Here is a 144,179-nt window from a genome sequence, read left to right on the forward strand (position 1 = left end):
AAGTTCTATTTTTGATCCCAGCAGGGATGACCACAATATGGGTGATCACAGTGTGGGTGACCACAGTGTGGGTGACCATAGTGTGGGTGACCACAGTGTGGGTGATCACAGTATGAGTGATCAAAGTCTATTTTTAGACTGGCTGTCAAAAATAGAAAAGTCAAATATTGTTGTCTCATAATAATATTTGGACTATAGACTTGATCTTATTCTCTTGGAGCACTTCAGTTTGAGCTACAGATGTGGCCCATGCAGCTGTCAGAAGGAAGTACGCTTTTCTTATGAGTCAGTTGAGTTTTTGCATGCATGACTTCAGTTAGAACTCAATCAGTTGAGTTTGGTGGAGTTGATGGAGTTGTGTTCAGTTTGACTTGGTTAAACTAGTTGTAGTTAGTCTAACTGCAAATAGACTAATGATGAGTTGTTAAACTAATTATTAACTCATAATACAACTATAGAATACATCAGTTAACTCAGTTTCATGTCAGTGCATGTTCAGTTCAGCAGGGACAGGTGTTAGAGAATCAGATTGCTATCAGTTGTGACTATAGTTGTGCATCAGATCTTGCACAATCAAGGGATTGAGTATGCCAATGAGTTTGCTCATGTATTTGCCTAGTATTATAACCTCTGCTCACGTCTTACACAGTGTGAGTGATTCTTTGGAGGTGAAATACGAGTTTGGTAAGCCATTCTCATTCAATTCTTGAGCAGGTATTGAGCAGTGGAGGCAGGCAAGCAGTGGAATAGATTTGGAGATCAGATCTTAGTTGTATTGTGTGTAATAGGTGGAGATGGTACTGGATTGCTTGTGATAAGCATTGTACTTTGTAATGTTACATGGTCTCAATCATTAATATACAGATAGTTGGGGTTTTTAGCGAGATGCTTTCCCCGGGTTACATACTGTGTTAATGTGTGAATGCTCTTGATGTTTTATTGTTATTGATGTTGCTATATTGATGATCAATGTAGAGGAGCTTATGTATTGTGTATGTATTCCGCAATAGTACATGATCAGGATAATCTCTGTTGAATATGTGTTAAATTATTCAAAATTTCTACATAGCTTCCTGAACGCAAGGATCTTTGGCGGAGGAGGCGAAGGAGGAGGGGCCTCAGGGCCCCTCCCGGGGCCATGGTGATGGAGGGAGTACTCAGATTGCACCAGGGGTTGATGCGCATGCGAAGTATAGGTTTTCAAAACGATTCTCTTCAATTGTGTATATTTCAATCTATACAATATTTAAGTTTTTTTTTCTGAAGTAAAAGTTCTCTAATCTTTAGACATTTGAGGAAATGATAAAAAATTACATTTTTCATATATAGGTATATCATTTATTCTAGTTGTTTTTAAAAGTTGTTTTATAATCATTGAAGTTTCTTATGTGAAGAGAGAAAAAAAGAAAGAGAAAAAGCAGCTTGTGCTTTAAAAAATGGGCTATTGTAAAAATAGTTCATCACATTAATTCAAAAATAAGTGAAAAGTAGTTTCACACTTGGTAGCAAAACATGCATTATATTTTGATTTTGAAAACAACACTAAAATATATTATCAAAGATGCATGAAAGTAGGGATTCCTATAGGGCCTATGGTAGTACTCAAAGTTGTTGTCATCATGTTGATCTAGCACTTGCCACCGGTCCTTTTCCAACTCTGTGCTAGCTTTGAAAATTTAATGAGCTTGTTGATTTCATTCCTTGTAGATGTGAGATATATAAATTTTTGTGTACATGTCTTTAATCCTTGGAGATTATTCTACATGAAGAGAAAGTGTAATATTTCTACATGGTTGTGTTTTGTTGAGCCACTTGATTGTCAACAACAAATCCTCATATACCTGAAGTTGTGTGCACCCTTTTTCTAAGGAAAAAAGTAAAAGATGTTTTTAGGCTACTAACTCAACGTGGTTGTTTGTCCATAGGCAAAAGCCCATTTTAACATGGAAGAGGTATGTTTTAGACAGGTGGAGGATGAAGCCTCCTCCACTCCTTTGCTCAAGTTCACCTAATGCACCATCAAATTGGGGCCATGAACTTGAGCGATGTAGCCCTTTGTCAATTATCACTCTTGTACAGGTTGCATTTTTTCTTGTGGAAAGTGGCTGAGTATGGGTAGTGCTTATACTAATACATGTTCAAGTGTCTAGGGTTGGTCATAAAAAATGGTTCTATTGTGTGCCATCCACACCCCCAAAAAATAATTAAGGGGAGTTCCTTGTATGCGAGTGAAAAGGGATTTGTGAGCCACACCCTCCATGATTCTTCTAATGGTTACTCCTTCCCATTGACCCAGCTATCCCACGACTTCTCAGCACACAGGCCAAGATTTTCTAGTGAAAGGCCACTCTTGGAAGACATGAGTGATAGATTCATCACTATTTTTGCACAAGAAGGAACAACTTTGGCTTATCGCATACCTCCTTTGAAGCACATCCCATGTTGGAAGTTTTTTCTCTAAGAGGCACCACATGAGAAGCTTTGCCTTTGTCAGGCATTTTGATTCCCATATTGTTTTCCACCACCACTTCAGGTCACCATGAACTCTTTCTTTTTCCAAAGATATGTAGCCATGTTTGGGGGTGTATTCGCCAAAAGGAGAGGATCTTCGAATGAGTTTGTCATCTCTATCAATTAAATGAATATGGTCTATAGAGAAGGTTAGCACATAACTATTCCAACTTTCATTAAACTCTGCCTCAATTCATAGTTCCTTTGTTTTAAGCCACCCTTATCTTCAGATGGTAGTTCTGGTTGCACTGCCAATGTGAGAAAGTGTTGAAAAACCCTTGTATCATAAAGTGTCAATTAGGGTTTGATGTAGCACATGGCTTTGGCCAGTACTTAGCCATGGATTGAGTCCAAGTCCCACTCGATCCCCTTTACCAATCTTCTAGAACAATCCGTCACTAATGAGGTCGAAAGAGTTGAGTACTTCCCTCAAAACAACTAAAATGCTTGTCTAAGGCTTGTCCACCCTTCTAGTCCATTCCTCTATTGTGCTTAGTGCTATGTATTTTTGTATAACTACCTTTGTCCAAAGACTCCGTGTTGAGATAAGTCTTCATCCACATTTTGTTGCCAGTGCTTTGGAGAGCTGAAAAATGTTTTTCTGTCCCTAGCCACCTAGGAGTTTTGGTACTGCCATCCTGTCCCATTTTACCCAAGGGAGAACCTATTTATCCTGCATCCCGGTCCATAAAAAGTTGCAACAGATTCTTCTAATTTTTTCCAAAAATGGCCTTTAGTATCCAAGCTAGGGACATCCACTAAATAGGTATGGCCTCCAATACTGATTTTATGAGGACTAATTTGCTAGTGCTTGAGAGCCATTTGAAGCACCTACACATTATTCAAGTTATTATGGTATTGATAATTTTTACATTGTAAGTATTATATTTACATATACATTATATAATATTTATTGCTCTATTATAAATTAATTTTTTGTTTGTTTGTTATAAATTATGTTTTGTTTGGGTGGTTAGCAAGAATTGTTGTCATCGTCCTCACCTATGTTCAAGGATGTTAAGCTAACATGTTTAAGCTTTGGAATACACTAATTTATGTGGAATTCTTAAGTGAGTATATGTTGTTGACTAGCCACATCCCAACAATCTATCTCCTTCCTTCTCATTGAGAGGGAGCGAGAGTGTGATTTCTTTCCCACTCTTGTTATTCTCCCACTTGACATGTTAAGTTTTGAAATACTTAAATAAACATATACTATAGGATGGTCAAATACCAACAAATTCTCTCTTACTTTTTCATAAAAGAAAAAGAAAATTTCTTCACTGGGCCTTCCCAATACCCAAAATTTTGTTCCAAAAAAAACATTCATTATCATACAACTAAATATACAATGTTCACTATTCACTTAATAGAAACTGATGTTTAAAACCCACCTGAACTATGTGAACTAATTAAAACTTGAAATTTGGATCCACTTGAAATGTGTGAACTAACTGAATGCTAAGATCCCACCGTAGATAGGAAGTCAGTCACTAGAAAGTCAGGAGCTCGTCATCTAAATAAATTCCACCGACTAATTCAATGAATTCATTAATATGAGCACATTGTCATTTACACTAATTCTTCAACCGCCATGGATTTGTAGTGAATTCTAAACTTTGATGATGTGTCCTCACAACGGGGTCATTCTAAAAATTGATTATCCTATACCATTTATCCACAAATTCCTAATGCTTACATCATGTGGTCAATAATCTATTTCTAGAGTGTTTGCGAGGGTATTCGAGGGAAACCACAATCCTCAACGATCCAAAATAATGGCATGACTTATTCCGGTAACTTTGAGTATCCATGTAGCATAACTCATATTTTTTTGATTTATATGAGTATCTTGTATGAATATCTTTTATTTTTCACTTAATGAGTATATGGATAATTGTTTGATTGTGTAATGTGGAACATGAGTTGTAATTCATCTTTTGCAATCAACATTGCACACTAACACCATTCACGTGACACAAGAAAAAATGAAATTTGGATTATGTTATTCAAAGTTTATATTTAGGCTCAACCATTTACTGTATACTACATTGTATCATGTACACCAAGGTTAGATTAGAGGAAAGAAAAACAGACCGAGTCATATGCTGATAGGAAAGCTCGAAGATTTTACAAGACAAAGACTTCTGAGGAGGCTAATGCACATACATATTATCAGCTTAAATGAAATTGATGTGTGAGTCAAACAAAAAATTGCCTTAGCCATAATCTTTAGGAGCAAAAATGGACAAGTATGAAACTTATAATTATTAGGATATGGTAGACAAATCCACAAAGCCAAGGATCTAAGTCAACCTCACAGGAAGTATCTCGAATCTTGCTGACATCCTAACCGGAAGGATTTGTATCTAATATATCTTGGGAACATGTAGAGACCTTCATTAAACAAGGCATCAACAACTTTATTGAATCCATGGTGGATGTGTGTGAAAGTGCCCAATCAGAATATGTCTTTTACCTTATGGATCCTCTATATCCAATGTCCCATAAGAGGAGGTGAAAATTTCTAGCCTTTATCAATCTAATCATTTGTCTCTTGTGAGCCTCCAAAAATGTGTACAATATCTAGGTTCACCCATATTTCGCAGTACAAGGTACCCCATCAAGCAATGAGTTTTGCCCTATTATTCGTGCAATTTCCACTATTCTAGCAAAATTGAAATTTTTAATCTGGGTTGATATAGTAACCCCACATCCATATATTGTGTTTTGAGTTGCCCCATCAAGTGTATAAGAGGAAATGTGATCTAATCATTCCTGTGTTTAATATATCTTGGGGGCCTCTATTTAGGAGGCTTTTTGTATTCCATATAATAGGGACATATGTATGTGTCTATACTGTCAATGTAGAAATACTTGTCATATATTGGGCCTTATATTTTCAGTTATTGGGGCATTTGGAAAGGGTCAAATGCCAAAATCTTCGAAAACAAACCTTTCCACATTCATGTGAGCACTTCATGAATTCATGTTTCTACTTTTTAATTTTTATTTTTACCATATTTTTTTATAATCTTTTACTATAATATAATTGTTGCAATGGCAGGGACACCAATCTACATTTGTGTGAAACTAAGGAATAATCCATATTAGCTTGTACAAAATCAAAATAATTGTTGTGATGTGACATTAGAAAACTAATATCAAAATTTGGGCGTGCAAAAAAAATATCATGACATTGTGACAAACAAAGAAATGTTGCATTGTGATAAACGATAGAAGTAGACATTGCATTTTGATAAAACAAATTATCATTAGAAAGTCACATTAAAACTATTGCAAATGTCATTGTCCAAATAAAATTACACAAACATGTTATGAAAAAAAGAATATCACAATCTAACAAAAGACATCCAACACCACATTGTGACAAACAAATCTTGCCATTGCAAAGGGTATACCACATGTTACTAGAAAATACAATAAAACAACAAAATATAAATTGGCATTAAATGAATAAAAATATCCAAGAAAAAATTACCAAACAATTATCACCATTGAAATGAGTTTAACAAATATTCTTGAAAACATGATAAGAAAATAATAAGAAATGTCATCAAACAAATATTCTTGAAAACACAATAAGAAAAGAATAAGAAATGTCATCAAATTTATTAAAGTATTGGGAATTTTATTGTTAGAGATACTTATCCCCATTGAAATGTGAAAACTAAAAAATAACAAATAAACTATCAAAGAAAACCATGATGTTGTTATGTTATAAACTTGAAAACAATGTCCATATGCACAACCATGGTCATTCACAATCTAGTATGGTCAACCATAGTCAACTACGTTCTACATGTTCAACCATAATTGCCCATGCCCAAGTATTTGTGACAATGCTTAACCACGCTGGACATGGTCAACCCACTGACAACCATGATAAACATGACCACCTACCGTCAACTAAAGTCATTCTTCATTACCATGGTGGACATGGTCAACCCATTGACAACCATAATAAACATGACCACCTATGATAAACGAGAGTCATCTTTCATTTTCATAATTGAGCATTGTCAACCATGATTCTTGATGGTGAACCATAATCAACTAGAATAAATAATAATCACATATAATTAAACAATTACACCCATAATCAACACTTGCCCTTATTTAAGAATAGTCAACCATAAATGAATTATGAACAAAATGTTCAAACCATGACCATTTAATAATCTTTAACAATACATCTATAATAAACTAACACAACCACATTAATAAAATGATTGAAATACAATCTTGTAACATTTTCCACTTAAAAAAAATTCCAAATTAGAAAATGGAAAATAGAGTGGATTTACATCTTTCAACTTTATAATGGAATTGCTCATAACGTGGTTGACTTATGGAAAATAGAGTGGATTTACATCTTTCAACTTTATAATGGAATTGCTCATAACGTGGTTGACTTTTACCTTTTGAATTAGTGTTTGGACAATGGATTAGGTTTGGTGATGCAATTTCTCGGGCAAAACGCGAGTCACGCGTATTCAAATAGTATTAATTAACCGCAGAGTAACTTTCTCAACACGCTTGCGTGGGAAAACAGCGTCCTCAAGACAAGAAGAATCCACGTGGCAACCTATTGAACATGTGAGAGAGTCGGTTGGGACCAGAGAATACGGAGAGGATGAAGACCATCTCCTCTAAGAAGCTCCCTCATCGAGTCATTCGCCTGTATAAATATCGTGAACTCAGAAGGAGTATCAAAAGAGGCTCAAGAATGATAAGCTGCAAGGGGGAGAAACACTGTAGATTATCGAGCATTCATCGGAGACACGGGAGCCTTGATGGAGATCGACTCGGACATCGTGCTGTGGTTGGAGTTAAAAGCCCAATTCAGGAATTTCCTGAAAAAATGGAGAGAATTCGGCTGAATTACAATTCGAATTGTAAAGAGAAGCAGCAGCAGTTGAGGAAATCTGTTTGGGATTGTGAGAGTAGTCTCTATGATTCCTTTGAGTTGTACACATTTTCTCGACAGCTAAATCGAGCCATAGCCGCAGCATCCACGCCGTCCTCTCTCGTTAACAATAATCAGTTAATTGATGGGATCCGGAGCTGGTCGATGCCACACTTCATCTCCACTAAAAGCAGTACGACCAGTACCGAATGGCAGCAGTCCCCAGTTCATGTGGAAATCAACCTCCTGGAGGAGGAATTAAGGTCGAGGGTTGTTGAAGGGAATACTCATCAATTTACCATACAAGATCGCCACCAGACAGTTGCGCAGAACGTGGTTGAGCGCCCACTCGACGCGCGACAGATTCCAAAAACACAGAACAAACGAGTGGGATTTCCTCGCTCTATACAAAGGCTGCTTACGAGATTATTCCACAAAAAAACCTGGAGCTGCAGGCCGAGATATTGGATGTAATCTGAAGTGGATGATCAATATCGTTATACACAGGTATATCCAGATAAACAGAAAAGAGATATAATCGGCATTCTCGGGGCTTTTCGATTCAGTAGATCAGAATTTGTTCCCAGGGTTAGAAAAGACCGCGTCATCAAGGAAAGTCGTGCAGAGAAACCGTTGCGAATTAATTAATGTTATGGTTTTGATTGATTGCTTTCTTTTATCTCAGACAGATAATTAGTATTCAGGCGGTTACTTCTCCATTGCAAATCCTTTGTGCCATGTCTATTATTGGTCGATGCTTTCAGAGGCATAATTTGTAGAATTGACTGGAATGCTCTTTAACAAATTGACTATGATCTTTGTGAAAAACATATTTCTGGTCTTTCCTCCCTTAAAGGAAGCGATATGGCCGAAGATTTACTGAATTTAATTCGAGGATCGCCATTTATTATAATCATTGTGGTTGTTATAGTTTTAATAGCTCGATGTGGAGCATGGAGCTTTCAATGCCGTGATTGACACGCTTAATAGCAACATAATAAACATTTCATAGGTGGGAAAGTTTTTATAATGAAATTTAAAATATTTCAATTTACATATATATAGTAGCATTATTTTAACTTATATCACTCAATTTTTTCATTGCAAATATTATATATTTAGATATATAATATATTTGTAAATTGAGTTTAACTGAGGTTGTACACAAAGTTGTTATGATCTTTCTCGCTCATATTCAAGTTTTTTAAGTTCACAGGTTTAAGGGTTTGGAATACAATAATTTTGAATTTTTTGAAATGAGAATATATTCTGAGGTAGCTAGATATCAATTTTTAAATTTAAATGGTTAAGTTTTGGAATACAATAATCACAATTTTTTGAAATGAGAATATATTGTGAGGCCGTTAGATATCAAATTTTATTTACTATGAGTTATGAGGTTATTCTACAGTCAGTATGAGGGATGTATACATTTGTTCATCAATCTAATTTGTCTCTACCGTTAAAAAAAATAAAAACTATGTTCTAAATAGATAAATAATGTCAGCTATAATTAAAATAAATAAATATGATGTAAAGTAATTAAAAAGTAAGTAGAAGTAAAAAAAATATGAATATATTGTAAAATAATTAGAAAGTAATTAGAAGTAAAAAATATGTGGATTAGATGTTTAAATCTTATACTTTTCAAAAATATTTTAACAAGAGATTTAAATAAACTATTTAAACTAATTTATGTGGATATCCACTTCATATATATTTTGATGATTTAAAAAAAAAGATTTTATGGTTAAAATTTTCATAAGGTCCTAGCATTCAAAAATACAATTTAAACAATAAAAAATACCTTATTGTATGAAAAAATTGATGCCATACTAAATTAATACTTAAAATAAATCTATACACATTCAAATAAATTCCACCAAAAAAATCCAAAAGATAGCTATCTTTATAAATTAGACCAACCAATTCAATGAATTCGTTACTAGGAGCAGATTGTCCTTTGGACTAATTCTCCAACCACTCTGGAATTGTTGTGAAGTCTGAATTATGTTGATACGTACTTTTGCCGTGTCGATCTGAACAACGATTAACCTAAAAGTCCTGTGGCTTACATCACGCGGTCGGTAATCTAAGGCCATAATGTTTGCGAGGGTATACGAACTCAACCACAATTCTCAACGATCCGAAATAATGGCATGAAATTCTGGGAAATTTGAGTATGAGTGGCGCGTAATTCGTTTTATTTATTTAAGTCCAATGCAAAGTCTTGGATGAATATCTGCCATTTTTGACTAAAAGAGCATATGGATGTTTGTTTGGTTGAATGTGCGACTATATAGTGTGAGCTGGTCAGCTATAATAATTAACGAGATTGTTTAGGTTGGAGAATATGGCAGCTACAAAGTAAGAAAACATTACTACAGAAAATAATAGAATATAGATTGACAAAAAGGCGGGAATGAGCATGAGCAGGTGCCTTAATTTCGCCAATTTTCGAGTCATGGAAATAAAGCTCTCAAAAGGAAGATAGAGCTCGAGAAAAAGAAAAAGAAAGAAAGCAACATTGAGAAAAAGATAAGCGAAAAGGGGAATAATATTGATGTTCCTTGAGAAGTAAAGACGTAGAGGAAGAAGGGGCCTAATAGTTTAATAGTTTGTTAGGTAAATTAGAAGATCCCATAATTGCTAAATGATTTGAATTTGAATCTGCTATATGGTAAACCATTTTTAATATTTAATAATTGATTTTTTATAATTGCTTTTTAATATAGTAATTTGTTTAATAAATTAAATGATGTTACTTTGATTAAAATATTAACATATTAACCTATGTATTAGTGAAAGACATAGGTAAGTTGGATATAAATTTAAAAAAGAAAATATTTGATGCATCATATATCAATACATGCATTTCTATTTATGAGTATTTATGTTAGGGTAAAATAAAAATAAAAAATTATCTAAATTTTATTTGCAATTTTAATTATTTATAAAACTATTTTTTTGGATATTGTTTTGTAATGTTACATGATAGTTGCATTTCTTGATTTGTTAGTTTATATAGTGGAGTGCGTGGTAATTATATTTTTTGGGTGAACAAGTGAAATTTTTTTTGGGTGAACAAGTGAAATTTTCAATGTGTATGAGAGATAACCATTTATTTTAACATTTTGTTATGTGGATTAAGTTTTTTTAAAATGAAAAAATTGATAGATCTAAAATTAGGATGGATTTACATTTGTAGTTAAATTATTTCAATGGTGTGTTGGTAAGGATCAATTAGATGTGTCATTATTTCTTTATTCAACATGCACTTTATATATAGGTGATATTTCAATGGTGTGTTGGTAAGGATCAATTAGATGTGTAATTATTTCTTTACTCAACATGCACTTTATATATAGGTGAATGCATGAAGATGGGTTACACTTTTGAGCCAAATGTGGCAATGAAATTTCAAAATTTTACTATTTTATCTAATTAAAGCCTTCAAAATTCATATAAGCATTGTGAATTTTGATTCAGAGTAAAAAACAAAATTTGCAGAGAATTATGTTGTTATTCTAATGATATTTTTGCAAATGTTTTTAGTGTAGTATAATACGTCAATTTTCCATTAATTGAAATGTTTGTCCTTGCAAATTTTCACACATCTTAAGAGGTAAAAAAAAATATGAGCATGATCTACACAAAGACAACTAAGTTTTTCATATTAAAATTTTATTTTTTATCAGTATATATATATATATATATATATATATTATATATATATATATATATATATATATTTATTTATTTATTTTTTCGAAAGTTCGAAAAGTAATATTTCAATTTTATTTTGCAAATAGGTGTTCTCGTAAGGTTTTTTCAACTATTTAAATAAATTGAAACACCAAGAATACCCTTTAGAAGAGGACTTGTAAATGAAAAGAATGGTATTTTTCCAAGTCCGCTAGGGTACAAAATGGTGTTGCATAAAATTTTGTAGAAGGGGCGTCGAAAATATGTATTTTAGGAATTTAGAAGCTCGATCAAATGCTTAAATGTTGGATTTGTTAGGGTCTTATAATTTTTATAGAATTGCTTGATTACAACTAATCATTATTATGTTTAAATGTTGTAAATAATATTTCATCCTGCAAATTATTTCCAAAGCGACACTAAGTATTAGGATTTGAGAAGAATTTTTGCATGAAAATGTTTGGACCAGATCAGACTGCAGGTGTTTTGATCAGAGAGTGCTCAAAAGAAGCTTTCTAATGGTATATCTTGCGCCCAAATCCGATTCCTAGATTAAAAGATAGGCCAAAACAAAGTTTGCACTTCAGAAAGCAGATAAAGGCCTGGGAACTATTTCTGCTACAATTTAAATTATTTTTGCATCTATGCTTTCTGAAAAATCTTTTCCCCCATTATGAATATGCAATATGATTTTTAACTCTACCCGGGGCCCACATAACCATCACCCCATTTCCAGATTTCCATTAACCCATTATGCCCATTTTATGCCTGTTTCAATAAACTCTAGCCTAATCCATTAATATTCCAACTCTAGCCTTAACCCATTAATATTCCAAATCTAGCCATATTCCATATTATTTCATTAATGGTACTCCATTTGATACATAAACTCTAGCTGCATTCCCATTTATTACTATACATTTAACTCTAGCTGTTTTCCCTTATCATTAAATATGCCCACATAGTCTTTTGTAATACATTACGTTGTAATGTATTACAACATAATACATTATATATAAACCCACTACCCCCGAGGCATCAACTAGGCCTGCAGGCCAAGTGTTGCCATATCACATCATCCTGCTCTCGCATATCGCAAAGTCTCGCTCGCCTATAATGTAAAGTTTCCACCCACTACCGATTGTGATAACACTCCGTGACCAATTGCGATTAAGTCTCGCCGTCAATAAGTCCCGCAACCGATAACACTCTTGCGAATAATTACGATTAAGTCTCGTCACCGATAAGTCTTGCAGCCGATAAGTCTCGCAGCTTATAAGCCCGACAACTGATAAGTCCCACAACCGATAAGCCCCATAACTGATAAGCCCCGCCGATTGCGATATCACAAAATTCCTCCCCATCCGCTAATATCACAAGTAATCCCTCTGCTCGCCGATTGCGATAGAGCCCCCCCGGATGCAATATATTATAAGTTGTATTCTAAGGGGTTTTCAGGTCTAGGTTTATGGTCCCACTCCCATGTACTCCCCTCCCGGTTTCGATTGTGATATGGAAAGCCCCGACTGGATGAGATATATTATATAATAGATTTAAAGGGTTTTTCAAATTCATTTATTAGAAAAATTCCATGTTGTAATAAGAGCCCCAGCCTTGCTGCGATTTCAATAAGAAAAAGGGCCATGTGTTTGTAAAAGATCCTTATCTCTCAACGACCTAGATCAAACCTTCCTAGATCAACGACAGAGGAAAACTTCAGATCCCCTTGAGCTCCATTTCAAATTATTCAGGGGGGGTCCGAACTTAATGCTAGGTGTCATCCTCTCCATACTTCGGACTCCCCCCCTCTCATACATCACTGTAGCACCCACCCCCTCTGAAAAGCAGCTTCCTTTGACTTTTCAATCCCGGCTCTACCTCCACTTCATCTCACGATGTCCATTCATAGAGCATCAAGCCTTCGCTCAGAGGACAATGAGGACACCTTTAGTACTATTTCAACAGCTACAATCATCAAATAGAATGCATCGAAAAGAGGAACAACACAACGCATCTACCACCGGGATAAACACCATTTCTTGTTTAAAGGCCTAGTCACCACCAGAATGCCTAGAAACAACACCAACACTCATCTGACTCATATTTTTAAAACAATTTAGTCTATTTTTACACTTTTGTAATAAATTCTTGAATTCTGTTTCAAGATATTTATATAGATATTTATAACAAGTCTTGATATTTTAAATGAAGATATTTTTGTAAATAAGTTATAAATACTTCATTATTTGAAGTAATAGTTGTTGGTTTTTATACAGAAGAACACTATTGTACATTGCTGAAGCATCAACGGATTTACCAGTAATACAAAAAGCTCTTTCACAGGATTCTTGTGTCAAGTTGTTGGTGAAGTGCCTCTATCGTTCTATGTGTTTATATTTCTTTTTTTATCACACATATTTGTCTCTTAATTTGAATTATTCAATAGATAATCAAAGGATAGAATTTGTTGAAATCTACACTCTGCTCCTGACTTTGAATAATTTCCATGTTTTCTACTAAAATTTAAATATAGAATTCAGGTAACAATGCTCTATATCTAAAGTGAATCTTAATATCTTCTTCCTTCCCCATCTCATAAACTAAAAGAACCCAATCAATTTTCCTACCCTGCCCTGTGAGATCTATATGTAAACACTGAAATCGATCCATACTTTATGAAATAGACTCCATAGCCCAATGGTAATCTTGTTATTAACCAACCATTCAAATACAAATCAAACCTTAAACTTTATAACTAGCCTAATATTCAATACACCCAGATTAAATCTTATAGAGAGAGCCATATTTGAAGCTAGCAGGGCTAGATCCTAGCTTCCAAAGTAGGTTTGTAGTTACCTTTGCGATTATCCTCTGCATCTCAAAAAATTACAGAGTGTTAACTTTATGGCGACCATACCGGGGAACAAACATTTCATGTTCCTCAGAAAAGTGTATCAAGTTCCAGATCTGATTACAGATGGTGGACCGTGATCATAAACAAGAAGGTTGTACCATTCACATGGCGACTCCATGTTCAAAGTAGCCACAGCTTCAAAGTTTTTAGTGTGACTCCATTGTCAAAGAATCCAAATTTTAGAGAATTCGTGGTGACTCTACTACAAGTTGATCAGATTTATTACTAAATGAGATGACAGGGTATGTGGCAAATCCTCTATCTCGTGAAGTCTTAAAAGAAATCACGGATAAATTAGTTGATGTTCAAATTGATGAAAATTTTTTAACGGTCTTGTTTTGTTGTTTGAAATTACACAAATTTTATCCTGAAAGTAAATTTTGTTTTCTTGAGTTAGTTGCTAAAATATTCGAGAAGGATATTAAACTTTTGGATTTTTAGATTCAGTCCTATAATTTCTGAGATCCTAAATAATTCTTGGAAAATATTCCTTCTCCAAAACAAGAGGAGATTGTATTGCCTTTTGATTTGCAGAGGGATGAGAGTTTTGGTTTTGAACATAAGGCTGAAATTGAACAGTTGGAATTAGGGTTTAACCTTGAGAATAAAAATGATGAAATATTCTAGATGCTCAATCGGCCAATGAAGGCCTGCAAGGTAAAATAATTAATCATGCCTTTACTGATCCTATATAAAAATACATGGAGGTTGTTTTCAGCTCAAGTGTTCAATCATGTTTTCATGACTAGATCCAACAACAGTTTCCATTGCACTCTACAACTTTGATTTTATGGACAAAAAGTCAAGATGTCCTTTTGATTTTGCTAACAAGTAGTCAAGTAGTCCACTTATTTCAGTAGCTACTTGACAGTCTTCATTGGCATTTTTGTATTATTTGATTCATCATAATTTTTAGTAGTATAGGGTATGTAGCAGTGTGCAAATAAGTTTAGTGATTTGAGCATTTTTTCAAGCATTCTTATCCAGTTTCAGTTTCAGATTTCAGTTCAGTGTATTTCATATTTTAGTTTTCAGTGTGCAAAATGGTTTTGATTTCAATTTAAGAGTTTTAGTCACACAATTGTTTTGACAGAACAAGTTGCAGATTTGGGATCAGCCCAATGGATTAGGCTACTAGTCTACGGTGTTCTTGACACATCACAAGGAGAGTTCCATCCCTAGCTGGAGCAACTGTTAGGGTCCTATAATTTTTATAGGATTTCTTGATTATAGCTGATCATTATTATGTTTGAGATGTTGTAAATAATATTTCATGCTATAAATTATTTCCAAAGAGACACCAAGTATTAGGATTTGAAGTGGTTTTCTGCATGACAATATTTGGATCAGATCAAACTGTAGGTGTTTTCATTAGAAAGTGCTCGAAAGCACCTTTCCAATGGTATATCCCGTGCCCAAATCCGATTCCTGGATTAAAGGATAGGCCAGAAAAAAGTTTGCATTTCAGAAAGCAGATAAAGGCCCGAGAACTATTTCCGCTATAGTTTAAATTACGTTTGCATCTATCCTTTGTGAAAAATATTCCCCCCCATTATTAATATGCAATATGATTTCTAACTTTAGTCGGGACCCAGATAACTATCACCCCATTTCCAGATTTCCATTAACCCATTATGCCCATTTTATGTCTGTTTCCATAAACTCTAGCCTTAATCCATTAATATTCCAACTCCAGCCTTAACCCATTAATATTCCAACTCTAGCCATATTCCATATTATTTCATTAATTATACTCCATTTGATACATAAACTCTATCCGCATTCCCATTTGTTACTATACATTTAACTCTAACTATTTTTCCATATCATTAAACATGCCCACATAGTCTTTTCTAATACATTACGTTGTAATGTATTACAACGTAATACATTATATATAAACCTGCTACCCCGAGGCATAAACTAGGTCCGTAGGCCACGTGTCACCATATCACATCATCTCGCTATCACATATCACAAAGTACCGCTCACCTATAACGTAAAGTTTCTACCTATTCGTAGATTGCGATAACACTCCCGTGACCGACTGTGGTTAAGCCTTGCCACCGATAAATCCCGCAGTCGATAACACTATCACGACTGATTGCGATTAAGTCTCGCCCCCGATAAGTACCATAACCAATAAGTCCCGTAGCCAATAAGCCCCATAGCCAATACGTCCCACAGCTGATAAGCTCCACTGATTGCGATATCACAAAATTTCTCCTCATCCGTCGATATCGCAAGTAATCCCTCTGCTCGTCGATTGCGATAGACATCTGCTGGATGCGATATATTATAAGTTGTATTCTAATTTTTTTTTGGGTTTGGGTTTATGGTCCCACTCCCGTGTACTCCCTTCTCGGTTGCGATTGTGATATGGAAAGCCCCAGATGGATGCGATATATTATAAGTTGTATTCTAAAGGTTTTTCGGGTCCAGGTTTATGGTCCCACTCCCGTGCACTCCCGCCCCAGTTGCAATTACGATATGGAAAGCCTCGGCCGGATGCGATATCTTATATAATGGATTTAAAGGGTTTTTCAGATTCGTTTATTAGAAAAGTCCCATGTTGTAATAAGAGCCCCAGCCTTGCTACGATTGCAATAACAAAAAGGGTCACATGTTTGTAAAAGATCCTTATCTCTCAACGACCCAAATCAAACCTGCCTAGATCAATGGCAGAGGAAGACTTCAGACCCTCTTGATCTCCATTTCAAATTATTCAGGGGGGGGGTTGAACTGAATTCTATGTGTCATCCTCTCCATACTTCGAACCCCCCCCCTTTCGAAAAGCAATTCCTTTGAATTCTCAAACACGACTCCACCTCCATCTCATGGTCGCCATTCACAGAGTGCCAAGCCTTCGCTCAGAGGATAGTGAGGACACTTTCAATACAGTTTAAACATCTACAGTCATCAAAATGGAATGCAACAAAAAGAGGAACAAGACAACACATATGCCAATAGGACAAACATCACTGCTCGTTTAAAGGCCCAGTTACCACCATAATTCCCAGAAACAACATCAACACTTAGCCGACTGATATTTTAAAAACAAATTAGTCTATTTTTATACCTTTGTAATAAATTATTGAATTTTGTTTCTATATATTTATATAGATATTCATAACAATTCTTGTTATATTAAATCAAGATATTTTTGTAAATAAGTTATAAATACTTGATCATTTGAAGTAATAGATGTTGGTTTTTATAGAGAAGAACACTATTGTACATTATTGAAGCATCAATGGATTTACTAGTAATACAAAAAGCTCTTTCACAGGATTCTTGTGTCAAGTTGTTGGTGAAGCACCTCTATCGTTCTATGCGTTTATATTTATATGTTTATCACAAATATTTTTCTCTTAATATGAATTATTCAATATATAATTAAATGACATATTTTTTTTAAATATACACTCTGCTCCCGAATTTGAATAATTTCCATGTTTTCTACTGAACTTTAAATATAGAATTCATGTAACAATGCTCTATATCTAAAGTGAATCTTAATATGTTCTTCCTTCCCCATCTCATAAACTAAAAGAATCCAATCAATTTGGCTACCCTGCCCTGTGAGATCTATCTGTAAACACTGAAATTGATCTGTACTTTATGAAACAGACTCCATAGCCCAATGGTAATCTAGTTATCAACCAACCATTCAAATACACATCAAACATTAAACTTCGTAACTAGCCTAATATTCAATAGAACAAAGTTAAATCTTATAGGGAGAGCCCTCTCTGAAGCTAGCAGGGTTAGATCCCAGCTTCCAAAGTAGGTTTATGGTTACCTTTGCGATTTTCTTCTGCAACCTCAGAAAATTACAGAGTGCTAACAAGATCAAGCACTTAGATTTCCAATTCAAATAACTCGATCTAGGGTTTCGTAAACCCTCGATCGAAATATTTGGCTCGATAATCAAACCTCTATAAAATTTTTTATGGATCCCATAATTTAGATTTTAGAATCAATAAATATCTAAGGATTAATCCATAAATAATTTAACCAAGCTGATATGATATTACTTTCCTAAAAAGGAAGATTCAACTAGATCTAGGTTATGAACAACATTAGAAATTTTTTATGTTATTAAGTGAAGATGCACATTGTACAACCTAGTATGGGGGTAATGTGTAAGTATATATGTCTGTTCTCAAAATATACCTTATCATATACTTTCAATTTTAATGGATCATAAAATTACCTTCCACAATTTTTTTTACCACACTAAAATTCCAAATTTTATTATAATATTTGTTATCATCTCATGTAGAAACCTTATTAAATTTGATATTAATATTAAAAATGATGAAATATGATATTAATATTATAAATTTAATATTAATATATTTTAATGTTAATATTATTAGATTTATTGATTTTGGATTAATATAATAGTAAGTTTAATATAATATAAAATTGATTATATTATAATATATACTAGCACAATAACATTTATAAATGTGGTTGAGTAATAGTAAGAGCATAAGCAAAAGATTCATTAATACAAAAAAAGTCATACAAGCTGACTTTGTTAAATTTATTTAACCTAATTCTTTTATAAATATAAAATAGTAATATTTTTAAAATCCTGAAGTAATCATAATCTAAAGTTGCCTTAAAAATAAAACCTAAATAGTTTCAATTGGAAGACATGAAGTGATCTATATATCTCTCATGGAGGTAGCTGGAACATTAATATTTTAGAAAATTTTAGATAAAATTTTCATGGAAAATTATCATTTTCCCTCTAGGTGAATGTACAACACACATTTGAAATCTTGCATTCTAAATATATGTATTATATAAAAAAATAAAATTTTGTATGACATCAAAATAAAAAATAAAAATATTTAAACATAATATTTTAATCGTTAAAGTGTTTTAATTTTTTTGAAATATAGAGGAGAAAAAGAGGGAGAAAAGGGTAAGAGAGAGAAAGGGACACAAAGATGGAAAGAGGGAGAGTAGGAGAGAGTGGAGGAGAAAGAGAGGGAGCTCAAGAGATGGAGTTGGAGGAAAATATAGGAAGTTCAAGACATATAGAGAGAGAAAGGTGGAGCGAGAGAGAGAGGGAGTCGCATGGGAGAGATGGAGAGAGTGTATGTTCGGGGGTGAGATAGAAAGAAAAAGAAGGGGAGATGGAGAGAGAGTGTATATGCTTGGGGTGAGATAGAAAGACAAAGAAGGAGAGATGGAGAGAAGAGGAAGAGAGAATGAGAGAGGGGGAGAGATAGTCAATAGAGTTGGAGGACAAAGTGCGAGAGAGAGAGATAGTCAATAGAGTTGGAGGACAAAGTGAGAAAGAGAGAGAGAGAGAGAGAGAGAGAGAGAGAGAGTGACGAGAGAGAGAGACAGAGGGAGGTGGGAGAGAAATGGAGAGAGATAGGACTTGAAAGCGAGGGAGAGAGAGAGATTGAGTGCATTGATTTCAATGTAAGCACAAAAAATATGGACTACGTGCATTATGACTAAGCTTTTGTAGATACCTCAAACAAAATAAAATTGGATAAAACTTATATTTGTAACTTTTACATCTCCACATCTTTTAAAAGTGAATAAAACTTACTTTAATCATATTTTAGTTTTTTCAAAATGAATAAAACTTATTTCAATCATAAGGAATTGATTGAAATACTTCAATAGCTAAGTAGATTTAGGAAAGTTGATAACATTCTATAAAATTATAGAAATGTTGCCATATATTGTTTCTTGACCTATACATTAAATTTTAATATGATTGACTTATATCATGTAATGACTAAGATATTGTAGATAATCTCTAAAGTAATAATATTGAATAAAACTTATTTGTTGTTGACATTACATCTTTTAAAATTGAATAAAACATATTTATAAAACTTATTTCAATCCTATTTGTGTTTTTTAATTGAACCTTGATATAAGAAATTGATTGAAATACTTAAAAAAGTTGACCATGCAATGGTATATGGGTGGGTCACAAAAAAATTCATATATAGATTTTTTATTATAATATGGATGACTTTAGAATTCAAATAATTTATTTTTAAAATTGAATTGTAATAACATACATGTTGATTGCACTAAAATGTACTTTCTACAAGCCAATATGAAGCATGATTGTAATTCTTTCCATGTTCAATATTAAATTGATACAAGTGAAAGCATGAAGATAGGTTACATGTTCAATATGCCACTGGATAGAGGATTCCTTCGTGAATCCAACGTGATCAACTCTGCCAGCTAAGGACAAATTTATCCCTAAGTCCAGTAAGGTACAAAATTGTGTTGCAGGAAATTTTGCAGAAAGGGTGCTGAAATTGTGGATTTTAGGACTTAGGAGGCTTGATCAGAACTTAAAGTGCTCGATCGAGCGCCTAAATTTCAAATTAAAATAGTTTGATCGATGGTTTCATAAACCCTTGATCGAGCCATATATGTGGTTAATAGGGGCTCGATTGAGCGTTATGGATCAATTGAACTACATAGATCGAATGAGCCTCTATAAAAAAAATTGAATCATCTAAAATTAAGATTTTACCACATTTTAAAATTCTAAATTTTATTAGAGTTTTTGTTATCATGTCATGTAGAAACCTTATTAAATTTAATATTATATTAAAAAATATTATTATTAAATTAAATGATGAAATGATATTAATATAAATTTTTAATATTAATATATTTTAATGTTAATATTAAATTTATAAATTTCGGATTAATATAATATTATTAACTTTAATATAATATAAAATTTCTTATATTATAATATATACTAGTAGAACCATAATAATAAATGTGGTTGATATATGTCATAGTCGTCAACAAAAGAGTCATTAACACAAAAAGAGTCATACAAGCTGACTCAATATGTTAATTTTATTTAACCTATTTGTTTTTTTTTTAATTTAACATAATAAAATATATAATATTTTTAAAATCTTGAAGTAATCATAACCTAAAACTACCTTTAAAAAGATAAAACTTAAACTGTTTCAATTGGAAGACATGAAGCACTCTATGTATCTCTGACGGAGGAAGTTGGATAGAAAGTTTTAGATAATATTTTCATGGAAAATTATCATTTTCCCTCCACGTGAATGTACAACACACATTTGAGATATTTCATTTTAAATATGTATGATATATATATCTATCTATATATATATATATATATATATATATATATATATATGTGTTGTACGACATCAAAATAATAACAAATATTATTTAAACATAGTATTTTAATTGTGAAAGTATTTAATTTTTTTGAAATATAGAGGAGAGAGTGTGCGAGAGAAGGGTAAGAGAGAGATAGGGGGACACAAATATGGAGAGAGGGAGATGATTAGAGAGTCTCCGAGAAAGAGAAGGAGCACAAGAGATAGAGTTGAAGGAAAAGATAGGGAAGGAAGAAGTTCAAGGCATATAGAGAGAGAAAGGTGGAGAGAGAGAGGGAGTGTCAAGGGAGAAGTTGTCCTTTGTGAAAACCTAAGGTCAATTAGTTATGCCAAAGAATCTATAGTGTTTTGTTGTTTTAAATGATTGGATGACCAGTGAACTATTTTATAAATAGGTGCTTTAAACTTAAATAGATTTTTGGTGGAATGAAAGGTTGTACTTTAACTGCACATGCTTAGTTTGATTTTAATGGGATGGAAAATTAGAGTGTGAAGAGGTGTAATTGATTTAATATTCAAACTGAGTACTTAACCATTTACAAGAAGAAATTAAGAAAACAATGCTTTCTTAATCAACAAAATATAATCAAACTATTACAGAGATCTAGTGTAATTTATATTCAAAGAGGAATTTACAATAACAAATAGTTTTGTAAATTATTCTCTTATTTAAATTACAACTTCACAGAGGATTCAAAATGAAACTGAAATTCAATTAAATTTTAAATCGGATAACTTCAAAAGGCTTAAATTATATGAAGAAAACATAATGAATAGATAAGATGAAATACAACTCACTAAGAGACAGACCATATGAGGCAAATCCAGAATCTTTTATTATTTCAAAAATGCTCCAGCTTAGTACAATTCTGCTTGATAACTTGTTCAAGGGTTCAAACCATAATAACTCAAAGGAGGAGTTATTTATACAAAACTTTACAAAATATCTACAATTTGTTTGGAATAGAATACCAAAATAGTACAAAATTACAAAAATAGAACAATATAATAGGAACCGAAAAACTGCTGAAGAGGTGGCTCTATCCTTTGGGAATATGTCGATGATCTAGCTTGAAAACACTAATGAGCTGTCTTGAAAACACTGATGCGCTGTCTTGAAAACACTGATGAGCTGTTCTGCTGTCAAAATGAGGAATTACTCAATTGTTTCACAAAATTGATCCCATATTTGTTCACTTGGGATTTCTACATTTACCATCTTCCTGAATGTTTCATCCACATCTGAATATCTTTTGAAATTAGGCTTGGTGAGAAACAAGTGCTTTATTTCATGTAAGATGATTAAATCAAATTCCATAGCTTCTAGAAAAGCCCTCCCTGTTATCTGTCCTTTAACTCCTGCAAATTTGGCCCTGTCTACTACAATAACATATAACTCCTTGCAATAATCATCTGATCTAATCAACTTATCATTCAAACCTACTAACCCTGGAAATCCTTTATGATTTAAAACTTTACATTTTGAATGAAATCTCTTGATAGAAATGTCCAAGATTTGACACTTAGTTTCTAATTGATTGATCAAATTCCTTTTCTGTAATACCTTTTTGATCTCCAAGATAGTAGTTGTTATGTCAGAGATGTTTATTTCTTCTAATTCCTCTTTGTTCTTTGAATTTAAAACCTTAATCATATCTGTGGCTTCTACTCTCTTGGTCTTCAAGGTTACTTTTTGTTCTTCAATCACTGCTCTACACCTGGTAATGAGTTCTTGCTGCTAAAAAATAATATGTATGGATGGCCATACATCTGTCATGGATTGACTGATTTTTGTCCAAATATTTTCCTTGGCATGAGCCAAAGTGTCTGCCATCAAAGACTCACTCTCCAACTTCTGGATTTTAAGTTCCAATTTGTGAGACTTCTGCATTTCTTCTAGATACTTAGAATCATTTTGCACTTTCTGCAATTCTAGACTTTGGAATTTCTGAAGTAGTTTCTGGTTTTCCTATTTCTGTATTGATAGTTCCTGTGCTAATCTAGCTAGTTCAACTATTGTTGATGTAGACTCAATGGTTGCAAATGACAAACTAGGCTCTGTACCTACAACTGCTATTGGGACTGCTATAATGGGCACCATGGTAAGTTGTGTTGTTTCCTTCTCCTTCAACAACTCTTCAATCTGCTCTTCCATTTTCTTCAACTATATATTCTGCTGAATGATAAACTTGAGCATGTCCTCCTTTTTCTGTTTAGTTTCTGCCATATCCTTGGTCAGAGGATATTTTGTTGAAGGTAACTTCAACTATTTCTTCAATGCAAAAATGTCTGCATCTTTATTCTTAAGGAGTAGTTCTGCAACTTCTACATCCTTGGGATCATATCACACTTTAATCACAAAATCCTCTAGTGATTTTATTCTGTTATCTTTAGCTAGAGAGGAGATATTTATTAACTTAAGTTGGGACTGAACATTTGATAGAGCGGTCCTGAGTTTAGAAAGAGACATGGCTGCAGTTGTCATAGTAGAAAACATCATCTCACTACTCTGTCTGTGCATGTCCATCTGGTCAATTGGATGGATTTGACTGGTGTCAAATGAAAACACAGTCTTCTTGTAATCAAATAGTGATTTAGGGAATGGAATCTGGGCTTGTAAGAAAGCTATTTTCATTATGCCCTTCTCAATATAAAAAGCAGAACGGATGCTATGTTGGGAGATGGAAGTTTGCTTCCAGAACTGACTGTACACATTGGAATTTAAAGCCTCATTTTTCTGCTTAATTTCTAGGAACCTTGAAAATATGTTTTTGTCATCCGAAGTGCTGGTTCCTATTGACTGAATAATTTCTAGAGGCTCTCTAGAAGGTGAGTTTATAAGAGGAGCAGATGAAGCACTTACTGTGGGAGGAGTGGTTGAAGTACTAACTCCTGCTGGTGTAGACACTTCTAGATCTCCAAGATCAATGATCACTGGTGGACTCTCTTCTGCTGATGTGACCAAGCTAACTTTAGGCTTCATTTGCTAAAAAATGAATCCCTTCAGCACATCTTTAGTGGATGAAGTTTCCTTTCTCAACCTCTTTTGTTACATGTTCTATGCAACTGGAGTTTGTTCAGTAGGAGTAGACACAACTTGCTCATCTGCTTCTTGAAGAGTCCCATCAATTCATGTTTCTTGATTCATAAAATTTTCAATTGCTGGCCTTGGATTATGGTTATAAGGAGTCATTTTGAAACTGATGCTTAAAGCAGAAATGATGAAAGGATCATAGAACCAAGTGAAGTTGGTTTGGAAATTCATCTTTCTTAATAATGCATCTGCCTCAATACCAACTGATCTGGTGTTGCAAATAAATGACCCAATCCATGCTTTTAGATTGAACTGGGATTTTCTCTTACCTGACACAAAATGTAGCTCATCCATGTGAATCATTTGCCTGATGTATTCTAGAGAAAATATCCTTAAGGAAACATATTTGGGTAGCTTGCATGGTGCAAGTTCACAACCATATATTCGTATCTCAGTGTAGTTCCGGTATAAATACCAGTCACCAGTTTTGGTTTGTTCACTTAGGTTTAGGATCTTCTTAATTTCATTCCCAATCCTGGGCTCTGTGTCACTGTTAAGGAGCTGTACCACTAGAGGTATAAATGCATCCACAAATTCTACAAATGATGAGGTGGTAGAAGTTTACCTAACCATTTCTGTCTAGTGAATCACTGATTGATTTAGTCCTTGTTCATCCTTGTTGCTAAGTTTGATTGGTAATAAATCACCTTGTTGAAAAGGAAGCATATGGACAATTATAGAGTTGTAATTGAACACTCCTTGCAAAGTGAAGTTCATGAATTGTTCATGTATATTATCAGCCAAGAATTGGCTGTAATTATACATGAATGCGGGTTGTTGGCATTTATTAAATATAGATAAGAAATCGAGGATAACCTCATCAACAGACTGGTCATCAGGGTATCCTAGTATATAGGAAAGTAAGGAAATTCAAAATCTATAGGCTTCAGGAAACATGGCAGATGAATAAGGTGGATTTCTTTTGGGAAATTCTGCATCCTCAAGAAAAAATATTTCGAATATTTAGGCTCTGCGTGGGAAAGTTAACTTATGGTACAAATCCATAAGTGTTGCTGGTGAAAATTGAGTCAAGGAGTCAATTTGAGGAACTAAGAGCATTTCATTTATGGTTTGAGTAGAAATGGTTATCAAAATGTCTCCATGCTGAGACACGAATGCCCTTTTCACAGGATCATACTTGGCTTGACACCAAGAAATAAGGTAAAGGAATTCATGTGTCTTTGGGAAACTATAAAAGGGTAATAAGGATTCCCAAAACTTAATCGGATCTTGCTTGTCGAGATAATTCTATTTAAGCCACAAGTGTAGTTCATAAAAATCAAACTCACACTTGGCCTCTGCAACTTTGAATAGTAAATCAACAATCGGAATATGGTCAACGTCAAGCTGGGTCAGGGTGATAGTACTTTCCTCTGTAGTTTGCTTCGTGGATTTTGCTTTTGGGGCCATGGTGGTAGACAGGAAGAAAAATGGTTATAAGTGACAGAATGAGCAGTAAACCAGAATTTTTGCAACACTATAAACCTGCAAACAATTGAAAACAATGAGAAGAAAGTGACAAAGAGGTCGGCTTCCTTTTATTTATAAGATGCGGGAAGGGGTAACAATTTTGTTAATAACCGTAGCAGCTTTAAATGCAAGGGAACGAGACTACAACGAGTATTCCGAATGGGGGGATAAGCATGTAAGGAGGTAATGGATGGGAGGAATAAGCAATGGATAGGTGAGGTGTCAGCTCGGGATTAGTGGAGATATAACAACTTTGGCGGGGTGAAAGAGTCATTGGGGGAGAAAACCATGAGTGGTTTTCCAGGGGGGTTGTGGAGTGATGTGGGGGAAACACGTAAGGTCGGGGAGTCCACCATGGAAATGGATTTGTAGAGCCCCCCTGTTGCATTAACGTGAAAAAATGGAGGGGGGTGCGAAATCTCTCCCGTCATTGATCTGGGCGAGGAGTAGATCAATTTTCGGATCATGCATCCTTTTTACGCAAAGAAGACAAGACCTTCTGTCGTTTATTGATTTGGGTCAAATCAAACTTACGCATTATAATATAATTGAAATGGAAAAGTTTATAATCAAAGAATTAATCCCAATTAAGGAATTAATCATACATTAACAAAATTTGACATTTTTATGATGTGCCACATTTGTACTAGCAGTGTTTGCATTGACAATAATATGAAATTGAAGTCTTTCTTTTCTTTTTGCTTCCCTAACATTTTATTTTTCTTTTGCCTTCTTTATTTAGGTAAGCTAATTCCTATCATTTTATTGATATGGATGTCTATAAAATATTAAATTATGCTAGCATTTTAATTTTTCTTTTCTTTTGCATCCATATCCTAACTTAACATTTTAAAATTATTTTTTGACTAATATTCAAAACCAAATTACGTTACAACATCGGCTCTAGCTGGGGACTGCTTCCCCCTTTGAGATGCAAAGAACAAGAAGGTCCAAGTGCCTTCTCCTCATGCTATGGAGTCTTTACTAAAACAGATACTCACTTGCAAATTTTCAAAAATAAAATGAACTCTCCGGATATTTATAGATGACGAATGAATGAATGAAAAATTAATACTGAATGTAATGTTTCAAGTATTTCCCATTGACTAGAAATGAGGAATACACTCCTTCTAAATTCTGTAGGATGAATGTATTGTTCCCTTTGACTTTTGCAATGCTAAATGCACCAAACCAGATGTTTTCAAATTTTGCATGCTTACCTTTATCTTCTCCCCTTGTATCCCATCTAAGCACTAGGTCACCTTTCCTGAAATTCCTTTCTCTATCCTTGCTGTCAAACAATTCCTTGATCTTATTCTGGTATTTCCTTAACTTGTACTAAATTTAATCCTTGTATTCATTCAACTCAATGATTTGATTAATCCTTCTTGAGAAATCATCTTTTTCTTCATAGGATTCTTGAAGGAATCTCATAACAGGTAAACCTAAATGAGTGGGAAAAACCGCTTCGTTGCCTTAAACTAATTCGAAAGAGGGCTTGCCTGTTGACCTCTTAGGAGAAACTCTATTTGCCTAAATTGCATGAATTAGGTGGTTGTCCCAACTCCTTTTATGGTCTTCAAGAGTCTTCTTAATCATCTTAACTAAGGTCTTGTTTGAGGACTCTACTAGCCCATTACCCTATGGATAGTATGGTGTAGAATGTTGTAATAGGATTGAATACTTTTGACAAAACTCAATCATTTTAAAAATGCTGAAAGTTGCTGCATTATCTGTAAAAATCTGTTGAGGACATCCAAATCTTGATAAAATATTTTCTTCTAGGAATTTAATCACAACAGGGTCAGTTGCATTTTTAATAGGTATGGCCTCTACCCACTTGCTGAAATAGTCTGTAGCAGTTAAAATCCATCTGTGTTGATTACTTGATTGTGGATGAATTTCCCCTATAAAGTCCAACCCCCATTGTAGAGAAGGAGCATGAACCAATATTGGAACCAAAGGAAGTGCTAGAAGTTTCTGTTTCCCTGCAAATAATTGGCAAGGTATGCAACTTCATACTCTTGCTCCAACTTCTTTAAAAAGTGTGGGCTAGTAGAAACCTGCTTTTAAAATTTTGTAGGGTGTTTCTCTCTAGGCATAGTGTTCACAACAAAATCTTGCATGGAATTGATCTATATTTTCCTTTGTTTCATTTTTAGTTAAACAAAGAAGAAGGATATTAAGAGAGTCTTTCTAGTATAAATTAGCATTGATAATACAATATTTTATTGCTTTAAGCTTCAGGGTTTTGCACTGCTTCGAGTCAAGATCTACTGGACATTGAAAATCCCTAAGAAACTGCAAAATATCACAGTACCAATCAGAGAGTAGATATTTTTGATCTATATGGACAAGAATGTCTTGATCTGAAGAAGGAGGTTCTTGTGGTTTCTCCCCTTCTGTAAGAGGAGGAGGTTCTTGTGGATTTTCCCCAAATGAAATTGAAGAAGGTTCTTGTGGATTCTCCGTGAATGAAATTGAGGAAGGTTCTTGTGGATTCTTCCCAGATGAAATTTCAGAAACTAGATTTATCCCCAATACTTTGCAATTGGATTTAACTAATAATTTGGCCAGGCCATGGCCCTTTACTAGCTTTGTGGTCTCAATTTCAAGGTCAAATTCAAGGATTTTAGCAATCCATCTCCCTCTTCTTCCATCAGTATCACGCTGGGTCAAAACAGTTTTAACAACATGATTAGGGACATAAGTTGTAATGCGTGAATGCAAGACATAGGCTCTAAAGGCTTTGAGGGCTTCGATTAAGGCATAAGCTTGTTTTTCAATAATATCATACCTAAGTTCAACATCCCTCATGACTTTGGAAAAGAAGGTTATAGGCTGGTCATCACCATTTGTGTTCTTCTGTAAAAGTACAACAGCTAAGGTTGTCTCGAATGCAAAATAAAATATGGTAAAAGGTGAAGAATAATCAAGATTGGCTAATGTAGGGGCCTTAGATATAGCCTTTTTGATCTGATCAAAAGCATATCTAGCAGAAACTATCCATTTTACTTCATTGTTTTTCTTTAGCATATCAATTATATCCTTTACTATCTCTACATAATTAGGGATGAACCTTCTGAGAAAATTTATTTTCCCAAGGAAGGTTTGTATCTCTTTCTTATTCCTTGGTGTAGATAGGGTGTAAATAGCTGAAACTCTCTTTGGGTCAATTATAACTCCCTCCTTGGAAATTATATGCCCTAGTAATTTCCCTTCCTTTACAACAAATAAATATTTCTTTAGATTGATGGATATGCCAAATTTCCTGCATCTGTCAAAAACCTTGGTCAAGTGTTTTAAATGATTTTCATTAAAATCATACAAAATAGTTAAATCATCTAAATAAATGACAGTAAATTTAGACGTTTTACCTACAAATGCTAGGTACATGGCTCTCTGGAAAGTGGCTCCAACATTTTTCAACCCAAATGGCATGCTAGCATACATAAATGTACCCCAAGGAGTGGTGAAAGCAGTTTTGTCTTGGTTAGCTTGACTTACGATGATCCAGTTGTAACCAAAAAATCCAACTAGCATAGAAATCCTATTTGCACCTGAAACTTTCTGAAGTAGATGATCCATTTTGGGCAATGGATATTTATCCTTTAAATATGATTTGTTAAGATTTTGGAAGTCTACACATAACCTAATCTCACCAATTTGATTTATGACAGGAACTAGGTTGGCTACCTAGTCAGAACACCTTAAAGGTACTAAGATATGAGCATCAAGCAGCTTTTTAAGCTCTTTCTCAATAGTTGGAAGTAGTATGGGATTGATTCTTCTTAGCTTTTGTTGAAAGGGTTTTGCTTATAGTTTCAAAGAATGTTATGCTCAATCAAAGATGTATCATAAGTTTTTAACTCATTATAAGACTAAGCAAAGATATCTTTGTAATTTTTAAGAAGATTCAAGTATTTGATTTTTACATCCAAAGTGCGGTTGATGATAATTTAACATTTCTCACAACATTTAAAGTCCCAATATTGCATTCTTAGATTTCTTCTTCAGGTGAGTTAAACAAGGGTTTTTAGAAACATCATAATTATCAAATAATTTTTCCAATGGAACGCCTTTAGGAATAAAATTATTAGATAATTGAATGATATCATGATCAAGAATTTTCAGAATGAATGAAGTTTCTGGACTTTGGTGATTTGATTCCTAAACATCTTTTTGATCTTCCATTTTCATATTTGAAAATTCATCAATGACTTGAAGGAAAGATTTTAATTGTTCACCATCCTCAAAAATACGCCATTATTTTAGGTTATCAAGAATTGATGGTCTATACTTGACTTGAATCTGGTACTCTAACAATACTAGCTCAGGGATTTTGAAAGAGCTTGTTGAGATAGCTAGTGAGTGAGCATGCATATTTTCATCTCTAGGTATAGCAGTTATGTTAAATCCTTGGAAAATAAATTCAATTGTATCCCAAACCTCATTTCTATAGGACCTAATTCCTGGGTGTTTTGTTTGACACAAATTTCTAACTTGCTTCACTATTATCTCAGAATCAGAAAAGACACTCAAGTTTTGAACCTTTAGACTCTTAGATAGCTCAAGACCAAGAAGAAAAGCCTCATACTCAGCCACATTATTGGTAACCTAAAATTCAAGTTTACATGACTGAGTTATGTTTTCTTTATTTGGTGAAATTAGAACAATTCCTGCTCCTACTCCTTCCTTTGAGCAAGAGCCATCAAAATAAAGTTTCCAGATATCTGATTCTACAATTTTAGGTTTGGAAACTGTATTTCAATGGAAAGTTGAGTGTTCGATGAATTTTGTAAAGATAACTGAAAGCAACCAAAATCCTGATCAACTGCATAGATAGGGTGATGTTTCGCTTGATTAGACCTACAAACAATATGAAGGAATATGACTTCCCTATATAACCTTAAATGTTCACCTCCATAGACTAGAATAGTAGAAAAAGACATGTCCATCTAAAGTGATCCTCCAAGTTTAGCACAACATGATCTAGACAGGAGCATGCCAAACTTGGCAGGAATATCAGTGACAACTATGTCTAAAACTATACTCTTGACAGGTATTTGGGCTAAGATCACAACTAGGTATTTGATCAATCTTAGGCATGGTACTTTCTTTGAATCAATGGTGTAAAGATCGTGATAAGAATGAGTAACTTGTATATGAAGTTGGCCCATAATTACCTTTGGCATAAGCTTATGAGAAGCTCCAGAGTCCAGCATGTAGTTATACAAAAGAAATTCATGGACTTTTAGAGTTACATAAAATGGTGGAACAACTTCATGAATCATATCAGAACTAGGGCCAAACATTATCGAAGGCTTTTCATCTTGCAAAATAATAACATCTCCCTCAACATCTACACTAGAGGACTATATCCATTTAGACACTTGATTTTCATAACCAAGGTTTTTGGAAAATTCAGCTAAAGGGATAGAAATCTTGACCCTTTCCAATTCCTTTTCAATATTGAAAGTTTTCAAAATGGTCTTGTTAGATGAAAAGGTTTCACTGGATGACTCTGTAGTCTAAGGTGTTGGAATTTGTGTTTGAATAGATTTTATTGAAGGTTCAATTATAGTGGTAGATTTTTAAGGTCTACCTGGACCTAATCTAGGTCTTATATCATACCTCTTATTTAATTCTGTAATCAGAAATCCAGAGAATGCTTCGTATTTTGAAAGTTGAGCATCTCCTTGTTCTTGTTCAAAAGAATGAGGGGAAGATGAAGGAACTATTTCCATTTGTACTGTTGAAGAATCAATATTATTGATATATTCAGTGATTAAAGGGCTTATATCCTATGGCTATTGATCATCAATTAACAAGGGTGGTTGAAGATTTTGATCGAAACCTGGTCCCTGAAGAATTTGCATTTTAGGAGTTCATCAAAATTGAGTTTGAGATTGAGGTTTGATAGCAATTTGCTGAGTAGTTCTAGGTTGTGTTTCAATTTTATAAATCCTATTAGAAAGGTTTCTAAGTAAAGATGTAATTTCATTATTTTTTGATCTTCAAGTATAGATTTGGAAGAAGATGAGTCATCAATCCTAGCTTTTAATTTTCGTTCTTCTTTCTCTGCTTTAGCTTTAAGTTTTCCAGAAGCATACCTATTAGCATGTCTTCCAATGTGTTAGATAACCTTTCTCTTAGCATGACTGCAAATTCGTCTTCAAATGCTTTGGAAAATCTGACTTTTGTAGTTGCTACTGGTGGTTTACAATCAACAGGCATTTTATGATAGAGTTTATTAAATCTCTTGATGAATTCAACAACTAGTTCACAAGGGTTTCTCTTCAATTCTTCAAATTTAATGAGAAAGTAAACAAGATCTTTCTTTACCCCCATTTATTTTTAAAGATTTTTATGAGCTCATTCCATGTTGTAATAGAGTCAGCTCTAAGTTGCCTAAACCAGATCCTAACGTTTCCTTCTAAGGATTGCACACATAATCTCATATAAACATATTCCTGTTCTATGTTCATATTATCAACAAAATCTAGGAAAGTTGATACATGATCCTTTGCTGAGGGACCTGTTTCCCCATTAAATCTTGGTAAATGCTTTAGATATCCATCAAGAAAATTTTCCAAGTTTCCAGGGAGAACTAGAGCAGCATACCTTGCTTACACAATGGGTCAAAAAGCAATATTGGCAGGAGGAGTCTAGCTTGAGTGAGTGGATGATGATGAAGAAGAGGAAGATGATGAAGATGAAGGTGATGAAGAGGAATCAGTAGGGGTATTAGTATGTGGAGGGGAAAAAGAGGGAGGAGACCTCCTTGAGGATTTCAAAGGGGTTTTAATAACCAACTTCTGAACTCCTGGTGGAAAGTCTTCCTTATTATCAAACAAAGGATTTGAATAGACAGAGAATTTCTCTTCAAGATTAGTAAAGGTTGATGGAACATAATAAGGAGTTATGGAAATGAAGTATGTAGGTTTGAATTTAGGTAAATGTAAGCCCAATTCTTCTTCAGATGAAGGTGACTTTATAGGAATGGATGGGACTTGATATGACTCAAGTGATTGTATTAAAAATGCTGATGGAATATCTACTCCTATTGAATGGAGTTCAGAAACCATAGGAGGTAGTTCAGTCCAATCAGGATTAGATGACACAAATGAAAAAGGATCTACAGATGATATGTCTTCAGGGTGTAAAGCTGAAGAAGAAGAAGAGGCTTTATGTCTTCTCCTTGAAGAGGCTCCCCTAATAAGTCTTTCTGGGTCTAGTAGAGGGTTAACAATCTCATAATCAGAACATGATCTAGTATGATTAAAAGGAGCCAGCTTGGACCAGTGGAATTGCTAGGTGAAATATTTTGAACTATATACTATCCTTTATTCACCTTAAAGGAAAAGAGAAAATTGTTTCCCCAGGGAAAATTTAACTTTCAATCCTTCACTCCCCGACACAACGCCAATCTGATATTGTCCTTTGAGATAACCTAAGGTCAATTAGTTATGCCAAAGCATCAATAGTGTTTTGTTTTTTTAAATGATTGGATGACCAATGAACTATTTTATAAGCAAGTTCTTTAAACTTAGACAGATTTTTGATAAAATGAAAGGTTGTTCTTTAACTGCACATGGTTAGTTTGATTTTAATGGGATGGAAAAGTAGAGTGTGAAGAGGTATAATTGATTTAATATTAAAACTGAATATTCAACCATTTACAAGAAGAAATTAAGAAAACAGTGCTTTCTTAATCAACAAAATATAATCAACCTATTACAGAGACCTAGTGTAATTTATATTCAAAGAGGAATTTACAATAATAGATAGTTCTGTAAATTATTCTCTTATTTAAATCAAAACTTCATAGAGGATTCAAAATGAAATCGAAATTCAATTAAATTTTAAATCAGATGAATAGACAAGATGAAATACAAATCATTGAGAGACAAACCATATGAGGCAAATCCAGAATCTTTTATTATTTAAAAAATGCCCCAGCTTAGTACAATTCTTCTTGATAACTTGTTCAATGGTTCAACCCATAATAACTCAAAGGAGGAGTTATTGTTTGGAATAGAATACCAAAATAGTACAAAATTACAAAAAATAGAACAATATAATAGGAAGCGAAAAACTGTTGAAGTGGTGGCTCTATCCTTTGGGAAACTGTTGATGATCTGGCCTGAAAACACTGATGAGCTATCTTGAAAACACTAATGAGTTGTTCTGTTGTCAAAATGAGGAATTACTCAATTGTTTCACACAATTGATCCCATCTTTGTTCACTTGGGATTTCTACATTTACCATATTCTTTAATGTTTCATCCACTATATATCTTTCAAAATTAGGTTTGGTGAGAAACAAGTGCTTGATTTCATGTAAGATGATTAAATCAAATTCCAAGGCTTCTAGAAAATCCCTCCCTATTATCTGTCCTTTAACTCCTGCAAATTTAGCTCTGTCTACTGCAATAACGTATAACTCCTTGCAATAATCATCTAATCTAATCAACTTATCATTCAAACCTACTAATCCTGGAAATCCTTTTTGATTTAAAACATTAAATTTTGAATGAAATCTCTTGACAAAAATGTTCAGGGTTTGACACTTAGTTTCTACTTAATTAACCAAATTCCTTTTTTGTAATACCTTTTTGATCTCCAAGATAGTAGTTGTTATGTCAGAGATGTTTATTTCTTCTAATTCCTCTTTGTTATTTGAATTTAAAACCTTGATCTAGACATCACCAAATCTCGGTAGGAGAGGTTGAAATATCTCAATTCCCTTTGATGAAATTAGGTTCCAGGCTCTCATGCATACTAAGGTGGCCCAATTGTAAAGGAATATTTGGCATGATAAACACATAAGGGAAAGGACCTTTTAGGAGGGTTATCATGCCCTCTTGTATGAATCCAGATTCAAGGACTTCAAGGGAAAACTGATGACAATATGTTTAGGTCCCCACTTGGTGGAAAAGTGATATGAAAAGGACTCTGTCTAGATTAGAACAATTGATGAGGAACAAATTCTACTTTTAGTAAATGGTTAGTGGTTGAAATTATACAAGAAACCTATGTCAAAAGAGGAGCTTTCTAGTCTAATAAGTATAAAATTGAATGTGATTCTAAGCCTCAAAGCTCCCAATCCATCCACCTTTTGATTAGAAGAGAAGAGAAAAACAAAAGGAGGATAAAAAACCTCGGTGAAAACCTCCATGAAGCACTTGAGGCAAGCTCTTGGCCTGAAAATTTCCATGAGGTAGTCCAAGAGTCTGGAAAAATAAAAAATTTATGAAAAATAAATGAAAGGTCCCTAGGTGAAAACCTCGTTTGAGGCACCTATGGAAGTCCTATAGGTTGAAAACCTCCTTTGAGGCAGCCTACAGGTCTTAAAAAAAAGAGAAAAAAACAAACAAAAAATAAGAAGAAAAAACAAAGAAGAGAAAGGGAACCCTTACATTATCTTTCTAACAATTATGCAGGGTTCCAATGGCAGTCAATGGAGGTCAACAAACAAAGAAGAAGCTTCAAACAATTCACCTTCACATCCTCCAAATTATCTCACTACATGCACTCCATACCTCCATTTATTTTCCCTAAGATTTCCCCATCACCAGATGGCCTTCCTCACCCAATTCTACCACTGTCCTAAATTTCTACAGAATAGTCCCAAAACTACTACAGGATATTGAACAATATGAAAAGAAGAAGTAGTTTGTTAATTTTTTACTCAAGAGTAAGGGATCAAGGCCCACAATAGACTTATCATCCATTAACCACACCATATGACCTCTTTCCAACCTTTATTCCCATCTTAGTCCATCAAAATCATTTCCTTTCATCCCTTCAATCACCTCTCTTATCACAAAGCTCCTTGCCACCCATGATTACCTTCCTTATGAATTATCAAAACTGTCTAAAGAAATACTTGGAAGAATTGGAGGTCCTAGCAGGGTCTGTGTGACTGATACATGAAGATACAAAATCTTGTAGCAGTCTACACATACCCTACAACACCACTGTCAAGGCACCATATCCAAAAAAAGTTGATCACCATGGAGCATTGGAAGATTTCAACCCTGATCCTGAGCAGCTAAAGGATCCTATGCAAGCTAGTACAGGATACCTGTTCAACAAACACCAAAATAAGTTGATCCATAATGGAATTATAAGGGACCTCCATCATGAAGCCTAATTCAACGAAGGACACTCAAGAAAACAATGCATGGAGCAATGAAGACAAGAAAATTGCATCTCAGAAGAAATTCAAATTAGCCTCACCCAAGTTCAGTAATACCATGCAAGCATAAATTGATCAACACAAACATCACTAGGTAGGCACGGGTATGAAAAAACCCTAATCTCTCCCCTTGAGCACATCTTGGTTTTAAAAATGTTGTCAATGCATGAGCCTCATTTGGCATAAAAATTACAGTATAAAAAAGGCAAGGAGGCACACTACCACCATACAGATTCGATCTAACTATACCAGAGACCCTATAGACCACTACAAAGGAGGCTACAGGAACAGAAGATCATTGCTACATGATTGAGATGGTCTGTTATAATATTAATATTGCGTGCTATAAGGTCATTCTTAGTTGCTACATGAAAGTCCAAACGGGTGCAAAGAGCTCAATTTTGAGCAATCTTGTCCACAAAACCCTATATTTGTAGAGGAATGTCTAAGGGAAGGGTAAGTACCTATTTTTTCTCACCACCTATGAACAAGAAGCCTCCACAATTATTCAATCTTTTCTTAATACTTCCTGTAGCCCATATGAGAGAATGAAAATAAATTGAAGTATGAATTTTTCTTGTGAATTGAGCATGAGTTGAGCATGCAATTTGTCTTTCCCCTAACTAGCAAAAGTGACTTACTCCCTTTTTCTCTTGTTTTGAAATCCTAAATTCCTCAAAAAATCTCTAAAACTAGTAATTGATTGGAGAATTGCCTTGCAAAACTTTGGAAAATTATAATGAAAGTCATCGGGGGTGGTTTCAATTGAATAGATCCCATAGAAGCATTAAGGTTTCACCAACAGCCTCTTATCAAGGATATCTTTTGCAATCACCAATGGTTGGGATTCCTTCAGAAGTTCAAGGTGTTTGATAATGAGGTTACTTAAGAGTTTGTAAAGGCCTCAACCCTCAAGGAGAAGATAGTGCTACTACCATTGTAAGGGGGCTCATCATTCATAGCATAGTTACCGATCAAATGAGAAATATTACCTCAAAACAGGTACTCTAGCCCAAAAACCCCAAAAAGACATGAAAAAACAACCCAAAAATTAAAATTCTTTATGCGAGAACAATGTTTCTTTAGGGTAAATTTTCAACATTTTTTTTAAATGGAAGTAAAAACCAGTTTTTTTTTTTTTTTTTTTAAATGGATGAAAAAAAACCTTAAAAAGATAAGTGTTTATTCTGGAATAACAAAACAAACAAATCAGGTTACAATTTTGACATTTTTTAGAAATGGAGTTAAAGATAAAATATCCAGACTTTGAAAAAATGTAAAATTACAACAATTCTCAGGCATGATGTTAAAGATAAAATATCATAATTCAGAAACACCTTAAGATTTTGAAAAAATTTCAACCTTGCAATTAAAAACCTTCAGTTTTTAACACATTTCAACCATGAAATTATGGACAAATTATATGACTAAAACAATTTTTGAAAATGAACAAGTAAATAAAAGATTCATTACTCCAAGAGTAATTTTTATTTCAAATACTAAAACTATAGCTCTTTTCAAATTTTAGCCTATGACAACTTATCCTATTGCAACAAAAACCTAAAAATCAACCATCAAAACAAAGTGTTCTTTTTAATGAGGCATTAAAATTTCAACAATTTTAAAACTATCTTATACCAAATGATAATAATAAACAATATCATGGCAATATCACTGTATAATTTTAAAAATAAACATTAATTTCTAATATTTATTTACTTTTAATCAAAATATCAAATTTCGTAGATTGAATATCACATCCATTAAAGCATATAATCCAAAAAACATAGAAATGACCCATGACTTCATGTAAGATCATATGGAAGTCAAAAATATTTATTTCAAGTTACCATGCAAACATCTCTAAAGACATCAATTTCTTTTAATTAAAACATTAAATCCAATAAACATAGAAATGACTCATAACTTCATGCAAGATCATATGGAAGTCAAAATATTTATTTCAAGTTACCATGCAAACATCATTTACATAAAATGTCTTAGACGTTTATTCAACATCATCCATAGGATCTAGCACACCATCAGAATCTACATCTTTAGATGAATGAATGGATGCAGATGAACATGACCCATTTCTTCTCTTTCATCAACTAGAGCCCCATCTGAGTCAACATGCATGCACACCATTTCAGGTTTCAAAAGTCCTCTAGATCTACGACTAGGTTTAGCAGGCTCCCATCTCAACATTGTTCTTTCTGGTAGTAACTTCTTCAAAATATCTATGGTCTTGAAGTGAAGAGTTCCTCTCTTTCTTAAATTGAAGTCATAGACAAGTATGTCAATATCCTCCAATTTTAATAGGTCTGTGCGGTGACGATTTATATTTGTACCCTTTCTTTTTCTCTTTTTGTGAATTTGTTTATCAACTACCATATTTGGCTTTTGCACACCATTGAATGGGTGGGTATTTGTGGCATACGAATGTACCTCAATAACTATAATATCTTCATTTTCTTTAATGACTTTTATAACCTTCGCAACCCAAAATGGATATCCAAGTGGATCTCCATTTGCTAATATTGCTATCATGCAACCCTCCTTGACATCCTACACAGAACCCCTATAAAGGTCTTCCATGCCTTCACGTTGTGCACACGATCTTCTAGAACCAATATAGGTTTCTCTTTCCTCTTCCTGTTGAGAATTAATAATGCCTTGAGATTGTTGTTGTTCAACAATGTGTCTTTCCTCCTGTTCATTTGGAATATTTTGAGGCCACATAAATGGAGTCTTCAAAAGTGTATATTCATTTCCTGATATTGAGAAGATATCACTTTGATCATTGAAAAAAGACTCCCACCAAACTGAATCAACAACATCAAAGTAGTCATATGTATCTCTAATACATCTTTTTATTTCTTCCAAACATTCATAATAATTTATCTCTCTCTTATGCCTTCGTGCATTATTGAGTTCAATAACTGATTGTAATAATATTATCTTTGATGCAAATATTGGATGATCTCGATTGAACTTCAAAAATGCTAAACCGGATGACAGCCTCCATTCTGCAACAGTTGAATACTTCTTGTCCCATATAAGTGTTTTTCCATCATTTTTTTTGATACGAAATTGATGCTGGAAGCTAATGTCATTAAGTTGTTCAATTCATTTCTCATCACCATGTGATCCAAAAATAAAACTTCACATGTCAATAGTTTCTTCCAGCACATGAAAAATAGGCTCTGGAATGTATGATTTCTTAATACATTCAATTAATGATGGTAGGCTCCCAACATTCTTCCTCCTCAATTTTACTGAAAAATGACTAAAAATCTGATCAATATGGTCATGAGTGTGCCCAACAAGAAGGAAACCAACCTTTGCCTTTTTAGAAATACCTAATTGAACAAGCATGTTTAGATATCCAAAAAGAACTTGATTTTATTTTCACGGCTTGTGTTGTCCAAATGCAGACGCAAAACTTAAAGAAGAATACCAGACCAATGAGAAAGCACATCATGGATTATAGTTATGGTAAGATTTGCATCATTATGAATATTTGGAGCTGTGAAGTAAACCATTGGCAACATCTTCCGATTAAAGACCATAGAGCCAACCAAGTGAAACTGAATAAAATTTTCTTCCTGTAAATTTTTTGGTGTGCGAACAAAATGTGGCAGAAGTGTTTTATTTTGGTCCATACCAATAATTATCAAACCCAAATATTTTTTTGGATTATCATAACACTTTTTTCTATGTTTATACATTTCTTTTTCTTTCACTTGTTTGCTGATTACGATGCTCTTGAAGTTCTTTGACAATGGAATCTACATATAAAATGAGAGAAATCTATTAATAAATATATTTTCATAGTTGATAACTATCCAATTTTTAAAAATAATGTTATGAATGCATACCTCTTTATGCCCCTTGAAATTTATCTCTTTGTTATTTAATAGAATCACATGTATTGCAAATCCATTCCTCCATATCCTTGTAAAATATGAATATGTAATAAAATTACCATCTCCTTCAGCACCTTCTGCATATTCTCGGTATAAGTTGTAGATTTCTCATCTTGAGAAATTATCTAGAATATGTATTGTGTCTTTATTTGGCATGCACTCTTCGTGCTTTGAAAAGAAGTCTTTCATCCATGACATTGCAGTAATTGCTCATGGTCCAACCTCTCTTTTATAACGTACTTCTGAATAATATGTAGGGTCTTTTTCCAGTCTTTTCTTGATTCATGAAAAAACAAAATTACCAACTGAATGCAACATTTTGAAAGCCTTTCTACAGATCAATACATTCCCAATATGATAATCATAACCTTCTAGTGTAGATTGCATGCAACCCACTAAAAATGAATTTTGCATGCTTTTATTCATTGACAAATATTTCTTCTTTTGCTCCAAAGCAAACTTGAAATCCATATGTTTCAAGCAATCCTTTCAACACCATTCACTTGAAATCAAATCATTGATAGAACTTGTACTTGTGAGATATTCAGTCTTAACTCTTATATAATTGGAATATTTTGGATCGATATGAAATGGCCTAGTCCTACTCCTAGATACAATATTTTCTTGCAACGTCTCCCTCATTTCATTACTATCTACAGAAGCTTTTTCATCATCAGTAGGAAGAATATTATACTGACGAAGATAATTACAAAATTCATCACTATCATTGCTTGGAAAATATTCATTACCATCGTCACATGAAGGAAATTCTTCACTACCAACATCTACGCTTTTGAAATCCTGACTTAGATGAAATTCTTCACCATCTTCATCCCTTCTTTTGAAAACCTCCCTTGGAGGACTCAATTCATCATCAGCATGACTACCTTTGAAACACTCACTTAGAGAAAATGCATTATTGACATTTGTTCCTCTAAAATTATCATTTGCAACAAAATATTCATCCTCCCCTTCATCAATGGTGCTTGCATAATCCTTAGGATTATGACTAAGTGGAAAATATGACTCTCTATTCATAGTCAAAATATCATTTACACGAAATTCTTCATCCTCCCCTTCATTAGTGGTGGTTTCATAATCCTTGGAATTATGAATAAGTGGAAACTTTGAATTTATGTTTAATGGAAATTCTTCATCCTCCCCTGTGTCAGTGGTGCTCTCATAATCCTTAGGATTAGGACTAAGTGGAAACTTTGAATCTCTATCTACCGGAAATTGTTCATCCTCGTCTTCCCCTTCATTAGTGGTGCTCTCATAATCCTTAGGATTAGGAATATGTGGAAACTTTGACTCTACGAATTCTTCATCCCCCCCTTCATCAATGGTGCTCTCAAAATCCTTAGGATTAGGAATATATGGAAACTTTGACTCTGCAAATTCTTCATCCCCCTTTCATCAGTGTTGCTCTCGTAATCCTTAGGATTAAGACTATGTGGAAACATTGACTCTGCAAATTCTTCATCCCCGCCTTCATCAATGTTGCTCCATAATCCTTATGATTAGGAGGAAGTGGAAACTTTGACTCTGGAAATTCTTCATCACCCCCTTCATCAGTGTTGCTCTCATAATCCTTAGGATTAGGACTATGTGGAAACTTTGACTCTAGATGTTCTTCATCCCCCCCTTCATCAATGGTACTCTCATAATCCTTAGGATTAGGAGGAAGTGGAAAAATCGACTCTCTATTCACAGGAAATTGTTTTTGTTGCCCTTTATCAATGCTGCTCTCATCATCCTTAGGATTAAGACCAAGTGGAAATTTTTTCTCTCTATTCATAGTGAAAGAATTCCTATTACATTCATCAAAATGAATAGAGTTGTTGCATGATGAAGATGTTGATACTAAATAAAGAAAAACTTCACTATTAGAAGAATCCATGACCTTCATCTAGAAGATGTTGAATGATATAAATGCACTCTCTCCCAATGACAATATATAAATTAGACTACAAGGTTCAGAAGGCGATGGATGGCGGTTTTGAGCTGAAAAAACGGCGACGGAGCGGCTGAAGCTCTGCTAGGGTTCCCGTAGCAGTGTCGGCGGCCTCGGCCCTCTAGGCGGCTGATCGGGCACCTCCCCGTGTTCCGGTTCTCTCTGTTGCATTGCGGATTCAGCTGGGCGTATAACTGAGCCGTATTCTGGTTCCAATCTTGCTTTCTTGGATTTAAAGGGGCGCTAGGGTATTGAGATCCCTGGTTGCGCTCCTGTGTGGCAATCATGGGTGATCTTGGGGGTGGGGAATCCTCTCCCACCCCTCCACTATCCTCTGAAGAAGCCTTCCGGCGATTATTAACGCAGAAAGGAAAGAAACGTCTTGCCCTAGATATCCCAAAATTCATTAAAAAACTCGAGGAAGTGCCTGAGATAGCCCTGCAAGAAGATCAACCGATCAAAATTGCTCTTGCCCTTGCTGACAGAGGATTGGTCGGGCAATTCATGGGGCGTTGGCCCTCTACCAAAACCACGGACGATTGGATTCAACGCAACTGGAGGCCTCAGCTGAAGAACAGTGTGATCTGTTATCCGGTAGGGAGAGGTTTCTTCATTTTCGAGTTCACCACCAAAGAAGACCGGGATCTGGTTTTCAGGAATGGACTGTATTTCATGGGAAATCAGGGTCTGTACCTCAATAAATGGACCCCCGACTTCGATCCATCAGTAGATGTTCCAAAGGAAGTTCCAGTCTGGGTTAGGCTCCCCAACCTACCGATCCATTGCTGGAGCTATCAGTCATTGCAAAAGATCGGGAACGGTCTGGGCAGATTCATTGACAAAGCAGACAATAAAGGCCAATATACTTGTGCAAGAATCTGTGTGGAAGTTGACCTAGAGGCTGGTCTTCCAGAAGCGATCAAAATCACAGTGGGAGAATGGCATCACTATCAAAAGCTGGACTACGAACAACTTCCGTTCAAGTGCAGAACATGTCATGAACACGGACACTTCCAACGGAATTGCCCCAAATCCCAAGCCGGGACTAATGAAGACGAGGAAGGATGGAAAGAAATTAAAAGAGGAAAGGCTATCCCAAGACCAACAGTGAAGAAAAATTCTGGTTCAGGGGAGAGGCCGAAGTCCAATCTGAAGAACAATGAAGATCCAAAAGTGGGAACCTCCTCAGGAGGGGACGCAGAAACCATCGAGACTCAAGAAGCACCGGAAAACTCAATGAAGGAAGCAAAAGAAATGGGTACTGAAATAATCACCCCCCCAGCCTCAGGAGGTATTGAAGGAAATAAAGATAATGAAGAACACATAAGCCTGGCCTCCGAATCGGATGAAGACTCAGAAGGAAGAACCGATGAGTCAGACAGCTCTCAAATCACTCCTATCAAGTCAACCAGGGGTCGAAAATCCAAGAAGAAACTAAGAGAGGAGAAAACCTACAGGGATGTTCTCCAAGGATCCCAAAAAACTCTCAAGGGAATGATGAATACAAGATCTGGGCGCAAGCATGGCCCGGCTCCAAAAGGAGCCACATTCCCCCAAGCCAATAAATAATGAAGTACGTCTCCTGGAATTGCAGAGGACTAGGCAGCAAGCTAAAAGAAGATTCCCTCAAAGATATAGTCAGAATGTATTCGCCTGAAATCCTTCTAATCCAGGAGACAAAGATGGAGGAAAATCTCCTCCTTAATGCCAGCAAATCCTTCTGGCGAAAAGGTATTGGATGTGCTGTCAGTGCAAGAGGCACCTCCGGTGGAATCGCTACCTTCTGGGACAGCACTATCTATGATCTGATTCAAAAAGATAACTCTCCCCACTAGATATTCACGAAGCTCCTCCATAAAGACTCCGGCCATCAAGTAAGTTTGTTCAATATTTATGCTCCTGTTCTTCCTTCTGAGAAAAAACTCTGCTGGGACTCAATTTCGTCCTATCTCTCGCTGAACAACCCAGAAAACATTATTATAGCTGGGGACATGAATGTTACTCTTGCTGCAAATGAGAAAAGGGGAGGATCCCCGGTCAGGGACCAAGCAAGAGAATGGGTTGAAGATCTCATATTGGGATGGGAATTAGAGGATATCAAGCCCTCATCTGGGAAGTTCACATGGTCCAACAAAAGGGTGGGCCCAAATCATATCGCAGCTCGATTAGACAGATTTCTGGTTCAATCCTCTTTCCTGACTTGTGGTCTCATGGCTTCGTCCAAAATTCTGCCAAACAGTACCTCGGATCACAAACCCATTATTCTTGAGCTTTCCACGGAGGAAAATCTTGGGCCCATTCCTTTCAGGTTCAGCTCATTATGGCTCCAGCAGGAGGGGTTCCAAGAGATGGTTTCAGAAGCCTGGAACAGACCGGTCCAAGGTTCCCCCTTCTATGTGTGGGAAGAAAAGCTGAGGGGGCTCAAAAGAAAACTCAAGGACTGGGAAAGAACGCTGAAATCTCCCTCCTCCAACAGAAAGACGGCCCTGGACAATCTTGCTACCCATCAATTGTCTTTGGAAAAATCTGAAGTCACACAAGACCTTCTTCAACGGGAAATTGATCTGCAAAAAGAATTTCACAAAGCAAGCAGGGAAGAAGAAGAACTCTGGCGGCAAAAATCCAGAGCTCTCTGGTTAAAGGCTGGGGACAAAAATACCAGCTTCTTCCACAAGCAAGTTGAAGCCCGCAAGCAATTCAAATCCGTTAAAGAAATTCAACACCAAAATGTAGTGATTAAGGACTTCGAAGAAATAAAGCGGGCAGCTCACACTCACTTCAAAGATCTTTACTCAGCCCCGGATGAACCTCCATTGGATCCTCAGGTCTATCCGATGAACCTGATCCCTCATTGTGTCCAAGATCCTACCAACGATATGCTGACAGCTCCGATCAGCATGAATGAGCTCAGAAATGCCTTGGATAGTATGGAACCGGACAAAGCTCCGGGTCCGGATGGGTTCCCTGCTAGATTCTATTTTTCCTGTTGGGACATAATCAAATCTGACCTTCTGAGAATGGTTAAAAAATCCCAATCATGTGCAAAGATCGGAGGCGGCATCAACTCAGCGTTTCTGGCTTTGATCCCAAAAGAGAAAGGAGCAACTAATTTCAGCAGATTCAGGCCAATCTCGTTGTGTAACTCCAGCTACAAGCTTATAACCAAAATTATAGCCAACCGCCTCAAAAAAATCTTACCTGCCATTATTCCTGAAAATCAAGGTGGTTTCATCAAAGGGAGAAAAATTCTTGACAATATAGTGCTGGTGCAAGAAGCTGTTCATTCAAGCTATCATCGAAAGGAGAAAGGTATGGTGATTAAGCTTGACTTGGCAAATGCGTTTGACAGGGTAAAGCATGAATTCCTGTTTATGGTTATGGAAAAAATGGGCTTTTCTCCAGCTATCATTAACTGGATCAAAGCCTGCATTGCCTCTCCTTGGATTGCACCTTTAGTAAATGGGCGACCTTCAAATTTCTTCCAAGCCTCTAGGGGCCTCAGACAAGGTTGCCCTTTGTCCCCGCTTCTTTACGCGATTCAAGCCTCAGTTCTCAGCTTTCAACTGGACCATAACCTCCAGACTCAAATCCTTCCTGGACTCCGAATGGTTCACCAGGTCAAAGACATAAATCATGCCCAATTTGCTGATGATACGCTTTTGTTGGGTGGGGCAAACATAAACTCTGCAAAATCCTTCAAGAAGGAGCTGGACAGCTACAGAGAAGTCTCGGGCAGCAAGATCAACTTTACAAAAAGCACAGTGTATGGCTGGAATTGCTCGGTCAAGGAATTATCAGATATTGCCAGGATTCTCCATATGGAAGGGTCCTGGGCCTGGGACTCCTTCAAATACTTGGGGATCCCTATCTTCAGGACCATTCCCAAAGTAGCCCATTGGATGCCCTTGCTAGACAAGTTCAAAAACAGAATTCAGGCCTGGGGAGCTTCATGGCTGAATAATGCGGGGAAGATCATTTTGATGAAAGCGGTCCTCTCAAGCCTTCCGTTATATCAGCACTCTATCCTCCTGGCCCCTAAAACCTTCATCAACAAGATGGAAGTTCTTCTCAGGCGCTTCCTGTGGGAAGGGGGGAAAAACAACGAAAGAAGGCTGCACCTTGTTAAATGGGATACTATTAAAAAACCATTTATGGAAGGAGGATTACAAATCCGAGATCTGGCTGCCCAAAATCTGGCCTTGGGCACCAAGCTGCTCTGGGACATAGTCTCTGGAAAAATTAGTTGGAGCAAGAAGGTCCTATGGAGGAAATATTTCCATGGGAATCGCCTCAGATGCCTGGATCACCCGCCTCGTTCCCCCAAAGGATCTCCTGTTTTTAATCTCTGCATCAAAGCTTTGGATCATTTTAGTCATAAACTGTATTGGATTCCAGGTAATGGGAGAAAAATAAGAATTTGGGATGATCCTATTCTAGGTGACCAACCGTTGAAATAGGTGGAAGAAATCTCCAATATCAGAGAATGGCTTCAAGATCACAAGCTGAACACCCTCTGGGATATCTCCTCTTGGTCGGAGGATGGTCTCTGGGAAAGCTGGCATTTGGGAGAGGTCCCTCAGTGGCTGGAGGGTGAAGCCTCTGTTCTTTTGGACAAGCTTCAAGGGAAAGCCCCAGTAAAAGCTTCAGCAAAAGACAAACGAGGGTGGGGATCTGTCACAGGTTCGTATTCTGCTGCTGAAGGATACAAAAGTATTATGGCCATCCCGAATGTTCCCCCAAATCCGGCTCAATGGCATTTTATTTGGGATTCCCCCTCTCTTCCCAAAATTGATTTCTTCTGCTGGACTTTAGCCCACAATAGTATTCTCACTCGAGATAATCTCCGTAGGCGCGGAATGGAAGGACCATCTTGGTGTAATCTGTGCAAGTCAGAGGAAGAAACAGCGGATCACTTGTTCTTAACCTGCCCTTTTGCTTCAGAAGTCTAGAAGGGGGTTCTCATGCTAAATTCTGATAATTTCGAGCTCCCCAGGAACATCCAAAACCTTTTCCAGTCCTGGAGCAAATTGTCGCCGTATGGTCTCTCCAAAAACATCCTTCTCAAAAATTGCTGGCTCTGGATCCCCAAATTCGTTTGTTGGAAGCTGTGGCTGGAAAGGAATAATAGACTTTTTAGAAACGAAAGCTGCAACCCGCTCCAAGTCATCACCAAGGTTAAAGCTCTTCTAGGAGAAACACTGGATGCCAACTCCACCAAAAATCCTGGGAAAGCCCTGAACAGAGAAGAGGAACTCTGGTTGAATGGTTTGGTCCCAAATCATAAATAATGTGCTTCCATCGCTATCAACGTTCCCTCCAATTGGGAAATCAGGCTGAAGGAGCAAGAGTTCATTAAATGGAGGTCGGCTCAGAATGAGCATTGCCTGTTTTTTGATGGGGCCTCCAAAGGCAACCCCGGTTGCGCAGGAGGAGGCAGAGTTCTATTGTGTCCGGATGGCACTGAGGTGTTAAGGTTTGCTTGGGGATTAGGCAAGGAATCCAACAACAGAGCGGAGGCTCTGGCTTTGTGGCAGGGGCTCTCTCAAGCGATCAAAGGCAATGTCCGCTCCATTTCAGTCTTCGGGGACTCCAGAATTATTATCCAGGCTCTGCAATCCAAAAAGAATCCTTCTCAGCTCCACTTATCAACCATCCTCAGGAGAATCAGACTTATTTTGCCTAAATTCCGCAAGATCTCCTTCTACCACATCCCCAGGAACTTAAACTCCCAAGCAGATATGGAAGCCAATCAAGGCGTTCTGAGAAGCAAAAGTACGCTGTCAGTTAACCAGAACGATAGCTTCTGCAATATCCCCTAAAAAAGTGCTCCCAGGATCTTTTGATGATGATTTTCCGCCCTGCGATTTTTCTCTGTTGTAAGTGCATCCAAAGGATTTATAAGAAGAACGCATTTTGTGGAGTGCTGGGACTGTTGAACCCGTCAGCGGCTATGGAGAGATCTATTGCCACAGGGCCCTTTCAGCATCCTACGAACTGCTACAGTCCCGAAGGAACAGCGATGATGGTTCCGTTGAATTCTGCCAAAAGCCTCCAGCAGGGGGACACTTTCTATCTCCGAATAACAGTGTATTGGAATAGTTGGGAAAACAGGCCCTCGGTCAGTTTCCAGAAATGCGTTGTAGTCACTATTTGCCTTATTTCTGGTGCCTTTTAATAAAATTAACCGCTTTTGTCTAAAAAAAAAATATATAAATTAGAGATTGAGAATTTCCCTCTAAAATTTCCCTTCCAAAATTTTTCACCGAAAATTTTCCATCCAATGTTTTCCCCCAAAAACTTTCGCTGAAATTTTTCCCTCCAAAAATTTAGTGTTTAATACTTCCCTCCAAAATTTTCACCTATAATTTACTTGAAAACATATTACTAAACTTTTGGTTTTAAAAAATTTCACCCTAGTTTCTATTCAAAATATTGATAGAAACTCAAAATAATTTTTCTATTTAAATTATTTAACATTGACTATGTAACTAAATTAATTTTTATAATTAATATTTTTTTTATCCCATAATAAATGAAAACTAACCTAAAGCTATAATATTAACTATAATTTTTATTTTTATATTTATTTATTTATTTATTTTTAAGTTTAATCCCACATTCAAGAAACGATAAATCAATCCCACAATCATCGCTATAAAATAAAATTCATCGTTTCTATTCATCACATCATATCAAGTCTTTTGGGTCTTGTTAAAAATTTTGGAGTGATTTTACGGAGGACCTGCGAAGGAGCTGCATTGTCATAGATAGCACATTCAACGGGAGGAGCTACATTGTCATAGATAGCACATTCAACGGGAGTTTTACGCATTTTAAAGGTTAGTTTTCTTTCTTTTTCAACTATTTACAGATGAATTTGGGGAAATTTTATGTTTCTACACTATTGTGTGAAGAAATCTCATCCAACATTTCAAATAACATTGTAAGTATGCTTATTTATATTTATGTGTAATGTAATTTAACAAACCAACCAATTAATTGAAACTATGATGGGAGAAGGACGGAGCTCTACAGCTAGGGTTCTGACCATATTCTAAGATGGCACAGACTGCTCAGCCGAGGCAACCATCAAGGGCCTGACCTCTAGTTTTTTTTTTTTTTTTTTTTTTTTTTTCGACAGAGCAGTACGAGGTATAACCGCAGGGCACATGGACTCCCCCTAGGGGGGGGCATCATTGCCCTCCCCCAAAGCAAATACTATGCCGCCAGGGCTTGAGGGGTCTATCATTTTCGGATCTGTTGATGAGGAGGCGATCAACAAGGAGATCCCGTAGCACAGCAAGCATAACGCGACAAATAATCAGGCAGACAAGATAGGCGATACTCCAGGAAGAAAGGACAAGCCAGAGGAAGGGCCTAAGATCACTTCGAAAACCTGCAAACCAATAGCAGCCGAACGGCCCAGAATAGAGCTGCCCGGCTAGAAGATCGACGAACGAATCCAATACATGAGGGATCATGCCCTCATTGGGAAATTTATAGGGTTCTGGCCGACAGAAAAAGCCCTATATGGATGGATCGCAGCTAAATGGAAACCCAAAGGCCACGTCACACTGCAGCTAGGACCGAAAGGGTTCTTTACTGCGATTTTCTTTTGCCTAGAAGATAAGTACAGAATCATGGACGAAGGGCCATATTTTTTCAACTCAGCTGGACTGTATCTAAGGGATTGGGTAGCAAGATTTAACCCGGACAAGGAAGACCTCACCTGGGCTCCAGTTTGGATCAGAATGTATTCACTTCCAGATGAATATTGGGATGAAGGCATACTCAAAGACATAGGCAATGGACTAGGGGAATACATTAAAGTAGCGGAAGAAATGAAGCTGCGCAGATACACATCCTATGCCCGCATCTGCATTTTCATGCGCCTGGACAAAGCCCTACCAGACTCGGTAAGTCTTTCTCATCGTGACAATGAATGGATTCAACCCTTGGATTACGAACATGTACCTTTTCGCTGCCGAAAATGTCATGCTCACGGGCATTTATTCAGGGATTGTCCGCTAAATGCCAAGGCCAATGCTCCTGACCCCTCCGACACTTTGACCCATGATGGCTTTGCCAAAGCACCCAGCCACAAACGAGCGCACAAAAAGCCTTCGACCGGGAAAAAGCCCCAGCAAGATTCCGCCTCTGGCCCTGCTACAAGTAACAGCTTTGAAATTCTAGCTCAAGCCTCTGACGAGCAAATCCTGATCTCCAAGCCCAGCTCCACGCCCATCTCCTCCTCATCCCAGCCTCCTCCTTCGGGCTCCCCTCCTGAATCACAAACCTCCAAGGGTGTTAAGGCTACCCCCAAGGATAGACAAAAGGAGCCTGCTGAGAAAGCAAATGATATGGAAGTTGATGGAACTCCAGATCCCCCCAAAGCTTAGATATATCCACAGCAGGAAAAAGTCAGGTGCAACAGATGGATGAAGAACCAGAAAGTATAGATCTGGAAGGACTAGACATTTTAGAGCTAGAACTAGCATGCAAAAAGAAGGATTACGATAATATCCCAGAGCTTCAACTCAACAAACTGGAAGTGGTCATCTCAAGGGCTTATCAGCAGAAATAGCTAGGCATCCAGCCGGGAAGCCATTGGGATGGCGGCCTCCCCCCAAAAGACTCCAAAAAGAGGGGAAGAAGAACGGATCTCTAGCGAACAATAGCAGTAGGGAAAATCCTAGTGGACTCAGGCAGGTATGCAAAATTGACAAAGTACTACAAACCCTCTATCAATAGTGAATCATGAAGCTCATTTCATGGAACTTAAAGGGGTTCAATAGCCCAGGGAAACTAATAATATTAAAAAATATGATAAAGACGGAAAAGTCGCAACTATGCTTTCTTCAAGAAACCAAGTGTAACAGCACTACACTAGGAAGCATCCTTTCTAAAGCATGGCCAGGTTGTCAATCGGTGGCAGTGGATGCCTCAAGAGAATCAGTAGGGCTTTTCATTGCATGAAACACGCAAGTGCTAACCCTCTCCGAATTCCATGCTTCTCACCACCTCATTCAGGCCACCTTCCACATATTAGGCACCAATATACATGGAAACCTCTCCAATGTTTATTTCCCGCAGGAAGCAGGAAACAAAATAGCTCTTCTCAATACAATAGAAGCTCTGAATAACAACAGATTGCATCCTCTTTGGATCATTGGAGGGGATTTTAACATGATCACCAAGCTGGAGGAAAAGCTTGGGGGAAGAAACAGGTTGGAACAGGAAAATACCCACTTTAAAGACTTCATCCAAAACACTTCTCTAATCGACCTGCAATTTTGTAATGGTACGTACACATGGAGTAATCGAAGAGCAGGGAAGCACCAAATCGCTTCTAAACTTGACAGATTTCTCATATCAGATAACTCGGTTCACTTAGGAGGAGACATAGCTGCTGCAATTCTCCCCCATTCAGGCTCAGATCATTGGCCAATCTCCCTCCAGTGGCAAAGACCGGGCAACACCACCAGGAGGCCCTTCCGCTTCGAAGAGTTCTAGCTCACCCACCCTGCATTCAAAGACTTCATCAGAACCACTTGGAAAACCTTCATTCCGCCAGAAGGCTCCAAAATGTTTCAGTTCCAACAGAAACTTAAATATTTAAAATCCCATTTAAAGCGCTGGAACAATGAGACCTTTGGAAACATCTTTAAGGCGCAACAAGACTTAAATAAGGAAATGGCAGATCTCCAGCAACAAGTAATCATAGGGGGTCACACGGAGGGGACCCTGGAGCAGGAGCAGCGCATCCACAATCAGCTGGAGGAGAGGAGAAAGCAGGAGGAGATTTTATGGAAGCAGAAGTCCAGGATCAGATGGCTGAAAGAGGGTGAACGGAACACTAAATTCTTTCACCGAACCACTGTTCAACGAAGAATGCACAACAATATCCCCTTCATTCAGAAGCAAGGTGGGGCAAGGGTAGAACAACATGAAGAAATCGAGGAGGAATTCCTAAATCACTTCAAGCAAGTTCATCAAGAGCCCAATGCAGATAGGTGACCTGCAATAGAAAGAATTACCCAAAATGTGCCAAAACTTATCACTGAGGAACACAACGAACTTCTCCTTCATCCTATCCTAACTCAGGAGGTGGATACAACCATGTCCCAACTCAAGGAGGGCAAAGCCCCTTGTCCGTGATGGCTTCACTACAACTTTCTTTCACACCTTCTGGGAGCTGATAAAAATTGAGGTCTGGCAAGTGGTGGAGGAATCGAGAGCTCTTCATTGGCTGCTACCTTCTCTCAACTCAACTTTCATTGCACTTATACCAAAAGAGGAGGAATCCATCACCCCGGACAAATTCCAACCGATTTCTCTCTGCAACGTCATATACAAAGTGATCTCTAAAGTTATCGCCAACAGGTTAAAGCCCCTCTTGCCATTGCTCATCTCACCGGAACAATCTGGTTATGTGGAAGGGAGACAGATCATGGACAGCATTATCCTCTCGCATGAGATTATACACTCCCTCAAGCATTCCAATCAGGCAGGTATGATTCTAAAGCTTGATCTTTCTAAGGCCTTTGATAAGCTCAGTTGGACTTACATTCAGAAAATGTTAATTGCCTTTGGATTCTCTCCTATGTGGATTCGTTGGATCATGAGTCTTATCTCCTCATCCTTCTTTTCCATTCTTGTGAATGGGATCCCATCTCGACCCTTCAGTCCCTCTCGAGGAATCAGGCAGGGTGACCCTCTTTCCCCCTTCCTCTTTGTATTAATGGCTGAAGGCCTGGGACGTCACATCAAACAAGCCCTCCTCTCCCAACAGCTTAAAGGTCTCTCCATTCACCACTCCCCAGCTATAACTCATCAGCAGTTTGTTGATGACAACATGCTCTTTGGCTACCCATCAGTCCAGGAAGCCTCCCGCTTCAAAGCCCTGCTCAATGACTTCTTTGAGGCCTCAGGAACCAGCATCAATAATACCAAGTCGCAGATCTTTTTCTTTCACACCCCACTTGTTGTTAAGAATGTTGTAGCCCGAATATTGGGGTTCCCCATTGCCACTCTCCCTTCCAAATACCTTGGAGCCCCCCTTATTGCTTCGGCCATCAAGCACTCCTCCTGGCGCATTCTCATCGAGAAGCTTGAATCCCGCCTCAACCTTTGGACGCACAGAACACTGAACATTTCCAGTCGTGTAGTGCTCATAAAAGCAGTACTACAGGCAATGCCGCTTTACTTATTCTCAATCCTAGCGGCGCCTAAATGGGTTTTAAAAAGAATTCGGGATCTACAGCGTGGCTTCCTCTGGGGAAATTCAGCTACAAACCGCAAATGGGCCCTGGTAAAATGGACCACTGTCTGCACGCCCAAGGAAAAAGGGGGCATTGGCCTGAGGGATCCCATTCACAGCAATGCTATCATGAGCGCCAAAATTTGGTGGCAATGGCTCTCTACCCCAGAAAAACCTTGGGCAGCCATTTGGACTGCCAAATACGCCAATCACAGACCTCAGGAGGAGCTCATCAGGTTTACTCCCAATGTCAAAGGCTCGCTAATATGGAATGCGGCCAAACAACACTTCCAGTTGATTCAGCAGCACAGTTTTTGGGAAGTAAGAAATGGAAGAACAACATGATTCTGGACGGATGCCTGGAACCAAATGCCATAGCTTAGCCGCATTCTAAATCCGCTTCCAAACTACATTGGAGAGGAACAGCAACAGGAAAATATTTGGCAGTATTGGACTCAGGAGACAGAGCAAGGCTTCAGGAAATGGAAACAAGGTGACCAGCTCATCAGAAATGAGGAACACCTATTCATTGAGGATCTGGAAAGGGAGCTACGCAAAAGGAGCATTAGATACTCTGAAGGCAGGGACATTCTTCGATGGGGTTACCAGCCTAAAGGCGCATTTACCACTTCCGAGGCCTACAAAATTATGTGCACTGACTCTACGCCCCCTGACCCAATTTGGAGCAAAATCTGGGGGTTAGGTTCTTGGCCTAAAGTCTCCTTCTTCCTTTGGCTGGTCGGACATCAGAGAATCCTCACCTGGGATAAACTTAGACGAAGAAACTATCATGGCCCCTCTATCTGTGTTAATTGTAAATCCCAGGAGGAAACACTCCAACACCTCTTGGACTCTTGCCCCTTAGCCAATCAGTTGTGGGAGAAGGCAAGCTTCAGATGTCAAAGAAGATGCAGACTTGCGGACGATATCACAAACTCTTTGCGTCATTGGCAAAAGAATCCATATAAAAGTGAAATTCTCAACCATTTATGGAAAATAATCCCCGGGCTCCTCTTATGGAGCATATGGAAAGAAAGGAACAAGCGCATATTCAAAGATCAATGTTCCCCGTTAGAAAGTATCTAGAGCATGCTCTGTGTGAATCTCAAAGAGACGCTGATGCTCCACTCATGGACTAAGGAGGACCTACCGACTCAAGACAGTGAGAAAGCCATCTGGGAGAACTGGAATATGCAACTCCCTCAGGAATTTCACAACAAACCCCTCCCTAAAAGCAGCAACATAAAAAAGGTCTCCTGGACGGCCCCTCCAAAGCACACCTTCAAGCTTAACTTTGATGGAGCCTCAAAGGGCAATCCTGGAACAGCAGGCTTTGGCGGAATTTTTAGAAATCATGTAGGTTCGCCTCTTCTGATCTACTATGGAAACATTGGGTGGGACACCAATAACTCGGCTGAGTTAGAGGGTCTATGGCAAGGTCTCCTTCTTTCATGGAAACACAACTTCCATCCCCTGGAGGTGGAAGGAGATTCCCAGATCCTAATTAACATGGCCAAGCATCTCCTAAATGGATCTCATGCAAGGAAAATAGCCACTAGTTGGAGGCTTGAAGCAAGACTGGAAGCCATAGAACAAGCGCTTCTCAGTAATAGGGCCATCACCTTCAATCACATAAAGAGGGAAGGCAACAAGGTGGCTGACCTTATGGCCAATTTGGGTGTGGAAAATGAGAATACTCTACTCACAGGGACTCTAGACATCATATCGAATCATGATCAGGCACAGGAATGCAATCGACTGGTCCAAATCGACGCCACCCCCCCGGATGCGGGTGCTTGAGGCTATAATCAAGGAGATGGGATGGGCGACCACCGAAGGCCACCTGCCCGCCATGCGCAGAAGTGTTGTATTCACATGGGGGAAGGGACATTCTCAGAGGCGCGGGATCTGGAATAAAGGCACACAACAGAGGAGCATTAATGCTCCATTCACCTCTGCACGTGAAGCTGGGCTCGGCTCCTCGGCTCCCATGAATGCCACAGTAATGGCGGGAGCGCCTTGAGGCAGAGATGGATGTATTATATATGGTTGCAGCATTGGATTCACAATGCTGATTCAAGCTCTGTTCGGGTTTTTTCTGCCGCCTCTAGCGCTGCTGGTCACTCCTAGCATTTGTCTCTCTGCCTACTTGCAGGTCCCTCGCCCGTCTGTTTGGTCTATTCCCCCACCTGTGTCTGGTCTCCCCTTGGCTGTTCTGGGCTCCAAGTCTGCTTTGAGTTCCAATTCGGCTTTAGGCAAAGACGCTCTGTTCGGCCCTGCAATCATGCCCCGGCCTCGACAGCGAATGCTCAGCCGTCGAGGCACCTCCCGAGGTGGGTCCTCATGCCCTTCAATCGCCGAAGACACTTCCCATCACCGCCATTGCCATTGCCCCCGCACTGAAGGAGCAAGCTTCCTTCGGCCCAGCCAATTTCTGGATGCCAGCGCTCCTGGGTCCTCTTCCTCGCCCTCCTTTGGCTCAGCAATATTCACTTTCAACAGTTCTCTGAACCGTCCCCGGATCAGCGCCCATGTTTCGGTGCTTTTCATTGAGGAGGCCCAGGATGAGGGCGAATCCAGCGCTCAGCGAGAGACAATGCCAATTGCTGGCTCCACGAGAGCCATGGAGATACCCTCTGCAGACCCCGTGAATGTAACGGAAAGGCCAATTGCTAGTTCCATGAGCGCTAGGGAGATGCTGACCAGCCAGAACGAGGACGTCAAGATGGAGCATGTCCCGACTACTACGGAGGAGGTCCAAGCTCAGGACTTGGCGGAATTTGGGCGGTGCAGGATTGTGGAAGAGGCCCCTAAAGACTAACTCCGGCTTCTCTTCAGGTTTTGCGGCCTGATAGTGGGGGTTTTTGGTCACTTCTGATGTTCTTGGCTATGTATTTGTGTCAAAGTTGTTGTGTAATTATCTGTGTCAATGCTGTTGAGTAATTGTCTGTGTTCAAGTTCTAGGACTTTTTCAATGTGGTTGGGGAATTATTTTTGCTCCCGTGTGCGGGATTGGTTTTTTTTGGCTCCTCTGGCACCCCTGCGTGGGATAGCCTAATGGTTTGGTTCGTCCTCTCAGACTGCGAACTCTGTTGTTCCATGCTACCATCACCTCTAGTCAGTTGGTTCTTTTTGTCAAGTAATGTTGTAATTGTTCTCTGTTAATGTAAATAATAGAATAGTTTTACCGAGAAAAAAAAATATTTATGTGTAATGTATTATTGTAAGGATCATTAACTTTTTATAAATGATTGATCATTGACATACTGTATTTTCTTTGATAGGATTTTGCTGAGAGTCTTTCAATGATGCTCGAAGGTATTTATTATGTGGAGCCAAATATTATGAATGTGATCAATAGTTTCCATATAGACTCAGAACAAGAAAAGAGAATGAAGCAAAAATCAACAATCCATGACACTGCAATGGAACATATAGGGGATCAACAAAGAATCCATACAGCAAGTCAATCTAACAAAGATAAACATGTTTCATTTGAAGATGTGGCAGTTGTAGCTGAAATTGAAGCTCAAAAATATGTTTCCATTAGTGAGGAGGAGGTTAGAACTATTGTTGAAAAGGAAAAAAGAAATAAAACACCAAAAAGAAAAATGCCCATGGATGTTACTCTTCCACTTGATGATGATGAGATTATTTATGTAGAAGAAGATATGTTAACTAGGAAGAAGAAGAAATAAAAAATTGGCAAATCTGTTAAAATCACAAGCAACAGTGAAGAAAAAAGTGAAAGTTCTAAAGGAAACAAAGACCATAACACCAGGTGTTGATTTAGAGGACGATATTATGGAAACAAAAAAAATTCCATTCGGAATCACTTGAAGAAGAATAAATTAATTAATGGTGGCAAAACATTTGAGCTTAATGTCACCCAATTCTATAGGTCAGATGAAGGGAAATCTCAATATCAAATTAGAAAGGCACATCACCTACATGTCCATAATTTGAAAACATTGTTTAGGTACAAGCCATATGCACATGTGGTGGATCATGTGGTTCTTGTTGATCCAAATGAAGTTCCCAATAAGGAGGCATTTGATAAGACACAATGTTTTGACTACAGATATTATGTAATTGGAGGGAACCATTCAACGGAGGCCAAAAGATAATTAATCGAGGAATATCCTAGAAACTATCTTTTTGAAACAGTGAAAAGCATCATTTATGTTGGTTTAACATAAGCAGAGGCAAAGTTGTTGGCATGGGATCATAATGCAAATAATGTGTATAGAATGTCTATGACTTTTAGCCAAAGGGTCGGATCTATTCATAATGAATTTGTAGAAAAATATGGTGGGGATAAGACAAAGGTTAGTTTAAGCTTTCAGAAAGAATGTTGTATGGAAACAAATTATCAAATTGAGGATAGAATCAAATCAAAAGGTGGAAACATAAATTTAGAACTATTCAGAGGCATAGATAACATTTTCCAGTTGACATTTAGAACATGGGAGATATGGGAATTGATTGATGACATTTTTGAAATGTGGGAGAATATTGCCACAAAAAATCAAAAGTTCAAAAAGTGTAAACCCATAATATGTACCAACAGTAAGACAGATCCTAAAATTGAGCAAATTCCAAATGATATGACTATCACACCTTGGAGAACATTGCAAGGAGTGAAATATGACAAACTAGTCAAATCAATATTATGTCGTGTGAAGTCAGGTGAATTGTCATTGGAGGAAATGTACTCATAATTTCAAAAGTAAGTTTGTTGAAATACTTTTACTTTTTCTTGGATCACAATTTTCTTTTAAATACAACATATCGTTGTTGGTATTAGTTGTTATACATATCACTATATTAACAATTTTTACTTTATTTATTTAGTTATAAGATTTATATGAAAATAAAAGGACATAGTTAAAATGTTGAATGAAGAGAGTTGGAATGATGTTGTACTCAACTACCCAGAATCAAGTTCTACAGCAACACTTAATTTTTTTTATCTTGCATTAAAAAAGGTATGCTGATTTTTACATTCCTTTTATTCATATAATTTTTTATTTTATTTTATTACTTATACTTATATTTGCTTATTTCATTAAATATGTTGAAAAAGGATTCGAATGGAGTACCAAATACTTTCAAAATCTTCAATGAAAAAATTAAGTTGGAAAGGCTGAGAAAGCAATATCTTAGGAATGTTGAACTTGATCCTACTCTTACTCATTTAATTTGGAATGGGCTCGACACTATCCAATATCAAATAATACAAGGTGACTGTGAAGACATTGTAAAACTCATACCTAAAGGGAATATGTTTGCCCTCGTTATTGCGGACATTCATCATGGTTTCAATTTCCCAGACATTGGATATGATAGTGAGCCTTACACTTATCAAGTTTTTAATAAAGTGGTTACGGGCTTTCAAGAAGTCACAACATCACCACTTTGGAGATTTGTGACATTTTAGTCAGACACACAATTTTCAATGTTTATTAACAAGCTTCAAGGGAAAATCAAACTTAAGGATGCAACTTACATGGTAAGACATTGAAATTGTATGTTTGAGATATGTATTTTTTTTTTTTTTGAACTTTTAATATGTCGTGTTTCAGGCAAAAGGAAAATCTTATTTGTTCCAACAATTAGCCAATTACAAGTGATTGTGAGTTCATCCATGTTGAATGTTAGGCAAACGATGATAGCCATAAGTTCATTCTTTTGAACCAAGTAGATGGAAAGAGTCATAGCCAAGTATTGGTTCATGATGTTGTAATAAAAAAGTTAACATATGAGGATAAAGATGCAAAAGGAGAGATAGTTAACATTTATCAAAAACCACAAACATTGATTAACTATCATATAGATTTATGTTCAAATGAAGGAGTTTGGGTTTTGGATTTATTTTCAAGTCCAAGTAAGTTTTATTATATAAAATTGAATTTTAATATTTATTCTTTTTGTTTTTATGTGTTTATACTAATTTAATTACTTATTCATTTTGTGCTTGATGATTAGGTACAAAACTAGCATGTTTCCTACGAAAAGGAAGAAATTGCATTGTAATTAAAAGAGACCCACTACAATGCAATTTTATTCAACAAAGAATTAATTCTCTTCAATTTCTTTTAGATGCAATGCATGAAGTTGGTTTGAGGAAAGGAGATTTTAATGAATCACGTGTGGCCAAAAAGGAAAAGGAACCTCAACCACCATTATATGGAATGATTGGAAAATGACACTTTGGGATATTTACAGACATGAAAGATCCATTAGAAGAGGAAAATGAGGAAACTCAAGCAGGAAATATTGCGGAAGAAGAAAATAATGAAGCTGAAGAAGACGATGAACATAGATTATATGATATTGTTGATGGCATTTAAGTTATGATTGCAAATCAAACTCAATTTTGATGGATCTTCATTAGTTTTACTTGTAATGTTTTGACTTTGAGATTTTATGAGAAGAATGAACATTTGATTATTGATGTTATATGTTCAATATTTGTATTATTTGATTTTCACTTTAATTTTTATGTGAATAATTTTTTTTTTTGTAAAAAACCTATGATTATTATTATTTTTTAACATAAAATTCATAAAAAATGTTATTTTTTAAAGTTTTATTATTAGGATTTTCCCGTAAAAATCATTTATTTGACATGTCATTTTTGACAAAAAGTTTGAAAATGTGTATTTTTTTCATTATATTTATATACAAAATGTGTTGTTTTTGTTAAATGTTTAAAATTATTGTTTTTTACTGACAATTATTTGATGTCCATTGAAATATTAATTAACATTGCATAAACATATAGAAAATATTAACTTTAAAATATTGATCATTTTTTTTTTCTTTTTACTATGCGAAAAATTTAAGATTTCATTACAAAAAGAATTGAAAAGAAAAATGAAAACACACAAATACAAAAATACACTTAAAAAAAAATTTCTTACTGGAAGAAGAAGGCAATAGAAAATTTAAAGTTTCAAAAATCAACCCTCTAAAAAAAGGGGTTGATGCTGCATCAACACTTTTCAAAATCAGCATGAAAATCACGAACATCTAAAAAAAATGTTCATACTTTATACATAAGAAAATTTAAAGTGCCAAAAATATGCTAAAAAAAGGTGTATTCTGCATCACCACTTTTCAAAATCAGGTGATTTTTGGCTACCTCAACAAAATGGGTACTAAGTCATTTTCTCGTTTGATTGGTAAATATGTTTCATCTGAATGACGAAATTATTAGCATAATGATCACATTAGCCCTAGGAGTGAGATGAATCAAGGAATAGAGAACAAAGGTTATCATAGCCAAGAAGAACATTTTCCTCCCCGAGGAGCATCCAATTGATGACAAAAATGGGATCAAGAGAGAGAGTCTGCCCTACCCATGGGATGAGGTAGTATACCAAATTTTGAAATACATATCATGTGAGGGGAGACTTAGTGCTATCTATTCATATCAGTTTAGGTTGCTCTATCAGTTAAAATTATAGATGGACTTTCCTACCCAAAGCAGATTTAACAATCCCCATTTTCTTTTTCGGTCCATAATAGAGATGAGCCAAAGAGTAAAAATAGGAAAACATCTGTATATAGCTCACCATGGTCTCATAAAGATAATTATCATAGATGCACTGGAGCATGTTAAAAACCTATGTCATGGACAAATTTTGTGGATATGGACAAGGAGGATTTCCTTGAAATGTAAGCCCAAGCCCTATGAGAACTTAGAGAAACAACAAAGAATGGTTCTGTAGAAGGAGAGGTTGTATAAGAGGAAGAAGAGGAAGAATAATAGTCTATTGAAGAAGAGGAAGAAGAAAAATTAGAGAAGAAGATAAAGGAAGAAGAAGAGACAAAGGAGCCTACTGAAGCAGCAATGCCCAAGAAGGACACAACCAAGCCTGTTGTGACACAAGTAGGAGAGAAGGAACCTCAAAGGTAATTAGGGCATATTCCAGACCTCAAAAAAGGAGAAAACAAGAGCAACAAGAAAGTGTTTCAAAAGTAAATACCAAGGAAGAAGTGGCTACCACCTTGGAAGTCGTAAGTACACTAGTCCAGCCCAAGGGGAGGAAGGCAAGGAAAGGCCCTTTATATTTCAAGAAGACGAGGAGCACTAGAATCAAGCAAGGGAAGCCTCAACCATACTCAACAACCACCATCACCATCAAGGGGTTAACTAGCCACCAAGAGGGAGAATTAGAGAAAAATAGGAAACAATTTGAAGAGACAACCTCCCTCAAAGACAAAGGGAAACAACCCCAAACATCACAGAAGAAGCCAAGCAGCATGTGAGCCAAGAGTAAATAGACCTTCAAGCTGCAAAAGGAATTTTCCATGCTACAAGAAGGAAATGTAGTGCTACAGGAAGGTGTTGCACAACTACAGGAAGGAGTTGAAGGATCACAAGAGATGCAAGAACTAGATCCCCAGCGAGAACTTCAGTCCTATTATAAGTTCTTTGAAGAAGGACACATAATTCGACCAGGTTTGTAGTTCCTTTCCTCCTTGATCTAGAAAAAAAAGAGGTAGAAGCCACCAGTGGATGCAAATTTCAAGATGAAAAGGAGTTGAAGATGTAGGTATGATGGAAGAAAATATGAGGAAGATGGGTGAGGATATGGTTGATTTGAGATTCAAAGAGGAAAATATGAGGGAGTAGTTGCAAATAGAAAACAAGAGACTAAGGGACCAAATGTAGGAGAAAGATGAGCAAATTTCCACCATGGCAAGCTTAGCCATGGATGTCATTTAGTGAAGGAAACCATAAAAATCTTATGCAATGTTCCTCAAAGAACAATGGCTCCAATTTCAGATAAAGACCCTTGCATAGTATGGTTCACTCCCTTTCCAGGATTACAAAAATTTTATTGAGTTTTGTCATAAATCTAGTGTTGAGGATAGAGCTAGATTGGTTGAATTCTATATGCACAACATGATATTGACTTATATGAAAGTTTTGGATCCCAACTCAAGAATGGGGGATGTATAATCAATGACGCTGGCCTCTTGATTTACTCATGAGGAAGTTAGTTTTGTGGAGACCAAAAGGGTCATGACTAGGGAGGCCAATGCACCTTTATGGATCAAAGTAGAGCTGAGAACCTCTCATCTTCTCACCAAAAATCATATACTCATCGTTGACAACCCTAAACAAGAACCATCATACATAGAGAAACAAGAAAAATCCATCCTTCACTTTGAAGATATTCTTAGGTTACTAGGAACTGGGAGTTTACATGCTTGTAAGAGGAGATGACACTCTTTACCACATAGCCTAAAAATGAAAGAGTGCATCTCCATAAAGGCTAAGGAAATCATTGAAAAGGAAACCCTTGTACAAGAGAATGATTAAGAGGATGAAAATCAATTGGATTGGGCTTAAAGTCAACCATCCTTTTCTATCAGGACTACAAAAAATAAGAGACTAGGTAAAAGAGCAACAAGAATGGGCAGAAATATAAAAGAATCCAAGATTCCACCTTGAAGAGGGAATTCCATCTGAGGTACCTTGGGATGTCAAGGAGGCTAGTAGGGCCATGAATGAGATGTGATTAAGTGATTGAGTTTATTAGAGGGTAAGCAACATTTTCAGTAGGGGTAATGATGGGACTCCTTAATAGGTACAAATCAAGGCCCACCTAACTATCCTTTAGCATATGTTTACCTCTCGTTTTGCATTTGATGACATATTTTTGGAATATAATGTGTTCATTAGGGACATTAAGGAATATTTGTCATATCTTGTAGCTTAATATGTTGAATGTGCAAGACAAGGTGAATTTATTGTGCAGAAGTACATTGGAGACTTGTTGGAGGAAATGTAGGAGGCTTGTTCCCTGCATTAACTCACCAACAACTCAGCTGGCTATTGGGAAATTACTACACTTAGTGGTTGTGAGGATTTCAAGAGACTAGATCCATTTTTACAGGGATTTTGAAGGGAAGCAACCCTTCATCCAAGGAGGTTACCCCCTCGCTCATTTTTTATAGACAAAGGATCCAATGAGTTTAGTAGGATTCAAATTTTAGAGGAGCATAGTGACCTCTAAAGCTAGAGCTTGTTACTTGTCATTTTAATTCCCATATCATGTATCTAAACACTTTTTGAGATCAATGAAAATAATTTTGTTTCCTTCAATATGCGTGTGTTTTTATAGTGATGAATTCCCTTCATTTAGGGCCCAACCAAAGAACTCTAGTTTCTCTCCCTTGTACATTTCTGATATGCATTTTATTTTATACACTTAGTTTAGCATAATTTCGTTTTTGCAAGATATGTTTATGTGAAATAGTTTGCCTCTGTCGATTTATTAATCATTTCTTTTGCAAGGTGTGGTTGTAGGCTTTGTAATGGAAAACACAAAAATATAGTTCTTATATTGATGTAATAGTTACATCTTGGTTTAAATTAAACTCATCTTTTCTTTACAATTTAATTTTATACAATTACTATTTTTGGTTTTTTTTTGGGTTTTGATGTTTTGCTATTTGAATAAACTTCTTGTGTGTAGGTGATACCTACTAGCTTGTGGGGAAAAGAAAAATCATTTTTATTTTCATTTCCACCATCTTCCTTAGCGCCATCCTTCCATTCTTATCCATCCTTCTACACAGTCTGCACATAGAAATTACATCACATGTTTACTAGAGTCTATTGGTTTGCATTCTCCCCTTATCCAAGATCGACTCTTGCAGAGGAATAAGATAGGTTGTTGGATTTGATGTGTGTTGCAGTGTTGCAGAGTTTCAGATGTGTGGTTGGTTTTCATAGATGTCAACCTAGTATTTGGGTTGTAGGTGTGATGGTTATGCATGTGTATGTGTGGCTACAAATGATTGAGATGTAGATGGTCCCCTGGCATGTCTACTAGCCTGGACTAACTTGAGGTGTAGATGGTCCTATGCCATGATGAGTTGGATGATGGTGTGTTGCAATATGCTAGAGACTTCCCATGATGATGATCTTCTTAATCATGTTGTTTCATATAGATGGTGATTGCTGCTACAAGATTTAGAGTTGAGAAGCCTTGTTGATTATGTCTCCATGGTCTCCATGTCCTGTATTAGGTCTCTCATGTTGACGTGTTATAAATTGGGCTTGGAGAGGATCTACATGTATTTTTGGATGCTTCGTATGGTTGTGTAGGTGTTGGATCATGTATCACATGTATTGGAGCTACATAGTGATGGCAGGGATGTTGCATTAAAGTTTTATGTCTTAGCTTCTTAGTATGGTTGATGGTTCGCATCCTAGTCAACCTAGTTTGACTTGGGATGATGATGGAGTTGTTGTAGTGACTTTGTGGAGTGTTACAGAGGTGCCAGTGACTTCTAGAGATCCCATAGAGGATTTTCAAACTCTGGAAGAAGTTTGTGCAGGTTATGAGATGACTTGACTAATTTTTTACCATCCTCTACCTAAGTCACATCCATGCCAAGTGTGTGGGAGTGGTTTTCGTCCATAGTCACATGCAGGTTAGGCTCAAGGGAGTGGCTATGGCACTAGTCACGTGGATGGTAGTGCTAAGGGAGTGATTGAGGGATTTCACAAGTTTTTCTCTGCATTACTCACATTTCTCAACTAAATTTGGTGTTGCGGCAATGTTATTGATAAGGAATTTTCGGCATATGGTCGGAAAAATATTGTGGGCCCTCTAGAAGCTAATTAAAGTTGAATATATCAAAGGGCTATTGGAGTTAGTGATTGATTTGGTCAAGAATCCTTCCTCAACTAAATATGAAGCATGTGAACATATTTGTTGAGTATTCCATAACTTGTTGCATTTACTGAGTTAATCATCTAAAAAAATGTTAAATAGAAGAAGGATTTTAGTTCAATTGGTTGGTTTCTTGGAGAGTGAGTGAGTATGCTATTGTGAGAGCACTGTGACTGATTAGAGGATGCAAAAAATGCTCACATATGTTATACCGATATATATTAGATATTCGTGAGCAAAAATCATAAATATAGTTGAGAAGAAGATTCACAATTTGTGTGTTGGTTGTGGCAAAAATTTTGTAGCTTTGAGATATGTTTGTGAGCAGTGTTTTGGTAAGAGTAGAAGAGAATAAATTACCTCCTTGAGGTTAGTTATTGATTTAGATTTTATGAGCATAATGTTAGAGTTTTTGGGTTGCTCATGTTGAGCGAATTGAGAACCCAATCTGAAAATATATGAAACGTGGTTCGCAAGGAGGAAGTGAAGGTGTGGAGTCTTCAGTATAGATAATAAATTGGTCGATTAATAGTAGGAAGAGTTTTATCCATACAATAGGAGTTGGATGGTCCAACGGTGGTTGGGTGAGGATCATTAGTCGTGGTATCTTCCAACGAATGGTAGTTCATAGATCCACAACAGAAACATAGTTATGAATTGTTTGATGCCAACATACTATAGAGGAATCCAAGTCTTTTGGCTTATGGTTGTAAGATCATCCATGTAAATTTGTTTAGCAAATTAATAGATGATGTGAGTAGCACAATAGCAGCAGGGTTGTTTTTCCTGAAAGGGTTTCCACCAAAACTACTTGTGTTCTTGTGTGTGCATGCTTGTATTTCTCATGGTGATTTCTCGTGTTGTTATCATTTCATTTATTTCTTCTTATATGTTTTTATGAGCTAATATTGTGAATGCACATGGATAATAGGCATTGAAGAAAAAGTTTAAATTGGTGAAAAAATGATACAAGGCCATCACTATTGATTCACCCCCACCCCCCCTCTCAGTAGAAAATATATTTCCAACATAGGCAACGTCTCCCATAACCTTCTTGAACCTTATACCATATTTTCCCACCTTCATATCATTTTTAAATTCCTTGGAATGCTCTCAGATGCAATCCTACATAACAATACAGGGCATCCTGTACCAGTCTTGTAGCATCTTGTCGCATCTCATAGAATCCACTAAAACATGACCAAAATTTCTGCTTAATCCTATTTGTTTCTTCTTAACCCTTCAAAAAATCTTTTATGCCTTATGAACAAGCTTGAGGAATATTAGAGACCTCTTAGAACTCTTCTTTTCATCATGAGAATTTATTTCTGCAATTAGAGTTAGTTGTTTTAAGCATGAATTCAATAGCATAGGAGTAGTTTACATTGATATTTCTTAAAACATTTGTTGGATTTTGTAATTATAATATTATTTACTTTGAATGCAGTAGTTTAGGATTGATTTGATGGTATTTACTTCATGCATCTAGACTAGATTTATTTTCTTTTCATTTATTTTTTTGCAGCAAATTAGGGTTTCATTTCCAAGTATTTCTTTCCTTGCAAGTAGATTAGAGTTTTATCTCATGCAATATATTCCTTTCTTGCAAAGTTATATTCAATAAAATACCTTCTTTAAGCTTGCAAAATGGTCTTTGTACACCTTGGTTTGATTCACTACCTCAGAGTAGCTTAGGTAGAACCTTGCTTATTGTGTATATAATATTTCCACCTCTTAAGTTTGTATTAATCCCGAATTGGTAAATTAAAGTTGGTAGCCCTGGGAGTTGCAACATTCTTGTTGTAATACTAGAGCTCATCAAGATTTGTCAACATGGATACTTTCCCTTGGAAAATACAACAAGAATTTTTTAGTGCGAACTGATGTGTTTTTCTCAAAATCTTGGTCATATGGATTAGAATATATGTTACTAGAACTAATCTCATACACATGAAAGATATAAGGAACAATTAACTAGTGGAAGTCAGATGTTCCAAATACCTAAAAAATTAGATATCTAGGCATCTAGGTGTTTTATTAAGTAAAAATGGTAGCAAGAGTTTGAGGATGATGGCTTGTGGATATGTAGATATCTATATATCCAAAAATCTAATCAAATGGAGACCATTGAAAATTTCTAGATTCCACGTGGATGCTACACATAGCATAAATATATGCCAAATAAAATAATGATGGATCACATCTACATAGAAATACAAACAAATGTAGTTCATATGGCATGCTAGTGTGTCATTACTAACATGGTATTATTGACAAGTATAGTTGAAATGGAATGATGATGTGTCATGAGGATGACATGTCGATGCGGCATACGTGATGGAATAAGATGTAGCATCCAAAAATTTGAATATATATTTTTTTGTGAAAATAACCTTTTTAGGATTTTATAGATGTCAAAAGTTCTAGATATATGTAAATATACATATTATCCCAAACTAATATGTATTCGATGATGTGTCATAATGTTGAGGTGAAGCCTAGGTAGCAATTTCTGAGGAGGTGACATCATTAGTAGATGTTCTAGATCCAAAATCTAGACATTTGGTTTATTGGTTTAGTGAGATATTATGGTTTTCCTAGATAGATAGTGATTCAAATATTCACAAGTTGACCTTTTAACCATAATAGGAATCTAAAAATAAAAATTTTCATTTATTTGGATTTTTTAGAAAGATTTAGTTCTGAATTTGGATGTTTGACTGAGTAACTAAGAATATGTGCCTAGGTCGTAAATCTAAAAGAACTGAGAATGACCATAGTGAAAGATAATTGAAAACTCAGATCCAAATATGACATGGCAACTGATGTGTTCAACTCACCATGGGCAGGTAGAATGGTGGTGACACATGGATAGGATTTGCACATGCAAATAATGGGTCGAATGTATAAACGTTGACATGGAACAAAATGAAAAATCTTCATAGGGCCATAAATTTGTTCAAATCTTGGAATATGATGAAATTTATATCATTAGAAATATCTTAACAAGTATAAGATGATAGTGATCTCAAAAGTGGGGTTTGATATGGTTAAAGGAGAAAGAAATTTGAGATTCGTATATCCTTAAGGTAGTTACAAGTATTGATATTCATAAAGGATGAGTCTAGAACAGAAAAATGAGTACATAAATGAGAAATTCTGAATCAATATTTGCATATTGTTATTCTTTACTTAATTATATTTAGATATTTATAGTTTTCAATTTTTAATATAAATGGGGTGTGTTACAAATTGGTATCAAAGCCATGCCTACAACAATCAAAGTTGTATGTTCTCAAGCGTAAAAATGACAATCACATCATTATGTCATTTTTTCATTAAAAAAATTCTAACACCTTAGCTTACCCTCCCTCACAAAGATAACGTGAGTAACATCATGGGAGACTCACCACAATATATCAAATCTAATACCTATTAAAAAGGATATCATGAAAATAAAACCCATGAAAGAAGGGATGGACAGATTCCTTCGAACATGGTAGAGACTATGAGAAGTTTAGGGATGGAACTCCGCATTTGCAAAACAAATAATAAACATGTTATTAGAGGAAATTCTACTTTGCTAGAAAGCTTGACTAAAACATAGAAAAACATGCATCAAGTACAAATATTGGGAGTAATAGTAAAATATCCTCAAGGAATAGATATCATAGTGTTTAGGCACAAATATTAAATGAAGAAACTAATACATTATCAAATGATTCAATCGAGAAAAAAAATACTTTGAATTATTCCACTAATAATGAATCCAAATATTCTTCAAGGCATATGAAGAAGAAAATTTCCAAATATTCATTATGAGGGGGGTTTCCATAAGATCAAACCACCTATATTTAATGGTGAGGTGAAATATAGTTAGGAATATGAAGGTTAGATTTTTGGAATGAAGAAGTATTTCCAAGTGCATGGCCATTCTGGATATATGAAAGCTACAGTGGTTGTCTACAACATGAACAATAGATCACCCCTTTGGTGGGAAAACATCAATAAGGTAAAAAATAACAATGAAAATAAAATCACATGGAAACAATTCAAAAAATATTTAGTCAATTCCCACTAGCACAACTGGTTGTGGATGGGCCTTATCAGTAAGGCGAGCTTGGATCAAACCTCACAGGGGGTGGTTGTTCCCTGTGCTAGGGGAGGAAACATGCTAAAAAATCCAGTCAGTTAAGGGCTGGTGTGGCCCAGGCTGGGTACGATCCATAGGTGACTTTGACAAATTAGATGCCCCTGGGTCACAACTCCTCAGGCCACAGGCCAAGCGTGGAGGATCACAGACAAATTGAATTCAAAAAATATTTCCATCAAAACTATCTCTTAGAGGGGTATTATGATGGAAAAATTATTGAATTTCATGAAATGAAGTTGGGACAATAAACCATGGATGACTATGAAAGAAATTTATTGGAAATGCTAACATATGTTTCATATATCAAAGATGAGAAAGTAAGTATCTAACACTTTCTAAGTGGATTTCCTTAGTGATATAGGGATATGATTGAATTTAATGAGCTTGAGACTCTTAATGAGACAATAAAAAGGGTAAATACTATTATGAACAAAACAAGAATAAACCAGAATTCAATAGGCTGTAGAAATAATAGAAAATGGAGAAGTTTTACCAAAGGAATAAAGGATTTAAGAGTCCACATCATAAAAATCAATCAAAAAATTTCCAAATAAAATTACCCAGCGCGAAGTAACTTCCAAAAAAAAATTCCAACCCAAAGTGGAGTACCAAGAGTGCCAGTATTTGAGAAGCTAAGGGACCCGTGGAAAGGGCCTCTTAGATGTTGGGATGTGAAGAAGGCAACTTTCCCAGGGGTTGTCCTCATAGGAATGAAACCACTAATCCTACCCACAATGTACAAGAATCTGCAATAATGAATGATGTGGTAAAGAGTGTTTGAAAATATATGATACATCGGATGATTAACAAGAAAAGCAAGCTTCATTAGTGGAAATTTATCGCAATATTGGTAAGAAAATGACATCTATTTTAATTCGCTGAGGATCTATACATAACTACATTTAACCTATTCTGAACAAGCATCTGGAGAAGGAGTGGTTCGGCGGACTTGCACACTAGGGTTTCTGGCTCATCTGCAACGACAGATCTCCTCAGAGACTTGCAGACCTGCCAGATACGGCACCTCAGAGCCACCACAAAGCGACGAGAGCAGTCTAAGGACCAATGAATCCCCCCCAGGGGGAGGGCTCAGAACCTCCCCCACCGAACAGTGAAGAAAGACAGGAAAAAATTAAGGAATGTGAACATCAAGAGGTTCAGAGTGGGGATCGTGTGGATTTGAACTAGCAAGGGGAAAAAAAGACGATAAAGCACAACCCAAAGTAAGCTCGACCACCTGCAAGCTGGTGGCAACAGAATGACCGAAAGTAGAATTTCCTAGCCAACACATTAATGATCAGATACAATACATGTGGGATCATGCACTTATAGGCAAGTTCATAGGAATATGGCCAACTGAGAAAGCGCTGAGAGGCTGGATAGCAGCGAAATGGAGCCCAAAAGGACACATCACATTGCAGTTGGGACCTAAAGGATTTTTTACAACCATTTTTAACTGTTTGGAGGACAGAAATAGGGTATTGGATGGAGGTCCGTATTTCTTCAATGCCGCTGGATTGTATCTCAGAGGATGGGTAGAGCGCTTCAACCCTGACAAAGAGGACCTCAGCTGGGCTCCTGTCTGGATTCGGCTTTATTCGCTTCCTGTGGAGTATTGGGAGGAGGTCTCTCTACAAGAAATAGGTAATGTTCTAGGAGAATTTATCAAAGTAGCAGAGGAAACAAAAATCCGTAGATACACCTCTTATGCAAGAATCTGCGTGTACATGAACCTCAACAAGGCACTCCCGGTAAGTTTACTCCATGACGACTATGAATGGGTTCAGTTGATTGATTATGAACATGTTCCGTTTAGGTGCAGACGATGTCATGCCCTGGGTCACCTATTCAGGGACTGTCCCCTAACTCAAAAATCCTCCCCCCCAAGCGCCTCTGATAAGTCTGAATCTGATGGTTTCACCAAAGTATCCAACCGCAGGAAAAACCACAAGAAAGCAGCTCCAAATCCCAGGAGGCCTCAAGCTAATGCTTCCAAGCCTTCAACGAGCAACAGTTTTGAAGCTTTAGCTAATGAACCTGTAATCAATCCTGATAATCCAACTCCCCCAGAGCGGGGGGCAAAGAAGGATAAACAACCAATGCACACAGACTCCATGATGATCCCAGCAGATCCGATGATCAACGATCCCTTTTCTTCAGCTAAGCATAAAGCCCCAGAATGGTATCTTCAAGGAATGGAGGAAGACATTAGAGAACCTGACTCAAGAATAGCAGTAGAAATCAATGAAGAGCAAAATGATTCTCAGCTCATGGAGGAGGACCCAGAAAATATAGACATTGGGGAACTAGACATTCAGGGCCTTGAGCAGGCATGCAACGCAAAGAATTTTGACAAAATTCCAGATCAGCAGGTAAAGGATCTGGAGGAAATCTTATCCCGGGCACACAAGCAAAAATCTCTAGGTATTCAAACGGGAAGCCCTTGGGATGGAAGAGTCATCACCAAAGACATCAAAAAATGTGGAAGAGAAACAGATCTTCAATGAACAATCAGAGTAGGAGCAATGCTAGTGGAGTCTGGCAGATACTCCAAGCTAACAAAGTATTATGAATACCTCCAAAACTCTTCCCAATGAAGTTAATATCATGGAATATTAGAGGGCTTAATAGCCCAGGGAAAGGGAGACTTCTTAAAAAAATGATAATGCAAGAAAAACCACAAATTCTTTTCATACAAGAAACAAAATGCAACTCAAGTGCAATAGAAAGGATTGCAGCAAAAGCCTGGCCAGGAGGTCTCAATGTGGCTGTAGATGCAGATGGAGCGTCTGGAGGTCTTGCAGTCCTATGGGATGCTCGTTCTATAACACTCTCCAACATTCATGCAAACAAGAATTTCATCCAAGCAATATTTCACATCACAAGAACCAACACATATGGGCATCTCACCAATGTGTATTTTCCTCAGGAATCCACGCACAAAATAGAAATACTGAATGCCCTTACAGAACTCAACTCAGCGAGAGTGCACCCATTGTGGATAGCTGGGGGCGATTTCAACATGATTACCAGATTGGAAGAAAAGAGAGGAGGCAGGAACAGTGGGAGCCAAGATGGGATTCACCTCAAGGACTTCATTCAGAAGAATTGGCTTATTGACATGCCTTTCAACAATAGTATTTTTACATGGAATAATAAAAGAATAGGGCTGCAGCAAATATCTTCTTGCCTGGATAGATTTTTAATATCAGACAATGCCATTCACTTAGGGGGAGACTTTGCTGCGTCAATCATGTCGATCGGGGGATCGGATCATTGGCCAATATCGTTACAATGGACTCGGCTAGGAAGCACCACTCACAAACCATTTCGATTTGAAGAGTTCTGGATGTCTCACCCAGACTTCAACAACCTAATCAGCACATAATGGAATAATTATAAGCCTTCTGAAGGAACCAAGATGTCTCAGTTTCAACAGAAGCTTAAGCATCTCAAGGACAAGATCAAACAGTGGAATCATAATTCTTTTGGCAACATTTTCCAGGCTTAGTGTGTTCTCGATCAGGATATGAAATGCCTGCAACAGAGGATCATAATGGAAGGTCGATCAGAGGACCTGTCAGAATAGGAAAAAATTCTTGAGTCACAAATCTTAGAAAGGGAAAAACAGGAAGAAACGCTATGGAGGCAAAAATCAAGAATAAAATGGCTTAAGGATGGAGAAAAAAACACAAAATTTTTCCACAGTACCACCATCCAACGCAGAATGAACAATAACATAACCCACATTCTAAATGAGCAGGGGGATAAAAAGGAAACTCATGAAGAAATCGAAAGAGAATTTGTAAACTATTTCAAGAAGGCGCATCAAGAACCTCATATAAATAGATCGATTGCTATAGAAAAAATCACCAGACATATTCCGAAGTTAATTATAGAGGAGCACAACCAACTTCTCCTCAGACTGGTCGAATTGCAGGAGGTTGAAGAAGCTGTACGCCATATGAAAGCCGGGAAGGCGCCTGGTCCGGATGGGTTCACTTCAAACTTTTTTCACAAGTTCTGGGACTTGATTAAAATGGAAGTATGGCAGGTGGTCGAGGAATCAAGATCCTTGAGATGGATGTTTCCTGGAATGAATGCTACATTTATCGCTCTCATCCCCAAGGAGGCTCAGCCCAGCACTCCTGACAAATACAGGCCCATTGCCCTCTGCAACATTATCTACAAGATTGTCTCCAAAATCATTGCCTCCAGACTCAAACTGTTGCTCCCTCTCATAATATCACCGGAGCAATCTGGATATGTCGAAGGGAGGCAGATTACGGATGGTATTATTCTCACTCATGAAATAATCCATTCCTTAAAGCAATCCAAGAAGCCAGGTATGCTCCTTAAAATTGATCTCTCAAAGGCTTTTGACAGTCTAAGCTGGTTGTACATTAAAAAAACCCTTACTGCTTTTGGTTTTGCTCCCCCTTGGGTTAGATGGGTTATGAGTCTGTTATCCTCCTCCTTTTTTTCTGTCCTTATCAATGGTATCCCCTCTTCTCCCTTCTGACCTTCTCGGGGAATCAGACAAGGAGACCCTCTCTCACCATTCCTATTCGTTATAATGGCAGAAGGTTTAGGCCGAAGCATCAAACAGGCTCAGCATTCTCAGCTGCTCAAAGGCTTGTCTTTTCATAATTCCCCAGCCTTTACTCACCAGCAATTTGTTGACGACAACATGCTTTTTAGTCACCCCTCAGTCCAGGAGGCTTGTCAACTTAAGTCCCTTCTTTCAGATTTTTCAGAATATTCTGGAGCCTCTATCAATAAATCCAAATCCCAAATCTTTTTTTTTCAATACGCCTATTAGTACTCAATCTGCCATAGCCCGCATCATAGGCTTCTCTATTGCTTCCCTTCCCTCAAAATATCTTGGTGCTCCTTTAACAACCTCAGCCCTGAAACATTCCTCATGGAAAATCCTATTAGAAAAGTTGGAAAACCGCCTTTCCTTATGGACTCACCGAACCCTCAATATGGCAAGTCGGTTAGTTCTCATCAAGGTTGTTCTTCATTCCATGCTTCTTTACCTGTTCTCTATCCTGGCAACTCCCAAATGGGTGCTAAAAGAAATCAAGCGTCTTCAAAGATATTTCTTATGGGGCAGCTTAGGTCAGAAACATAAATGGGCTCTGGTTAAATGGGACACTGTCTGCCTTCCCAAAAGTGCTGGCGGTACTGGCCTTAGGGACCCTTCTCATAGCAATGAGGTCATGGGGACACGTACCTGGTGGCAATGGCTCACTATGCCGTCCACCCCCTGGGCCTATTTATGGACAACTAAATATGCAAACAATCGTCCTACAGAAGAACTAATAAGAATATCAGAGGTAGGAATGGGATTTTTGATTTGGAACTCAGCCAAGCAGCATAGGAGTTTAATTCAGCAGCACAGTTTTTGGGAAGTCAAGGATGGCAAAGATGCAAGATTTTGGTAAGATTCTTGGCAGCAGCTGCCAAAGTTAAAGGACCTTCTTCATCCTTTGCAAATCCTAGAGCATGACCTACAAGACCAAAACAAGGTAAAGAATTTTTGGAGATCTTCCCCCATACAAAATATGAGGCAATGGATAGAAGCAAATCAAATCTTAAGAAATGGAACGGAACAAGCTCAGAAAAATCTTGAGGCGGAATTAATGAGAAGAAGAATTCAATGCTCGGAGGAAAGAGATACTCTCAGATGGGGGTATGGAGAAAAGGGTGTCTTCTCAACAAAGGAAGCTTACAATATTATTATCAAGGAGCATATGGTCAAAGATAACCTCTGGAGCAAAGTGTGGGACCCCACCAACTGGCCGAAAATTTCTACCTTCCTCTGGCTCCTTGGTCACAACAAGATTCTTACATGGGACAATCTCCAAAAAAGGAACTATCAAGGGCCCTCAATATGCCCTAACTGCAAACAAGAGGAAGAGTCCATAAAGCATCTTATGCAATCCTGCATCATTGCGCGCAAACTCTGGGAAAAAGTCAGCTTCCGCTGCCAAAAGGAAGGAAGAATTCAGGGAGATGTCATAGCTATGATGCGTAGCTGGGAACAAAACCCTTTTCAAAGTAAGATCTTAAATTTCCTCTGGAAAATTATTCCGGGCTTCCTCATGTGGACAATCTGGAAGGAGAGGAATTGAAGAATATTCAAGGACCAATCTATGCCGATGGAGAATCTCTGGAAAATCATGTGTCAAAACATCAAAGAAACCATATCTTTGCATACCTGGTGTCAGGAGGATTTTCCTTCTCTACCCCAAGAACAAAACATATGGGCCAACTGGAACCTCTAATGGAATCAAGCAAATATTGCCAAAAGAAGTCATCTTGAGAGAAGTTGTTCGCCTGGAAAATGGATTCCACCTCCCAAAGATATCTATCAGCTAAATTTTGATGGGGCCTCAAAAGGAAATCCTGGAAATTCGGGCTTCGGAGGGATTGTCAAAGACTGGAAGGGAACTCCTTTGCTAACCTTCTTAGGCTCAAAAGGATGGGACACCAATAACTCAGCGGAATTAGAAGGCCTTTGGCAAGGGCTCATCCTTGCTCAAAATCACGGATTTTTTCCTCTGATCATCGACGGTGACTCTCAGATCATCATTAACATGGTCATAAAAATCATGCAAGGCACCCCCTCAAGCAAAGTAAGCAGCAGTTGGAGAATGGAAAAGTGGTTGGAACTCATCGAAACATGGCTCATCCATCACAGGGCGATCACTCTCAAGCATATTAGACAGGCTGGGAATAAAGTGGTGGACCTCCTAGCAAACATTGGAGTGGAATGTGGGGCGAACCTTCATACAGGCTCAATTTCAGGTCTGGCCTCTGGCTCCCAACTCTAGGACTTTCAAAACACTGTGAAGAAGGAAATGATGCAGGAAGGAGAAGAGCACCCGGATGCGGGTGATTCATATCACAGTTAATGCGTTTAATAATGACTGCCGACATAATGTCCTGTCATCTGAAGCAGAGCACTCATCTCTAGGTTAACGCAAGGCTCAAGCATTTCACATTATGCACATTTAAATCAACCTGTAGGTTGAATTAATGATCCTCCTTGATAGACACATGGTTCAGATGGTTTTACTCAGGAAGTTCGTAACCCTCCCATTCATGGTCTGCTCTCCGGTTTCTTGCTGCAATCCCTCCCTTCTGAAGCCAATTCAGGCGCTTGACATCCACTACTGTTCCCCCCCCGTCTGGCCCTGCTCTGGGAATGTGAGTTCTCCTCCCCGCTGGTTGTTTTGCTCCGGTGCCTTTACTTGTTTTGCTATTCTCTGTTCTAGCAGAATTGCCATGGTCCGACATAGAATGCAGAGCCGTCGTGGCAGGAACTAAGGAGGTCGCAGGCGGTCTCAAGCTTCTCATCATGCCTCCCAAGCTATGACGCCCCCATCTAGTCCCTCTCGTAGACCATTCTTAAACCATGCTTTTCAGAACTTCCGTTTCAGATTCCAGAGCAGCTTAATCAGGCCTATCATATCTGCTAACATTTCCATTATCTTCACGGAGGAGGAGTCTTCTATACCCGTCTCTGCAAGCGACATGGCGTAATCCTCTCAGGAAGGTCTCAGAATCGTGGGCGGCTATGGTTTAGAGCAACAGCAGGGAAATATCGGTCAGACAAGCAAGCAGGGTAGATTGTAGGCAGCGGACAAGGGAATTGAAGGCTGTTCGAGCAGTTCTCCTCAGCTGTGCAGCCAGGCGGCAACATCCATGGCGCGTCGACATTAGTGGAAGCTGACGGAAGTTCAAGCAGTTCTCCTCAGGCTTCGTATCCTCCAGGCGGCAGTGGGTAGGGCGAGGCAAAGCATGGTGAAGATATATGGTATGGTAACGAGTGTCTGGTGGAGGAAGTGCCACCAGACCAAGATAAGCTCACATGATGAAACTTGTCTACTTTCTAAGCTCTCTTTTTGGCTGTTTTCATTTCAATGTTTATATGGTGCTATCTGCGCGGTCAGGAGGTTTTTTACTCTGGTTTTGTCTATGCACTTATAGTCTGGAAGTTGGAGGATCTTATTCCAACTTGGGTGTATGTTCACTGTAAATGGTCTCCCCAAATCTGAGATAGTTGTGTCAGTTTTGAAAGCATGCAGGTCATCTCTGTTGAGGCTTAGTCCTCCTTGTAATTGTACTGTTACTTTATTTTAATAGATTTAGTATTTACTGAGAAAAAAAAAAACTACATTTAACCTAAAATTATTGAGTTGTTCTTTCCTCAAAGGTGTAGACATTAGAAATTTAGGTTTTTCTCACTAGCAACAAGAGTTAAGGAGAGGATTAATGAGATGATAAAAAGTTTACTAGTGGTAACTAATAAAAAAGATGAATTTAAATATTTTAACTTTAGGTTCATATGATGTCTTAATTAGTAAGGATTGGTTAGTATCCCATCAGTTAACATTGGATTACTATAATACAACCTTTCAGTGTATAGATGGTGAAGGGAAACCAAGACTAGTGAAAGGTACTAATAAATCTAGTTTTGTGAGACAAATTACATCTTTACAATTGAAAATATGTTTCCAAAAAGGATGTAATTTATATGAAATTTGTTAGTGTCAGTGTCTTCACACTGCCATCAGTGATCAAAATTTGCTATTTTGCATTTCATAGTAGGAGTCCCATACTGATGAGTTTGCATTCCGTTAGGTCATGGATTCACTAATGGTAGGGTTTTCTTCAAATTTTTCCCTCATGATCTGTACTTGTTGATCCTCTTCCATATATTTCAGTCATGGCTCATGTTCCCTTTGCAATTCATTTCATTAGGTCTTAGGGTTTGGTCTCGTTAGGTTTTAGGGTCCCAGCATGGTCAAATCCAATAATTACATGCCAATAATGATTAGAAAGGACATGAGGAGGCCAATAATGATTAGCAAAGCCATAATTTATCATTTTGAAAGCCTAATGTAGTTCTCACCTCAAAACTTGTTTTGAGGTGAAAACAAGGTATTTTGTTTTTATGTCCTTTAGTGATGTAATTTTATGTTTTCATATGTAATATTGGTTCCCAGCTGCTCCTAAACATCTTGTGATGTTTCCAAGCACCTGCCACTGCAAAAAAATCAGGTTATCATGAGCACAAATCCACCTGCAAAAGCAAAAGAGAACAAGCACTAAACCCTAATTTCCTCTCCCACTGAGATAGGGTTGGTTATGGGATTAGAGATATCTAAGCATAGGAGTCATAAGGGAGATCAGAAGGTATGATACCATTTCATATCATCAAACATCAGATCTCCATCATTTGTCGAGAAGTCATTCCAAGGAACAAGCCATTCACCACACATACGGGACGATTTTTCTTCAAACTGTGTTTATGAAAAAGAAAAGATGAATTTGACAAAAGTGAGAGAGGTTTTTTTCATCCTAGACCCAAGAAGAAAAAACTCCTTCAGTTTGTACACAGGTCTCATGGTTTTAGAGAAATGTCAGAAATACAGTTTCTACAAGAGAGTTGATGCACTTCTGGAGTGACCTTGGGGAGATCAACATTTATCCTAGATAAGGTGACAAAATGACTTTCTTGATGAGTCAAATGATAACTAGACACAAATATATTTCCAATGAGCTATCATGAGCTAAATTTGGAGTTCAGGAAGACCTCCAAACATTGACTTAAATAACACTCTGCATTTTGGCAGCCTCATTCTTCACATTTTTACCTGTATTGGGAGATTGGACTTTTGACAGGGCAAATGAACTCCAAAGTGAAAAATTCAAGATTTTCTGGAAAGTAGACTCGACAAGCTTTCCAACACGCTATCCCACACCCACTTTGGACATGGGCAAGGCCTCCAAACGTTGCCTACAAAAGACATTGTGCTTAGGGAGAAGGGCGCTGCGCTTAGAGCGTTGCGCCTAGGGGAAACTTTCTCAGTGCAATTTATAAGAGGTGCTGCACTTAGAAAGTGGCATTGTGCTTCTAGGTAGTTGCACTATGCTTAGGCTAACCAACACCAAAAATGCCCCAAACTTCAAATCTTTGCTAAATTTCCTCCAAATTCACCTTGTGCAAGTAAGTATCAGTCCTCTCCTTGCCATTTAGTTTGCATATGTAAAGATTTTCATGGTTTTCCACTCTCTATATAAAACCCTAATTCTCACTGTAAACCCTAGTTATTTGGTTTTCCCCATTACTCAACCTCATAAGTAAACCCCTATTATGAAACCAGCTCAAGAAAAAGATAGAAAAGATAGATCAACGCCTTAGAATTCAGCCTCTTCGAGGGGGCAACCTCCTTTACATTACATAAATGAACAATTCTTGGATGATTCAAATTACAAAACCTCCTTTCTATATATAGGAGTCTAAGGAGCCACAATATAACCCAGCCGACCTAACAATAATAATATAAAGCCACAAAAATAACAATAGAGGGATTCTATGGGGCCCAGTAATAACAATATGGGGATAATAGGGGCACAACAATATTAATAAGGGGTACAACTACAATAGTAATGGCATAATCACTAGTATTATAGGGACCCAACATGCCCCTCTCCTTCAAAAAGTGTTTTCCTCAATGCTTGAGAAGTTTTGGATGCTTCTGTATAAAATTCTCATCCTCCCATGTGGAATCTTCAGTGGATAAGTTCTTCCACTTGATAAGATACTCCGAAATTGATCGATTTCGTAGCTGTCGAGTTCTTGTTTCTGTGACTGCTTCCGGTTCCAATATAATTTTTCCTTCCTCGTCAAGTTCTGGAAATATTGTTTGAACTGGGAGCTTGTCGCCTATAACCTTCTTTAAACATGAAACATGGAAAACTGGGTGCAATCGAGAAGCTGCAGGAAGCTCCAATTTGTATGCCATAGTACCAATCTTTTGCAACACCTTGTATGGACCATAATACTTTGGTGATAATTTATTATCCTTCTTAGCTTGCTTGAGGGACATTTGCTTATATGGTTGTAGCCGTAGGAATACCCAATCACCTACATCAAAACTTCTTTCGCTACGATGTTGATCTGCCTGTTGTTTCATTCTATTCTTTGCCAACACGAGGTTATCCTTTAAGAGTTGGAGGACTTGTTGTTGATATTCAATGTGATGTTCCACTGCTTGAACCTTAGAATTTTCTCTTAAATATGATTTGATGGATGGTGGCTGATACCCATAAAGTGCCATAAATGGGATCATTTTTGTTGCTGTATGGAAGGAAGTGTTATACCACCATTCAGCCAGAGGCAACCATTTGACCCATTGTGTCTGTTTATCAGATACAAAGCAACGAAAGATATCCTTCCAAACATTTGTTTACTATCTCAGTTTGCCCATCAGATTGAGGATGATAAGATGAGCTATGAGCTAACTGAGTACCAAGACAAGAAAATAATTCTGTCCAAAAGTTTCCAGTGAAAATGGGATCTCTATCACTTACAATAATCTTTGGGTTTCCATGTAGCTTTTGAATTGTTTCCATAAATGCAGTAGAAACTGTACTGGCTTTAAATGGATGTGATAATGCACAAAAGTGTGCATACTTGGTAAGTCTGTCAACTACCATCATGATGACACTCTTTCCCTCAGACTTGGGTAAACCTGTGATAAAATCCATTGAAACCTCCTCCCAACTTTGGCTTGGAATGGATAAAGGTTGTAATAGACCCGGTGTCTTAATTGTTTCAACTTTATTTTGTTGGAAAACCAAACATTCCGCCACAAACTTTTGAATATCTGATTTAAGGCCATCCCAAAAAAATTCCTTCTTAACCTTGTGGTAAGTTTTTAAAAATCCTGAGTGCCCTCCTAAGGGAGAAGTGTGCAATTCCATAAGAATCTTTTGTTTTAGCTGGGAATTCTTACAGAGGTATAAGCGATCTTTGTACCATAACGAATCATTTTGCTAGCTAAATGTATCAAACATACTGGAATCTTGTTGTAACTTTCGAATAAGTGCCCACACTTCTTCGTCATTCTTCCATTCCTCTCTTGCTTCGTTTATCCAATCTGGTTGGATAATAGAAATGGCGCACAACAATGCTTCCACATCCTCATCCTTTCTCGAGAGTGCATTTGCCACCACATTTTGCTTCCCTTTTTTGTAGATGATTTCAAAGTCATAACCCAACATCTTTGTGACCCACTTTTGTTGCTCTTCAGAGGATAATCGTTGTTCTAAAAAGTATTTAAGGCTATCATGATCCATTTTTACCTTGAAGTGTCTTCCCATTAGGTAGGGTTGCCATTTCTTAAGTGCATGGAGTATTGCCAACATTTCCTTCTCATAAATAGCTTTGTGTAAAAACTTTCCCTTGATTGGACGACTTTCAAAAGCAATGGGTCTTTCATCTTGCATTAAAACAGCACCAATTCCATTTCCTGAAGCATCACATTCCACAATAAAGGTTTTTGTGAAGTCTAGTGTAGCTAAGACGGTTCTTGGCACATTGCCTCTTTAAGATGTTCGAATGCCTTTGTTGCTTCTGGAGTCCATGAAAATGCATCTTTATTCAATAATGTTGTTAGATGTGCTGCTATTCTCCCATAATTCTTAACAAGCTTGCGATAATACCCTGTCAACCCGAGAAATCCTCGCAGATGCTTTGTGGATGTGGGATTTTCCATTCCTTAATGGCTTTAATTTTGCTAGGGTCTACCTTAACTCCTTCATGAGATACAATATGACCCAGATATTCCACCTCTTGTACTCCAAAGAAACATTTGGATCTTTTTGCATATAATTGTTTCTCCTCCAATAGTTGTAGCACCCTGTCAACATGTTCAACATGATCCTTCCAAGACTTGCTGTAGATTAGTATATCATCAAAAAATACTAACACAAACTTTCTAAGGAATGGTTTGAAAATTGAATTCATCAAACCTTGAAATGTTGAAGGTGCATTGGTAAGGCCAAAAGGCATGACCAAAAATTCATAATGACCCTCTTGAGTTCTAAATTTTGTTTTTGGAATGTCTTCAATCTTCATTCTGATTTGATGATATCCTGAACGAAGATCCAACTTGGTGAAGTAAATTGATCCATGCAATTCATCCAGTAATTCATCAATGACAGGAATGGGAAACTTATCTTTAATAATGAGCTTGTTGAGCTCCCTATAATCCGGACACATGCGCCATGATCCATCCTTCTTGTGCACCAATACGACTGGAGCAGAGAAAGAACTTTGACTTGGTTGAATTATACCAGCCTCTAGCATTTCTGCAACCATACGTTCAATTTCACTCTTTTGGGCATAGGGATATCTGTACGGCCTGATGTTTGGAGGAACACTTCCTAGAATCAGATGAATAGCATGATCATGATCACGAATAGGTGGGAGACCTTTGGGAGTCTCAAATACCTTGGAATGATTGTCCAAGACTTTTTGGAGATCTGGAGAAATAGATGATTCCACTGTGGACACATCTAGCGAACATAATTGTGCAATTACACCTCTTTGTTCCTTTTTTAGAAGCTTTGTCATACCATTAGAGCTGATTATCTTTCCTGGTTTCCCTGCAATACCCCTTAATTCAACTTCCTTTCCTTCCACAAAAAATTTCATGAAAAGTTCTTGAAAATTAAAAGCTATTGTATCCAAGGATTGTAGCCATTGGACTCCTAGTACAACATCAGCACCTCCCATTGGAATGGAAAGCATTGGGCTAGTCGATACATATTCTCCCATGGATAGCTTGATATTATGGCACTTTCCTGAGAAATTTATTGTTCCTCCATTTGCAACCATCACTTGACACTATGGTGTTGGATATAAGAAGAAATTCAATTCTCTTGCTACCTTACAATGAATAAAATTGTGGGTACTTCCTGAATCAATCAACACTATTACCTTTTTCTTCTTGATTTGTCCTTCTATCTTGATGGTTTGAGGAGTGGTAATTCCCGCCAATGCATTACAAGATATGGTCGAATTCATTTCTTCTTTATCTAGGCTTTGTTCCTGGAGTATATCCTCTTCTTTTGACCTTTCTTGCTCCTTTTCTTCTTCCTCTTCACAATCTATGTAGAATAATTTCTTCTCAGCACACTTATGACCTTTAGTGTATTTGCTATCACAACTGTAACAAAGCCCTTTTGCTCTTTTTTCTTCCAATTGTTGTGGTGTCAACCTTATATGTTGTGGAAGACTAGCGACAACAACACTTCCGTCTTTATAGTTGTGAGTGGTATGCTTCCTGGTTGCCATAATTTTGCTTTCCATTTTTCTTGCTAACCTGAATGCCTTCTCTAATGAATCAGGTTCCAAAGGTGAAAATCATGTTGGATATTATCCTTTAAATACCCTATGAACACATCAATCCTATGCTCCTCTGGAATGTCTTTTACCCTTATGTTCAATTTTTGGAACTCCTCAATGTGCTCCATTATTGAACCCTTTTGTTTGAGACTTATCAATTGGCTAAAAAAAGTGTTGCTTTTTGTATCCTCATAATGTGCTATCAATTCTTCCGTAAAAATTGCCCAAGTGCTAAATTGTTTACGAGAGTAAAGCCATTGATACCATACAAACTGATTTGGTTCCAAATATAAAGTTTGCAATACGTACCTTTTGTGTGTTTTGCACATTATTGAGATCGAAAAATTGCTCCATCTATAATATCCATGTTGCAGGATCCTTGCCATCAAACTTCCTCATATCGATTTTTGGAATATGGTGGGTCTTTGATCCAACATTAGAGTCTATGGAATCATGATTAACATTTCTTTTGTTCTCATCATGAGTTTCCTTTACTACCCTTTCACCATTAGTGACCCTTTCTTGTAGCAACTTATTCATATTTATCTTCAATTCTTCCATGTCTGTCTTCAAATCTATCTTCAAATCATCCATCTTAGCTTCCACATCATTCATCTTAGCTTCTACACCTTTCTTTAAACAATCCATCTTAGCTTCTACATCTTTCTTTAAACCATCCATCTTAGATTCTGTTCCTTTTTGTGCAAGGGACAGTTGTTGCACTTGGTCTTGTAATTTTGATATATCATGTTGCATTTCTTCCTCTTCTTCATGAGTCATGCTAGAGCTTTCAGGTTCCTTACTAGGTGTTTGCATTTTCTTTCCTTAGGGCATCAGTTACCGATAATAATGCTCTACTATGCCCTTTGAATTCCTTCAAAATAAATTTTCAAACCAAGCTTAAGCAAAGATTTAAGAAAATATACACACCTTTTTTCACTTTGTAGGAGCTCGATATTGCCTCTGATGTATCTTTGTACTTTCCAATCATCTAGATCTGAATTTGTGATCTGCAGTAGCCCTCTATGTCCTGTTTCCAATGCCACAGGTCTGACCCAAATTGGATTCTCCAAGGAAGAGTTATACAAAATCTCCCATAGTGACTTCATTGTAGACTAGTTCAGTAGAGCGAACTTGTATGACGTGCCACGAGTCACTGTTTCAACCTATGGATCTGAAAAATGCATACAAGAAACTACAGTCCGTCCTCTTTTTGTACCTTCTTACGAAATTTCAATCTGATCCACAGAGAGAAAGTTATGACGCTTTTCCCCAAGTCACCTGTTTTGAATGTAATTCAGGAGTCTGCAAAAATACCAACTTCCTCAGATCATATCTCCGCAAATATAGCGCAAACAGCTCTGAAATTCGGACCTGAGGTTCAGCGCGCTTTCTTCTCAAATGGGTTTTTTTTGCAACTTCTGAAACGTTGCAAAAAAAAGTTATAGCGAAAATTCCACGATGACCTGTTTGGAGCAGCGAAACCCTAGAATCCAAAGCTCTGATACCAAATGTTATGAAACCAGCTCAAGAAAAGATAGATAGATCAATGCCTTAGAATTCAGGATCTTCGAGGGGGAAACCTCCTTTACATTACATAAATGAACAATTCTTGGATGATTCAAATGACAAAACCTCCTTTCTATATATAGGAGTCTAAGGAGTCACAATATAACCCAGCCGACCTAACAATAATAATATAAATCCACAAAAATAACAATAGAGGGATTCTATGGGGCCCAGTAATAACAATATGGGGATAATATGGGCACAACAATATTAATAAGGGGTACAAATACAATAGTAATGGGGTAATCACTAGTATTATAGGGACCCAACAACCCCCATCACTTTTATCATATTCTACCACTCATTTATCACTCCCTAAACCCCCTCCCTCTTATGTTTTGCTCATAGTTTCCTACATTCACTCATACACATCCCTACAAGCCATTGCACATACCATTCATTTCATACATTGTCAAAGCTGTGCAAACTATCAGAGTGATTAAACCATGGACAGAGGAAGTGATTTTGAGTATGATGAGGAAGGAAACACAGGTAGTGACACCTTAGCACACAGAGCTAGGCAATAGAGAAAACCACACAAGGGAGGAAGATAGACTCAAAGGCTGGCAGAAGCCTCCTTGGAAAACCAAAGCACTTGATGGTGGTGCTCCATGCCAAATTTGGGAAAATTTTGAGGAGTTTTTGCATTTTTGAAATTTTGAAATTCTTAACACAGAAAATTTGCCCAGAAGCACAACGCCACTGGCATTGCGCTTTTTCCCAGGGCATCCATTGGAGAAAAATTTGACATTTTTGGATTCAGAATGATTAGGACATGCACCCTGGAAATTTTTAGAATTTTTGGAGGAGATCTAGTTCACCAAAAGGTCCAAAAACTACCAAAAAAATTACCTTTCTTCCTCTTTTTGGACACACAGAAGCAGTCCTGGAAGATTCAAGCTTTGAGGGGGAAAATGACCTCAAAATTCAAAAATTCTAGCTTTTCCAGAAACTATGCTTGATTACCTATCTAATGAGCTATCATGAGCTCAGTTTGGCTAAGGGGAAGGCCTCCAAAATCAGGTGGAAAGTGGCGCTGCGCTTAGGACCAGTGGCGCTGCGCTTAGGGCCATTTTGCTCAGGGAACTAAAATTCGCTTGTTTTGATTGTGAATTTGTTTTCTCTCTCCTCATGGATGATTTCATTGATGTAATTGATGACATGGCATGTAAATGTAATGGTAAAATAGTTTTAAAGGGTTGATTCATTAGTTAGAGGTGGTTTTGATGCAAATGAATCAGTTTCCCCTTTTTTAGAGGCAAGTTGTTTGACTGCCTATATTCTAGTTCTTTGTTGGGAAATGGTTGAAACAACCCCTCTTCTCATGGATTCGACCCCTGATGGTTAGGATGAGTGATTTTATGATGTATTTTCTTTCTCATTTGCAAGGGTTGGACTCACTTGGATGCTCTGAGCTTGATTGTACACCATTGTAAGAAGTTTGGCAAGGAAATTAATAGGAATTGCAACAATTTTTATGGGATCCTTGTGGTATGGTGTTTTAGCATAGTTTCTTCTTTTGTTATCAGTTGTTTACATATTTTATGTATGCCATCATCTATTTCATTGCTTCTAATTGAATGATATCAAGATAGATAGGTAGAATCGATTGTTTGCAGTGCTCTACCTTGGTAAATCATTCAGTATTCTATGTTTTCTCTTGTTTGAGAAGGATCCATGACTGCTACATGCCCTCCTTAGCTCCTCACTGGTCTTAGAAACCTCACCTCACTTAATTTTTAGTGCTAAAGCCTATACCTACCTTGCCCCATAGAACACCTTGCGTTCTGACCCAATTTCCCAGACCTAAACTACCCAGCTCCATCTAATCCAGCAAACACCAACAAATTTAATCAAAACCTTTCAAGCTACTATACCTAGCATAAAATCTTGTTCTTGATCCAGTCATCTTGACTGAGATCCATAAGGAGAGAGCCCTCTCCTGACCTAGTAGGGCTAGCCACCAGGTTAAGCTTGGTTTGTGGTTACCCTAGAGTTGCCTCCATTTAGCCTGAGGTCAATCTAGGCAATAACATTGTGGCGACCATACTGGGGAACGTAGTTTTATGTTCTTCAGCAAAATTTATCAAGTTTTGATATGATTGTGGATGGTGGACAATGATCAGATGCCGAAAGGATGAAATCATTCACCTAGCGACTCCAGTGTGGAAAAATCCCAAGGTTCAGAATTTTTATGGCAACTCTACTCTTCAAGAACCAGTAGCCTGAAGAATTTCTTGGTGAATTCATTGTTATCAAAATGGATTTGTCTGCTCGAAGGTATGCTCCCATGAGTCGAGATCACATTCCAGGTTTCCCAAATAAAATTCCTAAGGTAGATTGGCAAAGGAATTTTCCTATATTTAAAGATGATGATAGGAATGATGTTTCTTTACATTTGGTTAGATTTCACATGCATATTCGCAATTTGAAGGTTGATTTTCTTGAAGACTGCTTGATGAAAATATTCATGGCCACTCTGGAAGGCGAAGCCCGATCTTGGAATGAAAGTTTACAACCTGCTAGTATTTATTGTTTAAAGGATTTTCATACCATGTTCTTTGAAAGGTATAAAGAATATTATCCATCCTTAATATTAGTTCAGAACTGTTACAAACATGTTTATAGTTTTATTGAAAATCTTGAGGAAATTTATGAAGATGATCACTTCATGGACGATGAGATCATGGAAACTCTGTATGAAAATCCATTTCAGCAGCATAAAGAGAGCTTAGAGGATATCAAGATGCTCATGAAAATTTGCAGCAGGTTCAAGATCTTAGTACAATTGAAAATGATAGAAGACAAGGTCTTATTTTAGATGTGATCATAGCAGAAGATAGTATGCAGGAAAATCAAGTTCCAATTTCAGATTGTGATAAAGTCAAGTTGGCTATTCCAGATCTAGATTTGGATCGTGATGATGAAGAAATCATTGAAGCCTTCTTTGATTTTTCCCTTCAATAACAGTCTCAAAAATCTAGTCACTTCGTTACACAAGATCATAATTAGCATACAGTAGCTTCTTCTTTTCTTGAAGATGAAGGAATTTTGCATCTTGATAGTCAACAAGAATCACATGAAATGAATCAGCAATCTGAGGAAAATTTATATACTCCTTTGCATGAAATTAATGAAGATTTTCAACAACCTTGTGAATCTTTAGAAGGGAAAGAAGACAATTACTGTTTTAGCAAAACAAAACAAAAAGTACTTTCTCCTCTATCTGAAGATGAGATAGATCAACTCCTAAAAGGTCATGTTACAACCCAAGCTAATGCAGGTTTGCAATGTTCACATAGTCAAGAAGGTGTTAGTGAAACTTCTTCCACTTTTGAAAATGAAAATCTAAGTTTAAATGAGGAAAGTCTTGAAATTAGATTTGTAGATCAGCGAACACATAATTTTTTCTTTCATGAAGATGATAGGGTTGTTATGTTTGATAATCTTGAAGAATGTTTTTTGTTTAAGAATGACTTAGACTATGAAATTGAGGAATATGAGCATGAGAGAGACAATATGCCACAAATTGAGTCAGAATTCCTCATGCTCGAGGAATTTACAGCCAACACTCAGATAGTAGAAGCTTATACTTCTCTATGCCTTCCTATCAATCAACAACCAAATGTTATTTCAAATCAGAATGAATGGAGTACTTGAATTTTTGCTGCTGGATCTCAAGACAAGCTAGTGCTTTAGGATTTTCAAGATCCCTTTGGCATTCTTTTGCAAGAATTAGAGAAGATGAATGTTTCCTGGTTCATTAGCATATGCCTTGGTTTCAGTTGTTATTGTGATTTTCCTACATGTACATCATTCTACCTGCTTGGGGAAAGTGAGAGCAGAATTTCAGTAAGTAGCCATCTATTGGATTGGTTACATTGAAAGGCCCACTTCACATGATTGTACATATTTCATCAGTAGGCAGGTGGTTGTCATCATGATTTGAAGCCCTCAAATCTTGATGGTATGCTGCCAATAAAAATCTTTGGAAGTACTTGTTTCAGTTAAATAAGTCTTGAGTCACTTTTTCAGTCATTTTCAAAATAGTTTCAAAGTCAGTTTGTGTCATCAAGTTGTCAGTTTTTAGTCATGCATTACAATTTTTGTTTTTGATTCCATGCCCAATGGATAAGGCTACTATATCTACGGTGTTCTTGGCACCTCCAAGGAGCTACCATCCCCATTGGAGCCAATGTTAGTGTTAGTGTCTTCACACTACCATCAATGATCAAAATCTGCTCTTTTGCATTTCATAGTAGGAGTCCCATACTGATGAGTTTTCATTCCATTAAGTCATGGATTCAGTGATGGTAGGGTTTTCTTCAAAATTTTCCCTCATGATCTGTACTTGTTGATCCTCTTCCATATATTTCAGTCATGGCTCATGTTCCCTTTGCAATTCATTTCATTAGGTCTTAGGGTTTGGTCTCATTAGGTTTTAGGGTCCCACCATGGTCAAATCCAATAATTACATGCCAATAATGATCAGCAAGGACATGAGGAGGCCAATAATGATTAGCAAAGCCATAATTTATCATTTTGAAAGCCTAATGTAGTTCTCACCTCAAAACTTGTTTTGAGGTGAAAACAGGGTATTTTGTTTTTATCTCCATTAATGATGTAATTTTATGTTTTCATATGTAATATTGGTTCCCAACTACTCCTAAACATCTTGTGATGTTGCCAAGCACCTGCCACTGCAAAAAAATTAGGTTATCATGAGCACAAATCCACCTGCAAAAGCAAAAGAGAACAAGCACTAAACCCTAATTTCCTCTCCCACTGAGCTAGGGCTGGCTATGGGATCAGAGATAATTAGGTAGAGGAGTAATAAGGGAGGTCATAAGGTATGGGGCCATGTCATATCATCAAACATTAGGTATCCATCATTTGTCGAGAAGTCATTCCAAGGAACAAGCCATTCACCACACATAAGGGACAATTTTTCTTCAAACTGCTTTTCTGAGCAATAAGAGATGAATTTGACATAAGTGAGAGAGAATTTTGTTCACCATAGACCCAAGTATAAAAGCCTACTTTATTTTGTACACAGGTCTCATGGTTTTAAAGAAATGTCAGAAATACAGTTGCTACAAGAGAGTTGATGCACTTCTAGAGTGACTTTGGGGAAATCAAAATTTCTCCCGGCTAAGGTGACCAAATGACTTTCTTGATGAACCAAATGATAACTAGATTCAAAGAGATTTCCAATGAGATATCATGAGATAAATTTGGAGTTTAGGAAGACCTCCAAACATTGACTGAAACAACACTCTGCATTTTGGCAGCCTCATTCTGCACATTTTGACCAGTCTTGGGAGATTGGAAGTTTTATAGGAAAAATTAACTCCAAATTGAAATATTCAAGATGTTATAGAAAGTAGATTCGGCAAGATTTCCAACTAGCTATCCCATGCCCAATTTGGACACAAGAAATGCCTCCGAAAGTTATCTGCAAAAGGCATTGTGCTTAGGGAGAAGGGCGCTGTGCTTAGGGGAAAATTTCTCAATGCAATTTATAATAGGCACTGCGCTCCTGGGTAGTGGTGTTGTGCTTAGGCCATCCAACACCAAAAATGCCCCAAACTTCAAATCTTTGCTAAATTTCCTCCAAATTCGCCTTATGCAAGTAAGTATCAGTCCTCTCCTTGCCATTTAGTTTGCATGTGTAAATATTTTCATGGTTTTCCACTCTCTATATAAAACCCTAATTCTCACTATAAACCCTAGTTATTTGGTTTTCCCCATTACTCAACCTCATAACTAAACCCTTATCCCCATCACTTTTATCATATTCTACCACTCATTTATCACTCCCTAAACCCCCTCCCTCTTATGTTTTTCTCATAGTTTCCTACATTCACTCACACCCATCCCTATAAGCCATTGCACATACCATTCATTTCATACATTGTCAAAACTGTGAAAGCTATTAGAGTGATTAAACCATGGAGAAAGGAAGTGATTTTGAGTATGATGAGGAGGGAAACACAGGCAGTGACACCTCAGCAGGCAGAGCTAGGCAACAGAGAAAACCACACAATGGAGGATGATAGACTCAAAATGTTGGTAGAAGCCTCCTTGGCCAACCAAATCACTTGATGGTGGTGCTCCATGCCAAATTTGGGAAAATTTTAAGGAGCTTTTGTATTTTTAAAATTTTGAAACTCTTAACACAGAAAATTTGGTGTTGCGCTTTTTCCTGGGGCATCCATTGGAGAAAAAGTTGGCATTTTTGGATTCATAATGAGGACGACATGCACCCTAGGAATTTTCAGAAGTTTTGTAGCATATCTGGTTCACCAAAAGGTCCAAAAACTACAAAAAAATGACCTTTCTACCTCTTTTTGGACACACAGAAGTAGTCTTGAGATATTCAAGTTTTGAGGGTGCAAGAGACCTCCAAATTCAAAAATTCTAGGTGTTCCAGAAACTAGACTTGAATACCTTTCCAATGAGATATCATGGGCTCAATTTGGCTAAGGGGAAGGCTCTAAAATAAGGTGGAAAGTGGAAATGCACTTAGGACCAGTGGTGCTACGCTTAGGGCCATTTTGCTCAAGGAACTAAAATTCGCCTGTTTTGACTGTGAATTTGATTTCTCTTGCCTCATGGATGATTTAACTAATGTAGTTGATGACATGGTATGCAAATGTAATGGTAAAATAGTGTTAAAGGGTAGATTCATTAGTTAGAGGTGGTTTTGATGCAAATGAATCAGTTTCCCCTTTTTAGAGGCAAGTTGTTTGACTGCCTATATTCCAGTTCTTTGTTGGGAAATGGTTGAAACAACCCCTCTTCTCATGGATTCGACCCCTGATGGTTAGGATGAGGGATTTCAACGTCTATATGATGTATTTTCTTTCTCATTTGCAAGGGTTGGACTCACTTGGATGCTCTGAGCTTGATTGTACACCATTGTAAGCAGTTTGGCAAGGAAATTAATAAGAATTGCAACTATTTTTATGGGATCCTTGTGGTATGGTGTTTAGCATAGTTTATTCTTTTGTTATCAATTGTTTAAATATTTTATATATGCCATCATCTATTTCACTGCTTCTAATTGAATGATGTCAAGATAGATAGGTAGAATCCATTGTTTGCAATGTTCTACCTTGGGAAATCATTCAGTATTCTATGTTTTCTATTGTTTGAGAAGGATCCATCACTACTACATGCCCTCCTAAACTCCTCACCGATCTTAGACACCTCACCTCACTTAATTTCAAGTGCTAAAGCCTATACCTACCTTACCCCATAGAACACCCTGCATTCTAACCTAATTTCCCAGACCTAAACTGCTCATCTCCATCTGATCCAGCAAACACCAACAAATTTAATCAAAACCTTTCGAGCTACTATACCTAGCATAAAATCTTGTTCTTGATCCAGTCATCTTAACTGAGATCCATAAGGAGAGAGGCCTCTCCTGGCATGGTAGGGCTAGCTACCAGGTTAAGCTTGGTTTGTAGTTACCCTAGAGTTGCCTCCATTTAGCCTGAGGTCAATCTAGGCAATAACAAAATTCATATAGAGATAGTAAAAGAAAAAAGTTCAAAACTTGAAATTTCTCCAATACTTCAAAAATTTAAGGATGTAACCCCATATGAGATACCCAATATACCTACTAAAAGAGATATTGATTTTTCTATTGACCTTATGCTAATATCAACACCTTGTTGGGAAAAATATTGAGGAGAGGGGGGGGGGGTGGGATGAATCGTTATTTTACACTCACTTTAACTTTTCATTTTCTTATATTTATTTCTATATGCTATTGTTCTTTATGCAACCAGCTTATGTATGTGACTTCAATGAAAGAAAACAACATATATCCAGTTAATAAATTCTTCATAAGTTTCATTAGATCATTATCTTTAATAATGTATTATTAATTTCATGAGGACACCAAGCTTTTTAGGTTGAAACCTATGTGGGAGAAAACCATCACTATCATCATATTTGTCTTCTTCTTTTATTATAAAGCAAAACATCTTACAATATTGTACTAGCAAAAACTCTTACCACCATGCAGGCACCCACTTGCAGAAGGATACAACCTTCTCTCATTCTCTAGCACCCATTAGAAGGGAGTTCCAACTCCTTGATCTAGTTTATCAGATCCTATCGGAAGGGAGCACCTACCCCCTACACAAATGTACTAGCTACCACTACAAGGAAGCTCTGACTCCCTCATTGAAGGCTCCCACCCTCATCTCCTTTTGCGGACCATGTTTCATAATATTTCATAATGGATCCACTTGACTCAAAACATCAAACCTATAGGCCACTTTTCACCATATTTTCAAACTGGACCGACACCCATCATTCAGCTCAATACCAAGTTGAATATTGAATCTGAAAGATAATCATTGAATCAACTGAAACAATATAATACCAGAAAACCAATCACTGAATTTCAATCAACCAATGGAATTAGATCAATTCATTCCATACCAAACATACACCATCATAATTAGATCATACCAATGCATAACCATTCATCAATAAACTAAACCATATATTGTTAATCACAAAAACCAATTGTTCTCATTGTAAACCCTAATCATATATACATTAGAATGTATACACTACTGCTTTAAAGAATACTCATGTATGTATGTGCTTACTTTGTGGCATACCAACATATAGATCTCAGAATATTGAACACTGAATCATCAATCACTGAACCATATATAGACCATTTCACCAATTACATATCACTGAACCAATCATAATTTATAGACCATAGATTATTGAATCACACTTATTCAAACTTCTGTACAATTAAAGTTGATCAATGCAACCAAATGACCTCAAACCTCAATATCAGACGCATATCACCATGATAGAGACATCACGATAGAAAACAAAAAAATAAACCATACGTAATCAACTGTAAACATCAATCATCAGTTCAAACACTAATTTGTATGTGTTATTTCCGCTTGGAATATTTGCAATTGTACACACTTACCATACAAAACCCCTGCAAGTAGATCTCAACATATTGCATACTTTATCTCTTAATATATATGCGGCCCTATAGAGATGGATTGATCCAGGTGGATGTTGATGGCCACCCACCTATCCCACTTGGACCCCCACAACAGACTCTTTCAGTTTTTCAGTTTCTGTAATTGTAGCACAATTTACCATTTTTGGCAGTTTTTCGGGTCCTAAACTTTCGAAGCTGTTTTGAGGCCCTAAACGAAATTTTTTGGGAAATCTGGTAGCAACATGGGTCCTTGGACTGATGTTGCTCTTCCCAAAGTTGTAGTTCTTGGATAGATCTTTCTAACGAGCTATTGTATGCGTCAAACGAAGATCGGGTGCCAAAGTTACGACCCCAGGAAGTTGATGTACAAACTTACCCAAAACGGGGCCCATAGTTTGGCGTTTCATCTTCTAGGGTTAGGTTTTTGGATGTTAATGGTTTTCCATTGTTTCTCAACAATAAATAGGCCTTCAAGCCTCATTGTAACATAATTCATAGGCAGGTGGTTGCCACATCTCTTCTCAGAGAAGCTGGTTTATTTCCATTTCTATTTGTAAGCAGATTTCAGTATTTTACATTAATGAAATGAAGTATTATTTTCCGCTGCATATCTGTATTTATGGTTATCTCTGTAATTTGTTGCATTCCTATTTAAATACGGATCATTGGCATTAGAGCGGTCTGCTTTTTTTCTGTTTTTTTCTTTGCATGTCCCCAACGAGGTCGGGATATAAGGAGTTAGGACTTGAACTCGTCAAATCTTTGCAAGACTAGCCTCATAAATCTCAGCGGCTTCCCATGGCGGATGAAAAGAAAGACGAGGGGGCAGGAGATCCTATCAAAATCTTGCTCAAAGAAGCCGTTGAGTGACAAAGGAACGCGATGATGGAAAATTTTTCCCAAATCCTTCAGCGGCTACCCAGAGGCGATGCATCAGCTTCCAACAACTACTCTGGAAATGCCACACCGTTTAAGGTACAAGTTAATTTTGAAATCCCCATATTCAAGGGTTAGATAGATGCAGATGCCGTAGATAAATGGTTGAATCTGCTAGAGGGTATTTTTCTATTCATGACTTTTCTAATTAGGAAAAGATTATTTTCGCTCTTCTCAAAGCAACACCCCACGTCAAGGACTGGTGGGAAACCTCCTGCGAGCAGAAGGATGAAAGTAAAGGCTCACTATTTTCAACTGCACCCACTTGGAATTCATTTCGGGATGCCATTAAGGAGCAGTATTACCCTGTCAAAAGCTATGAGGACAAATAGATAAATGCACCATGCTGCGACAGGGAAGGGACCAAGATGTGCTAGAGTTCACAAACATTTTTCATACCCTTCGCACACAGTTGGGTATCAAGTATTCTAAGCTGCATTTGGTACTCAAATATTGCGGCTGCCTGCAAAGGTACATCTAGGAAAAGATGGAGTTCCTGAACATCTCCTCGCTCGGAACGGTGTACCCATATGCTGTCAAAATTGAGCAGAATTTTAAACAGAAGAAGCAAGACTTTGGATCTACAAATCCGAAGACCAAAGGAAAAAGTCAAGGCGGGGTGACCCAAGAAAACCCGTCGAAGCCATAGGAAAAGAACAACACCATGAAGTCGAAGAAGGACACAAGAAAGTGGTGTGAGTTCCACAAGAGTCCCACTCATAACACAAGCAAGTGTCGGACCAAGAAGTCGTTGGTGGTCGAGTTGAAGGCTTCTGAATCAGATTCATGTTTCCACCCTGAGTTAGAACCCAACAAGGGGAATGACCAAGGGAAGCAAATCATTGATGCAGAGCCCAGCACCACTATTGCCACCGCCAAGGTCTAGAAGAATGAGCCTGAAGATCCAGAGGAGGGGGGGCGTCTTTTCCACTCACAGATGTGGGTGAAGCGTTTGTTGCTGCAATTCATTATTTGCAGTAGGAGCCAAAAGAATCTCATTTCAGCAGAGGTCATGAAGCAGTTGGGCCTACTGACTACACCACACCCACAGCTGTATAGTATAGGATGGCTTCACTAAGGATGAGATCTACGAGTTTGCCACCAATACCACTTGCCCTACATCATCAAACCCTTCATAGACAAGGTATTGTGTGATGTTGCACCTCTTGTTGTTTGTGATGTATTATTAGGCCAACCATACTTATGGAGGTGACATGTTGTGTATGAGTTAAGGCCTTACGCTGTTATTATCACTTTGGGTGATTCATTATATAGGATACCAGAGGTAGCCCCACCTAGCACCACCATTTTGATCACTGCTAAGAAAGGAAACAAGCTCATCTCCTAGACTAGGAAATTCATTTTTTGTCTGGTTCACTCCCAAAGTAAGGGGAAGATCATCGCCACATCCATGGCCTCCAAGAAGGGTTCCTTTACGTAGCACAACAGCAAAGGGATACGGTCATGATAGAACATAGGAACAACTTCTCCTCACCCACAGGGGTACCACACAAGTTTCAGGTGGGCAACAAAGTTTGGTTGCATTTGCAGAAAGAGCGCCTTACAAGAGCCCATCAGAAGCTCCAACCACTCCGACATGGTCCTTACACCAGTACCAAGGTTGTGGGGAATAATGCTTTGGAGAACATCATTCCTCTATTCCTTCGCCTACACCAAGTGTTCAATGTGTACCGCCCTCAACCATGCCTCCCACCATTACTAGACACATCCGAGATTGCAGAACAACTCACTAGGGACCAAGTTCAATAGATGGAGGAACTCAACGCAATGGGGACCATTGCTTCCTAAGGGGGGAGGAATGATCCAGGTGGATGTTGGTGGCCACCAACCTATCCCACTTGGACCCCCACAATAGTCTCTTTCAGTTTTTCAGTTTCCATAATTGTAGCACAATTTACTATTTTTAGAATTTTTTCGAGTCCTGAACTTCCGGAGTTGTTTTGAGGCCCTAAACGACATTTTTTGGGAAATCTTGGAGCAACATGGATTTTTGGACCAAATTTGCTCTTCAAAAAGTTGTAGTTCTTGGATAGATCATTCTAATGAGATATTGTACGTGTCAAACGAAGATCGGGTGCCAAAGTTACGACCCCAGGAAGTTGATGTACCAACTTACTCAAAGCGGGGCCCACGGTTTGGCGTTCCATCTTCTAGGGTTAGGTTTTTGGATGTTAAGGGTTTCCATTGTTTCTAAACAATAAATAGGCCTTCAATCCTCATTGTAACACAATTTAGAGTCAGGTAGCCACCACATCTCTTCCCAGAGATAAGCTACCATCGCCCTAGCTAGTTTATTTCCATTTCTATTTCTAAGCAAATTTCAGTATTTTACATTAATGAAATGAAGTATTATTTCTGCTGCATATCTGTATTTATGGTTATCTCTATAATTTCTTGTGTTCCTTTTAAAACCCGAATCAGTGGTATTGGAGTGGTTTGCTTTTTCTCTGTTTTTTTCTTTGCATGTCCCCAACGAGATCAGGATATAAGGAGTTAGGGCTTGAACTGGTTGAACCTTTGCAAATCCAACCTCGTAAATCCCAACGGCCTCCCATGGTGGATGAAAAGAAAGACAAGGTCACAGGAGATCCTATCAAAATCTTGCTCGAAGAAGCCGTAGAGCGACAAAGGAACACAATGATGGAAAACTTCATCCAAATCCTTCAGCGGCTACCTAGAGGTGACGCATCGGCTTCCAACAGCTACTCTGGAAACACCAGACCATTTAAGGTACAAGTTAATTTTGAAATCCCCATATTCAAGGTTCAGAAAGACGTATATGTCATAGATAAATGGTTGAATCTGTTAGAGGGTTATTTTTTTGTTCATGATTTTCCCAGTCGGGAAAAGATTATTTTCGCTCTTCTTAAAGCAGCCCCCCATGTCAAGGACTGGTGGGAAACCTACTGCGAGTAGAAGGATGAAAGTACAGCCTCACTATTTTCAGCTGCACCCACCTGTAATTCATTCTAGGATGCCATTAAGGAGCAGTATTACCCTATCAAAAGCTATGAGGACAAATACATAAAGTGGGCCATGCTGTGACAGGGAAGAGACCAAGATGTGCCAGAGTTCACAAACATTTTTCACGCCCTTCACACACAGTTGGGTATCAAGGATTTTGAGCTGCATTTGGTACTCAAATATCGCGGCTGCCTACATAGGTACATCCATGAAGAGATGGGGTTCTTGAACATCTCCTTGTTGGCATACCAATACACTGTCAAAATCGAGCAGAAGTTTAAATAGAAGAAGTGAGACTTTGGATCTGCAAATCCAAAGACCAAAGGATAAAGCCAAGGCGGGGTGACCCAAGAAAACCCATCGAAGTCACGAGAAAATAACAACACCATGAAGTCAAAGAAGGACACAGGAAAGTGGTGTGAGTTCCATAAGAGTCTCACTCATAACACAAGCGAGTGTTGGACCAAGCAGTTGCTGGTGGCCAATTTGAAGGCTTCCGAATCAGATGCATGTTCTGACCCTAAGTCAGAACCCAACAAGGGGAATGAAAAAGGGAAGCAAATCATTGATGTGGAGCCTAGCACCACTATTGCCATCACCAAGGTCTAGAAGAATGAGCCCAATGATCCATAGGAGGGCGAGCGTCTTTTCCACTCACAGATGTGGGTGAAGGGTTTGCTGCTACAATTCATTGTTGATAGTGGGAGCCAAAAGAATCTAATTTTAGTAGAGGTCATGAAGCGATTGGGCCTACTGACTACACCACACCCAAATCCGTATAGTATTGGGTGGCTTCACCAAGGATGAGATCTCCAATTTTTCTAGTAGTGCCGCCTGCCCTACATCATCAAACCCTTCACAGACAAGGTATTGTGTGATGTTTCACCTCTGAATGTTTGTGATGTAATATTATACCAGCCATACTTATGGAGGCGACATGTTGTGTATGAGGCAAGGCCTCATGCTGTTATTATTACTTTGGGTGATTCATTATACAGGATACTAAAGGTAGCCCCACCTAGCACCACCTCTTTGATCACTGCTAAGAAAGGCAACAAACTCATCTCCCAGACTAGGAAATTCATTTTCTGCCTAGTCCACTCCCAAAGTAAGTGGAAGATCATTGCCACATCCATGACCTTCACGAAGAGTTCCTCTATGTAGTAGCAGCAGCAAAGGGATACGTTCATGACAAAACACAGGAACAACTTCTCCTCACCCACAGGGGTACCACACAATTTTCAGGTGGGCAACAAAGTCTGGTTTCATTTGCAGAAAGAACGCCTTACAAGAGCCCATCAGAAGCTCCGACCACTCTGACATGGTCGTTACACCAGTACCAAGGCTGTGGGGAGTAATGCTTTGGAGAACAACATTCCTCCATTCCTTCGCCTACACTAATTGTTCAATGTGTATCACCCTTGACCATGCTTCCCACCATTACTAGACACATCTAAGATTGCAAAACAGCTCACCAGGGACCAAGTTCAACAAATGGGGGAACTCAACGCAATGGGGACCATTGCTTCCTAAGGGGGGAAAAATGATCAAGGTAGATGTTGGAGGCCACCCACCTATCCCACTTAGACCCCCACAACTGTCTCTTTCATTTTTTTCAGTTTCCATAATTGTAGCACAATTTACTATTTTTAGCAGTTTTTCGGGTCCTAAACTTCCAGAGCTATTTTGAGGCCCTAAATGACGTTTTTTTGGGAAATGTGGGAGCAACATGGATCCATGGACTAATTTTTCTCTTCCCAAAGTTGTAGTGCTCGGATAGATCTTTCTAACGAGCTATTGTACATGTCAAACGAAGATCAGGTGCCAAAGTTACTACCCAGGGAAGTTGATGTACCAACTTACCCAAAACGGGGCCCAAAGTTTGGCGTTTCATTTTCTAGGGTTAGGTTTTTGGATGTTAAGGTTTTTCCATTGTTTCTCAACAATAAATAAGCCTTCGAGCCTCATTGTAACACAGTTTAGAGGCAGGTAGCCACCACATCTCTTCTAAGAGATAAGCTACCATCACCCTAGCTGGTTCATTTCCATTTCTATTTGTAAGCAGATTTCAGTATTTTACATTAATGAAATGAAGTATTATTTCCGCTACATATCTGTATTTATGGTTATCTCTGTAGTTTGTTGCGTTCCTATTTAAATCTGGATCACTGGTATCAGAGTGGTTTGCTTTTTCTCTGTTTTTTTCTTTGCATGTCCCCAACGAGGTCAGGTGTTGGGCATGGAATCCCCCCACAACATGTTTTGGGGATCAAAACCCAAGTTTTGGTCAAATAATGATGTAAAAACTCCGTGAATTGTGGGTGCGGAGCGCGAAATGTATGTTGAGTCATAGGGTTGTCCGCCCTAAGTTCTATAATGTACTGTTGGCCTACCCATGATCCACAGACCATGGGATTGTATAAATAGAGTGAGGCTCTAAGTTGTAAAGATAAGGAGAGAATAAATAAAAACAGATGGAGTCCAGAAGATCGCGAGCATTGAAAAGAGGTCTAAGTGTCTTAGGTCATAGTAGTAGGAAGAGGCTCTACAGCTGAGTACGTAGAGGCCTAGTAAAGTCTGCAGTTGAGTGCGCAGACCCCTACAGCTGAGTGCGCAGGGAAAAGTTGAGTCTGTAATCAAGGAAGAATAATAATAAAGAGAAGTTTGATTCCAAATCTTGTGTATCTATTCTTGGGCTACTTACTGTTTAAATATATTGTTTTCTTTATCACGCGTACTTATATGAATACTGAACACTATTAAATATAACATACTAATAAGTTAAGAGATCAATAGTTATTGGGTTAATGGTAAGGAATTGGATCATAACATGGATCGCGCCTTGGGCAGGGATGCGTGAAGACAACATCACAGGCTGCGAGGTACTAATAGGTGCATGTAGCGACATGCGCAGGCAAAATCTGCAGACCACTGAAAATCATCAGACATCTCTAGGGTACAAAAACCTAGTTCTAGCACCCTCCCATACTACTTCAGATGAGACCTCAGTCCGCACTCCGCGGACTATGGCTGAAAGGGCCAGTAGTACCAGGATTTGTTTGGATAATCACTTCTAAACTTGGGTGAGGCCCCTATAAGCCAACAAATGGTTTTGTTGCTGGGACCAGGATTTGCATAAGGGATGTCTGATGTTGTGTCACTAGAATCCAACCAAGAAGGAAATTTAAGGGTGGTTGGACAAGAATATTTACGAGTTCGCAGCACAAGAAAACAAGAATCTGTGAGTATCTAAGGAATAGTGGTTGGAGTATTACTTATATACGAAAATCCACGAGATTTTCTTTGCATCCTTTCCTTCTGAGCTATATGAGTGGATCGCGAAGCTAGCAAACAATCAGGGAAGGTGTAGGCTCGAAAAACCAATCGTGTGGACTCTGGAATTAGTGCGTAGACTAGAAGTGTTAGGAGATAAGATTGCATGAGTTGTGGACCATTGGCTCGATCGAATTATAGGGGGATTTATCACTGAGTTCGTGGTAGATATGACTGTCAGCTACAGTGAGGCGGAACGATGCTTCCTCAAAGGACCACGAGGTAAGTATATTCAATCTTTGAACACTTGGATTAAGATGCTATTGTGTGAAAAGCAGGTTATGCAAATAAATTAATGTTTGGGACTATGCAAAGTGGGAAGATCTACATAAGCGGAGGTAGTGAAGAATTAGAAACTAGTCCCTTAATTTCACCCTAGCGGGAAAGCGAGGAAGAGCTCGTGAGAGTTTCTATGAGAAGTGCGGTCAGTCTGATAAGGCAGTGAATCCTATGCTTACCACCTCCACCTACACTGCCACCCGTCTCACCCTCCTCACCTCCATCTCAACCCAGCCCACCTCCGCCACCACCACAATTCAGTATGGCGAGTGTGATCAAACTACCGGTATTTAGAGGAGTAGGGAATGAAGATCTAGACCAATTCTGGTTCGTGGTAAGGGCAATATGGGAAGCACAAGGAGTCATGGATGACAATATCAAGAAGGCTATGCTGGTAAGTGCGTTGCAGGATCGCGCATTAACATGGTACATTAAGCATTCTAATGACCATCCAAACGCAAAAATTACAGAAATCTAGACCGTGCTGAACAGGGAATTTAGTAGGCCAAAGTCAGAGACAAAATCAATTTTCGGGTTTAAGGAAATCATGATGCTCCCGAGCAAGACCCCATGGGATCTAGACCAAAGACTGAAGAGTATGATTCGAAAATCCAACATTACTTTGACAGATGGATAGCACCACGCATGGTTTCTAGCATCACTAACACCACATTTAAGGACGGCGCTATCACAACAAAAGCATTCCACCTAGGCCGAAGCTTTGGAGATGGTAATGAGATTGCATGAGACCCATATACAAGACCTTGGTTTGGGAGTCCAACAAATCCACCTGTAACTGCAAAATATGTGTATGGAGATTACTGAGTTCGAAACAAGACATAACACCTCGACCAGAGGCGCATGAGGAGGTATGGTGCATAAAATGCAAAGGTCAGGGGCATGACAAGGACTTCTGTCCACTATTTGCAAATTACTTGGAGGGAGGAGGGCCAAAGATGTTAAGACCTAAGGTACAAGTAGGACTAAACACAGTGCCTGCACTATGGTGCGTGATCTGTCAGATAGGAGGAAAAGAAACTATGGACAATTGTCATCTATTGGAGAAGGTGTAGACCGAGACGCGAGCCCTCAACCCAAATACAGGAATGGAGCACATTGGATTTCAGGGGCATGGAAGAGGTCGAGGTGGAATGGGACCAGGAAAGGGTCACAGACAACTAATTTGTTACAATTGCGAAGGGCCAGGGCACTATGCTCGTGATTGTACAAACCTGAAAAGGACATCAAATTTGTACTTTAATCAGTTTGATCATGAGGAAGAAGACTGCCTTACCTTGATAGCGAGGTTGTGTGAAAAAGGGGTACTCCAGCCTCCTCCGACCCAGAATTTGCAGATGATAACGTCCGAGCCGTGCGAAGAAGACCCGAATGTAAACATAGTGCTCAGGAGCAGTATGACCACTGGCGATGATAAAGGTAAGTAGTCAGAAGAAAGTGTGTGGGTTCACAGGGCTCCTACAAAGGAACCCAAATTTGATTTAGCACACGTGAAGGAGACATTCATGGAAGCTAAGAAGAGCTTCATGGAGGCCTCCACTTCAGGTAGTAAGGATCAACTAGAACCAAGGATGGATCCTTCAATGCTCATTACCTTTCTGGAGACATGCATGAAATTGCTACGTGACAGCAAAGTAATAAAAGGAATACAGGAACTTATCACTAGGTGCACGAGGTTAGGAGAATCGCGCATGGTCTGGAAACTTGGAAAGCATGCATTGTGCACAGGAAGGGAAATGAGGTTGACTACGCAAATTGGCAAGTATGAAATGGATCAGGTAATCCTGGATCTAGGATCAGATGCAAATGTATTACCAAAACAAACATGGGAACGCATGGGCAGACCCACAATAGAATGGTCTCCTATTCAATTACGAATGGTGAACCAGTAGAAGATCCTCCCCATGGGAAGATTCCAAGGGGTAATGGTGGATATTGAAGGTGCGAGTGCGCAAACGAATTTTGAAGTGATAGAGATTGCCAATGACAACAATCCCTATCTTGCGCTACTAGGAATAGACTGGGCCACCGATATGAATGGAGTCATAAATATGAAGAAGCACAAAATGATTTTTGAGAAAAAGTAACTACGCGTAATAGTCCCGTTAGATCTAGCCAAAGGAGCACGATACACTGAACTAGTTTGCAACGAAGATAGTGTTGATGATATTGATTGCATCTACAAGATAACTACATGATAATAGGATTGGGTGAACCCAACTGCAGATGGTAGGATTTCATGGGAGTGCGAAAAATCTTACACTTCGGATTCAAATGAAGAAATAGAGCGATGGAAAAATCGGCTACACGAAGTAACAACGCTTAATTGCAACATGACGGTTAGATCACTGCACTGCGTGACAATGAAGGCAAGGGATCTGCCTATGTATGACGCGTTGACAGCGGTAGATGAATTCCTGAACAAATTTGAAAGCATAGTACCAGAATAGCAGTAGTTCGATGCTCTGAAATGGGCATTGTGCACGACGCCTGCAAGGTGGTGGGGTACACATTAGAGAAGTGTTGAGGACTAACGCGAATGCAAGAGGATGATGCACCTATGATTTGGAAAACCCTAGATAAGAATGAGAACTAGCTACCAGGGGCAGAACAACCTGCGCGCCCACCTTTCCCGATGGGTACAAACATATGACATGTAGCCCGCACAAGCGCACACCACTCCCAGAATAGAGAATTAGAACAAAACTCAGTAGCAGGAAAGGTAAAGCACGCCAAGGACTATCCATGGAGAAGCATTTGACAAGGTGTGCGAAGTGTTGAACAAGGTTCACTAGGTGAGATGCACTGATTGGGACCTGTGTGTCCCAACGGCTCGATGGGCCTATAGGACCATGTACAAAACCCTAACCGTGAAAACAATTCTAAGGTTGAGGAATAGGGTAGGGACTGTAATTTCTAAGGGGCATGCAATGATGAATCCACACATAATAGCACCCACAGGTGCGGCAATGTGCCAAGCCCAGGACGAAGAAATCACACAACTACGCGAAGTAGAACACATAAGACTTCAGGAAACCATTTGACAAGGGAACCTTAGAATTTGTGAACTTGAAAAGGACCGGGTATGACTAAGGAAGAAAATCATTTTGATGGACACAGAGGTCAAGGGGCTGGAAAACGAGATCAAGAGAGCATGTCTCATCGATAAACCAAGGATTGTAAGGCAAGGTGCGGGTGATCATACTAATGAGTTAGAAGACTATCATCGAGAATTAATTAGTCTGCTGCCACGGCTAAGACCGTATATCAACAAACGCAGTAACCATGGGAGCGCACTACATATGATAGAGTGTGTGGCACCGACTGTCACGAGGACAGATGAGGATTTTCAATGGACTATACTGGAGGATGAGATGGATCCTCTCACAGGCGGTGCGACCATATGACTAGCCATAGGAAGAACAGTCTTAGCACTCCACGTAGCTGAAAGAGAGTGTGGGACTATAAATTATTTTGCTTGGCAATTGCATGCTCTAACAGATGCATGCAGGAACAGTTAGTCACAAGGTTCGCGCCGTAGGTTGGGAAGTGACCGATGGCATCACTGTTCATGACGGAATGTCCGAGTTAAGGCCAAATTTAGTGGGCGTTGGGCATTTAAGACAAGCGTTATAGGCAAGATTTTGGAAAATATGCTGCCAAGAAAGCATTAATGGCTCTTGAATTCGAATTCAAAAGGCACTATAAAACTCCAACGGCTAGCCAGTAGACAACACTTGGGAAATTGAAACTTGAGCAGTTGAATAGAGCTCATAGTGCTAAGAGCTGAGCGATAATAGAGCCTTTAAGTTCACGAGAAACCACATACAGCACAGGAAGGATGACAACCACCAAGGATGGGTTGGGCATTGAAGAAGGAACCCCCGGCAAGGCCGCACAGATCCACAATGTTCCCACAGGCACTGGGGCTGTGCCAGAAATCGCTAAATCACCCCGGACGCCGAGACCAAAGAAAGATAAGCAGGCAATGGGACCAGTACGCATGTCCCGAAGGAATCCGTGACACAAGTTATCAATGGAAGAAAAAGGCAAGGCAGTCACCATTGAAACAGATGAAGAGAAAGAGGACTTGCAGGATTTGATTGCCACAGTAGAGGAAGAAGAAGACTCAAAGGAAGACATCCAACCAATGCGATCCATAGCCAAATTTCCCGAGTATGTCCCTCCACAGAAAGGGAAATCCAAAGTCCCAAAGGATCTGGATGCAGCGAAGAGTGCACTCCAGACCCTGCTCCTCCCCGATAGAATTACCTTTGAGGGTCTACTCCTAGGCCACATGGCCACCCTAAAATTTGAAGACTGGGACCTCACAGGTCGCGAGAAGTTTCCACACTTAGAGAAGGAAAACCTAATGAAACAGAATACGGACGAGCTGGTGATAACATTGGAGCTGCGAAAATGGCTACGCAGTGTGGAAAAGGCTGGGTTGCTTCATCTTCTATGGATACCACATTTTCACCGTGCATCGATCACCATTTTTGTTATCAGGCAGTTGCTTTGCCTGCTGCATGATGGGTACTTATCGCTAGAGGATCCTATTCCCATCACACAGATCTCATCCACCAAATTTCTCAGCTTCCCTACAAGGGAAAGGACCCCGCGACGATATTAGGAAAAAGCAGCGACTTGGCTCTCGTAGAAGCCATGAAGAAAAAATATAAGCTCGAGAAGAAAAATAGGGATTACGCTATCACCAATATCAAGGATAAAGGGGTGCGCGTAGCCACCCAACTCCTGGCTGGTAAAGTAATGAGAAAATGGTGTGGCAATGAAGTACCAGTGCTAGTAGTTGCGTTGGCCGAACAGTGTGTGGAAGGGGTCCAGTTCAACTGGGTTGAGTTCCTCTGCGAAGAATTTTTGCTCAACTGCCAGGAGGCCCAAGAACAGGGTAAGACCTTCCACTACGCGTGGTTGCTCTTATCCATCTTGCTGGTAGCAGGAGAACTGCTAGAGGATAGCCAGTTCCTGAGCATCGACCGAGACTTACTAGAGGCTGCCAAGTATGCTTCACTCTGGGCCACAACGTATGCGAAACAGATTCACGATAACAAGATTTTTTGGGTGCTCATGGAGGCCAACATCTGAATGTGGATTAATAGGAGGTTGCACCTATCACCCATGGTGCACAACAGTCAGCAGTTTTTTGTAGAATTCAAGGCATACATGCACAACATCAACATCCAAGCACAAAAAGATCTGGTGCAGCAGTGGACAAAGCTCCCATTCATAGCCATTGACGACGTGATCTTTACAGTGTTAGATACATGTCCTCCCAAGTGGTGTGCCCCGTAGCAGCATAATTCCAAGCAGCATGTCACCCAATTGGCCGAGAGAAGGAGGAACGAAAAAGTAGTAGCTAAGGTCAGGGCAGTCCGCAAAGTAGCATAGGCATCTGCGAAGTAGAAGAAGGCCACTGAAGCAGTAGCAGTAGTGCAGACAACAGAGGCTACCACAGTGCAGGTAGAGGAATGCCAAGCAATGTCTGCAGGTTAAGAGGCAGAGGACATAGAGCTTGAAGAAGAGACCATGGACCCAGGGACAGCCTCTACACAACTCAAGTGGCCGCGCATCGTAGAAAGATCAGGCCCAAGAATGAAGGTTAAGGCCTCAAAGTTGGCTATCGACTCGATCACCTTAACTAAAGGTGATCTCCTTGACATTGGCGAAATAGTTCACGATGTCACTAGCGAAGCACTCCAAGACTTTATGACGGAGCAACAGACTGTGTTGAGGGCCCTAAGGGTACAACTTCAGGAGTTAAAGGTGCGGCCCCTACACGAGGGTAGTTTGTCTACCCACGTCATAGCATGCACGTCCGCAACAAAACAGATGCTATGCGTGAAAATGGCCAATATGATAACATTACCAGATGGAGCGCTAGTCTCGAAAAACAAAATGGAGCGAGTGATGCTTAATACAATGAAAGGCATTGACCTTAACTTGGTTTCCCTTCCCCGTGACACACTTTATCAGCTGCAGGATGGGATAATAACATAACTTTGCGCCAGAGACACCTGTGCAATCCAGGTTCTGAGTGAGTAGAATATTAATATAGAACAGCTTAGCTTGCAGTGCGACAAGTTGGTATCGCAGAACAAATAGTTGGTACAGACAATCGATGACACTTGTTGGCACGTCCCAGAGTTATCTATTGCAACAGACCTACTAACAGAAGTGTGGATCCACTATTTGGCAAGTGAAGTCCGTGACGCACGCGAGGAAATAACAAGAGTGCAACTGGAGCTGAATCTCCATATTATCGATTTCGAATGGAGGCGCAGCCTTCAAATCCCCTAGAGGTCAGAGAACAGTGCACCAGTGCTATTGCAGCAGGGATGGAAGAGATTGGAGGTGTTGTGCATGACTGTACCAACATGTTGGAGCAGGCATTGGAGGTCCTCACTACGTTGCAGGAGGACCCAAAATTCAGCAGTTGGAGACCGAGCCACACGAACTCCAGCAGAAATATGACAACATTAGAGGGACTGCACAGACAATAGTCCTTACTCAATGGCTTGCAAGGATGCAGTAGGCCAAGGCCTTAAAAGAGCAGGTGGACGCAACACCCCATAGAGAAGCAGTTCTAAAAGTGCGCGTCTAGCCATGGATTGATGAAGCCTTCACAATCAAGGTGGATATTGAAGGAAAGCCTGGGAAGTTTCAAGGAATGTATGTATAGATGCAGCACAACATGTTAGACACAGACGGTTCAAAAGCCAAAATGCAGCAAATTCAGCAGCCAGTAGCACAGTGCACTGTAGACATTCAAGCCGTTTGGGATCAGTTGGAGGGACTTCATGCTAAGATCGCCGCGCCAACAGAGTGACTCGAGGGTGAGTCACGATGTTTGTGTTGGGGGCCTGTTGGGCATGGCATCCCCCCAAAGCATGTTTTGGGGCTCAAAGACCAAGTTTTGGTCAAATAATGTTGTAGGACTCTGTGAATTATGGGCGTGGAGCACGAAATGTATGTTGAGTGATAGGGTTTTCTACCCTAAGTTTTGTAATGTACTGTCAGATAGAGCAAGGCTCTAAGTTGTAAATATAAGGAGAGAATAGATGAATGCGGATGGAGTCTAGACGATAGTAGTAGTAGGAAGAGCCTCTGTAGCTGAGTGCGCAAAGTCCTAGTAGAGTCCACAACTGAGTACGCGGACCCCTACAGCTGAGTGTGCAAGGCAAAGTTGAGTTTGTAATCGAGGAAGAAGAATAATAAAGAGAAGTTTGATTCTAAATCTTGTGCATCTATTCTTGTGCTACTTCCTGTTTAAATACATTTTTTTTTCTCGCGCATACTTATATGAATACTGAACACTGTTAAATATAACTAGACACATATTGATAAGCTAAGGGATTGACAATTATTGGATTAGTAGTAAGGAATTGGGTCATAACATGGATCGCACCTCGGGTAGGGCTATGCGAAGTCAACATTGCAGGCTGCGAGGTACTGATAGGTGCACGTAGCAACATGCGTAGTGCAAATCTGTGAACCACTAAAAATCATCATACATCTCTAGGGTGCAGAAACCTGGTTCTAGCACCCTCCCATACTACTTCGGGTGAGACCTCAGTCAGCGCTCCGTGAACTATTGCCGAAAGGGCTAGTAGTACCGAGATTTTTTTGGCTAATCACCTTTGAACCTGGGTCAGGCTCCTATAAGCCAACATCAGGATATAAGGAGTTAGGGCTTGAACTGGCCGAACCTTTGCAAGACCAGCCTCGTAAATACTGACAACCTCCCATGGCAGATGAAAAGAAAAATGAGGGGGCAGGAGATCCTATCAAAATTTTGCTCAAAGAAGCCCTCAAGTGACAAAGGAACGTGATGATGGAAAACTCTGCCTAGATCCTTTAGCGGCTACCCAGAGGTGATGCATCAGCTTCCAACAACTACTCTAGAAACGCCACACCATTTAAGGTACAAGTTAATTTGAAATCCCCATATTCGAGGGTCAGATAGATGTAGATGTCGTAGATAAATGGTTGAATCTTCTAGAGGGTTATTTTTCTGTTCATGATTTTTATAGTCGGGAAAAGATTATATTTTCTCTTCTCAAAGCAGCCCCCCACATCAAGGATTAGTGGGAAACCTACTGCGAGAAGAAGGATGAGAGTACAAGCTCACTATTTTCAGCCGCACTCACTTGGAATTCATTTTGGGATGCCATTAAGGAGCAGTATTACCCTGTCAAAAGCTGTGAGGACAAATACATAAAGTGAACCACGTTGAGACAGTGAAGGGACCAAGATGTGCTAGAGTTCACAAACATTTTTCATACCCTTTGCACACTGTTGGGTATCAAGGATTTTGAGCTGCATTTGGTACTCAAATACCGTGGCTGCCTACAGAGGTACATCCAGGAAGAGATGGAGTTCTTGAACATCTCCTCACTCAGCACGGCGTACTGATACACTGTCAAAATCGAGCAAAAGTTTAAACAGAAGAAGCGAGACTTTGGATCTACGAATTCAAAGACCGAAGGACAATGCCAAGTCATGGTGACCCAAGAAAACCCGTCGAAGCCATAGGAAACATACAACACCATGAAGTCGAATAAGGACACAGGAAAGTGGTGTGAGTTCCACAATAATCCCACTCATAACACAAGCGAGTGTTGGACCAAGAAATCGTTGGTGGTCGAGTTGAAGGCTTCCAAATGAGATGCATGTTCCGACCCTAAGTCAGAACCCGACAAGGGGAATGACAAAGGTAAGCAAATAATTAATGCAGAACCCAACACCACTGTTGCCACTGCCAAGGTCCAAAAGAATGAGCTCGAAGATCTAGAGGAGGGGGAGCGTCTTTTCCACTCATAGATGTGGGTGTAGGGTTTGCCGCTGCAATTCATTGTTGACAGTGGGAGCCAAAAGAATCTCATTTCAGTAGAGGTCGTGAAGCGGTTGGGCCTACCGACTACACCACACCCATAGTCGTATAACATCAGGTGGCTTCACCAAGGACAAGATCTCCGAGTTCGCCAGCAGTGCCGCCTGCCCTACAACATTAAACCCTTCACAGATGAGGTATTGTGTGATGTTGCACCTCTGGATGCTTGTGATGTATTATTAGGCCAACCATACTTATGGAGGCGACATGTTGTGTATGAGTCAAGGCCTCACGCTGTTATTATTACTTTGGGTGATTCATTATACAGGATACTAGAGGTAGCCCCACCTACCACCACCTCTTTTATCATTGCTAAGAAAGGAAACAAGCTCATCTCCTAGTCTAGGAAATTCATTTTTTGTCTGGTTCACTCCCAAAGGGGAAGATCGTCGCCACATCCATGACCTCCACGAAGGGTTCCTCTACGCAGCAGCAGCAACAAAGGGATACAGTCATGACAGAACACAGGAACAACTTCTCCTTACCCACAGGGGTACCACATAAGTTTCAGGTGGGCAACAAGGTCTGGTTACATTTGCAGAAAGAATGGCTTACAAGAGCTCATCAAAAGCTCCGACCACTCTGACATGGTCCTTACACCAGTACCAAGGTTGCGGGGAATAATGCTTTGGAGCACAATATTCCTCCATTCCTTCTCCTACACCAAGCATTCAATGTGTACCACCCTCGACCATGCTTCCCACCATTACTAGACACATCCGAGATTGAAGAACAGCTCACCAGGGACCAAGTTCAGCAGATGGAGGAACTCAACGCAGTGGGGACCATTGCTTCCTAAGGGGGGAGGAATGATCCAGATGGATGTTGGTGGCCACCCACCTATCCAAATTGGACCCCCACAACTATCTCTTTGAGCCTTTTAGTTTCCGTAATTGTAGCACAATTTACTATTTTTAGCAGTTTTTCAGGTCTTGAACTTCTGGAGCTATTTTGGGGCCCTAAACGACGATTTTTGGGAAATATGGGAGCAACATGGGTCCATGGACGAATGTTTCTCTTCCCAAAGTTGTAGTGCTCGGATGGATCTTTCTAACAAGCTGTTGTATGTGTCAAATGAAGATTGAGCGCCAAAGTTACGACCCCAGGAAGTTGATGTACCAACTTACCCAAAACGGGGCCCACAATTTGGCGTTTCATTTTCTAGGGTTAGTTTTTTGGATGTTAAGGGTTTTCCATTGTTTTTCAACAATAAATAGTCCTTCAAACCTCATTGTAACATAGTTCAGAGGCAGGTAGCCGCCACATATCTTTTGAGAGATAAACTACCATCTCCATAGTTGGTTTATTTCCATTTCTATTTGTAAGCAGATTTCAGTATTTTACATTAATGAAATGAAGTATTATTTCCACTGCATATATGTATTTATGGTTATCTCTGTAATTTGTTGTGTTCTTGTTTAAATCCGGATCATGGATCCGCATAATTCCAAACACACATACGTACAAATATGAAGTCTTTCACTACAAACACAATTTCACTTTCCACAACCTTCATTGTCAATACTATAGACTTCTAAATAATTCATTTAGATCACATCATTATAACCACAGATCTATCATTGTTAGTTACTTAGACATTTTCAATAAGTAGATCAAACAAGCATATGTGTCAACATTCTTCAGATCTTTAAGATCTAAGTCTTCTCCTTGCTCCTTGGTGGACACATGTTCTAAATTAGATCATACGTAGATAATCCATTATTTGCACACCTAACACATTGATCTCCATCTCTTTATATAGATTTAGCCTTAGCCAATACCTTAGGCCAATCCCTTAGTAATTTCGTTGGTATTCTTCGATGGGATCAAATAAACTTTTATCACTCCCATTACTATGGGCCAATACCATGGTAATGGCCTGTGGTATCCAAATTACCATGGTGCAGATTTTGTATGTTGCTTTTATTCACAATACCTGCATATGTACATTACCTTTCTTCTCAGGACCCACATATACTTTCTCAAACTTTTCTTTTATCATCCATATGTCTCTGAACTAACATTCCTTTGTCCATATCACATGTAACATTTGTGCTAGACTGCATAATCATCTTGTTATCACAATATTGACATCTTTATCAAGTAGGTTTCCATCAAGGACAACAAATTATCCTTAATTCCAACAATCTCCCCCTTTGGACTTGATGGAAACCACTTTGGTGTTTGGTTACCACCTACAAACACACTTTAAAATACAAATACTTCTTACCAAAATTCTCCAAGAATTCTTCTCCAACACCAAGCTTATCTCCCCCTTTGACATCAAGGGAAAAGGGATGACCAATGTTGAAAGAACTTTTGTCTCCCCCTTTGTATATAGGATCGATGTAGGTTTGATCTATTGAGTATGAAGACTGCATGCTAACCATGCTCGCCCTGAGTAGATGCTAAACCATTTGAAGATATTCAATAGAGTACAATACTTTATCACCAAACCAAAAATGACATTTCCTATCAGACACTTGACATATTGAGTTTACATATTGGAAAAAAAATTTACATCAATGTCTCAATATAATGGGATTACATACATTACATGACTTGATCCCAATAGCCCACATATGACTAAATTTTACAATGATTTACAACATGGGTATTTACATGACCTTTACATCAAGAGACATATATGACACTTATAACTAGATAAGGACCTCAACAATGAGGTAGCGAGACCATGCTAGTCATTAGCAACCATCATACACCATATAGGAACCTGCAACATGAACATATTATTACAACGACATAGACATCAACATGAACATCCTCATCGTCATCATGTAGGACAGTGTAATATGTGACCAAATGTGTAGTGTTTCCGAGCATCACCAAGTAGTTGTAGCAACAATACATCAATAAACATCCTCTTGACTTCATGTAACATGCTTTTTTCCACATATAGGAAGAGCTATAATCCATAGGAATCAATATCAATCTCTTGAATCATAATGCCATCATATTATCTTCATACATCCATCAAAGAGAAGGAGAACCTTCAACATCAATAATGACCATAGCATATACTTCATCAAGTGTATCAAGTAGGATTAACAACTTCACTAAGTGAAACTCAAGCATCATCCATGACTTAATGATAGAATGATAGCAACATATGTATCTTCAACAATAACAACAACAACAATTATACATCACCAATGATATGTATTCATCAACATGCAACCAGAAATGCTCAAGAAACCGTAATGCCAACAATGGACCATTTAGAAGAATAACAGATGCTCTCCCTTAACTTGTGCTAACTATTTATTGTAAAATTTGATCATAAATATCTCATCAATAAGAAAATCCATCAAAGAACCATAGAACCAATAACATTTTGCAATAACTCATGAACCATCATGAACCAACATCATTCCTAAGCATCATATGGGAATTTTTTACAGTTTGTAGTACACCAATGTCAGTGTCAGAATGCTAATAACCAACTGATAAAGACATATGAGAGGCTCCCCTTGAATTTGTACCACTATTTATTCATCTTAGAGAAACATGCATGACTATCTAGATCAAAACTCACGTATATACGCGATTGTACTTCATGTGATCCACATACATAAAGTAAACTACTGATTTTTTATAACTACAACTACCCCTAAACATGCCCTATCTGTTTCCCGTTCACATCCTTTTCATCAGATGCATTGTCAGTAATATAAGCATCATCAAAATATCAAAATATCATAGGGAATCATAATCTAGATACACATGCATAGCTCCCCCTAAGATCATACACGAGTGATCCTATGGACCTGAAAATCATCACTTGCTCTTCATGAGGTTATGTACCTCATATTTACTTCTGCAAGCACTATTAGAAGGATGATTTAAGAGAAATGGACTGCAGTAGTGACAATCCTCCCTATCTCTAATTGATGTTCCTTCTTCCTCCAAATTTTCTTACAGTTTCTAATAATGTGTTGTAACTTATCCCATCTTTTGCTTCTATTCAAAATGCTTGACCTGCAATCATTGAATACGGGGGATTCACTCAATGAACCTCTGACATAGCACATGCATTCGTGGCATACTAAAAAATACCCTTAATTTGACTACATATTGGAAAATACCTCTAAAAATCACTTTATTTAACCCCCTACCAATACTAACCCAATACATTTTCCCAATTTAAAAAACCCCTACTTTCACTAAATATTGTAGGTATCCATTTTTTCATTAACATTTTTATACCCCTTTATATTTATATCCCTATCATAAAGACATGATGCTTGTCATATGACCCCACATGCATGCTACAATTCACCTTTCTTCTTTTGATATACATAGCAGATGCATATTAGTATTCCCACAGTGTGATTACTAAACCCACACTCAAGCAAATATCACTATGATTTGTGGAATTTAATAGTCAAAGGAATACATAGATAAACCATGTTTTAAGAAGATTCATTATGTGCTTGTATATAAAATGACATGTAAATTGATCTATATGATGTTGAAATACAATTGATGAATATTTATGAATATGTTTGCACCAAATAAGGTGTTTAAGCACAAGTCTAGACCCTCTAGATGCAATACCACTATCTACAACCAAGGTTAGGGCCCCAAATCTCAGATCCATATAAATCTATGGGTTATATCCCCATCACTGAATTAATCATTCACTCACGATCTCTCAAGCAAGGGAAATTATTACAACCTATTTGAGTCTTTGAAGAGGAATAAAGAGATCAACCTCCTTGCATGTTATTGCAATGCATATCTAAGAATCTTGCTATACTCATGCATTCATGGTGAATTATAATGGACATGACCAACCACCCATATTTCTAAGTAACAACGTTTCTTTTTGAAGTATTTACAAATTACAAGAAATAGACAAGAAATTTGCTATTTTTGGAAAATGTTATATATATAGACTATGGTATAGGAACACTAAATTAGATGAAAGATTGTCTAGTCTCTACAATGATGTAATGTGACCCTTTATAAATTCGCAATAAGATAAATTGTTTCTTTTATTTACAAAAAGAAAGTTTTAATGGAGTGCAAGTTGCCAAGTCAAATAGTTGTTTCATATTTATAGGCATGTCTTCTTGACTAAGTATCGTATATTACGTTGTGATTTTCCTAGTTCACTTATAAGCTAATGAAAAAAATCTAACACATATTGAATGTGTAGTCACACTCAAACAACACATAAAAATGAAAACTCTAGCAAGTTCTAATGAAAAATGGCATTCACATAGAGAATACCCTACTAGAAGTTAGACTCAACCTTCAATTATTACCCTCCCTTCTTCAATCCTCTAACATGGATTATTCCTTCTTTAATGTGAAATATTGCTCTAACGTTGATCTGTATATGATGTGACTATAGCCTATCCATCTCATAAACATGGACACTTTCATGGAGTTAATTAAAAAAATGTGTTCTCTATCAAGTTAAGCTCAAGGCTTATTTTCCGACAAGGATGAATAAGTGGCTCTATTTGGTCAAGACTAATTGGCTTGGTTCATTGATTGTATTTCCAAGACTGAGGATTATTCAAGAAATGCAAGAACCCTATATTTAATTGCTAACAACTACAAAAATATATTGTGCTAAGTTAATAAATGCATTCTAATTTTTAATGTAAGTTCATATCACTTCACTCCATTCCTCTCCTCGTTCACAATATAATTAATTGATGAACAACTAGATGGCATTGAATTTATGGCATTACTCAAACAAATGTTTTCCCAAAACGCATGGTTGTAGCTTGATATGATGCAACAGACTAATGATCTATTGTTATAGGAAAGAAACCAACATTGATTTAATTGAAGAGACCACTTGGAAACTTGGGTGATTTCTAATTTTGTCAATGTGTAGCCTTGAGGGAAAATTACTCAACTACATCTCACTAAATATTCCATTCTAGTTGCTTCTTGGATATTGTGCACATTCCTCATTTTGTCCTCATTATGAGGATAATCTATATACAAATGATCCCCTTCACAACCCTAACATTTGACTGGAATCCTTTCCCATTTTCCCCAAAGATTATTCCATCTTGAATCCATTCTAGATTGGTTGAATTTGACAATGTGTTAGGATTATTTTTAATGAAAAGAAGTTTAATTCCCTTCTTTGTTTGATCTTGTTGGTTCTTTTAGAAGTCTACTTCACCCAAGTTCTAATCATACAAGTAGTTTTGCTTCTTGATTGTCTTATCAAGAGTTTTAGGCCCATCACATCAAATCTTGTCTCTATAGAATGCAAGTGACCCACTGAAGAACCTATGTATCTTTACCTATGTAATGCTCAAAAAGGTACTTTCAGGCTACTCTTTGATTCTTCAAATGTGAGACATTTTCATTGAATAATATGGTGAGTGGTGATGTTTCGAACTCTAATAATACTTCTTAAGTGCATAGAGGCTTCCTTGAGACCCCCTATTTGAATATGCTTTGTGTTCCCCCTCTTGCCACAAACCTGATCCATTCTTCATTTGCCTCTAATTGATTTAAACTTTATATTAGTGAATCATTCTTCATTTTCCTCTAAAACTGATTTAAGCTTTATATTAGTTATGTGTTCAAATGATTTTGCTTCTCTTGAGTCCTTAACATTCTTGTGTTATCAATGTTATAGCTCACACCTCCAACTTCAAGCTCCTCGTCATTTCTACCAATTATAATGATTCAATACTTTATTTGTACTCATTAGATTCTATCTCCTCATTTCCTACACTGATATTCAAACCTTTAACTTATTCTCCATGATTGTAAGGATGATATCTATCCTCCATGTTTCTTCTCCAATATTAATCTTGAATTCTAGCCTTTAATTGTCCCTTGTGTAAATTTTACCTGCAAAGTTTTCATACAATTAATTTGTTTCATTTCCAAAATTCAGTGAAACTTTTTAGTAATATGATCATCCAATAATTTTCCACATAATAATAAATTTCCAACTTTGTCTTTTTGTGCTTTCTTAAAACATAGATTTTGGTGAAAATAACTATCTTCAAATGTGGAAAAACTAGAAATTTCACTCCCACAAAGTTCTCCAACATATTGAAAAAAATCCAATGTTTGAGGATAAAAATAACAATGATAAAGAGGCCCAATCCAATGACAAAATGCATCAGGACAAAATCCAATTGTATAGTACTATGACAAAAATAACAATGACAAAAATCCAATAGTTGAGGACAATTTTGTTTGCATCAGGTTACTCCATTTATTATGTTAATCTTTCCATGGTTATTTTACTCTAAAAGGAGTCAAACAAGTGTCCATAAATATGGATTCTCTTCTTTGTAAAATACTAATTCATTTTTTTCATTTATATCACAGGAAATGTAAATAAGATTGCAAAAACAACTCTTGAGGCTCAACCTTTCTTCAAATGCACTATCTCTTCATGTTGCTTAAACTTTTGTTGGATAGTGTCGATATCACTAAATCTGGTGATCTCAACACTATCTATAAAAAGGTTGAGCAACATGAATAGATAGTGAATTTGAATAAAGGTTGAGTGCCACAAGAGTTGTTGTTGCAATCTTATTTAGGTTACATCTTTAGTGACACTTAACATATCTAACCTTGTGAGTTTTCCAAGAGGAAACTCAGCCTTGAGTTTCATATCAATTCAAGGACATCTAAAAAGCAAAACTCTCTTTACTAAAAGAGTTGAAAAATGAGGATATTTAATTTACATCTATATGATACATTATTTTCTTGTTGGACATTTTAGGCATCAATAAAATGAATATCAAATGTATTGGGATCAATTTTCCACACGTTCAATGTTGCATACTCTTCCCAGCACTCCTTTAGTTGAGCTTCAGTGTAAGTCTGCATGCAAGAGACCCAATTAGATGCATTTAAACCAACCTTGATTAGGAAATTTGAACTAATGATATTTCTCATGCTCTATATAGTCTGTGGAGAGTACCTTTTGAGAAATCTAGTTCAGGGCATTAGCATAGTGAACATCCATAGTATTCATTCTCGAAGCTTCATCCCTTATGATTGAATAGATGTCAAATATGGCATCTAGACCAATTTTCTTTCTTTCGTTAGGATATAAGGAGAACTTTGACATTTTCATAAGCCTAAGGGGTTCTTCTACATCACTTTGAGCCATTGTTTTTGTGAATCTACCCTGGCTTAAGGTGAGTGAACAAAAAATACAAAAAAAAGAAACAAAGGCATAAGCTTTTGTCAATAAACAAGTTTCTGAGATTAAAAGGCCAAATTTGGATTAATTTTGTTTCTTAGTCACAACTCCACTCTAGTGTTGAAAAGATGAGAACTTGAAAAGTCACTTCTCCTAGAACTCACATGTAACACTAGGTAATTGCACAAAGGAATAGATAAATTACCATTGAGATGTGAAAAATGCTTAGAAGTGTTCTGGCAATGGTGTAAGAATGTGGTGCATCACTTTGTGCTTCCTCTTGTCTCATGGAAGAATAAGCACTGGAAATATATTCGGTAAGGTCTTTAGGCATAGAAGGTGATACCCTTCTTGCCGCTGCTATATAAGCCCTAGAAAATATTAACCATCATAAGATTAAAAACTACTCAGCATTAGAGTATGACAGTTCAAGCATCAATATCTAAAGAAGAGGTGACAACAACTCACCTAAGGATGGAAGACTCGAGAGGAGTAAAGCCTAAAGCTGGTGGCTCACACTTTTGATGCACGTATAACACATGTCTTTCCATTTTTCAGATCATTATCCATATCGAATTTATCAAGTATCAGCCACAACAAGTCAAAATGAGAAAGCAATGCTAGAGGAAGTTTGATATTCTCTGTAGGTGTTCTTTGTAGATCATACTGACCCTTGTGATAATGAACAACATAGTATAAAACAAAACTCAAAATTAAAGTTCCATCACAGAAGTAGGATACAATGTACACTAAAATACCAAAAAGAAAACATGAGCCATACTCTCCTTTCAAGTGAAGAGTATATAAGGAACTATTAATTAGCTATGGAAATAAAAGCAGGAAAAGAAAGTTAAGAACACTATAGATAGTTAAATCTTAGAAAAACTACTAATTGAAAATAGGTAATGTAAAAAAAATTATCTAAGAGAAAGGAACAAAATCATGGTAAAAATAGATTAATCCTTTTTTACCAATTCGAGTTCCTAAATAGGAGAAAAATTAAGGGCACTAGGATATTTGTACAAGTCAATATAGGAGTTTAAAGAGGTTTCAAATTTCTCCATCCTCCAATGTATCCTAATGGTTTATAGCTCCAAAAATGAAAATCTACCTCATACTTTTGATCCAAGATCCAGAACTGAAGAGAACATAACAACTTTAACAAGGCAAAGTCAGAAGAAAAGACACACAAAAGCTTTAGTTTCAACAGAAAATATATGAATGAATCCCCCAATAAGCACAACATTTGAATTACATATCTCTTCTATAAAAAGACATTGATAAAAAGAGCCTTTGCTTCTATACATGAGGACACCTTTTGTGCATCACACTAGGTTTATGCGACTCCATGAGATCTATCCCTAGGATTCATGACATTCAAAAACTCATATTCATGGTAGGACCTCATATGAAGCTACCTTCAAAAATGAATGATAATATTAGTACCGACAACTGTAACAATCGTCTGTGCATTTAGAGAGGTTTGTTATGCCCACCTTTGCAATTTTGACTATTTGTTGCTCCATCACTTCACAAATAACAGTATGGTCTGTCTCATCCATAACACCTAATTCATCACATACAAGACCACCAATCTTCAATGAAGATAACTTAACATATTGGAAGACAAGAACCAGAGCCTATCTTTAGTCGCTTGGACTTGATGTTTGGGAAATTATGGAAGGAGGATTTGTCGCTCCTCTAAAGGTGCCGAAATATATGTGTTGGTGAAACCTCTAATGCACTCATTCTAAAATAAAACAATTTCCAACTCCAAAGAAACCAACAACTTAAACATTGGAAAGAATAAATCTTAGAAACATATGAGGGCCCCACCTTCAAGGACCATTTCATTGGTGACCAAATCCTTTTGAAGAATAATTTTCAAATCGACACCACTGCTTCCTTGACCTGTGGTGTAAACTCCTCGAGGTACCACATTGATCATGTGTTTCAACTATTGACTCTTTACAACTCCAGGATCTCCCATCAAACATACATGTAAATCATCTCTTATTTGTAAGTAAAACAGAAATGTGAGAAATAAATATAAATTTTCCTTTGTACATAGACTGTAGAGGCCAGATAAGCGAGAATAAAAAGACATTTTCTGAGACAGTCACAGTGGGATAGTCAATTTTATCTGTAACAACTCTTCATTAACAGAATTATGCCTTCATTTCATCCTTGTGTTTTCTAGTTGGGGCACCAATAAGAAGCATAAGCAGGGCCTTTTTTACCTCCTCATGTCCAAATATTTCTAGAGCTAAACACGAACTAAAGAACATGCAAGCTTGCTGTAGATGTCTACATCTTTAGCTAGCAATTTTATTTGTTCTTGTTCATCACCTTGTAAGTGTACCTACATGTGTTTGAAATTAATGAATAAAATAAGAAATATAGAGAAAACATGGATCAAATAAAAAATTCACTAAATGGCACATTTAAAAAAAACGCATGTGCTAGACATGTGCAACCAAAGAAAACCTTCTAATATACCTGCGTCAGACATGGAACTTTACATATTGAACTTTATATATCTATATAACACATACCTAATGGTATATTAAATTTGAATACTATATTTTGGTTGAAGGATCCATCATATTGGTAAACCCAATTATTAAATAGCTACATGCATCATGTGGCATGAATATATCGATCACTAATGCCCTAGCGAAGGAATTTCCAAGCTTGCCTTCTGAAGTCACATTAGAGAAAAAAATGTCCCTATGTTTCTTGTGCTTTCTGGCATAATGCATAATGAGTGGGGCAAGTTTTCTCGTACTTCCTTAAATTATTTGAAGTAGGGACTCAGGATCTTGTAATGCACTAATAGCCAACAGAAGGAATTTACCTTAGGAAATGGTGCCTGGTGAAAGGAAGGGAGGATAACTAATGGAGATACCCTTACTTAACAGAGTAAGAAGATGCCCCCTAGCCCCTGTAGTTTCTCTTGGATATGGAGATAGAAGAAAATCTGGAAAGGGTTAATCTCGTAAAAAAGTGGTCTAGGACCGAACTGAAGTTCTAGTCAACCCATTTCCCTGCTTTATTCCATGTAGAAATAACATAGAGGGTAATCAAAGAGTGTTCATCTAACCAATCACAAAATTCATGAATCAACTGGATCAAATTGCAGAGGTGGATCACCCAAAATACTTTCAAAGGAAAAGAAGATTTGTCTTCTATCTCTAGGTACCCAAGTCATCTTCCCAAGGAAAAGGGTTCGGTCTGTCTTGAGTAATCTCAATATATGGGATCCATTTTGAGAATGAAGAGGACCCACTAAAGTATTTATGTTGAATAAATTTCTTCCTGTGACCAATTCCCACAAGAGCTTTGGCCCTAATGCTAGATTCATTAGGGAGGGGTCTTTGATTCCTAAATCTCCATTATTCTTATAGGGACAAACAATACCCCACTTAACCAGACGATATTTCTTGGTGGTGTACCTCCTTGCCATAAAAACTTGCAGAGGAGCTAAGAGATTTGTTGTTTGACACCCAAAGGAGCTAGAAGGCCAGTAAATTGAAAGATTGGTAAAGTTGAGAGGAAAAACTTGAGAAGAATCATTCTACCTGCTACGTTCAGCTAGTGAGCATCCCGTTGAGTTAATTTCAATTTGATCTTATTTACAATTCTCTTCTACAAAGAAGATGAAAGAGAAGAAAGGCAAATAGGCATATCAAGATAGGAGAAATATTTCCAACTAGGTTTGTAAGGAAAGGATAGTGCACAAGCAATAAGATTTAGTGAATATTGAGGAACATTCTTAAACATAAATATGACATTTGTGCTCATTTATTTTCCCTCCAGAAGCTTGGAGGAAAAGATCCAGGATAGCATTAAACCTGCCAGCAATGATTTGAGAGACTCCCCCAAATAAAATGGTGTTATATGCTAATGGAGAGTAATAGATTCCTTTTACAGCAGGAACTATTTTTATCTTAAGAAGAGAGTCAGATATTTGATGCACTTCCAATTTCCAACTAAGAGATTCATCCATGATGATGTATAACAGTGGGGAGAGGGGGCTTAGCAATAAGGATAATAGTAATCCTTGAGTGCAAAGGTGTTCCATCATGAAGATAATTCCTTGGGTTACATCTTTAGCTAAAATAAGTAAATGATCTTGAATGATGGCTCAATTGTGTGCTAACTAGATAACACTTGAAAAGAATTTAGTAATAGAAATTCAAATGAGTTATAACTTTAACTATATCAAGGTTATTCCTTTTGCACAATTTTAGCTGGATTTTAATAGGGAATGATCTTATGACTGTGTTTAATTCTCTAACAAGATCTTAGGGCCCCTAGGTGGCACAAAATGCAGTAGTTGGTTCTATTTCATGTAAAACATTATAAGACAATTTTGAACCATTTTGTAATTAATATGATTTTTATTTCCTAGATTCAATAAAAAGGTTCTACCATCAGTCATCTCAACAATGAAAATTCATAAAAAAACTAGACAAGTCATTGCACCAAGGATGTTACACTTTGTTGTCAAAAGGAGAGCCTCATTATGCTTTAAAAAACCCAACTTTTTTGCCGCATGCTCCCATTAGAAAGGATAAATTTTAAGGCTAATTTTAAGGCTACTATAAAATTCAAACTCATTTCTAAACTCTTCAATACAAGAAATATTAGAAAGAAAGCTTGTAGACATAGAATTAATGATAAAATAAACATATCGCTTATCAAATCCAAAATAAAAAAATGCACAAATCTAGAGACTTCATGGCTTATTAGCATACCTTTGGAGGCATTAACGGATAATCTAGAGGAAAATGAATAGTAACCACAAATACACCCCCTACATAGACTATCAAGAGGTCCCATAATTGTGGCTTACCACTGAAACGTATTATCAGTCACTGGACCTACAAAGAAACTAAAATATTGTTATACAAAACCCTCAACAATTACAATCCCCTAAATATAAAAACCAGATGCATTTGTTAAAAATGTTGAAAGTGGCATTTCTAAGGTTCTTGGCAAAAGACATAATGGATATCCAACATAAGAACAACTTTGACAAAATTAAAAATTACTAGGCTTGTGGATGTATCATCAAGAAAAATTATACAACACCTCATGAGATGCTATCTTTAAAGAACACATATTCATTTCTAGATCATAAACATATATATATTTTTCATTGCTGCCAACAACAAGTTCTCGTCCATCTGTTGAAAACTTAATGCAGAAAAGCCCAAATGAGCAATGTTCTTCATACATAGAGAAATCCAACCCTTCATGAATTTCCTACAAATATTCACCCAATCAAACATATCCATAAGGTTCTATTACAATATGAATGTATCTATGATGTCAATGCTTCAAATCACAATTAACTATGCATAAATTTTAGAAATACTAAGTAGAAATATTACAAAATGTCAATAGTTCACCAATTATAAAATATCAATTTTAAATCATTTGTGATATTTTAAGTTGCTTCTTGAATATCATGACTTGAAGACAAATCTTTTAGCCATTTCAAGCACTTCAAAGTACATGATACTTGGTGATTGTATACACTTGATAATCTCTTTTAGAGGTAACGACACCTCACAACTTCACTAGTCACATTTATTTTTATTATGATGTTTCAACATCATGAATGCCATTACTTGCAATGTATAATGAAATTGGACAATGTTAGTACAATTACTGCACTCAAATCTATCTATAAAAATGAAGCCTTTAAATTTAATGCACCTAACATTTCTTGTTGGGATATGTGTTATCATTGCATATTTTTAGCTAAAACAATACACAAGCAGTACATCACAACCACTGTAAATGTTTACTCTAAAATATTTGTTGGAAGGAATATTCCACCAATATACAAATTACATGTGTGTATGATGAACTCACAAGGTAATGCACAAGAAATATTGACCAAGGGCACAAGAAATCCATAAAATTTGTTGAATAGTGGTAACAAATGGCAATAACACTAGAATAAGGAAAACAAATTTCCTAAATGAGCATTAATACACAGTTAGATTACGAGAAGAAAGAAACAAAAGGATCTCAATGATAAAATACCAGAGTCCATGTACATTAGTTTCATCTTCTTCAACAAAAATACGGCATCAGGGCCATGAAGAGCCTGTAATGAAGCTTCCAAATCTGATTTCTTGCCTATTTTAGCTTGCTCCTAGCATGAACATATGTTAGATAAGATTTTAATTTTACATAACATAGCACACGAAATTTCTCTAGCTTATGTAGTTCATATCATTTACTGCAATAATTCAAGCTTTCTAAAAGCTTACTAGCCATCTTGGAGATTCTGGGATAATGGAGAGACCAATAAGAAACAGAACACTGGGAACTAGCTCTGCATCACCTCCCAAGAGTTGTTGGTTTTAATATTTTGAGAAAAATACAATAAAATAAAATAAATTTGTAAACCCTTATTACTAATCACATACCTATAACTTCCAGAAGCCTCCATGAAACAAACCCAAATAAATATGCCAACATTATGCCAATAGTAATTGAAATTTGTTCCACAAAAAAGAGACTTTGGTCAGTTACAGTTAATATTTCTAGGGCTTTAGAAGTCACTTACATCCATGCAAATATGGCTCCTTATAAAACCATGATGAAGCCTAAGGTGAAAAACATAAGAATTTAAGAATAGGAAACTCACATGATTTATAGTACTAAGAGCTCCCCGCAAGTGCTTCATAGTTATCTCAACTATATATATTGGTACCTTGATTTACCACAACACATGAATAATACCATAGGCTCGACAACATTACTGCAGTGTCTACCTTATCAAAGGTTTTTTAGGAGGAACAACATGTGAGGGAGTGGGAGACTTTCTGCAAAAGATATGGCTCCCATTCCAAATCATGTCAACAAGCTATCCACATACAATAATAAAGCATTTTTCTACAAGGAAAATGTGACAATGCTAAATCAAAAGAACTTTTTGTTCTTTGGTTTTTCCTCATCTTCTTCTCCCATTGACAACCTACCTCTCTCATCAAAGCGTATTTTTTTCTTCTAGCTGTGTTCCTAGGAGAGATCATAGGTATATTTTGTATGAAAGTTTGTGAAAAGTGGCTAGCATGTGGATTGATTTTCCTTTTTGGAGGTGATATGCCCTGCTATAAGAACTTTGCTATGTATTTTCCTTTTCCAAACCATGAAATAGAAACTTCTACATTCTTTCTTTGGAAAAATAGGATAAATTAAAATTTTCATATCATTCACCCTATCAAATTCTTGTCAATCCAAAAGTTTCAAAAAATAAGTTACAATTCACCTTAAAGCACACCTTGTATCAAACACACACGTTGCAAGGCCCATCAAACACATATACATCAATATAGGAAAAAATAAAAATAAAAGTGTCATCACCCTTCAAATCTACTAGAAGCACATATCTCAATAAAGTTGCAAACAATTTGAAAACCAACTACCATCACCTGTCCAAAAGCCTTTACAAACAATAATTAATGTTAATTTAGTTTAGTGAAAGGAAATGGCCAAAAGATGATTGAGGACTCAATTGAATAATAACCAAGTGCAATTTAACTCTTGTAGACCCCATGTGTATGAACAAAACATAAATACTTCCAAAAATACTTTGATGGCACATTTGAACTACAGACCCTGATTTGTATGTCCAATTTAAAAAATTAGAAAGCCAACTACCACACAACATTCAAAATAAAATGCACTTCATGTGTTAGATGTTGCTCTGGTGTAAATATGTTGACTTGAGTGAGCATAAACCATATTCATTAAACCTCGTGTCATCTGATCCTCGATATCATTTCTAGAAAGTGAACCATTAATCTAAAAATTCAAGGAAAACATTAACATTAGTGACAAGAACCAAATGCTTATCAACAAAACATATTCATGAAAAAGGAACCAACTATTCTTGCTTTTCATGATTAAATGGACCAACTTCAGAGGAACCACAGTAGAACGCGTCCAACACAAGTGTTGAGGTAAGGGATACCCTTATCTTCAAATTGTATATATGTGTTGAGGTAAGGGGTACATATAGTTATATAGGTATGTAATTATATTTATTTTATGGAGGAAATACCAAATTAATGTTTGAATGAAACACAACTACAAAAAGATGAATGACTTGTGAAAGAAACTAACAATAAAAAGTAGGTAGCAAAAAAATGTTTAGGTATCTCGAACACTCACCATTTGAACTATTCACTAGACCTAAAGCCAAAAATGGAAAAATTAACATCAGATTAATACAAACAAATCAACAAAAATACAACCAATAATTATTTATAAATGATTCAACATATGGAAATACATAAGGAAAGTGAAAGAAGAATGTTTTGAAAAATAACCATGTTCAAATTTTTTCACAAAATCTGAAAAAACTTTATAATCACTTTATTCTAATTTGTATATATCATTCCTAGCATTTTATGATAATTTTTTGATTGCTATAATAGCTTCAATTTGTACAAAAACATGATCTATCAAATCATATGTATACATGCGCTACCCCTTTATTCTACTATACCAACATAATTGAAGCTCGATGCCTTTTAATCTATCCAAAATGTTGATGTCATTATGGTAATCAAACACACTATTACCATCCTTATTATTTATTCTTTGAAACCTTGAAATGTACCACATTCCAAAAGATACACCTTGTTTTGTACTTTGAAGAACATCTTTTCTTGGAGTACATTCAGTGGAGGGAATTGAGTTGCTTTCGAACAACAACCCACAATCTGATCCAATTCCAAAGCCAATTGAAACACCCTTTTGTGGAGCCTTCCCGTCTCACCTAAATTAGACCCCATTTCTCACTTTTTTCAACCTATCTATAGATAATGTCATATTTCCATTGAACTGACTAACCAAACATGCTTCGAACATATCCCTACCATCAAGATCCACCAATGGTTTTATAGTTTTTCTTACATTTTCATCAATGGAATTTAAAATTTCATTCAGTTCATGTCTCCACTCACTTTCCATTATTTGCAATCCACTTTCATTATGTACCACTAAAGAGGAAGATTGGAATACAGAGTTGGAACAATTCAGTGGAGAATCCTCAACTACTTCATCCACAATTTGTAATGTTGGATAATTTTGATCCTCTGTCCATTGTTTAACCCACCAAGAAGATCGAGTGTACTTTTTTGGTTGCATTCTAAGAGTTGATAAAATGTCTTGTGCATCCTTCAACCCAATATTAAGGGATTTTATAGTTTTAGCATTGGTGGGTATTGAATCCTACTAAGACAATATGACAATGTTTTGTATTGTTTGTTGGTGCAATCTATTCCAAATTCTTTCTTTCTTGTTACGAGATTTATTAAAATGAAGCCCTTAGGGATTTGATTCTTCTTTAGCAACTCTATTAAGGTTTCCAACAGGATGAAGCAAGTCAGTGAAATCATAGGCCCTCTCCACTCCAACCATCCCACCAACTTTGCTAAAGAAGTTCTCACATACATCTAACCTAGTTAGGTGCAAAACACATGGAAAGTTAGAGTATTGATCTCGAAACAATCTCATCAATAAAAATGCAAAATGGCAAGAAATTTTCACATCTTGATATGCCTCTCTGTTGATGAAATTTATGTTTACATTAGTATGAGATTGTTTTTGTACCCAACATAACCATAATGTGAAGAAATGATGAATTCGTGAAGAATTTCACACTCTTTCCAAAAGGCTCAAACTATGAGACATAAAGATGTCAATGTAGTGAGAAACAATCATTAGATAAGTCTCTGTAGGTAGTGTCCTCTCTAACTTTCCATTTGGTGTAATTCTCAACTCTTTAAAACACCTTTGAACATGCCTTAAAGCAATGCATTGTGCAGAACCCCATTTTTGTTGATCCATCATCTCTATATATTCACCCTTAAGCTTGTGATCATCCACGTTAAAAGTGTGATAAACCATTCTAACATGACCAAAACTTATGTACTCATTTTCTAAAACCAATTCTCTTTCACTGCTAAACAAAGGATTCACTATCCTTTTTCAGTTATCGATGTAATCTTAGTCATGCAATCTTGTTACATTGCAACCATTGTACAACCCAAATAGCCTCCATCGTTCCCAAGGAATTTGATACCTAAGTCTTGATGTTGAAGAATAATCCTTCAACATAAGTTGTCTTCTTCTTCCTCTCTCCTCATCCAAGGAATGACAAACAATAGGTCCCAAATTGTTTTCCATGTGTTTCTTCCACATAGATTCTACCTTTTCCCATTGTTGATTAAAAAAAAATTCATTGAACCTATTGCATGTTGGATGAACAACCACAACCAAATGAGGAAGCTTTTCATGTAAAGGGTTTGCAATAATAACACGTGCATAATGTCTAATAACATTATTCTTAAAATAATCTATTATAATTTCATAGCATACAACTCCCTCACCAACTCTAACTAAGAAATGTGATTGACATTGATGTTCTTCTTTCGTACCACAAAGCCCCACCAGTGTATCACTTTTTTCTACCCACCTAGCATATCTTTTCACAACTATGTCATCTTCAGCAAGGCATACATGAATTGGGCCATATATACCATGTTTCTCTTTATAAGAAGCATAAAATTTTCCAACTGCCTCAAAAATGTGCTCGTGCTCCCCTGGGATATATGTAAATGAATTTCTAACCTGCCTTAAAGTCGTAGATATTGAAGGACCATCCCGATTTAAACTAATAAAGTTATGTAATCTAGGACCTCCCCATAACTTTATCATCTCATAAAGGGATTGTGTGGATGTATTATAACTTCTCCCTTCTTCTTCATGCATCGAGTTATGAAAGATATCCATGAAAAAAATCCCAAACTGCATCTTTACCTTGTAATTTTCCTTTATCATGTGCCTCACACACATCCTTGCAAAACCTAAAGACATCCTTCATCTCCATCGATTCAAACAACTTTTCCTTTAGGGATCTCATTCTAATAGAGAGTGTGGCAACCTTTGTCCTCTCCCACCAAAGAGCTCGCATTGTTGATCTATTTAGAATTTGTAACCCTTGCAACATTATTCAATTCATTTTGAGTCAAATAGTACTAGTCTTCTACCTTTTCTTGTATCTCATTCACTTCTTTTACTGGTTCACCTTAATTCATGATATAATTTCATCCTGAAGTCATCACATTTTGGAACCAGCTTACAAAATATTCATGTTAATGAATCAAATGGGATCAATGTTTCAAAATCCCTATGGAAATGAATATGCCTATATGTACCATCAATACGACATTCAATACCCTCATAACATATGATGATCTTGGTGTGCTTCTCTATGGCCATAATTTTCCACCCCTTTGATCATCCATTAGGACCTTTGTTTCCACTCTCTCCCCATTTCTATCAATATAAAGATACCAATACCCCCAACATTGTAGTAACAAGGGACATAATTGAACTATAATAATATGACAACACAATAGAAAACAAACAAATTTGAAGTAAGATAAATAAAATAATATACAAATTCATAATCAAGATTAGTCTAAACTATTAATTAACACACCTAAAGTAGAAGGATTTCCACTTGTAGAACCCCTGTGTAATATTAATTGTGATGATGGGACCAAGAACCTAGTAAAATTTTGTTGGGAATTCTCATTGGTAGGCTTCTTGGGTCTCCCGACTGTGCCACTCCTCAACCGAATCTCCTCATGTGAAGCCTCATTTTTAGTAGCATTAGTCTACTTCTTTAATTTCATGTGTTCGTTTAAAGAAGTGACAATGTTACGACTTATTAGAAATAAAAAAAACCATTTATTGCATTGTGTACATTCCACTCTCATTTTTTTCATGTCCTTATGGTCTACAAGTGTTGCTTTCACCACCTTGAACAAATTAGGATCTTGTGTCTTGTTGAAATCATATAGAAGTTTGATTGCTTGATAAATATGAAACTGATATCCAACCATCGTTGTCTATTTTACATCGTTACATGAAGGAATTTCACTACCACTTGGCATTGAAAGGAGTTGTTTATGGACCCCTGTTTTCATATGATGGTTTTTGAAGTCGTGTGTTGTTCGCGCTGCCAAGGATACATCACCTATTCCATAATCAATGCCAAAAATTTCATAATGGACCTTCATTTTAGATACTGGCTTTTATGAATATAATTTGAGAGTAAGTTTCTCATTGACAAACTCTTCCATTAAACTTTTCACCTTTTTTCCTAAGATGTCAATACACTAGATTAAACAACTATGGCTTGCTCCATTGACAAAGACATATTTTCAACTCTCGGTTGTTTATGCATAGGTCCCTCCACATTCTCCTTAATGTTTTTAGAGATTGGTGTTCTTTCCACTACATTTGAACCCTTTGTTTCCACATTAGAAAATTCAGACTATGCCCAAATGAGATACAAGAGAAACAATATCCATGAAACCATATTTTACGCCTAAGAACTGATCTTGAATTTGATATAGGATATTTTATTTCAGATGAGTGACTTGATTCAATTTCCTTTTGAAACACATCATGATGGTTGTTATTTTTATTGCATTGTGAATCTGAAGCCATGTAATCAATTCTTGTCTTGATTAGAGGATAATAGTGTTCATTGATAATCCTATCTAGTGATTCATATGCCTTTGCCCATTTGTTGATTTTCTCATAGTCTTCCTTTAGAGTCACAACTTCAAATTCTAATGTTTCACAATGATTTTCATTTTATTGAAGTTGTTTTCTTAAGATCTCTGGTCTTCTATTGGTTGCTTCTAATTACATTCTTAACATGTTTATTTCATTAATAATACTACTTTCTTTTGTCTCCGGATTTTTGTTTGCATTACTGAGTTTATCAATTTATTCCAATGCTTTCATTTCATCTACTTCACAATATCGGATTCACTTGACTGATCTTCAAGATCCATAAGAACTAATAACAATTTTTACAATATGAATCTAAAATTTCTTGATCATCATATGTGCTTTGACTGTCTTCATTAGAATAAATACTTAGTAGAAATTTCCATTTGGAATTTTTTTCAACATCCTTCCTATTCTCTTTATGATTTTCTTTATATAGACATTTCAATGCATAGTGACCTACTCTTCCACAAGAAAAACATTTAAAGGGGAGCTTACCTTTGAATTTACTAGTTCCCACTCATAATTGTCTCACAAAATTTACTTCTTCCTCATCTAAAATTTAGCTTGTATCTTTAAGATTTCCTTTTCTTTCCCTTTATGAGTGGCTTTGAAGGTTCCTTCTCTGATATATGATGGAACCCCTTTTCCCATCTCAAAAGTTGTCAAGATCCCATGTGGTTGTTCAAGAGTAAGACTCTTCAAATCTTGCATTTATTCAATGGTAGAGACTTTGTAATCGAACTTTGGAGTTACTGATCTCAAAATATTTTCAACAATAGTAGCATCATTTATTTCATCACCAGGATTTTTCATTGATTTAAAAATCTCGTCTACTCTTAGGAAAAAAAATTCAATATTTTCATCATCATGCATTCTAAGAGTCTCACAACCAATTCTAAACATTTGAAGTTTAGCACTTTTTACCTTGGTGTCACCTTCATAAATTTGGATAAGATTCTCCCACATTGCCTTTGTCGCGCTTATATGCATGACTTTCATGAATTCAGACTTGAACAAAATGCCCAAGATAGCATATACAACCTTTGTATTGGTTTCATATTGTTTCTTCCCTGCAGTATCTGTGGGAATAGAGGTTGCATATTGATATCCATTTTCATCAATTTCCCATAATTCTGCTCCAAGTGCTTGCAAAAATGCTCTTATTATGACTTTCCAAAATACAAAGTTAGTTCCATTAAACAAAGGTGGCTTAATATAAAATGCTCCTTCTTGACTACCCATCTTGATGGATCTCCCTTCAAGTGATCAAGCTTCTTTGGAGGGACCTGCTCTGAAATCAATTGTTGGGAATAATACTGGGAGGGGGGGGTGAATCAGTATTTTACACTTACTTTAACTTTTCATTTTCTTACTCTAATTTCTATACGCTATTTTTCTTTATGTAACCAGTGTATGTACACAACTTCAGTGAAAGCAAGCAACGTATATCCAATTAATAAATTATTCATAAGTTTCATCAGATCTTTATCTTTAACCAGTGCATTATTAATTTCATCAGACATAACTATGTAGTAAAGACAAGAATAAATCATCACACATAAGAAACACAAAAACACATGAGGACACCATGATTTTTAGGTGGAAACCCAATGTGGGAGAAAACCACCACTGTCGCCATCTTTGTATTGTTATTTTATTACAAAGGAAAACATCTTACAATCTTGTATTGGCGCAAACTCTTACCAGCATGCAAGAACCCACCTTTAAAATTCTACAACCTTCTCTCGTTCTCCACCAGCCACTGGAAGGGAGATTCAACCCACTAATTTCATTTACCAGCTCTTGCTAGAAGGGATCACCTACCCCCCACAAAAATTTACCATCTACCACTCGAAGGAAGCTCTGACTCCCTAATCGAAGGCTCCAACCCTCATCTCCTCTTGTGGACCACGTTTCATAATATTTCATACTAGATCCACTTGAATCAAAACATAAAATGTGTAAGCCACTTTTCATCATATTTTCAAATTGGACCCACACCCATCATTAATCTCAATACCAAGCTTAATACTAAATCTGAAAGATAATCACTAAATCAACTTAATCACGATAATACCAACAAACCAATCACTGAATCTAAAACAACCAATGGAATTAGATCAAGCCATTCCATATCATACATACACCATCATAATTAGATTATACTAATGCATAACCATTCATCAATAAACCAAACCATATACTATTAATCACAGAAACCAATTTCTATCACTGCATACCCTAATCAAACATACATCAAAATGTATATGCTACTTCTCTGGAGAATACCTGCATATGTATGTGCTTCATGTGTGTCATACCTATGTAGAGATATCAAAATACTCAACATTGAATCCTTAATCACTAAACCATACATAGACCATTTCACCAGTTACAGATCAATGAGCCAACCAGAGATTTCTAGACCATAGATCATTGAATCACACCTAGTCAAACTTTTGTACCATTAAAAATTGATCAATACAAAAAAATCACCTCAAACCTCATTGTCTGACACATATCATCATGATAGAGACACCATCGATAGAAAGCATCAAATAAACCATACATTATCAACTATAAACATCAATCATCAGTTCAAACCCTAGTTTGTATACACGATTTCCACAAGGAATATATGCATATGTACGCACTTAACATACACAACACCTGCATATAGATCTCAACATATTGTAGACTTTATCTCTAAATATATACACGACTCTATAGAGATGGATCTCCGTATGTACGTGACTCGTTCCAAACACACCTACGTACAGATCTGAAGTCTTTCACTACAAACACAATTTCACTTTCCACAACCTTCATTGTCAATACTACATACTTTTGAATAATTCATTTAGATCAAAACATCATTATAACCACAAATCTATCATTGTTAGTTACTTAGACATTTTTGATAAGTAAATCAAACAAGCATATATGTCAACATACTTCAAATATTTTAGATTTGAGTCTTCTCCTTGCTCCGTGGTGCACACTTGTTCCAAATCATATCATACGTATATAATCTGTTATTTTCACATATAACACCATGATCTCGATCTCCTTATATAGATTTAGCCTTAGCCAATACCTTAGTCCAATCCCTTAGTAATGTCATTGGCATTATTTGATGGGATATAAATAACCATTATCACTCCCATTACTATGGTCCAATACCATGGTAATGACCCATGGTATTCAAATTACCATGGTGCGAATTTTGTAAGCGGATTATATTCACAATACCTACACATGTACGCGACATTGCTTCTCAGGACCCACATATACATTCTCATACTTTTCTTTTATCATCCATTGTAATGAACAAGGTTCGTATACACAACAGAGTAATCTTCATAAGACTTGGAAGACATAAACATCCATAATAGGATAGTAATTATATATTAAATATTATATAAAAATTGATGAGATATGGGATGATTACTATGAGGGTGAGGGACTACTTATATATCCTAGGCAGGTTCCTTTTCACCAACAGTTATGTCCTTAAGGACATACCTTTTCATTAACTAGTTACAAATCATTATTATTATTATTAGTTTTACATTTTTATTATTATTTTATATATATTTTATTCACAACATTGCCTTCCTATTCAAAAATATTTGTCCTCAAATCTTACTAATGAAAGAGTTTGATCTCTTTTCATGTTTTGAGTGTCTTCTCATTGTGGAATTGTCATCCTCATTGACAGAAGATGATAAGATCCTCTGAGAGATAGATAAAATTGTCATACTGAGAATGGATCTGACCATCCTAGATTAATATTTTATGCAATATTCCAATCACTAGAAATTGGTAATGAATTGTTATCATAGGATTGGATTATGCAAACTTCAGTATTCCTTGGAACATAAATCTATTGCTTATGTTTTGATTGGTTCAAATATGTAGACTAACTTAGTTTTCTTCTTTTTTGATTCAAACATCGATAAGGAGTTTTTCTGGTTGGACTTTCCCTTATCTTGTGTGTCGCAGTTTCTTGATTTACTTCAAGTACATTGTAGTTGAATTAGATATTGAATCATCACTTGGAATTTCCAATATTTGAACTATAACTTTTGAATAAGTTTCAATTTCTATTGGTCACTCATCTTCTTGAGTTGTGATATTGACTGGATCGGTATTTGTTCCTCTTTCTTCCACTTGGAATAAATACCTCTACACTTCTTTTGTGATAACTTATTCTAATTTGTTTTTCAATGATTTCTGATCATCCTTAAGTTTCTTAATTTTGAGTGAATAGACTTTGATTATGGTTTCTAAGACGTAAGAGTTCCTCATTTTCTGAATGAACTTTATTTTGCTCTTCAAGCTTCTCATCTTTTAAACACTTGATTTGTTTTAATAACCTTTGGTTAAGGTTCTTTAAGCATAAAATTTCCTCTTCTTTTCCTGATAGACTTTCTTTGATTTTTTTTTCATACTTTTCCTTTTCTTGTTCTAAATGGTATTTCTTAGCTTTACATTTTCTCACTTGTGTAAGTAGTTTCTCATGGTGCTCCTTCAAACATGGTTTTTTCTTATTTTTGTGGATATGACTTCTTCAGGCTTTTTATGCTTCTTTGATATTGTTTCTAGATTCTCTTGAAACATTAGTTTCGCAATATCCTTAATATATTTTGATGAAGGAATTATCAATTCTGATTTCGTTGTCATGTCTTGGAACGTGACCATCTTCTTCTTGTAAGGGAACATCACGATTTTTTTTCTTGTGTTTAAAATGATTGTACCTAATTCCTTGAACCAAGGTAGACCGAGAATTATGTCAACCTCTTTGTTAAGCATAGTTATGACATAGAATTGAGATATGTACTCATAATGATCAATCGTCACTTGTAAATTATTAATTTCATATTCGTTTTTGCCAAAAAGACCTTTTCGTTCACCTATATTTGGCTCTAGAATTAATAGTTGATTTTCTAAATTAATATTGATGTAATGATCCTCGATGTTTGGATAGATAGAAATACTAATGTCTTTCCTTTGGATACACCATTTTAATCTAAATAATCTAAGATCTACAATTGGGATACCTTTATAGGAGAAAATTCATTGCTTTATTTTCTAATTAGGCTCTATTTTTTTCAGAGATTGACTATATTTGTATTAGTCAAAATTTGTTTTTTTTCCTCCCTTTACTCTTGAAAAATGCTTCCTTAATTTTTATTTATTTTAATCACTTCTTTTATAATTGAATTATAATTTCCCCCTCTGTTTTTCTTACTTCAACCTTTTCTCCTTTTTGTTATAAATTTTTTTTTTAACTTTCTTTTTCTTTTCTTTTTTAACTTTATTTTCTTTTACTTTTTTTTTGTTATAATTTCTTTCTTTTTTATATATATTTATAATATTTTTTCTTTTTGAAAAGTTACAACCCTAGTGAAACATGGCTATTCACCTCTTTGGGGTCTAATATAAAATATATGTCCACTTATGAGCCTTTGACTTGGTGAATTTTCTCCACGTAAAAAGTAAAAATTACCATTCACATAAAGACATTTTGTGTTCTTTTTCTTCTTCTTTTACCTTGAAAACACCATGGGAAATTACCATGGGTTGCTAAAACCACAAGCTTGTAAACCATTTAATGAAGAATCAATATAATCTTATCTACTCTTCCTTTCCTTAAGTATATTTTTAAATATATTTGGAAAGATTCCATTTTGACTTTATCATGAACTTTTTATCAATAATGTATTACCTTTTTATATATATGAATGTTCTCCAAGTTTTACATCGGACTATTTTTTTACTAAAATCATTGAAATGTCAATGGTGAAAGGCCTTATTTTTTATTTTTATTTTTAATTAAATATTTCTTTTTTTAACTCTCTTATTTATTAATTTTTTTAAAGTGGCCAAGAGTTTGACCGAAAATTGAGAAACACCAACTCGTGTAGCGAAACGCTTTAGTTACGATGACAAGTTGATGATCAAAGGTCAAGATCTGCCAACGTGGATCTGATACCAATGTAAAGAACAAGGTTTGTATACGCAACAGAGTAATATTCAAAAGACTTGGAAGACATAAACATCCATAATAGGATAGTAATTGTAGATTAATATTATATAAAAATTGATGAGATATGAGATGATTACAATGAAGGTGAGGGACTTCTTATATACCATAGGCAGGTACCCTTTCACCAATGGTTATGTCCTTAAGGACATACCTTTTCATTAACTAGTTACCAATTAATAATTATTTATTATTATTATTATAGTTTTACATCATTTATATTATTTTATATATATTTTTATTCATAACATCCATCTATCTCTGGATTGACATTCCTTTGTCCATATCACCTGTAACATTTGTGTTAGTCTACATAATCATCCTATTATCACAATTTTGACATCTTTATCAAGTAGGTTGCCATTAATGACAACACATTAGTCATAATTCCAACACACCTATATCTAAAGTACCTTACAAAACGAGTATTGAGGTGAAAAATGAAACTACATGAATTATTGGACAAAGGATATATGATACTAAGGGCATATTCGTAGGGAGTATTGGTTTTATTTGTAAAGAAAAATGATGGTACCTAATGAAATTGGGCCTCCTACCTATCATTATATGAAACTACTGTTTGCTTGATTCGCTCCATATTCTACAACGTGACCTTATTTCTTGTAAATGGAGCTAAGCACTATTTTTATAGGAAATCATTCAGAAGTTACTAGAAATCATTGCTATGGGATTTAGCAATCCATCTCCACTCATTTTTGGATACATGTGTGAGTTATGTCTCTTGGTATCCGTTCTTTAACAAGCATTATTAGATTGAATGATGACTCAATTTCACCATCTATTGTGAGAACATTACAATTTTGATTATTTAAGAACTTGATAAATATCTAATGTGTTCGAGGTTATTTTCCTACCAGTGACTTGATATTCTCCACATTGTCTTCCAAGATAGCTAAAATACCTATATCATTTCATTCTTGCATGAATTCTACCATAAAATGAACTTTCTCTTTTTATACACTATTTTCCATGCCTTCTTATTTTTTATGGTGTACTATAAACCCAAGGTCTCATGGAATTTTCCTTCTTCACACATTCTTCTAGAATCTTAGGTTTCAACTTGGATTTCTCTTAGATATCTTATTTTCTTTCATATTTACATTAGTTTCATCGTATCTTCAATATTCCTAATCCATCATCAAAACCCAAAAATTTTATAGATATTTTTTGCATCAACATTCTTGAATTCATTCTTGTTATGTTTGGAACAACTTTCTCTCTCTCCTAGAGGCTCGATATAGATATGGGATTACCTCCACTAACATGGATCATTGGTATGTTCCATCAATTTGATCTTTTCATGATCTCTCTGACGTACACACATAGAAAACCATTTAATATCAATCCATCAATTATTATGTAGAGGCTCATACAAAACAAAATAAGTACCCAAAAAATGATGACAAAAATAAGTATACATTACCCCATATTGATGATATGTTTGATCAAATAAACTAAGAAAAAATATTTAAAAAAATAGACTTGAGATTCAAATATCATTATGTTAGAATGAATGATGAAGACATTTATAAGAAAATTTCCAAAACAAGATAAGGCCATTATGAATTCATAGTGCTACCATTTGTTGGAAATACTAAGAGGGGGGTGAATCAATATTTCACTCATTTTATCCAAATGGTTAGATTAGTTACTTAAATGTTCAGATCATTAAACCAAAACATAAAACACCATCACATAAATTAACCAACACATAAAAGATTTCATCTCAACAAGCTTTGCATTATGTATGGTTACATACGCATTTACTAGCTGGGTTGGAATTAAGTGAAACACTCCCCAAGTTTGAATATGTTTGTAAACAAAGTCTATAGGAGTCTTCAACCTCCCTTACAAAAAACTGATCATCCACTGCTACAACCACTATTTCCATTGTTTCCCACTATTGCAACCACTTTTCCACTGCTGCCCATTGCTACAACCACTACTATCATTGTTTACCAACTGTCCATTGCTCCCTCTACTTCTACTATTGCCACTATTAGTACTATTACCTATCAATATTGCTCAAACTACTACTGTTGCTACTCACTACTATTATTCCACCTGTTATTACATGTTGTTGTACTCATAAGGTCAATTTTATGGAAGATTACAATTACATCAAGGATCACTGCAATGTTAAGAACACTCTCATAGTATGAACATCAATATGAGCTTCACCAAGCTATACTACTGTCATCTTCAAGCCTCCATGACTCAAACTCAAATGTATAGTGATACAATAACAACCTTCTCAGTATTACAAGTTCATCACCTTCTGCATAGACCCTAGTAGTATAAGTTAGCTCTACTAGTCAATGCTAATCACACCATCTTTTGTTAAACCCTTGCATTCACAATACCATGCAACATAAGTTAATGTTATTTTCCCGGAAACCATGCTCTGTTCAAACATTTCCCTTAATCCACTACCACTAGATACATCTGATGCAAAATTCCTACTTAAGCATATTTCACATATCATCTTTGATCATACTAGACAATATGACTATAATGTTTGAGTTTTAATCAAATAACAAATCAAGCCTTGTCATAATAACAATTTTTTAGTAAATAAGAATTATACCTCTGTTGTTACAAGGTTATCATCAATACTCTTCAGCTCGATCATATGAAAATATATCAAAGATGTTGCAGAGATCATTATCTCATTATCATTGTCTCACTATCAACTAGGCCACTATCTTATATGAATTACAGTCAACAATATCATAGTTTTTACCATCAAAAAGGTCACTATCAGATGCTAAATTCATTATCATATCCAGGTCACTTCAATTGATATTTTTCACAATCTTATAAAGGAAGTTTTCTTGTAGAGTATATGCCTACAATCTTTAAATAACACCATCAATCATTGAGAAATTTCTCTAGCACAAGTCATTATCAACCATTGTTCAATCTAACAAGTAAACGGAAATGTCATTATTGTCATAAAGTCATATGACATTGTACTATATCCTATTGTAGTGAGAAGTGAAAATCACTATGTATCCCTGTCATATAGTGATTTTCAATTCACTATATTTTAACATTAACATAGCTAGCTAGGGTTTACAGTGAAAGTGGAAATGAAATTGATATGTATGACTATGATATTTAACATTTTTGGGTGGTTGTCACATCATATTTAAAGATAAAATGACCTTGTTGAGGCATATATACATCCTGGTGGATACACTGAAGCAAGTTGTTGGCATTTGTAGTGGGTTGTTGATTTGGCATTTTCTAAAATAAACCATGATCTATGACATAGATGTGATGTATTTTAACATTAACATAGCTAGCTAGGGTTTACAGTGAAAGTGGAAATGAAATTGATATGTATGACTATGATATTTAACATTAATTGAAAATCACTACAAACACTTCCTGGCCATAAGACTGAGAATGATCTAAGAGGAATGTGATTCTCAAATTTTGATCTCCTTAGGTTTTCTCAAACTAGCGAGCAACCAAGACAAGAAACCCATATGGATATCCTAGGAAATCCTTCAACGAAATGTTTCCTTCAAATGCATTTGTTCTCCTTGTGCACAATTATATAGGGAGTAGAGATATATAAAAAAAAAATATTCTTCATATATGAGTTTTTTGAGAGTAGGTTCATCCTTCAATAATACATGAATTACGTGCAAGAATCCCATCATTGAAAATTAAAACCGAAAAAAAACTTGAGAACTATTGTTCATTGGATCTGTTATCCTCCATGGGCCATTAGAAATTTTAGAGAATTTCACACATATGATTCATATGGAATTCACACGAGTCATGTATTTATATAGTCATTAAAGAGGCTTCATAAGGGAGTCAACCTGAATAAGTGTGGAGGGAAAATTTCAAATTTCAAATTTTGGGGTTAAGAATTCCCACCATTAAATTGAAATTTTAATTTTGACTTGGAGCTAAACGAATGTCCCTCAACGAATTAATTCAATCACAATGTTTAAGTTGATATTAATATGAAGACATCTTGAATCCATGATTTTCAACCAATAATAAAGTGCCACATCATCACACCTTTGCGGCCATAGTCAATTTGAAGTGCCACACTAGCAACCCTTGGGGCTTTTTCCCACTTGATGGATTTGCACTTTGAATCAACGTATCTCACAAATTATGAGGGCCCACAAAATGTTCCACATATAAAAAAAATCAGCATGACAAGGATAATTTGATGGCAAGGGTCACGAATGCAAACTAACTTATCTTCTACTACAATAACTCCATCAAATGCAAGGTATGAACATCGTTCAGAGAATCCAAACCCTAAAGGGACTCGCTGAATGGAAGTGCCCTCTCTCCTAAACTGCTTAAAGATGCATTAGCTTGATTAGCAGCATATGTATTTAATTTATGTACATAGTCCTTGTGCTTCATCAGATGATCATTATTTCCCAAAGGACTTAGCAAACCTTTTTGATGCAGGATTGTAAATTTCTCTGTGAAAGAATCAATTTCTACCTGCATGTCCTGGCATCTTCTGTCCAAGTTTTGCATTAGAGTTCTCATGGTTAGAACTCTCTTGATGTCTAGAATGGTACATGTTCTGTCTCTAATATCCAGTGCTTCCAGTTCTTCACTGGTCTTGGTGTTCAAAAAATGTATTAGCCTGTTAGCTTGCTCAGGCATCTGTCCCAATAAGGCTCTTGTTTTCTGAATTTCCACTTGGGCCACTTTTATCAGGTCAATCTGCTCATGAATGGTTTGAATAGACCTCCACACATCACTAAGGGATTGAGTGATGTTGGTCCACAAAATTCCTCTGATTTCTGCCAGAGGCTTATCCAGAGAGAGATCCTTTTCTAAGGCTCTTACCTTGTTTTCCAATGTTTTGACTTCCCTTGTTTTCTCCTCCACATTCATCTTGGATTTATCATAACTTTTTTCTATTTTTGCCAATTTTTCTTTGACTTGCTTCAACTCAGATACTTGGAGTTTCAACTCCTCCATGGCTTTTATTAATTGCTCTATAGTCATAGCTGTACTGCTGCCTGGTGTTGTTGTTGTTGCTGAGGTACCTGTGGTGATTTCTACTGTTGATGCTAGGATAGTGGGAGGCACTGCTGTTATAACTGTGGGAGGGGCAATTGTGACTATTGGAGCTACTTCAGGTGGCTGGGAAGTTGACTCTCCCTGCTTTTCTTGTAGTGCTTTCTCCAATGCCTGCTCTGTCTCACTCAATCTCTCATTCAACCTCATGAGCAGGTCCATCATGTCATCTTCAGACTTCTGCTGTACAACATCTGCTGTCTGTGGATGCATAGAAGGAGGCATTTTGAGCTGTTTTCCGAGGGAAGCAATGTCCTCTTCCTCTTTCTTCATTAGTGCTTTTATGCATTTTGCATCTTTGGGGATCATGTCCCAGTTCAATGATGATATCCTCCAAGGATTTGATCTTGTTTTCCTTTGCTAAAGAAGAAGCTTTCTCTAAATCCAACTGAGTTGTGTATTATTTAAGGAATTTTGCAATTTGTGAGCCAATATTGCTTTATCAGCTAGTGTGGAATACACCATCTCTCCAGTCTGTTTGTGCAGCTCAATCTAGTCTATTGGATGAATGTCTTTGGCCAAGACTTCCAGATTTTTCATGATGTGGTCAGCTGCTGACTGTGGTTGCTGCACCTTGGGCTTGAAATAACTCACGATCATTTTTCCCTCTTTTATGTCATAAGCATACATCAATCTTTGTTGTTTTGTGGGGGCCATATTAAGATATTGATTGTAAATCTGTAGCCTTAGTGGATCATTTCTAGCCTTTATCTCTATGAATGTTCTTTTGATGTTAGAAGTCTGCTTACTTGGTGGCCTAGTGGATGAAACTTCCACACTATGCTGCCTTTCTAGCTCTTGCCTATGTGAGCTAGTTGATGTATCTATCACTGGAGAGGTCTGTGGGCTAGTTGCCCTCTCACCTCTTAGACTTTCTATTGTTTCTTCAATGATTTCCTCTTCAGATATAGGATTCAGTCTTTGCCTTTTTGCACCTGGCTGTTCTGTAGGTCCATTGATGGGTGTGGCCTCTTCTCTGTCTCTTTTCTTGCCTTTTTCCTCATTTAGAGGAATCCGTAACGCTGGTATCTCTGGTGCTTTAGTTTGTACTGGAGGAATTTTCCCCTGTTGATCAGTCATTGCTTGTTGCTCTATGCCTGCTACTTCCTTGCCCTTAGAAGACCCTGTACCTGGTGCACTGGTTTCCTGTATAGGTTGTTGTGAAGTTCCAGCAGAGGAAGTACCTACTCCGGTTTGCTGAGGCAGCTTGAAAGATACTTGTCCAAAAGAGTCTAGGTCAAGGGTCTTTTCAAGATCTTTCATAGCTTGCTCCATCACTTCTTGCTGAGTAAGCTCTCTATTAATGTACCCTCTACCCACTCATCCTAATTAGCAAATTGCTCTGTTTCAGGGATCCTAAAACGTTTATAGGCCAATAGCCTTTTTTTTAATTTTCTGTCACTTATAAAGCTATTTGGGTCATATGGTACCCACCAGAAGCTTTTCTTCAATTTAAGTTCTTCCCCCAATATCCTATCAGCATCTTCCCATGCCTCCCTCTTGTTAATGATAAATGAGCCTAACTGGTTTCTTATTCTCAGCTGAGCCTTTTTATTTACATTGCAAAAGTGGGAGAAATCTGCATTGATAAGTTTCCTGAATTACTCTAGTGCAAACAGTCTCATAGGCACATATTTGGGCAGCTTATAAGGGCACAGATCACAACCATATATTCTGATTTTGGTGTGATTCTGGTAGAGGTACTAGTCACCTATTCTGTAGTTTTTTGAGAGCTGTAAAATCTTCTTTATATCCCCAGAGAGCCTAGGAGGAGGAGCTCCTATCAATAAAGTGGAGGCTGGATGTATAAACCACTCAAAGAATTCACAGTAGTATAAGGGGATTCAGAAACATTGTGGAAGACTGAGGTCCAAAATATCACAGACCTCCTCTCTCCTTTGGAATCAAATTTTCAGATAGGAAATGAAAAGCTGTCCAACTGATAATATAGCAGGAGGTGGTATATGAATGAAGTGTACTTGAAGACTCCTTCT

The sequence above is a fragment of the Pinus tabuliformis genome, chromosome 6, assembly GCF_031772625.1.
Source record: "Pinus tabuliformis cultivar Carrire ecotype Pingquan chromosome 6, CPIR1, whole genome shotgun sequence".
Lineage (NCBI taxonomy): Eukaryota > Viridiplantae > Streptophyta > Pinopsida > Pinales > Pinaceae > Pinus > Pinus tabuliformis.